The sequence below is a fragment of the Haliotis asinina genome, chromosome 6 (genome assembly GCF_037392515.1).
Source record: "Haliotis asinina isolate JCU_RB_2024 chromosome 6, JCU_Hal_asi_v2, whole genome shotgun sequence".
Lineage (NCBI taxonomy): Eukaryota > Metazoa > Mollusca > Gastropoda > Lepetellida > Haliotidae > Haliotis > Haliotis asinina.
The window spans coordinates 71,514,884-71,659,062 of record NC_090285.1 but is presented as its reverse complement, the minus strand read 5'-3'; the positions used below and the strand labels follow the sequence as shown (position 1 = coordinate 71,659,062).

The window sequence follows — 144,179 nt, the reverse complement described above, 5'->3', positions numbered from 1 at the left end:
GCAAACCCATGCATATTCATTAGGTAGCTTACACAGACAATGTCACCTTTAAGGATGTACTCTCAAAACATGTCTGAAAGTAAATGCACAGAGTTATATCAGTAATGATAATCTTACACCAATGATTTTGTATACATAAATACATCCCACAACAGGAGATAACAAATCATTGTTTGGATCCATATGGACAACATTAATTGGTCACCATCACAATTCAAACTTTGGGCAGTAATTCTAGTGTAGACCTTGACACAATAGTTGATAATGATTACACAGAAAAACTTGAAATAGTAGACAATGTGATGTGGTCCTTATCACTTACACCCATGGAATGTCCTGAAATAATTATATAGGTAAATTAATCTTTTTTTTCTGGACCTACCTACAGAAAGAAAAGAGTGCAGTACTGCAGAACCAATGTTTTAACCTTACCTTGCAAGGAAAAAATGGCTGAATGATAATACTAGTACATTATGAAGGAAAAAATACTTACATATATACATTCCGAAGATGTCAAGAGAAAAAATATTAAAAATACTACTGAAAGTCACAAGTTTTAGATATGTGGCCGGGATGATTTTATTACTTCTGTATAAATGTTTTAGAAACGTGTTTTAATCTATTTTGTTTCTCTTTCATCAAGTACATGTACAAGCTTGATAAGTAGCATAGTTAGAATACTTTGACAATAGGTTCAACCCAGCACTTACATAACTATTAAATCTTCAACAGCCAGCTTCAATCTAATGCCAAGCGCACTGCATTGTCTGCCTTTTTTCCTATCTCTCCATTATGTAAGTCATGTTGCCCACAGTTAAACTTTTTCTGATCAAGCAGTGGTAAGATAAGAGTGTTACAAGTCAGAGGTCCAATACTTTGCTCAGCAAATAGTTTGGCTTTTTGTGGACCGAGTGGCTGAGGACTTCACCTCTGCTTATATATATAAATGCCGGTGTATAGCTATATAAGAATTAAATGCATTAAGCTAATGCATTGATAGGATATATTTCTCTGCTGAACCAACAAATTAACTTGCAATTTATGGTGTGTTATTGAAATTCATATTTAGTGTGTAAGTATATTTATATGTGCAGATATTAGAACGGATTTTAAGGTCATATTTTCACTTCTAATCCATGAACTTATGTCCTATAGATGTATTGCCATATTTCCTCATGGTTCACAGTTGTGTAACATTTATAGGATATCCTGATTGGACATTGGCCACGTTATGAACTGCCTGCTCATTGCCACACAGTGGTAAGTTAGCTGTACATATTGTATATATTGGCTGTAGATCTTAAAGTTTGGTTGCAATGTGTCAGCCTTGTAGGCATACAGTTTATTCTGAAGAAAGTAATCTTTCGCAGTTTAAATATAGTGACTGTTCCCTTTCTATGTTATTCAGGCATAAATCAAAGATATTAAGTGATATGGCTGGTACAATCAATTTATCTCATGTATGGTAATAGTATATTTATATAATATTCACAGAGCTGGAAAACACTGATTGGACAATCTGGGCTTGCTTAATAAAGTGCATACTGTCAGCTCACCATCAAGTAGCTGTTCCGTGTTATTTATACAACTGGAACCTCGTCCGCTACTACAGATACATGCATTAAATGTTGTCTATAAACATAGACAATGTGAAAAGGTTAAGGGAAAGCAGCGTTTACCTTTGGGAAAAATTATTAGGTAGACAATTTCGGAGGTTAAAACTTCTTGATGCTGACAAGATGTACACAGTGTGTAAGTTTGAAATAATCATTCTAATCCAAGATATTTTAAGAAATGGTCTCATTTCATAAATACATTATTGGGTTTAAAGGGGGGAAATATCAACCTTCTATCTGCCTTTTTGTAAAGAAGAATATTTATAACCAAACTTTACTAAGATCAAAACTGAGTTCAAAAGATACTACAAATCGTGCAAATTCATTGCCTTTTCACACTCTGGCCAAGTAAATTTTGGTCATCTCTCAATGGTCTCCTTGAACAATAACAGTTATGAAATCACTGCTTGCTAGTTACATGGCGAGCTTACAACTTTGTTTGCTGACCCTGTGTGCCAATACATTTTCCAAGGGTATATATTTGACCATGTCATTGACTTGCTCACCGTAATTTACAAATGTGGTAGCTAGAGGATGTCTGTATAATTCGTGATCATTCAAACTGTAACTTCCACAGATAAACCTACCTATATATCTAACACTAAATGTGACTGGTGTAGAGAATGCTTTCAACCAAAGAATACTGTCGTTGTTTTCTGTGTTACTGATTCAGATGGCAGTGACACTAAAATAAATCAACAGTGACCACCAAGTTATGACTTTATTACATTTGCCTTTGCATATGTTTACGTTTATGTCACTCCAAGCAATTCATTAATAACTTAATTGTGACTCCACATTTCAATTTCCTATTTTTAATACAGGGATGGTTACATGTTTTACAGGGCCGGCAACATCTTTTAGTTATCTGCCCTCTGGGCTTCCTGGGTTTTCTAGGAGTTTTATGCACTGACAATAATATGCAATATGCAAGGATTACCTAGACCTATTTTTGGTCCCACCTTAAAGGTCAATGAACTATTATTAATCAGATCTCATCATTACTGAGAAAGTGATTACTGTGTATTTCCATGATAGCGCACAAAAATAGACAACCATTACAATGAAATAATACAAGGTACGATATCGTCACTGGCCATTGGTGTTCTTCTTTTCAGACCTCCACTCTGCTCATGTTGTCGTTTTTTGAAGGCCAACATCTGTAGATCCCATCTGTATGAATAGTTCCTCTCGACTTTCGCAGTCTTTGGTCTCCAGCGTGGGGTCCTCTTACTGTACACGCCAGTGTATCTACAATGTAATAATAATAGAAGTAGGGCAATATGTTAGTGATATTGGATAATGTCTAACACAACACATGGCAAAACCCTGGGGGCTCTCACTCACTCACTGAGGTGAAATGAAACTGCCCTGCCATATATGAATATTATAAAAACATGCTTGTCTGATATGTAGTCAATCTTGGGTAGCATGCTTACATTGTTTCCCCATCACTGGTTCTCTGATCAGGTCAATGGAGATGGTGGTTTTGATCAATTGCTGCCATTTGTTTCCTTGAACAATAGCCTGTAAACCTGAAAGATTAATATGATAAGAGCCTTTTGGACAGTGTCATCAAAAACTGAAATAATTGTTTACAATAAAACATGAAACAAAAGCTTATTCATTTCACGAAAACAAAATACACAGCTGATGTACTTAATGGTAAGAGTGACATTTTGGATAGAACATCAAAATGTGACTGTTGAAGGATTACAGTGCACCGGTATGTCTGAAACATGAGAACATTTAACTAACATTAGGCTACCTTGGAAAGTCAATACTTCTGAACAAGGCAATGATCTCTAAAATGACTGACGACAGGGATTACTCGGTGTCAATTTTAGGTGTACCTGAATTTGCAGAAGTAATGGAACTTGGCTAGAAACTTTGGATCTGTGACAACCTGTTGAAGGGTGTCCATTTCAGGACTCCTTTTGTCTAACCATAGTAGTCTGTATCTTCTGTCTGGTCGATAGGGGCATGTTAACACTTGCCTTCTGTGTCCTGCACACATGGGACAGGACTCTAATCCACATTTCCTGGGGACAAAATGCCACTTCATAGATTAATTTGTTATGTTATGATCCATGACACATGTATTTTAAGGACATTTACATATAGCATAAAGCACGACTCTGATGTTATTGTTGGGAAAGTAAGACCTGATACCCTTGTGTGGTTGTTTTACACGATAAAGTCTGTACATACCTTGTATCACCTGACGTTTGGGTCATGATCTTCACCAGCTTCATTTTCATCCACCAATTCTCTGTGTCCTTTGCTGAACCTGAAATTATTGATAAATGTGTAAATTATGTGTAAATCATAATTCTGTAATAACAGATCAGAAATGTATAATCTTTTATTCACATGAAATAAAGAGTGCTAGACAACAATTATTGAACTATACCTCCATTCATATTGTTTTACTGGCATGCATTTATAATAGAAAACAGCAGAAGTTGTTTCACCATTACTAGAGTTGTGAAATAGAATGAAGTATAGTTTCTGCAGTTGTTGTTGCTACTAGTTTTTTTAATCTTTTTTCTTCAAGTTCTGCAGTATGACAACTATTGACAGTTTAAACAGTAAATTATGGTACATACAGTCTCACCATTAAAAGTAGTAGTTGCATGAGGGAGTTAGTGGGGAGTATGAGAAGTATGGCAGTAGACAAATGCCTTCTCAAAAGGGCAAACTCATGTCACACATGTCACACATGGACAGAACTAAAGCAGTAACTACAATGTAACTATAACCACTCAACATGAGGTAAGAAAAGAGAACATGCAAATTAGTTAACAATGGCATTGTCTGTTTTTCTAAACAGTGCCCCCATTTCCTTTCAAGTTGGAACAATTCAGTTTGTGAATCGTGAAAATGCAGTTACTTCTGAAATAATTGTCAGTATTTAAAAAGAAACGCCTTTCACAGCTTTACTGATGATGCAACTAGAAACAAACAGCTACATTATCTTTATTACTTCACAATAAGGAAGCTTGGAGGGGTTTTTATAAACATGTCTGTTTTGTTATTGTAACTCTTGTGTAACCAAAATAATATGAAAACATCAAATAATGTCATGAGCCACTTACTATTCCATCACCATGAACAAGAAGTATTTTATAAATATACATTTAAAGGGGCACTGATGCGGAGCAATTTCCGTGGACTGGTGTAAACCTTTGTTATTGTTTTTCTCCAGTGAGTACCCGGATGATATCCCAGAATTCGTGACTGGTTCGTGACCTCTGTTGCGCAGTCTGTTTGTGCAACTGATAGTTTAATTATAGACAGATCAACTGAGGTGAAGTCATTTTTACTTCATTACAAATGTATTATGAAAACAAATGAAACACTTTGAAGATTAATCATCTGCCAGTGATAGAAATGGTAAAAAACTATTAGGACGGAAAAATACCGAAGCCAATATACGTCTCTATATTTTGTCTCATAACCCTAATTAGTTTATTGTCATATTTGTATGATTTTGAAAATTAATAAAAGAACACACGGTCTGCTTATACTCTTAGTAAATTTCTAACATAACAGCAACATTTATACATTGTATAGATTGCCAATGTGGATCCTATTTCACACACATACGCGATCTAGTGTGTGTTTTCTGTCATATCGATTCTGCTGAATGCTACAACAAATAAATTAAGACAAAATGCAAATAATGAATGTAAAACAGACTAATTTTATAGCAACAAAGTCAGGCTACTACCTTGTTCAGGAATGTATCGATATCCACGTGAAAACAATCGTATTCCATTCATCTGCAGCTGGTAAATAATCCTGCTCTGTGTCGCGTGTCTTACACAACTGTCTAAAGCAACACATCGTTTCATGTCTTTCGTTGGTGAAAACCTGATAAACCTCTCACTGGTCACCCAAGATAGCACACCTGGCACCTATTGTAAGTAATTTAGTTAACCAATAAAGAGCAATCAATCAACGCAAGGGTGGTTAATTCTTTGAAGGGAGGATGTTGTTTTTACAATCGCACTTTACGACAGGGTGTAGTCATCTACACACACTACCTTTTGACAAAAGTAATTAATCAATCAGTGTGTTATCGGTTAATCTTTTGATCGATGTTTGTTTTTGTAACTCAGCTGATAAACCCTCTTGCATCACTTACAAGCACATATTACATAACATACAATAAATTTGCCATTACAGACCTTAATTTATAATGTTGAGTATTTACTCCAGACAGGAGAAATGCCAATGGGAACCTTTGTTGAGTAACCTGAGTGGTGTTACTACTAATTATACCTGTTATGAATTCATTAATTGACCATCCAGAGAATGATGACAAATAACACGTGTAGGTTTACACCATCAAACGCGAGCTACAGCAAGGAAGATGTAATCTCTGTGTCGCATGCAGCCTGAAAACACTTATGGGCCGAAACTGTTTTGAGAATACCAACGGAATTTCGTTACATAAGTAATACATACAGGCATTTGCTGTGTACTTGGGTAAATAGGTGAAATAAGGCGGGTTTTTGACGTAAGAAAATTTTCAGATTTCTCTACCAAAGGCAAAGTGATCGTTTATTGTTTACGAATTCAAATAAATCAACTGTGTGTTTTTATTATCATAAATAATAAACCATTGTAGCTACCACAGCTACCAAAATTTACGTATGATATTTGCTATCACAGCTGAACCAACACTCAAAACTACCTAAATATGAAGCTTTGCAATCTTCCGGAGTGAAACAAATGGCTTGCTACGTGCCTGTAGACATCATGTTATCATGTAACATGATTGAATATCGAGGTTAAAAACAGAGAAACAGGATAAAATTGAGTAACTATACCATCCAAGCATAATATTTTCATCTAACATGATTAAATATCGAGGTTAAAAACACAGAAATAGGATCAAATTGAGTAACTATACCATCCAAGCGTCCGAAAAAAACGACACTGCTGGGATATTTTGTTACGATCAGACAAGGAATACCATGGATATTTTTAAATAATGGCATATGATGGGCGTCCGGCCTCCTGACTCTTTCGGGTGAAGAAATTCGGCTAATATGGACAGGAGCCCAGTTCCTTTGTCCGTCACGGTCGAAGGAGCGGGCGCTGACCAATTTGCAGTTTGGTTCCGTAATTAGACCGTTGGCGAGAAACATTATTCGCTCCGCATCAGTGCCCCTTTAATGAACTAGAACAAGCGTAATAAACAATCAATGAACTTATTTCAGTGTTGGAATATTACACCGTGGAAGGTGGAAATATTCTATGTAAATAGAGGGGGTACATGCGTTTTCTTTATCTACAAACCGATTATGTGTTTTTGTTTTTTTCTGATTTGTTTGTTAAGGATTTTCTTTCTTTTTTTAAAGGGCACAATAGAAACAAACACTGTAGCAGTGTTTACGTACCAAATTGATATGTTCCTGAAGTATCAGCGTGACCACAAACTGGAGTTCTGAAATCACGTCCAGGCGTGACAGGAATTGGTGGAGTTCTTGATGTTGAGATGGACCAAGTCGCTTCATGATCAACTGTATCCTCCTTTGGAACACTGAATAAAAAAATCAACAATGAGCATAATAAAACCTGGACAATAGTATTGATCAGTAATCTCCTTTGTTCACAACTTACTACACGATAAAATCAAAATCAAAACGTAATTTAGTTACTGGATATAGCATACAGCAAATCAATACATCATTTATTTCATTCACATGTGATTAATTGTAGAAAAACTTACTGCCTGCAATGGCAGAATTGGTTGTGAATATGGAGCAGATGTTTGATGACATTGCTCTTGCTTGATCCAGTGTTTTCCTGCAAGCTGTTGAATCGGTCAATGTGAACTCCTAAGCAGATTCGAGACTGGTTCCTCCTCTTTCCTTCTTCCTGTATTCTTCATTTTTTCGCTGATTCTGTAATACATGATCGACCCATAGCCTGAGTAAAAGTAAATCCATTTTGCCGAGTGACAGGCTTTGTTTATAAACCCGGGACTTACCAACCCTAGGTGAGGCTGCTCTATTGCATACAGTGGGAGTTACACGCGATAGATGGCGCTACACTGTTTGTCAACTAAAGTGCGTTCATGAGTGGCACAGCTGACGTCACGAATCAGTCAAGAATTCTGGGATACCCTCCGTCACTCGCGGGAAGAAAACAATGACCAACAAATCCAACAGAACACGGAAATACCTGCACATCAGTGCCCCTTTAACTGACGAGCTAAGATCAAGCACATCTCGCCATTCATGCCAAACCGGAAGTCCAGTTTTGTGAATGGTTTGACCTGGAATTTTCTTCATGAGATCAGATCTTTTTACGTCATTGAATACAGTGGCCAATACTGGAGTTCTCAATTTATTGCCCATAAACAAGTTCACATCAACAGCTGGGTGGACAAGTTAACTGCAAGATTTTAACACTCGGTCACAGATGGACTCAATCCTGACACCTCAACCTCGCTGGATCAACTTTGTGTGCAGACTCTTTCAGTGTTGTCACACACCCTAGTGTACAGTACACAACCCTGTGCACTTAGAAGAACTCACGAATACGTTAATATAGGACCAGATGGTCGCCACATGAATATGTGCAAACACTTAGTTGCGGGTACAGCAACGTGCAGTGAATTTAGACAAAGTACTGTGACTATATGTCCTAGTCCACCCAGCTGTTAATGGGAACTAGTTAGGATGAGAGAGCCTCAATAAACTCTGTGCGCCAAGTGGCAGCAAGAGTTGTATACTCCCCAGGGATTGAGATTGAAATATGATGTGCTGTTGAGGTTGACATCCAGTGATCGAGGGAAAAATACCAGCGTCTTGACCATGCACTAGTGCATGGATATGTGCCCTATATAATATCCTATATCCTATCCTATCCTTATTGAACAGTTGTTAATCAGGCTTCATTGATGTAAGTGTTACGTATGCATATTTCAATACTGTTCGTGTATTGAAATAAGAGTCATGAAAAGATGACATATCCCACTGGTTCAACATAAATCAATGGATATACGAGGGGATGTCAATAAGTTTTGAGCCTTGAGCATTTTTCATACCCAGGTGTCACAGCCTATGGTACGACATTGAACCTTGGGGTGTAGCTGATGTTATATATAAGTTTTGGTATCCTACTCTCAGAAGTTCTTGAACAGCTCACACTGACAGAAAGAGACCCCCCTTACGGCAGTGAAAATGAATAAAATTGAGTATAGAGCAGTAATTAAGTTTTTAGTTCTTAAAGGAAACTCGGCGAGGAACATTGAAGAAAGGCTTTCAGCAGTTTATGGGAAGTCTGCCCCTTCATCTGCTACCATCAAACGATGGGTCAATGAATTTAAGCATGGTAGAGAGAGTCTTGAAGATGACCCCCGTCCAGGTCGCAGGTTTTCTATAACCGGACCACTGGGCTGGTGTTTGATGCCTTCATTTAATGTCACTTGCCAAAACATGCGCCATAAACATATCTGTAATTAGTGAAATTACCCGACGTAATTGAGCTGTCTCTGCCAGCATGGTGTGTCCACCATTAGTGACATTTTATAAACTATTGCGACATTTACAAGAAATATAAAAACAATTGTAAAAATTCCTTATTACTAAACCATTATTAGATATAAGTAATTATGAATACTAATGGTTTCTAACCTATCATTAAATACAATTATTTAAATACACGCCAACAAGAAAATGTTTTACAATAAACAATTCAAACAAACTTGCATACCTGTAATTAGTGAAATTACCCGACGTAATTGAGCTGTCACTGCCAGCATGGTGTGTGCCAGGCACATGGCACATACAGCTTTTATAGCACCTCGGTGCACACACTGCAGGAGCAGCATGTGCCAGAGCCCTGGATGCACCCGCTGGCAGCCAGCGCAACTATACGGCAAGCTGTTAGGGACAAAATTATTAATTTGTGATGGGTGTTGTGCAACATAAAAAATGCAACCTGTGACACCTTCCCCTTCTCAGGAAAATGTCGTCCTCGACATTACAAAAAATATCTGAAATACAATAGAAACTTCAAACGTTACTACATCTTAAAACAATTAATGCAACAAATTTGGGAATTATACAAATATTTCCTCATGACCACTTTGCTGCATAAGATATGCACCACTTTTGAACCAATCTGGTGGCCTCCTCTCGCGACCTGAACGTCGAGGAATAAAAGGACTGGCACCTGGGTCAAGAATAGAATCTTGAGAACCGGTTGAATTCTCTTCAGAATACGGAATTCCTGGAATGTCATTTATAATAGCCTCTTCCGTGCTATTTGCAGTTTCCGAAGAATTAGATCGATCCAAAATATGAGAACCAGCAACATGATCCAACTCGTTAGATGATGAAGTGATAGAAACCTCTGAGTTTCCTTGGTGATCTCCAATATAGAGAAATGGAACTAAATCCTCACACTCAATTTCATGTTCATAAGAAATATCTTCAGAATTCATTTTCTTGAGTTGTGTTCTCGTATGCTGTGAAGGTAAAGCAACATCTGGACCAGGCAGAGACATAAAAGGCAGCAGCATATTTCTATGCAATGTCTTCATCTTACCCTTTCCATTCTCTTCTCTTACCACATATACTGGTATGTCCTTGTTTGGCTGACTGATGACTGCAAATGGATCACAGGACCAGAAATCTGCCAGCTTGTGCTTCCCTTTTAGACCAACATTCTTAACTAGTACTCTATCTCCTTCTGTGATAACTGCTTCCCTTACTCTCATGTCATATCTCTTTTTATGTCTGCACGCAGCTTTATTGGACGCAATGTTATATGCATACACTAACCTTTTCTTCAACCTGGCTATATACTCAATACCTGAATGCTCCTGCATGTCATCTGGATTAATGCCAAGGAAAGCGTCACTAGCCAAACGGGGATGTCACCCAAACATCAGATAGAATGGTGAATAACCAGTGCTATCATGTCTTGTAGCATTGTAAGCATGTACTAATGCTGGAACATACATTTTCCAATTTGCTTTTTTATCTCCCTCTAAGTTACCTAACATCTTGAGTAAAGTCTGGTTAAATCGTTCAACCATTCCATTTCCCATTGGGTGATATGGTGATGTACTAGTTTTGACAGTACCAGCTAGCCTACATAGGGCTTTAATAACCTTTGACTCAAAATTGCTACCCTGATCACTATATAACTGTGCTGGAAATCCATAGTGAAGAAAGAAATCAAACAATGCCTTAGCTGTTGTAGTAGCTGTTTGATTCTTAGTTGGAACTGCATGTGTAAGTCTCGTAAAATGATCGGTAATCACAAGAATGTTCCCACATCCACCTGCTTCCTCAAGCGAAAGGTAATCTAAACAAACTAATTCCATAGGTTGACTTGAAGAAACATTCACAAGGGGTGCTGCAACTTGATTAGGAGAACAATTTCTGCGAATACATCTACCACAAAGCCTGACCTTTGAGTCAACATCTGCGGACAACCCTGACCAATAAAATCTGGACTGAACTAAATCTATGGTTCGGTCTCGACCCTGATGTCCCATGTCATCATGTAACGCATGCAAGACTAATTTCCTCCATTGTTTTGGCAATACAAGTTGATATCTCAAATCACCTTGATGTAACTTCTTTCTGTATAAAACACCATTTCTAACCACAAGCTTCTTCCACTGTCCCAAAAACTTGCAAACTTCATCGGATTCCTTGCTAACTAGACGAGCAGTAGGTTTTCTTCCCTTTGAGACAAAATTCATCACTGTACTAACATTCAGATCTTTAGACTGTTCTAAGACCCAGTCTACATTCCTGAAAGGAACAGTACTGTCTTCCACGACATCTGATGAAGTTGCTAAACATTCAACCATATTCACTGATTGAGAAACACAAATAGCCTTAACAACATCGGATTGAATATCTGGAAAATTCGGGTGACGAGATAAGGCATCTGCATCCTTATTAACTTTTCCTGGACGATAGAGAATCTTAAAGTCATACGTGGACAATGCTGCAAGCCACCTGTGCCCTGTTGCATCTAACTTGGCTGTTGAAAGGACATATGTGAGGGGATTATTGTCAGTTCTAACCTCAAAGTGATTACCATATAGATACTCATGGAACTTATCACACACAGCCAATTTGAGAGCTAAAAACTCTAACTTTTGTGCGGGATAATTTTTCTCTGATTTCCTCAATGCACGACTAGCATAAGCAATCACTCTTTCTTTGCCATCTTGATGCTGATACAAAACTGCCCCCAAACCCTCTCTACTGGCATCTATATTGAGAATAAAGGGTTTAGAATAATCAGTGTAAGCCAGTACTGGTGGTGAAATTATACACTCTATCAGCTGATTAAAAGCTGTTTGATGTTCAGAAGTCCATTGTAAGTCTGACTTGGGTTTGGCTTTGCCTTTCTCCAATTTTCCATGAAGTAAATCAGTCAAAGGTTTGGCCACTCTGGCATAATCCTGAACAAACCGACGGTAATAACCAGTGAAACCTAGAAATTTCTGCAACTCTTTAACAGTTTTTGGAACAGGCCATGATTTCAAGGATTCAACCTTATCTGGATCAGTTTCTACTCCTTCTGATGATACAACATGTCCAAGATATTTGACCCTATTCCTGAAGATTTCACATTTAGATGGTTTTAACTTCAAACCATGCTCCCTCAACCTTCGAAATACAGATTCTACTCAGGTCAAATGTTGCTCAAAAGTTTGTGAGAATATGATTATATCATCAAGATAGATCAAACAATCCTTCAAGTGTAAATCACCCATACATTTCTCCATTAACCTCTGAAATGTAGCTGGGGCATTGGTCAAACTGAATGGCATCCGAGTGCATTCGAAAAATCCTAAAGGACCTGCAGAAAATGCTGTTTTCTCCTTATCTGATTCTCACAATTCTACTTGCCAGTAACCTGAGCTTAAATCAAGCTTTGAAAACCATTTTGACCCAACAAGACAATCTATAGTCTCATCAATCCTAGGCAAAGAATAAGAATCCCGAATGCTTTTAGAATTAATCTTTCTCATGTCAGTGCATACCTTTAGACTGCCATCAAACTTGCGAACCAAAACGATATTTGAAGAATAGGAGCTATGACTTTCAGGAATGGCTCCACACTCAAGCATATTTTTAAGATGTTGCCTAACTTCCTCAAACAGAGCTGGGGCTATTCTACGGTATGGTTCCTTGAAAGGCACATCATCCATAAGATTGATCTCATGTTTAACTGTTGTAGTATGGCCCAAGTCCAGAGAATGCTGGGACATAATATCTGTCCACCGACTAAGCATATTCTCCACTTGACCTCTTTGATCACAAGACAAAGGACTATCTGCTAAATTAATAGTAACAGGCTTCTCTTTGGTATCCCCGACTGAAGAAGAATCACTATCATGTTCGAAATCCAAAGGCAAACAATTCATAACCTGAACTTCTTGCAAACTCCATAGTTCTGCTTTGCAGTGAAGTATAATGGTTCTAGCAGATAAATTACAAACCTTGACATAGACAATAGCAGTCTTATGCTGACCATCAAGTTCTACAAGTCTAGGACAAACTCCTAAACCTTCAGGGCTAATCTGTAATTGTTCCATCACAGCACAGTGTTTACCTGGACTAGTATGCACTACACCCTTCAGAGTGGTAACCATCATAGGTTGCAGAGTAATAGGATGCTTACTGGTCGGCTTTACAGTACCTAAACTAGCCGAGCTTAAGTAGTCAAACACCATCTGCCAAGGTTCTGACACACTCTGTGGTGCCTTACAGTAGAACAATCTAATAGTGTTTGTACCAAGAATCATTGGAACCTGTGTGCTAAACTCTGTATCCTTGACTACCAACACTGGAATCATGTAAGTTGTGTTATTAAACGGAACACCCACAGAGAGCTCAATGTAGCCAATGACGGAAGTACATAACCAGTGGCACCACTAACCTCCAACTGAAACTCTTCTATGGGGCGTAACCTAAGGTCACTTAAATTCTTATTGTAAAAAGATTCCGAAAGAGTAGTAACTTGAGATCCAGTATCTAGCAACACATTACATACAATACCATTGACATACACAACAGTTTGCACACTAGGGCCAACCATTCTTGAGTATAAATCCTTGGAGCTATCACCTTCATCGACAACTGTTTGCTCCTTAACAGAAGTCTTTACTGGTTTAAATCCATGTGCCCAGGATTACCAATAATCCCTCTACCACGACCTCTGTATTTACCATGACCATGTCCATGAGGATCAGACTGGCCTACCTTACTTTCAATAGCAGCTAACCTCTGTACGATCAGACTGGCCTACCTTACTTTCAATAGCAGCTAACCTCTGTACGATCAGACTGGCCTACCTTACTTTCAATAGCAGCTAACCTCTGTACGATCAGACTGGCCTACCTTACTTTCAATAGCAGCTAACCTCTGTACGATCAGACTGGCCTACCTTACTTTCAATAGCAGCTAACCTCTGTACAATCAGACTGGCCTACCTTACTTTCAATAGCAGCTAACCTCTGTACGATCAGACTGGCCTACCTTACTTTCAATAGCAGCTAACCTCTGTACGATCAGACTGGCCTACCTTACTTTCAATAGCAGCTAACCTCTGTACGATCAGACTGACCTACCTTACTTTCAATAGCAGCTAACCTCTGTACGATCTCACTCATATCTTTTTCAAGCTTGGATGAAGTTGATTGGTTCAAGGCTTTTTGATTTTTCTCCAAGGTATCAATCTTCTTGAGAATATCCTTTAAGTGTTGAGAAACATCTGAATCAACAACCTGAGAAGTAGTATGGGCGTTCTTGTATCTACCGTCTTTGACCTTAGCAAATCCCGTCAGTTCCTGCTCTGTTTCCCTCACAACTCTGATTAAAGAATCGAAATCTGAACAACTGTCAAACTTATGTCTTGTTGCATCTTTCAGTCTATCATTCCTTATACCACTCCAAAACTTTGTTTTCAAGATACACTCTAGAGCATCCTCATGTATAAAGTCACCTTTAGATTTAACTTTTAACAGAGTATCTTGAAGTCTATAGGACCAAGTTGCCAAAGATTCACCTTCCTTCTGGCAATCAGTTAAAAAAGTTCTGGAGCAATGTATCAGCTGAACTGACCACACCATAAATACTATCAAGCTTACTCACGATATCATCCACTGATGCATGTTCACCAAGCAAAAGGACAGCTCTACCAGCTTCACCCTTTAATGACTTCCTGACGCTCTGTGCTAAGATAGAGGTGGGATAATCCCTACTGTTCAACAAACACTTGACCTCAAACATCCAATTTTCAAAGGAGCATTCGCCCTTAGCATCACTACATGAGAATATAGATATATGGGGCGGTTGAATTTATTGTGTGTTAGTTGGTAACAAGGAACTTGCCCGATGTCTGGAACTGGTAGGCTGAACTTGATATCCTGAAGTTTCTATATACTTGATCATCTTCAGAATATCCTCCTCACTAACTCCAGCTTTTTTACCTTTGGTTTCCCGATCCTCCTCAGTTCCGCCGTTGGCCATTGCTGTAAGGGTCAGCGATGATAGGGAAATGAATAAAAGTGCTGAAAATCTAATATACATTAATAAGTGAACATCAAAATTCCACCAATGAAGACAAGAATCATATCTGGTTTCCCCAAGCTGTCAGCTCTGTAAAGAAAAAGTCTCGTGCATTAACAACATGTACCAATTTGTGTTCATAATTCAAAATGTGCAATTCAGTTGTTAAGACAGTTAGCAACTTTCCAATGACAGTTAACACACTTGCCTCAAGCTTTCATTCTCAAAAGTTGAAACTAAGATGATGAATTAATACATCTCAACACCTATTGACTTTGCAAATAGTGTAGAAAGTATTCGTGTATTTGAAACATGAAACCAGTATTGTCACAATCCAAAACTACTTCCACACATACTAAACAAATGACATCAAACATTGAACACATGTGAAATTCAAATAAGCAGTCTATAGTGAACAGCTGAAAAGGAACAGAATAGTCAATACACTGATCCAACGTTGAAAATGAATTCATGTGACCAATATATCACAAAAATGTCATCCACACGCGAAACGCGAAGCAATCCATGGATAATAAATCATAAGTCTGACATAACACAAGTGAAAGTCATACCAAAATGTCAAAATAAATGTCTGTTCACCACAGAAGATATATACATCGCGAATGCGAAACTCGAGTGTGCACACCTACGGGTAGTACTGTTAATGGTACTACTGCCGGCAACGTATCATGATGTTACAATACCTGGTCACCACAACCCCACAAGGAAGACAATCCATCGATGAAGAAACGATTCCCATGGCGAGTGGTTAAAGTTGTCATGATACTGTGACAGTCAAGTGGTTACAGCGGCCATGTTGTACGGCGGTCATGTTGTTGAGAACACCAGCCCCACGGTGGGCGCCAAAATATCGCCAAATCGGTTTTCTATAACCGGACCACTGGGCTGGTGTTTGATGCCTTCATTTACCGTCACTTGCTAAAACATGCGCCATAAACATATCTGTAATTAGTGAAATTACCCGATGTAATTGAGCTGTCACTGCCAGCACGATGTGTCCACCATTAGTGACATTTTATAAACTATTGCGACATTTACACGAAATATAGAAACAATTGAAAAAATCACTTATTACTAAACCATTATTAGATATAAGTAATTATGAATACTAATGGTTTCTAACCTATCATTAAATACAATTATTTAAATACACGCCAACAAGAAACTGTTTTAAAATAAACAATTCAAACAAACTTGCACATGGCACATGCAGCTTTTATAGCACCTAGGTGCAGTCACACTGCAGGAGCAGTATGTGCCAGAGCCCTGGATGCACCCGCTGGCAGCCAGCGCAACTGTACGGCAAGCTGTTAGGGACAAAATTATTAATTTGTGATGAGTGTTATGCAATATAAAAAATGCAACCTGTGACACAAACACTAGTCAGGAAAACATTGACAGAGTGCATAGACTTGTTGCTGGAAAATCGTCGAATCACACTCCACGAGTTCGAGGAGACCACAGGCATTTCACAAGGATCCATTGAGACAATTCTTCATGAACACCTTGTCATATCTAAGGTGTGTGCAAGATGGGTGACAAGAATGCTTACAGATGAAATGAGTGAGTGAGTTTAGTTTTATGCCGCTTTTTACAATATTCCAGCAATATCATGGCGGGGGACATCAGAAAATGGGCTTCACACATTGTACCCATGTGGGGAATCTAACCCAGGTCTTCGGTGTGACCAGCGAACGCTTTAACCGCTAGGCCACCCCACCACCCCCTACAGATGAAATGAAGCAAACAAGGGTCACCATAAGCAACGCCATGCTAACCAGATACAACAAGAATCCAGAAGATTTTCACTTTAGGCTAGTAACCTGTGATGAAACCGGGATCCACCATATGATCCTGAGAGCAAACACGAATCCATGGAATGGAAACATGTCACTTCTCCCAGGACCAAAAAGTTCAAAGCCTCCAGATCAGTGCAGAAGGTAATTGCGACAGTCTTCTGGGATAGCAAAGGCGTCATCCACATAGATTACTTAGCAAAAGGAAGAACAATGAATGGGGAATATTATGCTAACTTGTTGAGGCAAGTGCGACAGTCAATCAAGGAGAAGCGCTGGGACAAGATCAGACAATGCTCCAGTACACACCTCTCGCGTTGCAGCTGCTGCTGTTCAGGAATGCGGGTACGAAATCTTGCCGCATCCCCCCTACTCTCCAGACCTGGCACCAAGTGATTACCATCTGTTCCTAAATCTCAAGAAATGCGTGGTCATATATTTCAGGATGATAATGAGCTTATTGCTGTTCCTGAGGCTTGGTTTGAGGACCAAAATGGCACCTTCTACAGAGATGGCATCAGCGACTGGCAGAAAAGATGGAACAAGTGTCTTGACTCACAAGGGGACTATGTTGAAAAATAAATGTGGTTCATACCAATATTTTGTGTTTTTCTATGCAAGGCTCAAAACTTATTGACATCCCCTCATATCTTTCATTGTAAAATATCAATTTCAAAATTCTGAAAATAGTGAAAGGCACCAGTTCAGTACATGGATGATGCATTTTCAAAGTTAGAGGAAAACAGTATAATGCTGGTTGGAAAAAAATGCACATAGCTTAAAAATTTCACTAGAATCAGAAGTCAAGCAATGGCCAGATTTGGACTGCTCATGATTCGAGCATGTACTCATCAGATAGCTATTTAGAAAGCAGAATTGAATTGTAATTATCAATTTCATACTGCCACCAAGACACACATGACACTACATTTATACACTAACTGTGCTTCTTTTGCATTCCGGGCTATTCTGGGCTCCTCTGGGTACACATGGATGTGGATAGCTGTTGGCACTCTCTGTCTGAAAAATATGTATAATTGTAAATTAAAGAATGTATGTTATAAAAATCTATATTTTTTCGCTTAATGTTATATGTTAACTTCTTCATATTGACTACTTATACAATGTAAGTGAGTAAGCATGGAGGGGTGTTAAAAGTGTAAAACATACCAAACTTTCACAAGCATGCAGGAGATTGAATACTTGGTCCCAAAGAAAAACTCTTTTGAAGTGAATTTTACTTTAGATCTGAATATTCTCAAAATACCCCCTGGGACAAACACCAGTGTCACTGTATTACATAACTAAATGTTTAGATATGTACACATAATTAAGTACCTCATGCACCTCACTGTCATATTACAACTGGTTTAAACATATGCTACATAAACTCAGAAGGCTGTAGCATTCCAGCATGGAGGTATTGAAGAATAACAAGTGTGGTGTCAAGTTAACAGATATGTGACTGCTAAACAATCTTCATTATTCATTTGAAGCTTTTGGGGGTTTTGTCATACATGGTAGGGGGTATTGTCCTAGGGGTGTATTGTCCTAGGAGTTTTTGTCCCAGGGGGATATTGTCCACAGGGTTTTTCTTCCGCACACCTTCAGAACAGATCAATTCAGTCTCACTTATGATTGTGACATAGGTCAGTGAAAGTCACCGGGTGTCATTTAAAGTGTAATATTTCTTTCTGGCACAGTATTGGTGCTTCACCATTTGTTATGGATGAACGCATTGTTTGTGAAACAGTTTTTAAAGTTTTTGTTGGTTTTACCTTTCTGGCTTACATCAGTGCCTTATATGTATACATTACACATTACACATATATATGATTACACAACAGTTGGTCAAAAAGTGGTGTTGCAAAGAAAACATGGTAGTTACATTTTTAGATGACGGCATCTTGTCAGCGCAGTGTATTACACATTCTTCTGGTGAGGTGGTGAAAGAAGACTTGATCAAATCTGGATGTGTTCCCAAGGGTGAAAAATCACTGTGGGTCCCCTCTCAGTTGGTAGAGTGGTTGAGTATCCACATAGACACAGGACAATTGTGTTTATTTGGAAGTTATCAAAAACATTAATGTTTTAATAAGTGAGTGCATATGATTGCATCAGTAATCAGACAGATTATAGCTATGATGGGAAATGTATTTCAGCTGATGATGAGGTATCAAAGAGCTGAGGTTTCGTCTGCTCCACGGAATTGCAATATTGAACAGAATGGGAAGAGTGTTCTTGAGGTATTGGATGGATAACATTGCTTGTTTATTGAGCACAGTGCTGATCACAACTTCTAATGTGAGTCGTGTTGTGTATGGTGATGCAAGTGACACTGGATATGGAGGCTGCTATTGACCCATGTTCCCAGTAGAAGAACAGTTCCAGTTTTGAAAAGCTTTATTCCTCAAATGCAGCCTCGAAGGATTCTTTTGGTGTACTGACTATCAGAATATCGTTATTACAGTTGACAAGGGAAGCATGAAAGCCAATGTATATATAACTGGGCGTGGTATGTTATGTGCAGCCACTGGGCTGTTAGTCTGAACAGAAGCAGTTCTTGATGAGTGATGAATTCATTTTATTGGAAGTTTGGGAGCAAGGCATTCTCTTCCCACAGAGGTTACTCCTGTCATATCTTCCTTCCTGGTCATTGAGAAATCCCCTTGCGGCAAACAATTGCAGCAGGAATCATCTCCCTTGTTACTATCCAATCAGAACATGTGTTAAATAGACCTAGCTCCAGTATGGCGGCCCCATGGAGTTGGTTCATCAACGTGCGAAGGAAAGATTCGGTATTTCATGTTTAACTGAAAATCAGAAACTGGTAATAGAAAGTGCAGGGATCAATCACCATGATGTGTTTGTAGAAACCAAAACTGGTAGTGGCAAGTTTTCCGGATGCATTCGGAAATTACTGAGATCTTGCGAATGATCACTCTTGAAACAACGCCTCTGATTGCACAACTAAATCTGAATGCCTCCAATGGCGAGTCTTGAACACTCGCACCATGAAAGGGCCGTATTAGGACAGAAGTTACGTAGGAAGATATGGAGTAACCTCTGTGGGAAGAGAATGGGAGGAAGACAGAAAAGAGAGAACCTCCATCCTGTAAGAGTTCATGCAGAATGCATGAGGATGGTAGCTGAGGAAGGAAGTTTAGGCCAGAGGACCAAAAGGCCAGTCAAAAGACAGGTAGCATCTGACAGTTGTGAAAGGAAGTCAGGTGCTATAAAGTTATATTAGGTGGTGGAAGTTTCTAAAAATAGAGAAGGGGAACTCAACAACCCAATATTTCAAGGCACCACTGACTATACTTTACATCACCCTTTCCCTGTCCCCAGAAAATATTGCTAAAAGGCTACTAGGAGCATGAAGTATTGGCATGGTGGAAGGCAGAGTTGCCCTAAGGTGACTAGGCTGGACAGCGGAACTGTACCCAGGGTGTGGCAAAGGCGTGGGTACATGTCTGTTAGGCCAAGCCTCATAGGGTGCCCCAGGGCGATGTGTTATCACACATGGCTGTTGTGTGTAAGGGGTATTGGAACCTATCGATGGGTTGTATCTAAATAGGTACCCGTAGGGCCTAGGCAGAGAATGAGGCAAGTCTAACCTAGGACTAGGGTCTTGTGGTGGAGTACCCAACTGGGAAGCCCCTGTAGATAACAAAGGGGGACCCGGTGGGGTGTGTGCTAACAGAGATGATGGCCCCTGTGGTTGACGAACAAACCTTGGGCTATCATCTGGGGGTGGAGGCACATGTGGCCGAGACAACAAATCCCCAGATACAACACAACCTGTAAAAGTGGTCTGCAGCTGATGTGGAATAACATCATCTGCTAGGCGGGAACAGTATGTTTGTGTGGACACTGGCAGAAAGTTGATGGATTAAATCCAAAACTTCATGTACCTGTGATTGAAAATCACTGTCCAAATGTGCCATAATGCACTGATTATATGAGAGGTGATATCGAAGTGCAATAGCTCATAACTATCAGGAAACAATATGCAGGCTCCTACAACAACTGGGGTACAAGATGGAGAAATTAATGTGAGTTGTAAACTGTCTACGGGGATTAACAACTAACCCCGAAGAGCAATGTCACAACAACAGAAGTACTGGTAACCAGACAACCATGGACAGTGTTTGGAAATCTGGAGAACAGTACAAGTGATATGGATGAAAACTACAATGGAAGATGATATGTGATGAAATGAGGAAACAAGACAAAATATTCATAGTAACTGTTAGTGGTTTGGTGCAAAGAGATACGTCCACACTGAAGGATAGACGTCAGGAACAGAAATGAAAAAGAAATACTGAAAATAGAGTTTGGTACTGATAAGGTATGTATAGAGGGTATCAACACAGCTATATAATTATCAGAATAAAAAAATACTTTGGATTTTGAAATTGAACTGTTTAAGTTAACTGTAGAATAGTTTGAAACAATATATTTAAACGCAAAGTCTAATTATTACCAGCTAAAATTTAAGGCAAACAATGGAGAAATTTTGAATTGAAATGAACTCTTACATTGTATTTGTACAACTTTGTTAGCAATGAGGTTTAGATGAGTAAAAATCAAATAGAAATATACATAGATATATATGATTTACATAAACACGGTAGACATAGAAATGTTGTAAAACAGATTTTGTACAAAATTCAGACGTTAGTATCTGTGATTATAGATTCCAGAATATTGTGAATATATATTCTATGTCACATGATAATGTTGCAATGATGCTATTGCAATCAGGAAAATATATGAATATAAGAAATCAGTATTATGTTGTGGGTATCACAAATGTCTGTGTTCATGCTCTGGCAGCACAGTCCTGATGTCCTGAATGTGATCCACACAGAATTATTGAAAATATCACAAGTTAATATCCTGGGAAGTACCTTGAAGAATACCTTGCAAGTCCCAAGCACATCACACAATCAGTCTGAATGAATAAGGTCCATCCAGGAAGGTTTGGGATTATTCTTGAGACTGCATTGAAGTTGAAATGAGATGAACAGTTAATGGGGCACTGATGTGGTTTCCGTGCACTGGTGTAAATTTTTGTTATTGTTTTTCTCCCGTGAATGACCCGAGAAGGTCCAGGGTAGAATAGGCCTTCAGCAACCCATGCTTGCCATAAAAGGCGACTATGCTTGACACAGACCGCTGCCATATAGCTGGAGTATTGCTGAGTGTGGCGTAAAACTAAACTCACTCACTCACACGCCTGTGAATACCCGGATGATATCCCATAATTCGTGACTGGTTCGTGACCTCTGCTGCGCAGTCTGTATGTGCAATGGAGAGTTTAATTATAGACAGATCAACTAAGGTGAAGTCATTTTTACTTCACTGCAAATGTATTATGAAAAGAAATCAAACACTTTGAAGGTTAATCATCTGCCAGTGGTAGAAATGGTAAAAAACTATTAGGACGGAAAAATAACGAAGCCAATGTACGTCTCTGTATTTTGTCTCATAACCCTAATCAGTTTATTGTCATATTTGTATGAAAATTAATAAAAGAACACAAGGTCTGCTTATACTTATAGTAAATTTCTAATATGACAGCAACATTTATACATTGTATAGATTGCCAATGTGGATCCTATTTCACACACATACGCGATCTAGTGTGTGTTTTCTGTCATATAGGTTCTGCTGAATACTACAACAAATAAAACAAAATGCAACTAATGAATTTAAGACAGACTAATGTTTTAGCAACAATGTCAGGCCACTACCTTGTTCAGGAATGTATCCATCAGTATCCACATAAAAGAACGATATTCCATTCATCTGCAGCTGGTAAATAATCCTGCTCTATGTCGTGTGTCTTACAACAGTCTAATTTGCGAAAAAGTGACACATCGTTTCAGGTCTTTCACATTGGTGAAAACCTTATTAACCTCTGATTGGTCACTCAAGATAGCACACCTGACAACTAATTGTATGACATCCGCCATTCTAAGTAATTTAGTTAACCATTAATGAGCAATCAATCAATCAACGCAATGGTGGTTAATTCTTTGAAAGGAGGATGTTTTTACACTCGCACTTTACGACAGGATGTACATCTACACGAACTGCCTTTTGACAAATCCGCTGTAGATGATAAAAGTAATTAATCAATCAGTTAATCCTTTGATTGATGTTTGTTTTTGTAACTCAGCTGATAAACCCTCTTGCATCACTTACATGCACATATTACATAACATACAATACATTTGCCAGACAGGAGAAATGCCAAATGGGAACCTTTTTTGAGTAACCCGAGTGGTGTTACTACTAATTATACCTGTTATAAATTCATTAACTGACCATCCAGAGAATGATGACAAATAACATGTGTAGGTTTACACCATCTAACGCGAGTTACAGCAAGGAAGATGTAATCTCTGTGTGGCATGTAACCTGAAAACACTTATGGGCCGAAACTGTTTTGAGGATACCAACGGAACTTCGTAGTAACATAAGAAATTCATACAGGCATTTACTGTGTACTTTGGTAAATAGGTGTAATAAGTTGTTTTTTTATGTAAGAAGATTTTCAGATTTCTCTACCAAAGGCAAAGTCATCGTTTTTAGTTCATGAATTCAAATAAATCAACTGTGTGTTTTTATTATCATAAATTATAAACCAGGGCAACTGTCATAGCTACCAAAATTTACGTATAATATTTGCTATCACAGCTGAACCAACACTCAAAACTATCTAAATATAACACTTTGCAATCTCTCGGACTGAAACAAATGGCTTGATACATGCCTGTAGACATCATATATTCACATAACATGATTAAATATCGAGGTTAGAAACACAGAAACAGGATCAAATTGGATCAGTCACTATATCCAAGCATCCGAAAAAACTACACTGCTGGGATATTTTGTTACGATCAAACAAGGAATACCATGGATATTTTTAAATAATGGCATATGATGGGCATCCGGCCTCCTGACTGTTTATGCTGAAGAAATTCTGTTAATATGGACAAGAGCCCAGTCCCTTTGTCCGTCACAGTTGAGGCAGCGGGCGCTCACCAATTTGCAGTTTGGTTTCGTAATTAGACCGTTTGTGAGAAACATTATTCGTTTTGCATCAGTGCCCCTATAAGTTGTTGATGTGACGTCACGTAACGTGACGTGACTGTTGGGGATTATGAGAGGATGGTATGTGGTGAGACTCATTCAAAGGTATATCTACCACCCTACATATTACAATCTGTGATGTGCTACAGTCGACTGTTTTTCAGTTAGTTGGGGTGATGTCATGAATTGGGTTGTCCTACCTGTTGGTATGACACTGAATATATTGAAAAATATGTGAGTTTCAGGCAAAAGGCACTTCTGTAGTACCTATAAGGCTTCATTAACTCTCTGCTCTTCCAGTGAGAAACTGTTAAAGATCCCAAAGTACAACTCTTCAAATACAGGGCGCCCTCATTTTGGAATGCTCTTCCAAATGAACTCTTCCCCTTCTCTAAGTTCATTCAAGACTGGTTTAAAAACATCTGTTTATGAATAAGCTTTCCCTTAATGTATACTTTTCCAGCCAATTTTGGTGAAACAAATGTGCAAAGAGTTCTTTCGGAGATCAGCACTGTATAAATGCTATCCATTCTTCTTATTACCTGAATGGTATTTGGCATGTTCCAGGCCATTTATCACATGTACCTCTTTGTTTCTCCCTAGTGGGCAGCATATATGTGTTCACCAAAAGACTAATCACAGTTATATACCTTCCAGGATACGAGGCAGTTTGTTCAGAGAACAAGATTTACAGTTTAACGTGTTAGCTTTGTGGGTTAATCTCAGTAGTTGGAATGGCCTGCATGTTTTGTTGGAGTATTGTTCAGGACTCTGTCTTTTCGGGGCAGAGCTTTGAAAGTTTTCCATGTTTCCTCATCAAACTTGGCACATAAACAAGTCTGGTGCATTTTGGTAGTTTTGCATGTTTGAATTTATTACGTTTGGTGTTTTCATGGGAACAAATTTGACTTTGAAATTGGTGGTAGTGCTCTTTTCCAGAGCAGAACTTTAAATCCATTCAATACCCTCCTTCTACTTTGTGGGTTTTCAAGAAATTATTCACATAAATCAACAGAACCACTCTATTTCCAGTTTCAACATGCCTGAGGTACGTTAAGCCACGGCAGCACTCGGGAAATCTGGCTTTGATAGAAGCATGCTAATGTATGAATAGTTTATCTGTGTATATTTTCGTGAGATCAGTGTGCAGGACAATGTAAAACATCTGACATTTTCATAACTAGCTGACATATTCAACTAGGTTATAGATAACTTTGTCTTCTTGTTGATAGTGTGTTTGTGTGTTCCAGGTGTGAGATCATGTGCTTATGGAGAGGAGATGACAGCGTTACACCTGTTGTGAGGGGACTGGTGGCAGGTTCACCACGGTTTTTGAGTGAGTGGAGAGATGAGTCCATATCCTTGGAAATACAGATATGGCTTGAGGTCAGGAAATGGTGGGCACAATCTTAGTTTCTTTCCATGAGGTTACCTATTTCACTTTCCCTCTGTGCAATGAAAAAAGTGATTTATTTGCAGTGTCATGTTACAGCATTTGTTATGTTCAAGTGATGGTGGGTTTGCAAAAAATGTATTGTTAGCAGTTACGAGGATATTAGCTAAATCAGTTACTAAAAAGGAACCAATAACGCTTGATTTTATTTGAAAAGTGGTATAATGTCCTGATATCTCATCCCACGCTTTATGATGTGAACTTGTGTGGAAATGTTTTCTAGCTTATTCAGGTTTTTTTTTAGATCATAAGAGTAATTACACATAAGACATACTGACATTGCGTTCTGTCTCATAAAATGTTGTTCATTCGGCAGTCCAAGACTGATGTACATAGAGATGGTTGATGGATAGTTAGTGGCAGAATTAATTCAAAGCTATGCCCAGATTCATGTTTGGAGATTTACCTTGCATACTCATGTATATTACCTTCATCTGATGAGTATATTTTTAGAGGATTTACCAAGAGTAAGAACGGTTAATAACTTTAGGAAGATGATTCCCCATTGTTATACACTCAAGTGAGAAAACATTTCATGGATGTGTTTGCTCCCTTTGTTAGTAATATCAAGAGTTATTGGGTGCATAGTTTAAGGAGTGGTGGAGCAACAACAGCAGACAATGGTGTGCATGATAGAGTGTTTAAGAGACACAGGTGCTGGAGAAGTGAGAACACCAAGGACGGCTGCATTAATGATAACTTACTGAGAATATGTTTAGTGCCTCTCTGACTGTAGACATTTGTTTTTAGTCCCTGGCCATGTCAACAATGGTGGCGTCTTGATGTTTGTTGTTGATGTGAGGGTATGTAATGTTCAGGAGAAATGATGTTTCTCTCAGTTGAATGTTTTGTGAATAGGAGGGAAACTACTGTTCACCAATGGTAAAGAGGGGTAATCACTCTGGATGAACTGGTGTGATATGTAGAGGGGAGTGACAGTAAGTCTCATCTCTGGCTAATCATTATGGCAGTATTACTATCTGTTCTGTTTCATGTGCGATACAGTGCCTTAGTTCTTGTGCAATTCATGGACTAAAATCAGTCAAGTGCTATATTTTTCACTCATTTTATGGAGAGGACCAGTTTAGCACTATTATCCTGTATGGACAAGATTTCAGGTTTTAGGTGGCATATTCGAACAACATTTTCTTAGGATACCTGTGTGATACAACAGGACTATACACTGCAATAAGCAAGTATGTATTCAGTTTATATTGTGTATTTTCATGTAAATCTAGGTGCTTAAGTATCAGTTTTGGCATGTGAAGCAGTTAAAGGTTTTCTTCTTTGAAACATAGATAAAGGAAAACCAAGTTCTATGGATAGTCGACTTCTTTGTTGCAGTGGAATCGACATTTCGGTGTAGGTACTAACACCGTTGTCAAACAAGTGATACGTAGAGTTGTAGCATGGAGAGTATATACATACCTGAAAGTGTGTATATACACTAGACAAGGTTGATGTACACTGGATTGCTGGTGAGTGAATTATTAGGACTGGATGGGCACCTTTATTCTTATAGATTGATCTGATGTAACCGATTGACCAAGATTCAGGTACAACTCCATAGTTAAACTCACAATTAAACAATCTAACATATATAGGCATGAGAACATCAAGCGTTGCTTTTATTTATTCATTGTACACACTGTCAATACCACAAACCATGATGCTGATCACTGCACAAACTATTTCGATTTCGGTAATTGGATTATCTAACATATCACATTCACTCAGTTCACTCATGTTGATATTTACCTCATCGCTTTCGTCAATGTCATTCATACTTTTATAACGGTTAAGAAGCTTCACTATCTCAATAGTGACATTTATGTCACGCTTTTTTTAGAAAGATTATAAAATATTTCAAAATGTTTTGGGATTTGATTTTTGTGTCGATCGTAATTTTTCTTCACATTGCCTTTTGTAGACTTGATGTGCCTGTTTTAGCGTTCTGTTATAGTATTTACAGGCAGTAATAAACATTTTGTGGTTTCTTTTGGATTTATTTTTGACAAAGATGCGCTTAGTTTTATGGTACCATTTTCTTGCTGCTATACAGTTTTGATTGAACCATGGTTTTGATTGTTTCCTGTTTGGGGGACATCTTTTTACATCCCAACGTTTCTTTTGCGGTAGTAGTTAATTTTTGGCATATTGAGTTGGTGACATGCGTAATGCATTCTTGTATGTTGTCGGCTTGTGCATTGTCATTGTCATAGTAATTCTATACATTTAGAATCAGTGTGATTGGAAAAATTGAAAATTCAGTGCCTTTGTCATTCTTCCATCTATTCATTCTAGTGAGAAAATGTACATATTTCATATCACTATAACTCACAGTTTTCTGTACAATCTTCTCATTGCTTTTAAGACAAAAAGTAAACTCCAAGGCACCATGAACATCAGAGAATGTTTGGTCACATTGAGCCATTGAGGACATATCTAATGTAAAAAGTTCTGATGTTGCTAAACAATAGTCAACCACTCTTGAATTTTTACAAGTGAATTTCCCCTTTTTTCGGTCAGATCCCATTCACCCATTGACTATGTGTAATCCAGTGTTCTTACATGCATCCAACAGCTTATATCCATGAGATTTGGCAATCGTATCCATGGAGGCTCTTTTCAACGGCACATCAAGGTCCTTTAAAGTTTGTAAGTTAAAATGAATTACTTGAGCTTCTTTTTCAGAAGAAGTCCTCCTTGGGGTACATGTATAGCATTAAAGTGTCCATTTTAAAATGCCTAGGACAGTTGTAACAATATTTCAGTAAATACTTTACAAAACAAAAAACTTGATTTTGTCTGGTGAGACCACCCCTACAGGGCTTACTGCACCCCCCACAGCCAAGAGCAGGTAGCTCTTGCCATCTACCTTGTGCCCCTCATTTCATAATGTCGTTGTTGAGTACACTGTCACCGTAGTCCATTCACAGCTCTCTTCACCAAGCTTACGATTTGAAGATAGAAAATGAGTGAGAAAACATCCAACTCTGTATGTATGGTTCCTTTTTAACGCACGACCGCTATCAGGAATCTATAAGTCACTGCTTTACATTGGTGAAATGTTGTAACTTTGTGTGGTGTCCGCTGCTTCCAGCCATGTGGCTGGTAAGATGGCGGTCAGCATGGTCCTCATGGATATTTTTTCCAGCCTTGTCAAAGACAATAGGCGTGGATAAAGAGTACTGTGGGATTATATTTCAATATTGGTACATGCTTACTTTTCATCTCATAATAATATAAAAAGTGAGGTGTATATTCACTGTTGTTGAGTAATGTGCTGGTTACTTTGTATCCTTTACAACTACTCTAATGCCTGCTATTCGTCCCTTGTAAGTATCATAGCCTGAATTATTTAACAGTATAAATACTGCCTGTGTGTACTATTGTTTCTGTTGAATATTCATGTGCACTAAATGGATGAATGGACCTTGCTACTAGTCATAGCTTGGCTCTGTATTTTCCAGTTCAAAGGATGCGCTACATGGAGTGACACGCTGTCTCCACAAGACAGGCATTTATTATGCCTGCGATGTCTGGCGGAAGAAGCGCATGATGAGCAGGGGTGTGACATTTGCCAAGCATTCTCTCCTCGTGTCTTGAAGACTAGACACACGGATCTCGTGTTTTATCAGTCTTTAATTCAGGCCGGGGGTGATATATGGGCGCAGGAGCCACCATCTAAAAAAGCTAAAAATAACTCCAAGAAAAAGGGTTTGTCTTCAGCTTAAAGTTTTTTTTTGGGGGGGGGGGGGGAGGGGGGAATCTCCTTCAAAACCTTCGCTCTTCCTTTTTGCTTCCTCTTTCCTTCAGCAGCAGATGACATACCCTTATTTCGGACGTGAAATTTTACAGCATGTATTGCTTTAGGGTATCACAGGATGCATATTTTAAGTCAGTTCAGTGATGATTTAGGTATTGTAGAAACACAGTTAGCACTCTTGTCAAATGTGTAAGTCATTTAGGTATAAATTTGCCAAACTTTCATGTTAAGTTGCTGAAGTGAAGCGCTCATAAAATAGTTCTACAGGTAATATGCAGTATAAGCCATGTAGAGTTGCTTCCCTTTAACTGTTAATCAGTGTGCTAAAAAGCTTGTGTAGCCAATTTTAGTGTGTATTTAGTGTTATTTTTTGGGAAATTGTGTGATTTTGGACATTGAATTAATCTTTAGACTTATGGCAGAATATTCAGGAAAATACTTGTTTTAAGTGTTGTGTAGTTTAGGTTATCATTGTGGCAGCTTTGGATATCATGTTTAGGCTTACCTAGACTGTATACCTTTGGTTCTACATTCATCTTCCAAATAAAAGGGTTTGATTGGTTCCACACTTGATGATGTAATGTTGAACTGATGTTTGTGTTTTAAGTGTTAATGGAATTTTGCATGTGTGTGTGTTTAACATCTTGTGAATAAACTGCCATGTTAACACTGTGACAGGGCCAGTATTCATTTTGATGTTTGTTGTTAGTGTATATTATTTTATCACTGCATGGTGTGGACATTTGGATTCTAGACATAAATCCCCCATGGCTAGAAAGTTACCTTTTGTACTCGACCTCTGCTCAAGTCTCAACCAACCGTTCACATATTCTGACAGTATCAGTGCGCTAAGAAGCTTGTGTAGTCAATTTTAGTGTGTATCTTATTATTATTATTATTGTGTTATTTTTGGACAATGTTTTACTTTTTAGACCTATGACAGAATATTTAGCAAAATACTCGTTTCAAGTATTGCGTAGACATTGAGGAATATTTCAGGGAGTTGTCAGTGTATTTTGTAGCTGCGTGTTTAGTTTGGGTTATTAATGTGACAACTTTGGATATCATATTTAGGCATACCTCGACTACGTGACTTAGTGTTATAGAATTTTGTACTTAACATATTCAGGTCTATATAGACAACATTTGGGCTTTTGTATTTTTCAGTTTCTTACCTTTGTTTGGTTTGACATTTTATCGTCTTCCCCCCCAAAATGGTTCTCTATCCACAATAACTAACTTGCGACTCATCAGGACAGCCACACTTGATGTAATTGTAATATGTTTTCTAACATATGAGAGACAAGACTGAATTTGGATTTGGTTTTTCAAATGACTTTCCTTTTTGTCTGTTAAAATGAATTGTTTATAGTATTTAAAGCATAGTAACATATGGTGGTTTGTATGTGAGGTAATACTGTGGACAGCTTGGACAGGAGCTGTTTATTTCAGTGTGTTGTATAGAGAAATGCTGGTGTTTATCTCAAGCCATTAATGGTGAAGTATGCCAGGACTGAAGCACACTACCTGCTGTACATCTACCACAAGATGAACAACTAACTGTTTGAGAAAGGCAATGAACAGAACAACTGCTACTATGTCCTGGCTACATAGCCAGTATCTGTGCCAAGGTTGGTCCAAGGTAGATTACAGATTCTGATAACTGACTTTGGTTCATTAACACATTAGTGTCAGCAGATGTATTCAGTGTTTCAATATATCTTTGTTGTTTGTCTCAGCCAGAGAAATCATTAAAGGTCACATGCAACGTAAAACACTACTTTGCAGATTCTGGTACCTTTCGGTATGCACTTACCGAAACAAATCATAAAAAATGCCAATTCAACCTATAAAGTTGAAAAAAAACGCGATGAAAAAAAAGCCCGCGAAATCAGAGTTCAAACGTTTCACTAAATTCCCCCCAGTGCTGGGGGGAAAACTGGTTTCAACAGCTGTGCTGCGCTGCACCCATAACGCATGCGCAGTGAATAGGTTCGCGGAGCTTGAAACAGTATGCATGCCTGAGGTCGTGAGCAGTAGTCTAATCTTGGTTGTGTACACAAACAAGTAAATAATCTACACATTACGTAAAACAACTTGTTGATTGTGGTAAGCAGCCTCTGCCACAGAGAAAGCTCAATGTCTGGTTTATTCACACCTATATGTCTGCCTGCCTGTCTGCTAAAGACAACATGCAATACACAGCTTCAATGATTGACCACACGCAATTTGAACTTAACACCTATCAGACTATACGGCATAAAGAAAATAAGTTGATTTATGACTCGTGCACCCGAGTCCCATGTCTGCTACATTATGTAATTAGGCATGTGTGATACACATGACATGTTTTTATGTCTGTGGGTTGCAAACAAACTACGTTCATTTTTTGGGGATGACTGGATCTGACGGAAACTGGTGCAAATGCTTGTCAGTTTCAAGTCCTGCTTTGTACTTGGACGAATGACAGATTCCAGCCGTGCAGTTGTTTACCATCTCTACTGACATGATTTTTGATTGGATCGATCGCAAATTCAGAGAACATGTATTTTCCAAACCCAACATCTCTATATACATTCTTCATGGATAACAACTTCTTTTAGTGTATATGATTTTGTTTGACAACAGTATATGAATCCATACTGAAACGACGCATCAAGTACACAAAAAGAAGTTGTTATCCAATCGGAAGCTGTCATTATACTTGAGTGCATATCCACCTGCTGTGACTGGTTTCGGTCTCCCGAGGACTTCTTTTGGGGGAAGTAAGCCCAAGTACAAAATATTGTACTTTTGAATCGAGATTGTACACTTATAATTTTGTTTATTTGTTTTTTTAAAAGCAGCAATGTATATTATGTGTCATGAATAAGTGATAAATGTGTTTTAATTATGTTTGAATTTTTGGTTGCATGTGACCTTTGAACAACAAGATAAATATAGCGTAGCAGGACATCAACTTTACTCGGTGGCCATGATGGTACATAAGAGCCCCAGATGAAGGGATCAGTAATGGATGTTAGAATAAGAGGGAGCAGTCGTTATGCAATATTGCAACACTCAGGTAGATTCTGATAGCTGATTGGTCAATTAACACAACAGCACTTTATTCTCAGCCGAGGAAGGCCCTGATAGCCGATTGTTTGACTGATGCAGCAGTGTACTGGAGTAGGTTTTGATAGCTGATTGGAATCATCAGAGGTCATCAAAGTGTACTCTTTTCTCAGATATGGTGTCCGGGCTCCAAGCGGGTAGAGATGGCACCAGTGCATCTGTTTGGGGAGGTCCCGATCCAAACTCTGACTCCAGTAATGGTCCAACCCTGGGGGCATGTTCAGACCTGAGCTTCTTCTTGGGGAATGCTCTGAACCTGGGTATTCAAAGAGACTTGTGCTTTGGCCTGGCACAATGCAGAACCCTGGCTCTGGTAGCTTGTGCCTTCCCCTGGTGTCTGTTGACACACTGGCCATGATATGTTGTGTGTGACAGAGCTACTGTTCACCTCTAAGCTCCAAGTTTTACCTGAGTATTAGAGAAACACTGAATTGTCAAGATATTCCCATTTATCATCCAAAACTGTGTTCCACAGGAGATATCGCCTGTGTGAGATCCGAGGACATATGGCTTTGACCGTAGATTTTGCACAATGCCCTGACTATGCTATGGCATCATGAACTTGATGATGTCACAATGCTATGACATTGTTGCACTGCAAATCTCATGCCAGTGCTGTGTTCAAAGATGTACATTTTTCAATGAAAACTAATGAAGAATGATTTTGGATGATAAACAGAATCTCTCCCTCGTGTCTACTGATATCAATTATATCAAGACTTGTTGATGAAGGCAAAAAGGCAAGCCTGGGATATTTGTTACTTCACCAACTCAGGTTGATATACTAGATGTCAGTAGACACTTCGGTGAGATTCTCTATGTATCTCGAGACCCCAGGGCATCAGACCCCTGAACCTGGGGACTTTGTCAAACAACATGTTCCCTGTCAGAGTGTGGTACACACCAGTCTTTGCCACCAGCATCTGCTAGATAAGGTAGCCATCAAGATTGAGTTCCCAAAAGTTGGAAAAATGTCTGGTTCGACACCACTTTTTCCCTCATTTCCATAAAGAACATGCTGAACAAGTTAATAGAGGTACTGTCCTTCAAGATGGAGACACTGCTCTCAGTGATTGCATTTGTTGAGGCAAGGAATTGGCGGATATCAGTCGACCTCAAGGTCACATATCTCCTTGTTCCAATGAACCCTGATTTTATGAACTGCCTTCATTTCACCTTCGACGAGCTGTGCTACCAGTTTCTTGTGAACCCCTTAGGCACCTATGGCTGTAAGGTGCCAAGGGTGTTCACCAAATTGACCTTCCAGCTCACAGTGCTGATTTTATCATCCATACATAGACAACTTGTCACTCGGGGCTCTAGAAGAACAGTTGAGTCTGGAAGCCTCATTATATGTGTTGGCATTCTTATGAAACCAGGCTGTATTGTCAGTCTCAAGATGTCAGGTGTTGTTTCAGTACAATGTATGGTCTTTCTTGCAGGTGAGATACAATACGGGGAAGACATTGCCTCTGTGCCTAAAGACCCTATCTTCAGTTCCTCGAGTCCCCTAGAGTTTCAGCATGGAGATGACTCCAGTTGTTCTGAAATAGAAATAGAGGTTGTGCTTCTCTTCAAGAGTCTCCATCTGATGACGCTGATGTCGACACTCTGTCCAAACAAATGTATCCCCACTGTGCTGGGATGGTGTTTTGGGCGACCTGCAGTCTGTGGATAACAAGGTTTAATCTGCACATATATTTGCTGGAACTGATCTTGCTTTCCGTGTGACAGCTCATATCGAACTTCCAGTGCTTACCCAACCTTCCGTATTGGGGAACGATCCCTTGAGTGCTCTCCCATTGATGACCGCAGGGACTGTTACAAACAAACAAACATATGGAGGAAAGGGATACGTAAGAGTACCCATCAGTCCTGCTGGTTTGATGGGGGAAGACTGGGGAATCAAGTAGCAAGCAGACTTTCAATAATTTGTTCAGATACAATGCTAAAGTATGCCCTCTGCCGAGGAGTTGAAGGCTCATTCGGTGAGGGGAACTGACGCTTCGAAGGCAATACACAGTGCCACTACTCAGTGAATTGATCAGTTGTGCTGCTCTTCTTTCGGCATTACAGACTTGAATCTAAGAATCATGCTTAGTCCAGTCTTTCCATTCTCTCCAGTTAATAGTATCCTGCTACCCAGACCAAGTGAGTAACTGGTCATTTGTATCCAGTCTGTGTTCTTTGAAGAGAGCTCTTCATGGGGTAGGGGCACCCACCTTCCAAAATTCTATTTGGCGCCATGGGAACAAGACAAAAGCAAGCTTTTTGTTTTGTAATTATTTACTCAAAGTATAGTTAGCGTCAAAGATATTTGTAATGGACATAAAAATGTATATGAGTACCCCATGGAGGGGTTGGTTGGCCATGTCACTTGATGTCCAAAACAGAACAGCATAGCATGTATTGCATGAACTAACCATGGTGATGACAGATGCTGGTGTATGTTGTAGGTACATGTTCTCAAACTGCATGCTACTGCAGACAACCCACATGCTGCCAAGGGAACATCAGGTTGCGGTGGCATACTGCCGACAAATCCCTCCCCTGTCCAGGAGAACCAGTCCGAGATTCACAGCAATCATCATGGAGGTGTCTCGCTTGTCAAGGTCCTTTTAGCTTTCTGATGTACATAGTAAGTAGAGAGATTTTGCAGATGGTAATAATATCAGGAAGGATAACAATATATGGATGAATAACTTCTTTATTGCTTTGAGAGGGAAGTTATATTGTAGGTTCTAACACACTTATCAAGCAAGTTATGAACAGCATAGAGGATAGAGTATAGAGCAGCAAGTACAAGGAGATGTTTGTATACTACAACAGGGATTAGGAAGCCAGACACCATAAGACCACATGGGCAAATAAAGCCTGGAGTATACACAAGGGGATAGTGAAACCTGTGGTATACATAAACGGGTGATTATCAGTGATGAGAATGTTTGATAAGTTGGTATTATGCTGGAGGTGTGTGATAGCCTTGATCACGGTTGTTTGATGGCTGGAGTCTTTTAGTGTAGATGATTTCTTGGAATTTCCAGAGTTTGAAGTCTTTGAGGTTGGTTCTTAGGCTTTGGGTTCTGTCAAACTGGTCAGGATCATCTTTGATGTGATCTGATAGGGCTGATTCCGAGTTCATTTGAGTTTGGAGGGGTATTGATGTTTCACTTATGTAGGTAAGTCCACAACCGCATGAGACTTGGTAAACTGTTCCCAGTGGTTCTTGTTTCAGACTGGTAGGTGGTTTGCCAGTAGCTTTGATGGTGTTAAGGATGCTGCTGTTGTTTCTCTTGAAAACCGCATCTACATTGTCCTGTTCCTTCAGGTGTCCCTTGACTTTGTGGCTGTCAATGCCGTAGTTTGGGAAAAAGTGTGCAGACTGTTGACGGGATGATTTCCGTGTTTTGCAGATGTTCTGTATGATTTCTTACAGCTGTTTGGGGTAGCTGTATTGTGTGAAGAATTGTTTCAGGTGCTTGAGTTCTGTGGTAATGTGTGGCCTGGTGGAGCAGATGTTGTGGGCTTGTTGTCATAGGGTGGAGATGATTCCTCTCTTGACCTGGGATGGATGGTTGGAAGTGTAGTGAAGATACTGGTCTGTGTGGGTTGGTTTATGGGAGTACTAAGGTTATTGCTTGTGTCCTTCAGAACCAGTACAAGGAAAGGCAATTGACTGTTGGACTCTTCTTCCATGACAAAATGGATACTTGGGTTTTGTGAGTTGACGTTGCCAAAGGTATCGTCCACTTTTCTGAACAAATGGATGTTATGGGGATGTTTCCAGGGCTTTTACTTCTCATTGGGTCATGAAGATCTCAGTGATTAAGGGCAGGGAGGTCATGGGTTTGCTGGTATATGTTATCCTGCTAGGTGAAGTTGATACAAGTGTGTATCAGTTAGATGATGCTGTCAGTTGTTAGGCAGGTTTCTAGGGATGGATGGAATCATATGTGGGATTTCTTATGATTTCAATGGCTTCATAACCTTCATCTTCTTGCAGAAAGCAGATGAATCTGGGATGAAGTAGTTCCAATTGGTGAGAAGAGAAGGCATAGGTATTTGGCTGTATTGTAATGGATGGTATGCCTGCTACAGACTAGCAAATGGGCTTTCACAGGGTCCTTATGGATTTTAACAGTGGCAGGGGCCTATGGTGGTTTAGGGTGAGGGGTGATGAGGATTTTATGGATGTTCAGGCCGATGTCATTGTTACTGAGGAGTTTCTTAAGTAATGCCTTGTGCATGAATGATTTGGTTGGTATACAATTGTAAAAGTGAATTACCAAAAGCTGACTTTTACTTTAGACTAAGCAGCCTAAAGCCCAGTACCGTCGGCTTCCTAGCATCCAAAGTATTACTCCGCCACAGTCTCCTTAACTGCCCTTATGACACATTACACAACAAGGCTGTTGCCATGGTTACAGATAATGAATATCACAAGGTAATTAACAGACAGATGTGGTTTTATTAAAAAAAAATTCCACATTCTTTATTTTCATTTCTTCTGGGGGTATATATTTCCAAGATGATAAGGCATGGGTAACAATAAATGCAGAGTTGTGTCCCTTGGTCAAACTGGGATCCCGGCAATCTTCAATTGGAAGTGTAATAGGCGTAGAAAGTATCCCTAAGCCAGTCTACATATTCTACTGGACAATCTCGAGCAACAGACAAAGGCGGATCACCGGCCATGAGTTCAATCGGTACACTAACTTCCCTTCCTAAGATCATTAGATTCAGGGAACAATGTGTACTCTTGTGTTCTGTAGTTCTGTATATCATGAGTATATAGGGAAGATGGTTGTCCCAGTATAAAGGTTCCTGATGAACATAGATAGACATTTGATGAAAAGTTTGATTGAATTGTTCGACAAGTCCCTCTGACTGGGGATGATAAGGTTTGGTTCTACTTTTATCAATGCCTAATAGATTACAGACTTCCTTGAACAGAATGGATTCAAATTCCCATCCCTGATCAGTGTGAAGCTGACTTGGGCAACCAAATCTGCAGATGAATTCTGTTACTATTTTGTCTGCAACTGTTTGAGCTGTATCATCAGGTGTTGGATAAGCCTCTTATCATTTTGTAAAGTATTCCCCTAACACCATTATGTATTCATTTCCATGTGGCCAGATGCTTTGCACATGCGCAGATGTCCTCAGCATTCGACTCCCGTTGTCAAGTGAAACATGTTATGCAATGGTTTAGTGTCAAGGGGTAATTTCCTTCACCACCGCGCAGACGCATATGTAGCCTATTTACACTTCCGGCTTTTCCGTAAACAATGTTTTCACTGTCGGATGTAAGTCCCTTTATAACTGAAAAATGGACATGTATGGATTTAGACTTACTACTCGGCAGCTTTACAGATTATGACACTGAACGAGTGAGTGATGAGGATTGCTTTGGCGATGATGACATGAACATTGAGAGATCTGAAGGTGACCAAGTTCCGTCGACCACCACTCCTAATCAGAGAATACGAAATCAATTTATTCCTGTCCACTTTGCAGCAAAACCTACCAGAGTATCAGGGGCTTTCGTGGTCACGTTACCAAGCAACACAACAGATCACATATCAAAGGTAAGCATTCAATTTATTCAGTGTATCAGGGTGAATGTATGTACCATACGAGAAACCGCAAACAATTTGATTTGATAAATTTAAATAATGATATGCTAATGTATTCATGTGTCTTGATTGTTTTCAAAATGTACTCAGTTGTAACACATTTCCTCAACAGCAACCATGATAAAAAATTGACATGCTAATGTTTTTTACATATCTCCAATATTTACAAAATGTACACAAGTCTCACATATTTGATCCAACTGTATCACTGATAGTAACTTGACATGCTAATGTATTGAGGTATCTTCAATATTTACAAAATTACACAATTCAAACACATTTCCTCTAACACTAGTAACAGTGACACTGATCTTAAACTGATAGAACTATACACATTCCTCACATAAGTACATGTAGCAAATGAATAATATGTGTGAACAATTTCTGTGGGCCACCATTTCTTAATTCCCCTATTTCCTTAACGTAAGCTGAAAAACCTCAGCAACTGCATAGTACTGACAAGCTCTGTTAATATTTATGCAAATTATGTATTATTGGTGGTGTGTTCTAGTCAAACTCTCACATTAATGTTATGTGATCAGTCAATATGCATCATTTTAGCGCACGAACATCGACAGGGCTCCACTGCAAAAAACAAAGACAATCCAACTTCAGCAGACCAGAAGGATACTCACAGTCAAAAGGAAAACAGCCCAGTGTTCTTGCCGACAGATGTGGACATGCAGGATATCCTTACTGAAGTCCTACTGAAGTCTTTTTCAACAATAATCCTCGACCCTATGAACGACGCTTCGTGTTCAATAAATGGACCTCATCGTGTTGCTGTGGCCAAAAAATGTAGAGACACAGCAACAGTCCACAGAAACCTTGTATCACTTTTGACCTCAGAATTCCAGTCAGTTTTTTGAGAAGTTTGGACAAGGATGTTCCCTTTCATCTGACAGAGAACAGTTATGGACGAAGTTTCATCAGATGCGACTGAATGAAGAATTACAGGCAGACATCCGTGACATTTTGGTCAAAGTGACATGTGAATCACACAGAATTATCCATATCTTTGTACAGTGTTTGTTGGACCGCATCATGAGAAACATTCTTCAGTACCTGTCAGAATCAGCAATCAGTGACAATGACCAAGCAGTGTTGTATTACGTGTCTGGATACATACTGCATGCTCTTTTGAAGAAAAAGTTTATCTTTGGGAAGGTTATAGAGCAACACCTTGGAGAACTCTTTTCCACGTCTGATGGGACATCCAAAGAAAACTACATTGCCAGATTTAGTAGGTGGGCACAGATAATGAATAGAGGGGGTGTAAAATTCCCCAGTGACAACTTTTTTCTGCGTTTTTTCATCGTTGACTTATTTCTCAGTATACTTGGAGGTGCTGTGGCAAGATATTCAAAACGTCAACTTCAGAAGGAAATGAGGGGGATGAAGAATCGCAAGGGAGTTAAAAGGAGCAGACCTCTCAAGGGAACACTGAAGGATCAGGGAAACACAAACTAGACTGTATTGTGAGAATTGCATATGTATAATATAATAACTGCTGTAAGATTATTGAAAAGCCTGATGTTGAGTCTCTGTACCTCAGTTTAAAACTTCCAATGTCGTGTTATGCATTGATGAATGAACAAGTGACCATTTTATTGCAAACGCTTTTGTTTCTTTCTTGGCATAGGGGTGTCATCAACAGTTATCCTCGCTACCACTGCACCTCTCCTCTGTGAGATATTGCCTCTGATAGGTTGCAGGGCTGCTGAACCTATAACTTTCATCTCAGTAATCATGTTTTTAATGTTGTACATGTAGTAGCGTTAGGACGCGGACAAAACCACAAAGCCACTGGGGTGTGAGGAGGTGGATATTTTATTACATCCATCCAACTGGGAGATGGAATCCTCTTCCACAGATTCAGCAGTGACAACTGTGAAAGCATCAGGCTCTGTAGGAAATTCTACTAGAAGGCTTGTGATTGACCTTACTTCATCTGCCTCTGACACATTAGTTTCTGTTGGCTCTGTCACAGTCCTGGCAGTCCTCTTTCTTGGCTTTGGTTTAGGTGGCTCAGGTCTGATCTCCTGAGGGTCGTCTGGCAAAGATCCGATGGGTAGGAGCAAATTCCGATGTAGGGTCCGAGACTTTCCTTCTCCTCGTTCCCTCTTCACAACAAACACTGGAATGTCCATGTTAGGCTGAGAAACAGCGGTGTACGGGTCCTCTTCCCATTTATCAGAAAGTTTGTGTTTGCCATCAAAAGCTAGGATCTTCACCAGAACACGTTCTCCAGGCCGTAGTGTAGCTCCCCTAACCTTTACATCATATCCCGCCTTCTGATTCTCCTGGGATTGCTTAGATGCTCTTGTTGCTATCTTGTAGGATTCTTCCAGTCTTGCCCTTAGAGCCTGGACGTAGGTGGTCAAACTAATATGCTCCCGATTTAGTTCTATTCCAAAGGCAAGATCAATTGGTAGTCTGGGTTCCCTTCCAAACATGAGATAAAAAGGGGAGTAGCCCGTTGACTCATGTCTTGTGGCATTATATGCATGGACGAGAGGCGCAACAAATGATTTCCAGTCTTGCTTCTGTTCTGGCTTAAGGGTTCCCAGCATACTGAGCAAAGTCCTGTTGAAGCGCTCAGTCATACCGTTTCCCATAGGATGGTAGGGAGTAGTCCTTGATTGGGAGATTCCAAGGGTAGAACAGAGCTCCTTCATCATCCTGCTCATGAAATTGGCTCCCTGGTCACTGTGGATCCTCAATGGCATACCATAGTGCATCACAAAGTGCTTATAAAATGATTCTGCTGTAGTCTTGGCAGTTGTATTCTTTGTAGGAACAGCCAAAGCATACCTTGTGAAGTGGTCTGTGATCACTAAGATGTGCTGGAATCCACCCTTTGATGTTTCCAGCGTAAGGAAGTCCATGCAGACTAGCTCTAAAGGCTGCGAGGTTGTGATGGAAACTAACGGAGCTCGGATGTTGGTTGGTGTCTTCCTCCTCAAGCATCTGTTGCAGGTTCGTATCCAGTCTTCAGTGTCAGTTTGCATTCCTGGCCAGTAGAAACGGTCCCTGAGTAATGAGAGTGTTCTATCACGTCCTGGGTGTCCAACGTCATTGTGATGGCCTTGCAATGCTCCCTGGATGAACCTTGATGGAAGTACAAGTTGCAATTTTGTCTCTCCATCCATATTGATTCGCCGATGTAGAATTCCTCTGTCAAGTACAAGTGATTTGAAGGACCTGAATATCGATGTGTTGACCCTCGTGCTTGGAACTTCCTGTCTGTGTGGTTTCCTCTTCATCCTAACAGCTTGGATCCATGGCTTAAGGGTAGAGTCTTCAGCTTGGGCCATGCGCCAGTCCCTATCAGACATTCCTTTCAGGTCGGTTGACTTGGAACATATCTCTTCATCGACCGGTGCTGCTGAGAGGCAGAGGGATTCCACGTAGGGTTGGGTATGAACGACTCCACAGATTGCCTTGACTGTGTCCATGGATAGCTGTTCTGAGGAAAGCTTCTGTGTTCTTCAACCCTGGTCTATAGAATATGTCAAAGTCGTAGGATCCAAGTGCTGCTAGCCATCGGTGGCCTGTCGCATCCAACTTGGCACTTGTGAGGACATAAGTCAGCGGGTTGTTGTCCGTTAGAACTGTAAATTTCGCTCCATACAGGTAGTCATGGAACTTCTCACATATGGCCCACTTGAGTGCAAGAAATTCCAGACGATGTACTGAGTAGTTTCTTTCAGATTTCCCTAGTCCTCGACTGGCATAACTTATTACCTTCTTGATGCCATCCTGCTCCTGATAGAGTACAGCGCCGATTCCCTTACTGCTGGCATCTGTATGAAGTTCAAACGGTGTCCCATAGTTAGGGTAACCTAGGACTGGTGGTGAGGTTAGCATTTCCTTCAGATGATTGAAAGCTTGTTCCTGTTCCTCCCCTCAATGCCATGGTTCCTCTGGTAGCTTCATCGACTTTTTTGACTTTCCATGGGGCATGAGGGCTGAAAGTGGCTATCTTGGCAAAGTCCTTGACATATTTTCGATAGTATCCAGCGAAACCAAGAAACTGTCGTACTGCTGTTGGACTTGATGGTCGTGGCCAATTCAGTATTCTCTCAACCTTTTCTGGATCTGCCATGATACCTTCCTCTGAAACGATGTGGCCAAGGAACTTGATTTTCTTCTTGAAGAACGAACACTTGTCTGGTGAGAGCTTGAGGCCAGTTTCTCTAATTCGCTGAAATACCTGCTTCAGTCTATCCATATGCTCTCCAAATGATGATGAAAAGATGATAATGTCGTCCAAGTAGATGAGGCAGATTTTCAGGTGAAGTCCCTCAAAACGCTCGTTCATGAGCCGTTGGTAGGTAGCTGGGCTGTTACAAAGTCTGAAGGGCATCCTATTGTACTCATAGAAACCTAGTGGTCCAACTGTAAAAGCAGTTCTCTCCTTGTGAGTTTCCTCAATTTCCACCCGGACTTCATATCCAACGTAGAGTAATACCGAGATCCTGCAAGCGCTTCAAACATCTCCTCAATCCTTGGAATGGCATAGTTGTCTTTAATGGTTTGTTGGTTCAACTGGCGAAAGTCCACACATAGACGTAATTTCCCTGTCTTCTTCCTAACCAGGACAACGTTGGACGACCATGGAGAACGTGAGCGCCTGATGACGCCACAGAGTAGAAGTTGGTTAAGGTGCTCCTTGACTTCTTCATACATGGCAGGTGGTATGCGCCGATAACGTTGCTTGAATGGTATGTCATCCTTGAGGTCAATCCTGTGTCTAACTGATTCTGTGTGTCCCAAGTCTGTGTCGCCAGTAGAGAAGACGTCCAAGTAGTCAGTGATGACTTGTCTTCCATGTGCTAGCTCCTCATTTGAGACGGCTGACTCTTTAAAGTCCAGTACACTAGAGTCCTGATTAGAAGTAGGGCGTGGTACATCCTCCAACTTGACGACTTGCAATTCACAGAGTGTAGCACGGCTAGGAATGCTGATGGCTCTTGTAGTGAGGTTAGATACATGTACATCCACATAGAGCTTTTGACCGCTTCCATCATAGGAAACAAGTGTGGGCGTGATGTCAAGGTCATCTGGTATCTGTGATCCAGTAGTAGGCTGAACTATGACATGAGTAGCGTGATACGGTAGGGGCTGGTCAATGTAACCTGAGATATGAATCTCCGAGTTGGCAGGTACTATCTTACTAGTTGGCTCGTGGCTCCTGACTTTACCGATGGAGAAGTTCCTCCTGGCTAGTTCCTTCTCCCTAATCACCATACTCCTGAAGGCTAAGTACCACGGTGAATGGAGATTGGCTTTCTGGAGAAACCTTGGTCCAAACTTGTCCTGGCACTGTTTGAGGTATATGGACAAGATGTTGGTTCCGAGTGTGATAGGTACTGTCTTGTTGTACTGGCTGTCTGGCACAACAAGCAGCATACTCTGTATCTTGGTAGATGCATTTCCAGAACCCTCTACATCGACAACAATGACACCACTGTACTGTAGAAGCTCTCCATCCGCGCACTCGACATGGAGAAGCTGCTTCAGTGGTTCCAGGGGAACATCAGGAAAGTTCTGTCGATAAAATGCCTCAGCTATAGATGAGATCGTAGCTCCAGTGTCAAGTATAGCCTTTGTCTTGATCCCGTTGACAAGTATGTTGGTTTCAGTTGGCTCGCCAACCAACTCGGACACTAACTGTTGATGGGAATTGACTTTGTATCCTAGGCCCATGGTCCGCCCCTCCCCATAGGCCTCTGCAAGTTTCCCTGGCCCGGAAGTGGTGCACGACATCCACGCTGAATGTGACCTGGCTGTCCACATCGGAAACATCTAGGTATGTCATCCATGGTCTGAGGTCCTTGAAACCATCCTGGATCTCCTCGTCCTGTAGGATTGCCTCGTCCATGACCTTGACAGAAAGGCTTGTTCCCTCTTGACCTTGGTTGGCGTGTCCAGTTTCTGGGTGGCAAGTATCCATCCTCCTGACCTTGATCATGATGATTCCATTGGTTACCTTGACGATGTTCCTTGACTTGAGGCCTCTCGTTGCTCTTGACTTGTTCCTTGAGTTTGTTAATCTCAGCTGTCATCGACTTGAGCATGCCCTTGATCTCTTGTAGTTCCGACTGCTCCTTGGTTACAGATGACTTGCTAGTTGCAGGTCTCCTCGCTGTTGGTTGCCTTTGTCGCAGATCCTGTTCCAGTTGTTGCAGGTACTTGAGAAAGGCTTCCAGTGTTCCTCCCTGGTCATATCTATGGCTTGACATGTCCTTCAGGTCTAAGCGAAGCCCTGTCCACAAAGTGTCACGAAGCAAGACATCCCTTTCTCCTGTCTTCACCTTTCCTAACATGATGGCTTGATCCAAGATGTCCTCAAATCTGCATGCCCAATCGGCAACTGATTCCTCTTCTCCTTGTCTAGCAGTATAGAACTCGGCCATGATGTTGTGTTCTGTGTGCACCATCCCGAAAACACTGTCCAGCTTGGTGATGAGGGAATTCTACGGGGCATCCTTATCAATGTGCATGGCGACCCTTGCTGCCTTCCCACAAAGTGATTTGTGTACGGTGTCCACGACATCTTGCTCCGAATATCTTGTGCAAAGACGTGTATTCATGCTTCCATTGGTCGAAGTTGACGTCCCCTTTCCTATCCCCTGAAAAATAAGGAAGCTGTGGCGTCTTAGCCAGCGTAACTGTAGGTGGAAACGATGGTTTAGCTTCCTCAGTCGACTTGCTAACCGATGACATCCAAGCTAAGAGATCCTGAGGTGTATCAGCTTTGGGTCTTAAATCCAACTTCTTCAGTGATGAAACAAGTTGTTTCACCTCCTCTTCTGACATTCCCGATTCAGCCATGTTGAGAAAATAAAGTACACAAATGACAAACAACTAAATAATATAAGACGCAGGAACTTGGTGAGAAAAATTCGCGGAAAATACAACATGCAACACGTGCTGCATGAAATATGCGCAGAGTTTGTATCACAGCTTACAAAGTAGAGCTTACGGTGAAGCCATCAGTGATACCCTAAATATATATAAGGCTTAGGGACTGTTCATATTTAATTACGTCAGTGGTATGAAATATTAACTTAAGGAGTATAAGTTACATGTTTACTTTGATTTGTGTTTAGATGATAAATTAAATCAGGTAAATATGTGCAGGGGTACACACGCAGGAGGTTTATATACCGGTATATGGTATACTACATGATGAATGATTCCAGGCAATACCAAATGAAGATATAAGAAGCAGACAATGAGATAACAACCCTTAGTTACCTGAATGAAATAACCAAAGGAATGAATGAACACAACACAAACCCTACAACTGTACCACAAAGGGAACCAGTATACTAAACTATGAACTAACTAATATAACCTAAACATACAGGTTTATTAGGATACACTACTAAAGTTAACTAAACTAAGTAGTGATTACGAACATAAATAATTATTTTACTAACTACTTAACACTACTAATACACATTCATACACACAGACACAACGTGGTTGTATAGCGCGGATGTGTAAGTAATACTAATAATTAAGTTATCCAGCTAAGTACATGAACTAATCTTAACTAATACTTAACTAAAGACAGCACCATAAATTCACATTAGAAAGTAAACACCTTAGTGATAAGATATACTAGCTCCGGAGCAATATACTAAAGGGTACCCAATGTTACTTCAGTTAGGATAACATCCTGAAAATAATATTCAATGTATGAAGTGCAGTTGGCCGAACTACACGAGGAGGTCAGGGTCATGCAAGTGTCCATTTGTTTGGTCACACAAGTGTCCATATGTGTGATCACGCAAGTGTCCATATATACACACAGACACACATGTCAACAGGCAAACAGTTTCCAACAGTGTGTATTCACTGAACGATGATCATGGGTCGTGGGTGGTGTCATCATTGCCCATGGTTATTGTGGTCATTACTTCATCATCTGTGGTAGACGTAGGTCCGTCGTCTATGGCAGTGTCCTGTCCAACTTCCTCACTGGGGGCTCCAAGATGTAGTAGCGTTAGGATGCGGACAAAACCACAAAGCCACTGGGGTGTGAGGAGGTGGATATTTTATTACATAATTGTAATAAAGACGATTTAGCCTGAAATATGGTAAAACAAATCTCATTACTACATATTTACTACATATTCACAAATACTAAATGCAAACACACACATGCGCATATATTGCTAAACATATATGCATTACCATGACAACTTCTGATATTCATATGATTAGCACCATTATAATACATTAATTACATTACACGAGTCTGATAATGTAAACATTATACTTATTGTAGACATTAGAATATATGAAAAAGAATGTACTTTAAACAATGAAAACATACCAGGTTGGTGACACCTGTGCTATTGCCAACTTGACACACCTACGTCATCCTGTCCACATTATCTTCATATATGAAACACAGTCCAGATCACCATGATCTCGATCCCAAAAAATCACAACCTGTCTGACGCTGACCACATAAGATACTGACCTAAAACTAGATCAACTTAAACTTTAAATACCATGATACCTTACATGCTTGGATGAACACAGAACAATAGAACTTACACACTAGCCTGAGCAAAGGACATGTTTTAAGAGGGATCGACAGGAGAAAAGCATGCAGTGCAAATGAGTATTACAGAAATAGATTACATTGAGACTAGATTGGTGTTTAGAGAGCTAGGGTTAGGATATAAAATGTTGAAGGTAAAATAACTGATAAATTTAGGTAGATTTAGGCTACTTAATGAGATAGTATATCTCATCCAAATAATACCATGACACGATACTTTAAAAGATTCACATGTTTATTATATTTACAGTAGTAACTATATACAAAGTTGACTCTGCCACATACACAGATGGATGGTCATTGGCACCTCCTTTTAGCTGATACTGGCTAAACTGTTAAATCTGTACGTCAAGATGTATTCAGCACCATTACGTAATAGTTCCCTTACACATTCTACAATTGACTTCACAGACATTTGCAGTCCTTTCAGTGTCTAATGACTCAGCATCATGCGTCTCCTTGCTGCTAATGTCATGTCACCTGGACGCCTCATGATGCTCTCCTCCCACGACTGGAAAAATCCCAGAAAATCATTAATTAAATAATCCAACCGAGGATCATTAACATCCATTTATTCCTTCTTGTTTGGATTTCTGGAAATAACTCCTTCTCTTAAACTTCTGGTATTTAAACAGTCAAAGAACTTGTCCGTGTGCCTTATGAAGTTAACAGTTTCTTTGACTTTGTCGCCATAGTGTTCCTCAAGAGCATTAGCTACAGTTGAGCTAAACACTTCTGCGGCTAAATTGACTTTCATTGTCGAAAATGACGTCAAGTCAATGTGGTCCCTTGTAAGTTTGTATGTTTTACAGAAAAGTGAGTTCTCCACTAATTGTTCATATAGTCTCACAATCTGCAGCCAGCTTATATCACAATTGTCTTTCCACAGCTGTCTGGACATTTTGTGAGAACCTGAATTGGCAAAACAATTCCTTGTGGTATTGAGCAGATGAGGCACATCCGATATGAAATATAATTTCCGTTTTGGAAATGAATTTGGATCCCATGTCCAGTAGGTATTCCCCTGTTGTGGCACATGATGAAATTAAAAACATTTCCTATTTGGGGTAGCACCATCACACGTGATGAAAAGAGGCAGCAGTCCAATGATCTCTTAGAGTTAAAACAGATTCCCACAATATGGGGTATAAAAATGATGATTCAATGCTTCTAGTGGCAAATGCTGCATACGGATACCATAAATCGACTACAATTCCTTGGAACATTATCACTAGCACAGTAGGGGCTAACTGGGGTTGTTTGTCTTTCAATGAATCTTCCAATCGTAGCAGTTCATTCCCAGTTTTATCCAGGTCCACATAGCCAACTAATTCCACAGATGATCTGTCATACACGAGTCCTTCTGATACTTTCACCTTGTCCTGCAAAATGCCAACATAGGACTTAACATCAGTCTTCGGCATGCCACAGGCATTTGCTTCATGGATCAGATGTTTAGCAAATTCTGGATGGAAGCCAAGAATGCTGGGCAAAGACTGGGAATAGTCGAATAGGGTTCTCTTGCTTGGCAATTTTATAAAACCTGTATGCCGTGCAGCATCATAAGCTTTTCTACTCTTGCACCGCAAGTAAAGGCACCATTTGATCACCATACTGTGCCATCTCATGGAATGTTTGTCAGATAGGTTTGAATACTTCACTTCTTGTTCCCGAAATAGTCTTTGCAGGGAGTTTTCATCAGGATGACTTCTTTGCACTTCAGAGCTATATTCTTTCAGCATGTGTCTCAAGTCCTCATCACGAGTAGTATTTAGTTTTAGTCCCTTACTTCCAATTGTAAGGAAAACCTTTTTTTTCAGTTGAGCTAATTCACTCTTAAGTGCCAGGTTCTGTGATTTAACAGTTTGAAATTTGTTCACAAGTTCAATTTTTGTCATGTGCTTATGTATCTTATGAGACAGTTTGTCAGGGTGTGGCTGACATGATTTAGGAGATAAGCTGTTGCGAGACAGTGCTTTCCTGAGAGTAGAACGATACCTAGAACAATGTTCACATCTTGTTTTCCCAAAAGCTAACAGCGTGTTGACCGGATTGTTGAACTAAATTCAATGCCGTTGATGTTTATGCCAAAGTCTCATTCTCTATATGCTGATATGTCGGAAGCAGCAGACTGACTCCACCAAACACCTATTGGAACAAGATGGCTTACTGGAACAAGATGGCTTATTGGAACAAGATGGCTGTATTTGTCTTCATAATTTCCAAGGAAGACATGGTAAGAAGACAACCTTGACAGAAGTTTCCTGACATCTGAGAGACTCGAAAAGAACTTGGGCAAACCAGTCCAAACATCATGATCATGTCCAATTTCCTGTCTGTGAACAGAGATAGATGCCATCAGCGTTGGTGTGATTGCCACTGCCAATTTCACAGCTAAAACGGAACCCTCGTAAAACTGTGTTAATTTTATCACATCCTCTTTTGTCCGAATGATTGTGAAGTCTCCAAGTTGGTCATACTCTTCAAATAAAGTAGTTTTCAAACATGAGTACTGTTGATATCTTTTGTGATTAAGTATGCCAGTGACAGCGTGGTCCAGATTGTCATCAGGGTTGTACTGGTACAGCTTGCCCACAAGTACATAAAACACATCAGCTGAGCAGTTGTCAGAATCTGTTGATTCACCATGACTATCACTTGCAACTGCTTCTTGGTGGTGTTCAGCGGGACCGATGTAGAAAGCTGCCCAAGCACCAGCCCACTGTAGTTGTCTAATGCTGAAACAAAAATTAAGATATTAAAATATAATGATACAGCTCTATTTATAAAGATTTCCTTATAAAAAATGAGAGTGCTCCAAACATCTTTGCCTATTCATGGAGTTACACAAAAGTTACCCGTGAAGGTTCCAGTTTGAATATTGCTGAGTGTGGCATAAAACTAAACTCACTCACAAAACAAGATTTAACCACATCTTCGTTAGGATGCTAATATTTGGTTGAAGTGCAGTCACTGGGCATTATGAAATTTATATTGTTTGTCATGCACACAGTACTTACATATTGTCGTCAAATATTACTGGTTGACATGTTGTGTTGTCATAAAATGTGGTTGGTGAAGCTGCATCCCTTATAGTTGATTTTTTATCCATACTTTTAGACTTGCCAGAACGCTTAGGTTGCCTTCCAATGCATCCTTTTTTGTATCGTGGCATCTAAAACAACAAATCAAATGTATTCTAAACAAAGACTTCTACTTTACACGACCACACCAAGTTTACACTTTGTGTCAGGACAGTGGAATACTTAGTACAGAACGTGCATTTACAGTACAGTGACTCAAACTGTGAACAAGGGGAAATAATATGGAATTATATGACATTTTTATAAATTTGATGCCCGAAAAATCAATGACATTGAAAATTGCTGATTTTAAGTAAAGGACATTTGCTAAGCGTTATCCTGAAAGTTTCTAGACTGTGGTATAGATTTTCACATCATCGTTAAAAAAACATCATAAGATAAAATCATATATTTTTCATATCAATTCATACAGGAATGAATGATGAATCCAAAACTATAAGTGACATTCTCGTGGAGCAATTTATTCCACAACAACTAGCATAAGCACGTTTTCAGTATGACGAAATAACAGGCTTGTAATTTCACATGCGCTTTGATTGCCGATTTTAACGGAACAGAAAAACAAACTACGAAATAATGTACACTGAGTGAAAATACAATAACCTATCGTCAATTACAATGCAGTAACTAAGGACTTTGCTAACGTGTCACTTGACAAAATGTACCGGAAAAATGCCTGTTTTCCACGATTTCGCCGAATATTCATTTAAAAGATACTATGTGCCCCATACATTAACCAGACACTTGCAATAAATAGTTGTAGTCCCTTACAATATCAAATGAAAGTAGTTCAGCTTACCTTGGATGAGTTAGGTGTAGGTAAAAAAACACAGAAGTGAGCCTTGAATTTCACAGATCTCATAAAGCCTCGCGGTAATGATCGGGTTGTCTCACACGTCAGTGTTCAGCCTCTAATTAGCGCTGAGGCCGGTCCCTCAGTATATGGTCTCTGCCTGAACAAAAGGCCATTCCTAAGCACTAAGGAATTCCACTGCCCTAGTAAGGTCTTAGACTCCAAACACAAAGTCTGAACTTCTGACCTACGCGAATGGTCATTATTATTCCTGGAAACTCAAGAATTGCTTGTATCCCTGGAACAGCTTCCTGACCCTGTAAGAGCTCATCTCTAGTCCACACTGGTAGCCAGTTACCTGGAAAATTATCAGAAGTATGAGAACTACTTGCCTCAACCACTACATTTTGATTTTGATGATTCTAAATCTATTGTTGGATTTTGTTGGATTTCTTGAGCACTAATTTCCAGCCGAACCCAAACCCAAACCTTGTGATGAATGCGGTCTTGGATTCAAACCCGGACTAGCTGCTGGAATATTCAACATTTCCTGACTAATGTTTCATGTATGCCGACCTGATACAGTGAAACGAACATACCTATTATTTATCCTTCCACTATCAAACGCTGCACTATCCCCCAGTCTACCAAAATTCAACCCTTTCAATGGCGATTGAACTGAACCAGTTGCTGTTACACTCTGTGACCCAGCTACTCCATCAATATCTACTCCAACCTGCCAACCATCATCCTCTCTATTCACTTGATGAACATTTGGTGTGGATGTAACAAATTGCATTGGCCTTTTAGCTACTGACACAGGAGGAATAACATGCGTCTGATTCACATAATGAGTATATCCAGGCTCCTCATAGGATAGCAGACCAGCGTTGGACAGTGAAAACAAATCAAACGGGTCCATGTTGAAAATAACCACAACTTTTAAAAAAAAACTTCACTACTTCTAATAACCTACATTGTCAAGAAGTATTCTGCTGATTAATTTTCCAACTGTAATTCTTTCCCTAATTTCACTGAATCCCGATCCTGATCACGGCACCAAATCTGTAATAGGCGTGGTTTTGATGTTCGTTACCTTCGCTCAGTGACAGCTGAGTTTGAGAAATAGTTAGGTAGGAACAAGGTGTTAATCAACCTTCGTTTGACTTTGCGTTGTGTATTTTTTAAAAATGTAGTGTTTCAGGCTGATGTGTTCTCTACTTTCAAAATCGGGCAAGTAGGGAAAATAACAAAAACAAGCTAACAACTGACAATAATTTATTACAAATCAGAATACATAAAAAATACAAACAAAAACTTAACCACTGATAAATGACACACTATCACATCAACTGGTTCATTCTAGATCAGTTAAACTTGTACTTTTAAGCCATCCCTAAACCAACCCTGTTCTTATACAAACGTTACCCAAAAGCTATAAATCCTAGTTCGTTTCCTACTCCTAATTTTCCCCCCAACCCAACCTAACTAATAGAAGAAACCTAACAGTATATGGCCTAGGCTACAGTTTAATAATCCACTCTTTAAATGGGGAGGGAATGACCCTGAAACAGGATCTGAGAGGCGATTTTACCTGATGTTACTTGGTTGACCGAAGCTAGACAACTGAATACATTCATTCATTTAGGTGCTTTTGAGGTCGCCTTCACCAGTTGGCATGTTGGCAGACCTAACCCTCCTTAGGAAGCATGGTGGTAGGCGTGGCTGTGGCTGTGGCTGTGGCTGTGGCTGTGGCTGCTGAGGTCCGGGGGTGTCCTTGGGACTCATGGGCTGTTGGTGACATGTCCCTCCTTGGGACTCTTGCGAGGGGGAGGGGAGGGGAGGGGGACATGGCCGATCTCCTGCTCTTTATGGGGGAGTGGACATGGCCACTCCCCAAACTGCACCCTGGGAGTGGACACGGCCTCTCCTTTCACTCTCTATAGGACAGTAGACACGGCCACTCCCCTAGCTTCACCCTGGGAGTGGACACGGCCACTCCCCCTGCTATGTAAAGGGGAGTAGGCATGGCCGCTCCCCAGACTTCACCCTGGGAGTTGACACAGCCACTCTCTTCTTCCTCCATGGGGAGTAGACATGGCCACTCTCCCATACTTGCTGCTAGAGTGGACACGGCCTCTCCATTTGTTGTTACTTATGCTTACCTTCTGTGATTGTTGTCCCTCCTTGGGACTCCTGGGGGTGGTTTACTGCCGCCGGTTATGTTGCACATGTGCAATGGTCCCAGAATGTGAGCATGGGAGTTTACCAACCTTAGTGTGGCTGGGCTTGAGACCTTTGGGTGGGGGAGCTTGGGTGTCATATTCTCCCTGTGTGTGTAACAAACCGGAGGACTGGCTGATTGATATAATTTCTTTATATATGCTGACATAGTTCACTGTCCAGAGGAAAGTTTGCTAGTGGCTTATACATTGAATGGTGCTCCGTGTGAGCCAGCAACTGCTTTGCTGTCAATGTATCTAGCTTGGTTTCTTCTTTAAGTGTCTGATTGTGTCAAATCGTTGGCAGTCCAGCATGATATGAGAGACGGTGGCCTTGGTGTGGCATGTTTGACAGTTTTTGTATGAGGTTTCAGTGGTACCTAGCCTCAGGCAGGTGATCATGATATCAACTCGCCTATTTTGTGAGGGGCCTCGTGGCTTCCCTTTCACACTGGGGCGTAGCTGATGTAACCATCTGCCTTTGTCTGAGGTGTCCCATTGCTTCTGCTACTTGCTAGTGATTGAATTCTGGATCATGCTGGATTTTGCTCCTTGAATAGGGATGTTCCAGTGACACATTCAATTCTAATGCCAGTCTGGCTAGTTTGTCTGCTCTCTCATTGCCAGGTATACCAACGTGAGATGGTATCCAGCACAGCGTGACCTCCTTTTCATTTTCCTGCCTTAATTTCTGAATGAGAACCAGGATCTCATGGATGGTGTCAGGTCTACTGCTGGAGTGCTTGTTGCCAGTGACTGGACAGCACTGAAAGAATCTGAGGGGATAACCACTCTTTTCTCGTGTAGGTTGCGACAGTACCTAAGTGCATGGTGTACGGCTTCTAGCTCCGCTGTGTAGACCGATTGACCATCCGGCAGGCGTGCCGAAATTGTGTGCTTGGAGGTAGTTGTGTGTATGAGGATACCGTAGGCGGTTCTATTTCTCACAGGATTTTTTGATCCATCAGTATATATGTGCGCCGAGTCCTCGTAAACCGAGTCAATCCTACTGAGCACTTTGACTCGTAGTAGCATTGGGTTCTCACTTTCAGGCGTTTCATTTGTGAGAGTGGTATCGACATTTGTAGACCGGAGTCTCCATGGGAGACATTGCACTGTCATTGGTTGGGTTGGATGTTCTACCTGGTCGCATCCATGTTCTCGCCTTAGCTGGATGACCCTGAGCCCATCTGGCGTTGTGTGGGGTCTTTTTATAAGCCAAGCTTTGGTTTTACCAGAGTAGAGTTCCTTGTCCCACAACCAAGTGACGAGTGAATTGGAGCAGCGACTCCAGTAGTTCAATGTCAGTTTCTCTTGCCTGAGTTGGAGTGGCAGCTCCCCAGTTTCCACTAATAGGGCTTGGTGGGTGGTACAGGTCTTTGCACCTGTGATCAGTTTAAGAGCTTGGTATTGTATGCTATCAAGCTGGCCGAGGGCTGATTGGGAAGAGCTGTGGTAGGCTTCGCACCCATAGTCTATTTTACTCCTGATTAGGGTCTTATAGAGGGTCAAGAGAGTTTCGCTATTATCTCCCCATGAGCTGCCGGTTACAGCTCTCATTGTGTTGAGGTCCTTCTTACATCTCTGGGTTATATTGTCTATGTGTTTGTCCCATGTGAGATGTTGATTGAAGGTGACCCCAAGAAACTTGGCTGATTTCTCAAATTTGACAGGGTGTGTGGCTTACACGGCAACCCTTACACTTGAAAACCACTCCGACTGTTTTCTCAGGTGAGATATTGAAACCCCATTTGTCGCACCATTTTTCCACCCCATCGAGAGCTTCCCGGAGTTGAGTCTGGATCTTGGATAGCTCTCGATGTCTGACCCATACAGCCCAGTCATCGGTTAACTTAGAGGTGTTGGTGTAGCTGTCCCGTGGGACGTGTTCAAATAGGTTGGCAATCATGATATTGAATAGCGTGGGACTGATAATGCTTCCTTGCGGCGTGCCATTATATAACCTGTGTCACTCAGACAGGTGGTCCCCGAGGAGGACTGATATCAACCTTTCTTGCAGAAAACTTTGAACATAATTTGCCATTTTCCCTGGTACACCAACTTTCTCTAGTTTAAGGAGGAGTCCATTGTGCCATACCATGTCAAACGCTTTGCTGGGGTCTAGGAAGATGGCAGCTAGGTACTCTTTCTTGACCTGGGCTAATCTGATATAATTTTCCAGTCGGAAAATGTGATCAAGACATGAGCGGTTTGATCTATACCCGCTTTGGTCATGAGTCCGTTTGTTTCAAGGTGATGCTTTAAGCGTTTGTTCACCATTGCCTCCATACTCTTGCACAGGTTTGATGTTAGGGATAGTGGGTGATATGAGTTGGCGGATGCCTTCTCCTTTCCTGGTTTGCGCAGAGGTATGACTGCTGCGTGTTTCCATGCTGCAGGTACCTCCCTTTTATCCCATATCAAATTGTACAATTGTAAGACAACTTTGGCTACGCTGTCCGTTTGCCTCTTGGCCGTCTCCGCTTGGGTTTGGTTTTACCCTCACCCTTGACACTGGTTGCCGCAGTGTCTTTATGATTTTATCCATTTTTCCCGCTTTATCGCTTCCTGTGACAGATTGTGTGCACTTCTGTTTTTCTAAAGTCCCCGTGTTTAGATTTTTCTTTTTTGTCTGCCTGCTCCTGCAGAAGTTTGAGAGGGCTGAGTGCCCTTGAACTTTGCAGTTCCTACAGTAGGGTGAGCAGTCACCCTTGTAGACACTCTCCGGTTTGGAGCATGTCCTGCATTTTGCCTCATTGAGGCAATTTGCTTTGACATGGCCATAGCAGAGGCACTTGACACACTGCTTGGGTCGCTTGAGGTAGGGTAGTGTTGCCACTACCTTACCCGCCACTTTAATCGTCTCTGGCACCTGTGTGCCTACTATGGCGCATCTAGTATGTGAGACCCATCCAGACACTTTCCATACCACAGCTTCGCCAAGGATTTTGGTGGGGAGGCTTAAGGTCGCTAACAACGTATCCCCTGTTTGCTTTATTTATTTTTCTGACCGGGACGGATTTGCTCAGCTCCTCTGCAACAGTTAGTCTTTAGGATTATGGCAGAATATTCAGGAAAATACTTGTTTTTGGTATTGTGTGAACTTTAATGAATATTTTGAGTACATGATTAAGGATGAATGGAAAGAACAAACAAGTTATGGACATCAAGATGGAACCGATGGATGAAATGGCAGATTGTATGGCTTAGTCTCAGTGTATTCCTCGTTACACTCCACTGAGTCTAACAAAACCTCGTAGAAGGTCGCGTCAGGTAACCTTTGAGCAACCAATGAACAACCAATCAAACGCGAGACAGTTAAATAGATTTAACCAATCAGACAACGGCTACTATTTAGGGATCGGAGGGACTTTCAAAATATTCAGGTCACTGACACCGATCTCTCCACAAACAAATCCGCATATAACACAATTATTTGACCTGCAATATATATGCTTTGGGGCTTATGTTGACATGGTTACCATTAGCTAATATTTCCGCAAGATGACATCCATGAACATTGCCAAAAACAACATTTTCAGTGACTGTTTACTCACTGTTGTCATGGTTGTATGTAAGCCGTGTGCATCACCCTGAAGTGAGTGTAAGCTAAATAGCATTCGGAATCGTTTGGGTATGCACCTTTTCGAGATAAAAAGTTCAAAAGGTATGTGCAAATGTGCACTTTCACGATTTAGTATGCTGTGTTCTGATTGGTCAATCTCAAAGGTTACCTGACGCGACCTCCCATAAGGTTTTGTTAGACGCAGTGGTGGAGTGTAACGAAAAGTACTGAGACTAAGTTTACTTACACTGAGCTGATAGCTGTCTTTGATTCATCAGCAGAATCTGATGGCATGTTCATGTTTCAGATACCGAGTCTCAATAACAGTTTGAGGCGACTATGCTTGTTGTAAGAGGTGACTAACGGGATCGGGTGGTCAGGCTTGTTGACTTGGATGATATATGTCATTGGTTCCCAATTGTGCAGACTGATGCTGGTGTATTGCCTCACTCATTCACTCACTCAATAACAGTTTGTTTGACATTCATCTGTTTCAGGAAAGAAGCACTAGCAGCGATGATGGACATGTTTCATGAGGTGAGGGTCATACGTAATATTCCTTAGATGGTACAAAGACAATGATGCTTTTTTAAAGAATGTCACTGAATACTTGGTGAGAGTGTGGCAATAAGCCTTCACATGCCGTTGCAACATAGGAGTTGAATTGAGCAACACAAATATGACCACATAATGGCTGAGCAACTCATCATGAGCACAATTCAAAATGAACACTTTGTTAAAGAAATAAGATTTCTTATTTAGACTGGGACTGTCTGTCAGTACAGTCATTGATAAAAATGGAATGTTACATGTGGGAGGTAGAAGGCACCAGTGAACACTAATCAGAGGACTCCCCTTATAACCACAAAGCACCACATCACAGGAAATGTAGAACATAGAAAATGGCAGACCTTCCCATTGATCTCCATCACCTCCATTTACCTGTGTCAGAGTTGCTGCGCTTGGATTATGGACTTTGACTTCAAGGGAAGAGCCATTTTTATTGAAGTGGTTGAAGAGATGAGCTTTTCATCATTCATAAATGTCTTGCATTGTTTTATTTCCATTCAAGGAAATGTGCAGGACTTCTGTTCAGACCGCAGAGGAAACATTGTCAGATGTTTAGACAGTCTGGGATTTCATGCCATAAATGTGGAGGATGTGAAAATTGAAGCATTCTTGTTGAACAGTCAAATCAAATGGATCTTTAACCCTCCTCATGCATCGTACATGGGTGGAAGTTAGGGGATAATGATAGGGATTGTGTGGATGATTCTGGACAGTATGCTGTCTGATGTGTCAGCCAGGAAGTTCACACATGAAGTTCTGACCTCTCTTCTAGCAGAGGTTTGTACGATTGTGAATGGCAGGCCAGTTGTACTTGTGTCAGTGGATCCAGATGGACCACTCATTCTCTCTCGCTCTACATTGTTGACACAGAAATGCAACCATGTGGGTGGAGTGGGACAGAGTAGACACTAATATTACACACCTACCTGACAAGTCAGGATGGAAACAAGTACAAGCCTTGGCTGTCCGGACAAAATGGCGGTGGATCAACTGAACATTGGTACTAGTGAGTTTGTGATGATGAAGGGCATGCATACTGTTTCAAGCTCCGCAAACCTATTCACTGTGCATGTGTTATGAGCACAGCACAGCATAGCGGTTGAAACCACTTTTCCCCCTGGGGGTAAGTTAGTGAATACTTTAGCAGATCTCCTTTATCACGTTTTTTTTTATCACTTTATAGGCTGAATTGGCATTTTTCATGATTTGCTTATGAAAGGTATCAGAATCTGCAAAGTTGTGTTTTACGTTGCATGTGACCTTTAATATTTGTGCTTTGACATAATTGATGTTTGTTAGATTTAATCTTAGAATTAGGTTTTCATTAAGTCTCTAGTTTGTAAAATCTTTGTAAGGTATTCGGCTGGACTTTTCTGCTTCATGTCTGAGTATTTGCTTTATTTCTTGTGCAATATGCAGCCAAAAACCAACAAACCATGTACAAAATTTTACAGCATGTATTGCTTTAGGCTATCACAGGATGCGCATTTTAAGTCAGTGATGATTTAGGTATTGTAGAAACACAGTTAGCACTCTTGTTAAATGTGTAAGTCATTTAGGTATAAATTTGCCAAACTTTCATGTTAAGTTACTGAAGTGAAGCGCTCATAAAATAGTTCTACAGTTAATATGCAGTATAAGCCATGCAGAGTTGCTTCCCTTTAACTGTTAATCAGTGTGCTAAAAAGCTTGTGTAGCCAATTTTAGTGTGTATTTTATTAGTTAATTTTTGGGAAATTGTGTAATTTTGGACATTGAATTAATCTTTAGACTTATGGCAGAATATTCAGGAAAATACTTGTTTTAAGTATTGTGTAGCTGAGTTTAGGTTATCATTGTGGCAGCTTTGGATATCATGTTTAGGCTTACCTAGACTGTATACCTTTGGTTCTACATTCATCTTCCAAATAAAAGGGTTTGATTGGTTCCACACTTGATGATGTAATGTTGAACTGATGTTTGTGTTTTATGTGTTAATGGAATTTTTCAAGTGTGTGTTTAGTGTGTTTAACATCTTGTGAATAAACTGCCATGTTAACACTGTGACAGGGCCAGTATTCATTTTAATGTTTGTTGGTGGTGTATACTATTTTATCACTGCATGGTGTGGACAGTTGGATTCTAGACATAAATCCCCCATGGCTAGAAAGTTACCTTCTGTACTCGACCTCTGCTCAAGTCACAACCAACCGTTCACATATTCTGACAGTATTTCATACTAAGCATGGCAGTACTCAACATTCCATAGTGGATTTGGTTGCAATGCTAGCCTTTCTGTCACCCAGACCAAGGAAGAAAAAAGTCATGAGTGTCGGGTCAGTGTTCAACAGCTTTTTGCTATTCGGGGGATTTTTGTACGCTAACAGCATTTCCCTCTTTCTGCAACTTTGACATTTGGGAGTCTGTATTATTCAACACTTTGGGTGATGAGGATAAACTAATCTTCCTTGGGGTAGACCCAACCACCTCCCAACATTCTGTCTGATCACAGCCAGCATGGAAAGTGAGTTACAAGACTGACAAAAATGAGTTATTGTTTAATAAGTATTTTATTCAAAATATAGTCACAACTGTTAAGGTATTTTCATGGGACAAAGGAGGACTGTCTTCGAGGAATCAGCAACCTCTGCAGTTTCTTCAAGTTTCTGGCATGATACTGCTGGAATATTGCTAAAAGCAGCATAAAACCATACTCACTCACTCATTTGTCACATGATCTCCAAACTGGACAGAATATCTGGTATTGCCTGAACTAGCCTTGGTGATGATAGATGCTGGTGTATGTTGTTGATACATGTTCACAAACCAGAGGCTGCTATAGACAACCCTGGTGATGCCAAGGTGACAGCAGGGTGTGTTGGCAATCCCTCCCTCATTTGTCATTTGTTTTTGACATATTTGATCAAAATACAGTTGTTGTTGCAGGTATTTGTAAGTGCCATAAAAATGCTTGCAAGTACCCAAAGAGGGGTTGGTTGGCATGTCACTTGATGTCCAAACAGGACAGTACAGCATGTATCACGGTGTCAGTCTGTGTTGTTGGTACATGTTCCCATGTTGGTACATGTCCCCATGTTGGCAGATGTTCCCAGACCACATGCTGCTGGGAACAATGGCATGTTGGCATACTGCTGGCAAATCCCTCCCCTGTCTGGCAGAACCTGCCCGAGATTTGCATCAGCATCATGGAGGTGAGCGCTCATGTCAAGGTCAGTGGTGTCAAGTGTCTGATAGGGGCATATGTGCCACAGCAGAACTCCCTTTGAATTGAGCAAACTGATGGGTTTGAATCTTGCATCATGTGGTTTATTGTTTCTTCCACGTTGGCAGCTCTATATTTATGATAATGGGCACAACCAAAGTGTCCCAGGGTAGAATAGGCCTTCAGCAACCCATGCTGGCCATAAAAGGCGACTATGCTTGTTGTAAGAGGCGCCTAAAAGGATCGCGTAGTCAGACTCGCTGACATGGTTGACACGTCATCGATTCCCATTTGCGCAGATTGATGCTCATGTTGGTCACTGGATTGTCTGGTCCAGACTCAATTATTTACAGACCGCCGCTATATATCTGGAATAATGCTGAGTGTGGCGTAAAACTAAACTCACGCACTCGCTTTCAACCCTGTGCACTTAAAGAAACCACTCGTACGATGGTGGCTGGAACACACATGTGCAGACACCTTGTTGCTGGTACAGTATCATGCTGTATCACTGGATAAAATAGTGTGACTAAGTGTCCCAGTTCATCAAGCTGTGAATGGGTACCATGTATGGATGAGGCGGTGTGATTTTACGCTGCACTCAGCAATATTACAGCAACATGGCGGGCAGAAGAAAAGAAAGACACCCATTCATCAAGGGAACACTCTAGCACCTTGAGCATGCACTAGCGGCATGGGTATGTGCAGTATACAAATATCCTATAATGATATATATTAGGGGTAGCAGTAAGCAATCTAGACTATCAGTTGTTTGACTCCCATTTTTGTGTAAGTCACGGTGGCTAAGCGGGTTAAGCGGGTGACTTTGTGTGCTGGGGACTCGGTGCCTGACTCTGAGGGTGCAGGTTCGAATTCTGGGTAGGACTCAACCAAAAAAGTATTAGAATTTGTACTTTACTGAGAAAGTGTTATCCCAAATATGACGTATGTTACAATTGACCACTTTCTAAACGGCATTGTCAATACTGATAACAGTTGAATTTGGAGGAGTGAGTGAGTTTATATTTATGCTGCACTCGGCAGTATTCTAGCTATATGGTGGCTGGATTTGGAGGAGTGAGTGAGGTTTTTTTTACGTTGCACTTGGCAGTATTCTAGCTATATGGCGGCTGGAGGTATTGCTAAGGAAGAATACCACGACTCAATAACCTATCTGATAATCTTTGCTAAATAAGCTTACAAACATTTTGTAAATCACCACCATCTTGGCTCAACCAAACAGAATACTTTTAACATTTGATGCCCATGTTCTCCTACCACTAGTATCTATAACATCTTTAAGCATTGTTACCGTTAATAATTGCCATGACTAAAGGTATAAGAAATCCCCTCAGGACCAGCAAAATATAACACTGACTAGTCTAAAATATTCAGTAGTATGTATTGACCAAAGAGCAAGATACAAAGATTGACAATAGAGGTTTCTAGTTCAAAGCAGATGAGTCAAACCAAGAGTAGTGGGTCACAAACATAATATCCGTGTGTGTGCGTGCGTGCGTGCGTGCGACCAATAATAACTATCAATCAAAACTCTAAACATTGTGACCCAATAATAACTATCACTTAAAGACAACACAAGTTACAGAAACTACACTCTTGTAACAGCATAAGGTAACTTTGAAAGGATGTTCTGTCATGAGGAAGTAACCTCTTCTTTCATGTGCAGGAACACATTTTCATTTTTTTCCTCAGAAATATAGCTTGGGAAGTTCAGCACGTGTTACTGGGTTGCAGATTCGGTCACACACGTTCTTGCAGACACTCACACTTGCAGACACTCATACTTTTATTAGACAAATGGATCATCAGGACGCAGCCAAATCAAAATTATCTTTTGTAATGCCAATGAAAAAATATTACGCGCACAAATAAATGTGACATGCTGATGATTGAGAAACATTTCACTTTTTTTAGCCTTAAACAGATCGATGCTCATGCTGTTACTTGCTGAATCATCTGGTCCAGACTTGATTATTTACATACTGCTGCTATATAGCTGGAATATTGCCAAGTGTTGTGTAAAACTAAACACTCACTCTTGCCCAGAACATAACTTTGAAACCATTCAATATTTCATCACCAAACTTGACATATAGACAGGTTTGGTAGCTTAGTGGTGCCTTTTGGCAGTTTGGGGTTTCTGAATAAAACATTTCTTTGCGTTTCCATGGCAACAAGTATCCCATTTATGCAGTCATACCTGGTCCAGTCATATCTGGTCCAGATTCTTCCATTATTTACAGATGGCTGGAATATTGCTGAGTGTGGCATAAAACTAAACTCACTCTCACTGCTGTATAGCACACCGAAACATCTGACACAGCCAAACTGACAAGTTCATGAAGAGGAATTGAAGGAGATATTGATGTATTCGTCTTCTTAGGTTTTACTCTAATTAACTGCTTCTTGCAAGAAACTGTTAATGTATCTTCAGTGGTATACAACATTTTGTTGTGTTCATTGCCCATGGAATGTAGGTATATTTTTGTCTGAACTGAAGGAAAATAAGAATTCTCTTAAACGAAAAGTGTTGATATAGACATATGGTAAACCACTTGGTACTACATTTGCACCTTTTTCAACAAAAGTGGTAAAAACGTGACCCCAGATTGCGGCTGGCTGAATGTTAGAACCAGCTTGTAACTGAGACAATGAACAACTGGTCGCGACGTTGTCATCACACCAGGTCATTGAATCTCATACCAATAATTTTGGCAACCACTGGGAACATGTGACCTAAGTTGCCACAGACGTTTGATGCAACGGCATATCACCCCCAACTTATGCCTTTATCAAAGCAGATTGTCAGTATACATGTGGTGAATAGGCCTGTCATTGCTACTGTTAGGGTAGCCACAGGTTTCACCAGGAAAGACGATACAAATACACTGACAGGTAAACGCGCATTATACAGTCTGTGTACACAGTGACACTTAGGTCGTGGCACAATAAGCACTGACTGTCACGACCTGAAAACTCCCGACTTGGTCAAACTGTTCCTCACACTACATTTACATTTATTTACCGTTGTACTCCGCTGTGAAGAGTTGGGAATAAGACTTCTTCATACGCATGCGCGTTTTATGTAAAAACAGACTTCGACATTCGTAACAACGTATCTTATATGAGAGTTCATTCTATTATTAACGAGTAATAGGAAAGTATTATATCATTGATTTTGGACGAGTGCATTGTCTTCAAATAATAAACACGATAAACTAATATATATATATATGAGAACGAAGGAATAGTTACACCCTTTGTGGCGTTTGCAAGTTCTTAGAAGGGAAGAGAGAAGGGGTCATAGCACGTAAGCTACTGACAAGACGTCGACTGAAGACTTGTGAAACGTGGTTAGGTGAAGGCGTTCAGTTGTTTTATTGGTTGACAAACAGAAAAGTGATCGAAAATCGAAAACCAACACAATTTTAGGAACTCGTTTCTGGTTGCAAATAAGTCCAAGCGTATATCCATTATATGCTGACTGAATCGTTCACTGGAACTATTTGGTTATTCAACTTGGGTTGAGATTCTTGAGAGGCATGTCGAGATTGATGAATATAGAAGACGAGTATATGGAAGACAATTTCTTCTTTATTGAATATCACAACGTTTCAAGGTTACGTCTTGTCACTTCTTCGGGTGATTACGGACAGGAGTACAAAATATGCTACACATAACAGCCTGACGCCCAACTATTGAAAGTGGTAGGGAAGCAATTTGTGGTCACTGTCATGGCGGATAAGGTGTTTATTATGTCAGCTGTTACATCGCTGGGAAGGAAAATTTGAATACACAAGGAATATGACGGTTAGATTTCGAACTAAGTTATTTATATACGAAAATACATGGATATTTTCATTATCGTGGAGTACACTTTCCATATCTTCCAATTAAATGTTAGCCGGGTATAGTTTTGGACTTTGAATTATCTGATTCTGTGTGAAAGGATTCAGATGAATGTTTCTCTGGGTTTTGGAGTATTTACAACTGTTATTTTGTTATTAGGAACGTTTTGTGAAGCGACTTCTCAGCAACATTAATATCAAGCGCCCAAAATGTTGTCCTACCAAAATTACTTTCAAGGGATTGATTAGAAATCTTTTCTCTCACGGTAGGAAGTGTTAGGAAACTGAGCTCAAAACATTTCACGTGCAGCAGTTGTCACAAGTGGCCATAGTTTGGAGCAGTGAAAATCCATATGTAAAACAGTGTATGGAGGAGTACAAGGGCCTGTTGTAGATGCATCTTACTAGTAATAAGAACCCCACTGATGAACCTTGATTCCTGGATGTGAGGGACGTGATTTGAAAACATATTTTAAGTGCCTGACTTCACTTTTTACAATTACTGATTATTTTATTCATTGATTTAGCAAATTGAAAACGTTTGTTTACCCAAACCATTTGTGATCATCACCCATTTGTATTCACGTCAGATTTAGTGTATTTATGTGTGATGCAGAGATTCAGAGCAATGTTGTTAGTGAGGTGTGGCACTCTATGTAGGATAGGATGTTTATGTAGCTATTGCTTGCTCAAGGCATTGGTATTGGTCTTTCCCATGATCATTGGAACCGATGTCAATCTCAGCGTCACATTGTATTTTCAATATCGTCTTCTTGGGGAGTATACAATTGTTGCTGCCACTAGGTGCACCAAGTTTATTGTACCGCAGTCACCCTAACCAGGTACCCAGTTCACAGCTGGGAGGACTGAGACACATACAGTACTCAGTCCAATCTGTTTGCATGAATTCACGTGGCCATCATTTGATCATATACCAATGAATTCATGGATTCTTTTAAGTCCACAGGGTTGTGTACTGTACACTAGGGGTTGTGACAACGTGGAAAAGTCTGCACACAAAGTTGACTCTAAGGGTTTTACACCAGGTCATAGGTGGGCATCTCGGCACCTCAACCTGGCTGGATCACTAGCCTGGCTTTAGCCAGCTCACCCACTGCACTTCATTATGTACATCAAAAGTACTGCTTCATGACATGACACAAGACTTAATTTACAAGATAGGATGATGATTGCTGTGATCCACGAATGAAGGTTATACATATATTTAGGTAACAGTTGTGTACTGATTTGGAACTGTTATACTATTGTATGAGATGCCTTTGATTATGTTACACATGAATCGAGAAAACACTGAAATGAATAATTCACAATGCACCACAACAATCCTAATCAGTTGAATGGGAATAACTAGTAAGGTTTCCATTTTGTGGAATTTAGTCTTGTCCGACATTTAGGGTCCAGGTATGTTTCTGTATTTAGAACCCGTGAAGGTCCCGGGGTAGAACAGACCTTCAGCAACCCATGCTTGCCATGAAAGGCGACTATGCTTGTTGTAAGAGGCGACTAACGGGGTCGGGTGGTCAGGCTCGCTGACATGGTTGACACATGTCATCGGTTCCCAATTGCGCAGATCGATGCTCATGTTGTTGGTCACTGGATTGTCTGGTCCAGACTCGATTATTTACAGACCGCCACCATATAGCTGTAATATTGCTGAGTGCGGCGTAAAACTAAACTCACTCACTCACTCACTCACTCTGTATTTAGATTTTGTCTAGGGTTCATGAAAGTACGCGTATCAGCTACCATCCATCATGTCCATTCAGCCTTATTTACTAGCTCTTTAACACACAATTGTTTGCTTTGGCCATTTGTCTGATAAAAACTCAAAAACATGATTGGAAAAATAGTCTCTAACTTGATGACTGTTTTATGTAGCTATGAATGTATTGACACTGCTTAACTGTTGTGAGTATTTGTGAATGTACAAGAATATTTCACTGTTCTATGTGGCTATGAATGTATCGACACTGTCAAACTGTTGTGAGTTGTTGTGAATGTACAAGAATGTTTCACTGCTTTATGTGGCTGTAAATGTATTGAGAATGTGTGACTGCTTTATCTGACTGTGAATGTATGAGAATGTTTGACTGCTTTATAATGTTTATCTGGCTGTGAATGTACTAAAATTAATGAGAATGGTATGTTTTCAGATTGTGGTTGATCGAAAGGTACAAACTGATGTGACTGTACATAAGCTGTACAGGATCTTCTCAAGATACAAGACCCGTGAAGGTCCCGGGGTAGAATAGGCCTTCAGCAACCCATGCTTGCCATAAAAGGCGACTCAGCTTGTCGTAAGAGGCGACTAACGGGATCGGGTGGTCAGGCTCGCTGACTTGGTTGACGCGTGTCATCGGTTCCCAATTGCGCAGATCGATGCTCATGTTGTTGATCACTGGATTGTCTGGTCCAGACTCGATTATTTACAGACCGCCACCATATAGCTGTAATATTGCTGAGTGCGGTGTAAAACTAAACTCACTCACTCACTCACTCTCAAGATACAAAATACATTTCATTTTGGAAGTGTAAGAACATTTTGAAAGAATTTATAAAATTGTTGTTACCAAATGGAATGTTAAATTAAAAATTATCAATGACAACATACACAAAAATTATATGGTGGTATGTATTTTTGAAAGAAAGACCCCCATCATTTCTACATACTTGCATGGCTGGTGATACAATGCACCAATATTATTTCTTATGTTCTTTCCATTATAGATTTAAAGAGGCTCGGCAGTGGCAATGTCAGGAGATGCTCAGATTCTAGTCTCAGACAGACCTGTGTCACCACAGACAACTGTCACTACTTCCAAGCTTCCAGGAGCTGAAACACAGACACAGCAAGAAGCATGGGTTGGCCAGGAAGCTAACTACAGACAGTCACCTTCTGTGTCAAACAGACAAGCTGCTAATACAACAGCTACAAAAGACATGGAGTGGGGTAGCCGACCATCACCACAAGGTGCTCCTACTCAGCTTGTGGATGAGACTAGTGCTGTGGCAGCTGTTGTAGTTGGCAGTATGGCAGCAGCAGTTGTAGGACTTGAGTCGGGGGCGAAACCAGGAGATTCCCTGATAGTGGGAACTGGCAGCTCAGGACAAGCCTTGACACAACAGAGGTCACAGGTGTCAAACAGTGACAGTGTAACTCGCTCAGTTTCATTCACAGGCGCTATGAATGGACTTGATGGAACAGTGCCTAATGAACAGTATGTTGCATGTCTAAAAATACTTGCTCAGTATTTGCCTTCTGACATTTTGTGTACTAAAGGTCAGGGTTCAAACCTATGTACAAATAGGGTGTGGTCATGTTGCTTTGTCAAAGCTGTCTTTCCATGCAAAGCGTCATTCAAGTAAATTCCATGAAATATCACCAAACTGACTGGCTGGTTCATGATGTCATAAGGCCACAGTATAAAGAAGTATGTTATGAACACTCATTGTGAAAAATAGAGAGTCTTACTGAACATACATTTTAAAAACATGATTTGAATTTCCCACTGTATTAGTCAGGTTGCCAGAGGAATTCCATTTCCAAAGCAACAAGTCTGTTAGTGGAAGAACTGTTATAAGTGAATGACTGCAAACTAAAGCATTGTTTAGTTTTCAATACTCCCAAAGTTATGCATACTCAGTGTTAAGCTATGATATGAACATGCCCCTCACTTTAATTTTACCAACAAACCTAGGCGCACACTTCAGGGTATAATGTGGGAATGCATATGTTTCAGGAAAGAGGTCGTAGAAAAACCTGAGTGTCCTGTTGTTGAAATGCGTCGACATCCTGCTCGTGCCCATCTGCGCCATGCTCATTCTGAGGCAGAGACCTCTGACATGCAGATAGCTCGCCGCCGCAGTCAGACAATGGCAGAAATGAAGGAGCATGCCTATCACAGACTACAGGAAGAACTCCAGAAGGCTCAAACGGTAAGTAATAGTTGAACACGTGAGTAAAAGACCACTTATGTTGTGCAAGATATCGGTCTTCATGCAACAATGTGCTCACAACCCCAATCCTTGAGACAACTTTAGGTCTAGTGCACCCTCAATGGAGAGATATTTGCTTAGATGGCCTCAGGCCTGCATACAGCTTTAGATCATATAGCTGCATGCAGGTTACAGTCCCAGGTTGTGAGTTATGGGAGGATTGCACCCCAGTTGGTCAAATAGTCTTGATCTGTAAGTTAACACGGACAGTGTGTTGGAATATGAGAGCATCCTGGCTGAACAACAATTTTGTGAGTATGTTTTGCTTGGGAATACTCTATCCATGTGAAGACTCCACACAGTTGTTGTCGAAAATGTTGTAGAAATATACAAATTCGACCAAAAGACTCTGTTTGGAGTCATCTGAAGTGGTGGCAGAACATTGTGGAATTGACATAAAATCATGTGCGCATTTACTCTATCATTTGTTGCACCAAATATCATCATATTTAGATGGAGCCCCGCTGACATGACATACCTTCAGGGGTTTTGACTGGAGGTACACCATTAGTTCTTCAGAACTTGAAGATGACCATGCTGGCTTCTAAAGTTTCACTACAGTATCACAAGGGAAAACATTTGTGTGTGTAGTTTGAACTACATACTGGACAGAATGCAATGATAATCTAAGGATTCATCATCATATGAACCTCAGTATGTGTTTTTGTTCACATCAGTGCATGAAGTATAGAAACACTAGAACACATTAACACTAGAAATGACATCCAATGTATGCTACTCTTTGCCTCGTCACCGAATTTAAATATGAACATGGTACAACTGCACTCATTGAAATAACAAAGAGAGTAGGGAGGCATGAGTCTGGAGGAATTACAGTGATCCTGCATTAGCACAACATTACTCTGCAGTGAGCAGACTTTGCCTGATAAACTGTGTTCCAAAACCAAACTATAATTCTGTAGCAGTCAATCAGCATTTTTGAACAAATCTAAGCTACCTGACTGACAGTGATAAACATCTAAGCTACCTGATTTGACAGTCATACAGTGGAAACTGTCTTACTCAGACCCTAAGTAACTTGGTTTTCTATATAATTCGGACCGAATTGTTGGTTCCGGCAGAAGTTAACTAAGTTATCATTACATATAGGCTAACTCATTCGGACTTCATGTAAGTCGGATTTTGGACTGAAATCTCCGCCCTTCAGGGTAATTTACTACGAAAACATCACTAATATACTCGAACTAGTGGGACTGCCTGAGGTGGAAGTGCTTTGTAGTTAGCCAGTTACCGACTTCAAACGGATTATCAGGTGTGTTGATAACCAGTTAACAAATGGAATTAACAAAGCAGTTCATCAAGCTGACACGACTCACTCAGTGTCATTTTGATGGTATGCGATTTTTGTTACAAAAAGACAATACTCTAGTAATTTCTCATTAGTGACAAAATGGCTGAACCACCACCAAAGCGGAGACGTCCAAATGCAGTCCTTACCTTGACTGACAAAATCAAGTTGATTGATGATGCTGAGAGGCTACCGGCAGTGAAGCAGAAGGACCTTGAAGAAAAGTATAAAATAAGCAAATAGACAGTCTCAGACATTCTAAGAAGATGGGAGTATTTTACAGCGAGCAGTTTGAGACGAATGTCAACAGCGACTCAAAAAGACGACGCAAGGGCAAGATCAGTGTAATGTTACATGACTGGTTTTCCCGTGTGCGAAGCAAGAATATGCCACTTTCCGGGCCATTTCTGAAAGAGATGGTGCTTCAGTTTTCTGTGGAACCTGGTGTTAGCAACTTCAAGGCTTCAGACTGATGGTTTTCTAGCTGGAAACAAAGATGCAACTTAAAACAGTTTACTGTGCATGCGGATCTCCTGGTCAAGGGAGCTTACTCTTCACTCTCACCAGTCCAATTTGGACTCCTCGTAATTCGGACACAAAAGTCGTTCTCAGTCGAGTCCGAATTAGACAGCTTCCACTGTAAACATCCACTATCGTATTGGATGATGGTATTGGTATGGACCATTGATACGCCTAAAAATATCCTGGTATGGTCTTCACACATATACATTCCCTCCAATGTCATAGAAAAGACTGTGCAAACAAGGAACCTGAGACTGATTTTGTAAGAGCTTTACTGGCCATTGAGAACATGGTTTGCAGACTGATGAAGGTAACCAGGAAACCGAGTCTAAAGCTTGCAAACAGGCTAGACCTCTTTCTACACCAGCACTAGGCAACCACATGTGAACTGAGAGTTTCATGTGTGGTACATATTACAAACTGTCCTGCTAGAGCAGCCTCTTTAGCCTTGAATATCCACTAGAAGTCTTTATGTTGATAAATGGAAAATTTGTGACTAATTTGCATCATGGAATGAATTTTCAGCAGTCAAGGCCACAGATCCTCAATTGGCAGAACATTTATGGGCAGAACATTTATATATGTCATCTGAGGAATTCCAGACATCACTAAGATTTATCTTTAGACACTTATTCAGCGGCTATAAGTGTGGTCTCTACAAAGAACACAGGAAAAAACTCTCCAAGGTTCCTGAACTCATTGCACTTTTGAGATCTTTTAGACTGGAAGATTAGCAGAAGATAAATCCCCAAGCACAAGATGGGACCTACAGCTTGTTCTGCTTGCTGTGAGCTACTTCACATATGCATGACCCAGGAGGACCAGTGGTACAAAGAGCAGGTCGCGGTAACTTCATGAAACAGGGGAGCAGAGAATGTTATTAATCTTATGTTCATTCGAAGCATGCACATCTGTAGCTTGCTTCGTTTTTAAATAAGTTAGGACATTGCTGGTGATTTTTCGAGACTTAGATGTGAAACGACAACCTTGTTTAGGGTGTTCGGACATGTTGACAATCAGCTGACCAAGGTGCACCCCTTCACAACAATGGACCTAACTAGTTGTAACATTTTCCCGCAATGCATGAGTATTCATTGATCAGGTCAAGCTGAACAAACTGTAGATATAGTCCTTCAACATCTAACTAGCCATGGATATAAACCATTTCAACAAGCAGAATTCGACTTACTCGGAAAACATTATTTCTACTGGTGTTAGCTATAGCAGCTAGAATGTTGGAAATTCATACTGTCGACCTTGATTGAACGAGCTTTCATGTGGCCGAGCATGCCTTTGTTCATCTTGATTTCAGATGGGATTTCATAGCCAAGAGTCCACCTCCTGGACAGCCAGATAGACATTATCACCTCCCAACTAATTCATTGATACATGGGACTGGGGATGCTCAAGATTTATCCTTATGTCCACTTAAAACTCTGGGAATATATTTGAAGAGAGCTTCTCAAAGAAGAAGAAAGTTAAATGACTTTTCATCCCTCTATTGCAAAATACTTCAGCAGATGTACTGGGAATGACAATCTTGTCCTGAAATGATTTCGAGAGCCTACAGGGCTGTGAGTTTGGACCTCCATTGGCATACAACACACATAAAGTCAGAGCAATAGCTTCCACCCTAGTACTACCTCTCAATTACATCAATAATGGAGGGATGTTTATGGAAGTCTGGCACCATTTTTGCTAACCACTGTCTCAGTGACTTTGCCACAGAAGTTGTCACTGGAATACATCACTTGACAATTTTGGTGAGAAGATAAGCTTATACTCATTATCATGATGGTTTTGTTGGAGTCTGGTTCCTAGCATTAACAACTGACTGGGAGGAGGTGAGTTTTGGGGAGATGTTTTACTGCTCTTGGGAGCATGACCACATTTCAGGCAATAGGAGAGAGAATCAAATAAATATCAGTCAGTTTTATGAAAAAAACCCCTATAATTAATGCATACAAACTGTAATGTTTGTAGTAAGGTTGAGACCTTTTCACCATCCGTCTTTGTTTTTTAGGACCTGCGTCTTAGAGATGAAGAATGTGAGAAACTGTCCAAGGTTCGGGACCAGATGGAAGAAGAGCTGGATGATCTGACAGCATCTTTGTTTGAGGTGGGTACTTGTTGAGATCTTGCTGGAGATGTGATATATCACAAATATCACAAATATATCACATCACAAATGTAATAGTTGGAAGTGTGATATATCAGTACACATCACACATGTAATAGCTGGAGATGTGATATATCTGTACACATCACACATGTAATAGCTGGAGATGTGATATTTCAGTACATATCACATTTGTAATTGCTGTAGGTATAACATATCGGTGTACATCACACATGTAATAATTGGAGATGTGATAGATCAGTACACATCACACATATTTATATAATGGTTGGAGATGTGATATATCAGTGTCTATCATGCATGTAACAGCTGGCGATGTGATATATCAGTGTCTATCATGCATGTAATAGCTGTAGATGTGATATATCAGTGTAAGGGGAAAAGGGAAAAGTTTTTCGGGCATTGGTGCAATTTTTTATTGCCTATTGAAAAAATCGTTTTGACTTTGCCACATCTCAGTCATCCATTTGTCCACTAAAAGAATGAGTATCTCTAAGAATGAGTGTGACTGAATCTACTACTCATTAACACGTGCTAAACTTTCCAAACTGTATTTCTGAGGGAATAAGAAAATGAATATGTTATCCTCCCTCCTCACATTTTATTTCTATCAAAAATTTTAAAAAAAGTCCTACGGTCCTGATCAGTTTTGAACAAAGTGTGCCAGAGATACATTTAGTTTTTTTCTATGCATCCTCAAAGCTGCAGATGTGATATATCAGTACACATCACGCATGTAATAGTGGAGGTGTCAGTACACATCACAGATGTAAAAGCAAAAGATATATGCTATCGGCAAAAAAATAAGGGAACCAAGAAACTGAATTCGTGCGTCATTGTAGCATTGCACCCGAACACAACATCCAATGACAATGTCATTCCACATGATGCATAACCAACACGTGATGCACGTGCACACAGAAGTTAATTTGGAAACATATTGGAGAACTCACAATCACTAAAAGTGACTAACACAGTAGCGTTGAACACATGCTGAAAAATGCCTCCGAAGCATTATCTCAATGAACAAACAAAATGGAAAATTGTGGGGATGATAGAGAGGGGTGACATCATTGTGTCAATTTGCCTGAATGTTGGGTAAATCAAAAAGTGTTATTTCATGCCTGTGGGACCAGTACCGACAAACAGGTGGGGTGGCAATGTGACCTGGGTGTGGTAGACCAAAATCAGTGACAGCATGACAGGATCATCTTATTACATTAATCAGGGTTACCTGCCATCATAGGGAATTCTGTACACTCACTGGGTGACGAATTTCACATTCAACCAAAAACCAACTCTATTAAACCTGCCTGAAAGCAAGGCAGCCTTTCGGGAGTTACTTTCACAGCTCACCATAGGTGCCAAAGATTCACATGGGCTAGGCAGCATCAGGGATGGGCTTTGCACCATTGGCATTACACCATGTTACCATAGGAATCAAGGTTTTGCCTCAGATTCACAGATGGTAGAAAATGTTGGTGCTGTAGCTGTGGGTGGTATTCCAGAGTGGCAGTTATTGACCATGATTGATATGGGGGTGGTAATGTCATGGTGTGGTCTTGGTTACACGTGACAGGCGATCAGATCTAGTCATCGTTAATTGATCCTTGACTGGTCAGCAATATGTTGACGAAATTGTGTGTCCTGTGGTGGCTCCACTGGCTAGAACCTTCGGACATTCGTGGACATTTAGAGCAATTTCACATTCACTGTCATTTCATCAGTTTCCTTACTTTTTGTTGGTAGTGTACCTTTTTTTTTTGCCAGGAAGCCAACAAAATGGTTCAAGAGGCCAATGTGAAGAGGATGCACACAGAGAAGCTGTTAGCTGAGGCAAATCAAAAGGTAAGTTTACATTCATTAGGAAAAGTCACTTTTGTGTTGTTCAAACCACACTCAACAAAATTGAGTATAGGGTTCTGTATACATAATGAAATCTAGACTAGACAATCCAGTTATTAACATCATGAGCACAGATCTTCGTAATTGGGATACATTGAAATGTCAGTCAAGTCAGGGAGCCTGACCAGCCAATCTGATTAGTCATCTCTTACGATAAGCATGGGTTGCTGAAGACCAGCTCTGACCCAGGTGTGTGTTGTAAAATCTGAGATCTGAGTGTTGTGTTTCAGATTGAAGTGTTGTAGGCTGAAGTTGTCCCATATGTTGCAGTGTTGTGTTTAAGACAAAATACCGGAGTTGAAGTTGTTCCAAATGTAGCAAGTTGGGAATGTTGTGTTTAAGATTGAAGTACTCCAGGCTGAAGTTGTGGCTTTGAAGCAGTTGGTACTCACATCAACACCAAGCTCCCCAAACAAGCACCTGCACCCACAGATTGCAGATGCCAAGGAGAAGAAGGTCAGCAAGCCATTCTGGAAGACACATCGACGGTCCACCAGTCATCACGAGTTTACAAAGGAGTCGCGACAAGCAGCAGAGGCACAGCAGAGCCACAACACCATACACTGCAAGGATGTGAGTCAAAAGGGAGTTATACTTCAAACAATAATTATCTTACACATATTTCAGATGTATAAATAAGAGTTTCTTCTCTACACTGAGAATACATCAAATTTCAAAATGCAGCAGGTTTATCTCCATTCCACCATGATAGCAAGCGTGCCCTTAAAAAAAATGCTCTCTTCAACTGCATAGTTACACATGTGTACTGAGGTCAGCTGTCTTACAACATTCTGCAAAGGTGACCATGCATAAATGTAACAAATATCAGTCATAAATTTTACTTAATTGTGTGTGTTCTGGAATGTTTTTCTCCATGTTCAGTTAGCCGTTACGTTACTAGGACCACTGGGAACACTTAGTGTCCTCGTTATACTGAAATACTGTTATGTTACTAGGACCACTGGGAACATTTAGTGTCCTTGTTACACCGAAATACTGTTATGTTTCTAGGACCACTGGGAACACTTACAGTCCTTGTTAGACCGAAATACTTTTATGTTACTAGGACCACTGGAAACACTTACAGTCCTTGTTACACCGAAATACTGTTATGTTACTAGGACCACTGGGAACACTTAGAGTTCTCGTTACACCGAAATACTGTTATGTTACTAGGACCACTGGGAACACTTAGAGTCCTCGTTATACCGAAATACTGTTATGTTACTAGGACCACTGGGAACACTTATTGTCCTCGTTATTCCGAAATACTGTTATGTTACTAGGACCACTGGGAACACTTACAGTCCTTGTTACACCGAAATACTGTTATGTTTCTAGGACCACTGGGAACACTTAATGTCCTTGTTACACCGAAATACTGTTATGTTACTAGGACCACTGGAAACACTTACAGTCCTTGTTACACCGAAATACTGTTATGTTACTAGGACCACTGGGAACACTTAGAGTCCTCGTTATACCGAAATACTTTTATGTTACTAGGACCACTGGAAACACTTACAGTCCTCGTTACACCGAAATACTGTTATGTTACTAGGACCACTGGGAACACTTAGAGTCCTCGTTATACCGAAATACTGTTATGTTACTAGGACCACTGGGAACACTTACAGTCCTTGTTATACCGAAATACTTTTATGTTACTAGGACCACTGGAAACACTTACAGTCCTTGTTACACCGAAATACTGTTATGTTACTAGGACCACTGGGAACACATAGAGTCCTCGTTATACCGAAATACTGTTATGTTACTAGGACCACTGGGAACACTTAATGTCCTTGTTACACCGAAATACTGTTATGTTTCTAGGACCACTGGGAACACTTACAGTCCTTGTTACACCGAAATACTGTTATGTTTCTAGAACAACTGGGAACACTTATTGTCCTCGTTATTCCGAAATACTGTTATGTTACTAGGACCACTGGGAACACTTAGAGTCCTTGTTATACCAAAATACTGTTATGTTACTAGGACCACTGGGAACACTTAGAGTCCTCGTTACACCGAAATACTGTTATGTTACTAGGACCACTGGGAACACTTACAGTCCTTGTTAGACCGAAATACTTTTATGTTACTAGGACCACTGGGAACACTTAGAGTCCTTGTTATACCAAAATACTGTTATGTTTCTAGGACCACTGGGAACACTTAGAGTCCTCGTTATACCAAAATACTGTTATGTTTCTAGGACCACTGGGAACACTTAGAGTCCTTGTTATACCAAAATACTGTTATGTTACTAGGACCACTGGGAACACTTAGAGTCCTCGTTATACCAAAATACTGTTATGTTTCTAGGACCACTGGGAACACTTCGTGTCCTCGTTACACTGAAATACTGTTATGTTACTAGGACCACTGGGAACACTTAGAGTCCTCGTTATACTGAAATACTGTTATGTTTCTAGGACCACTGGGAACACTTAGAGTCCTCGTTATACTGAAATACTGTTATGTTTCTAGGACCACGGGGAACACTTAGTGTCCTTGTTATACCGAAATACTGTTATGTTACTAGGACCACTGGGAACACTTAGAGTCCTCGTTATACCAAAATGCTGTTATGTTTCTAGGACCACTGGGAACACTTAGAGTCCTCGTTATACCAAAATACTGTTATGTTTCTAGGACCACGGGGAACACTTAGTGTCCTTGTTATACCGAAATACTGTTATGTTACTAGGACCACTGGGAACACTTAGAGTCCTCGTTATACCAAAATACTGTTATGTTTCTAGGACCACTGGGAACACTTATTGTCCTCGTTATACTGAAATACTGTTGTGTTTCTAGGACCACTGGGAACACTTAGAGTCCTCGTTATACTGAAATACTGTTATGTTTCTAGGACCACTGGGAATGCTTTGTGTCCTTGTTACACCAAAATACTGTTATGTTACTAGGACCACTGGGAACACTTACAGTCCTTGTTACACCGAAATGCTTGACAAGATCAGAACAGATCATATGGGCCTTCCATCAGCTTAATATAGCCACATTTTTCCTTATCCTGACTCTTGCTTATTGTGCTTCCCCTTCCTCTGTGTGAATGATAGTGGATCACTTGACTCCCATGTAGTTCTTGTAAGGTGGACATACAAGTTCTCTCGCCTACGCGTCGCCTACGCTCCCTTTTCCCGAGACATCATCATGTCAGTTCCAGCCTACAATGCAGATCTTTGACCCAGGCAACTTCAGTTTACTATGCAGATGATGGCTATGATTCAGCAACGGTTTGCTGAGGAGAGTGCTCATCAGACTCTCTGAGGACAAAGGTGTTCGGGGAATTCCACGTCAGCCTTCCATAGCTCCCACAGACACAGATCAACGCATGAGGGATCTTCTCGGGATGGAAATGACAGACGTTTGCAGAGGGAGGAATGTTCACGAAAGGAAGGTTTGTGAAGACAGCATTTGTCAGACCTGGAGTTCAGATCTTGTAATGAAGACATCATGCCTCCCGGCAGGGCAAACATTCATCTATATTCATCCATTTTGCTGCATGAGGTACCTTTAAGATCAATGATTACTTTGACATAGACTATCTACCCCTGCAGTTACAACAGCTACCTTGCTGTTTGATGATCAAACAACGGCAACACAGACATCTCTCATGAGGGACAACACTAGCATAGTCTCATCGCTTCAAGAAAATGAAAATAGCACTTCAGTGTTCACTAACGCTTACACTGCATCCTATCAAGTTTAGTCCACATTCAGACCTTCATCATGTACGTGAAGCAGATGATGGCTATGTTGGATCAATGTTTGGCTGAAGACAGAGGTGCACCAGAACCCAAAGATGTCAGACAGTCTTGGAGAAATACCAAAGATGAATCTCCATCATGTATGCTTGCAATGTGCTTAGATGACTGACTGGTTAAACAAAGTTAACTTGCTTGAAGAAGATGATGTCAATTATGCACAGATGCAACTACATTCAGATTATGTATTGTTCCTGTGTACTTTACAAGAGATCAAATAGTCGACATACTAGCAGTCGACACCAGCCCAAGATCAGCGTCATCAGAGTTCCAAATGATTCGATTCAGCAAATCTATGCTTCAGTGAAGTTATCAAATATACAGTAACCTATTTGTGTATTACAACACAATTTGGTTATTCAAGAATATTTTATGATGCTTCATTGAGACCGGTTACTACTGACAACAGCAACAATGTTAAGGAAGCGTGGAAACCTTATCAGAACATCTATATAACACAAAGACTGTTTTGTCTTCAGTGAAGACTAAGATGTTGTAGAATATAGATGCAACAACCAGAGGGATAGTCTACTTATATCAGCTCATATAGTCTAAGTCTACTTACATTAGACACATTTTTGCTAATCCAGCTACACCTGTGTTCACTCATGCTGTTCCGGTACAAGCTGAATAGTGAGGTTGTGATCAAGGCCAAGTGTTGATGGAGGAACCAACGACAAGATTCCACGAGATAAATTTTCTGCAACACTGATTACATCTCATATCCAATCAAATTGGTCCTTGACAGAAGAAGCCCTAATGTGCATAGAAGTCATTTACAAATGTAAACAAACCTTAAATGTTATGGGGCTTGCAGCAACAAAAGACGAAGAATGATGCATCATCACTGCATATCATCGATAGCATCTTCATTACTGCTGAAGCTTGTACCTGGTTGGAATTGCCTCAGCGATATGACTGTTTACATGGGTAATCAACAGATTGGAGCACTTTGGTAACAAGTGTTGTGCTGTGCTGGATACTTGGTTGAAGCGCTGCAGGTAACAAGAATTGTCATCAAACAGAACTGCATCATATTTCAGGAAGATTGATGAGACAAGATTCAAGCCATGATTCCAGAAAGAGTTATCTCTCTGTTACCTCTGTTGACATGGCAGCGCCTCCTTGGTCTGCTCTCCTCTACTCAAGACTTGACTTGCGGAGGGAGACTACAACTTCCTCCACTACATCGATTCCTAGCAGAATACCTGGACAGAAGGGACCAGATTGCTCTACCAGTCAATTTCAAGATACAGTAAAATACTTTTATAACGAACTACAAAGGACCTCTGAAATTAGTTTGTTATATCCGTAGTTCGCTATTTGCGAAAATCCATTGGAAGAAGTGTAAAACACACTATACAGCACAACACATTCCTACTCAGTTTATTCGTACATTCATTCATTCATATTACGTTCTTTTCACTACAAAGTCAGTAATCTTACACAGGTCATTGAATATATCATATTTTATAAGTCTCACGAGTATCAAAAGCTTCTGTCCACATTTCTGATGTGTGTGGGAGGCATATACACAGGCCTTTTGAGGGGATGCACTTGTCATTTTGTTTTAAATCACCAAAGAGTTGCTGTGCCGGAAGTATACAAAACTAGGTTGTCAGCGACGGGCTTTATGGCCTCCAGCAATCTGATTGGTTAATAATGCAAACTACAACTTCACATGGGTGTAAAAAGTGGAGTGTGTTTTGACATCTAACTTATTGGTCAGATCACCAAGCCTACTACGGCACACCCTCCATCTATTCAACATCACATTGAGTTAAACATCTGGTTGAAGGTGTGTCATATCACAGGTGTGAAGAACATGTTAATAGGATCTCCCGTCATAGACCCATTTGCCACAGGATTCAAGGAGTAACTACAGACGTTGTCTCATCAGTGCCAGACCCTCGAGTCTGAGCAACGAATGCCCTGAGCATATAATGGGAAGGACTAAATGCATACACATTCCAGTCTCCGGTTCTACTACCTCAAAAGTTGTCAAAGATCAAACAGACCCATGTGCCTAGTCATCCTCCTGTCGGCAGAGATGACCATAGAAGTCTCAAGTACGACGATATCATGCTGGATGAGAACCATAATGCAGCCTGTCGGCAGAGATGACCATAGAAGTCTCAAGTACGACGATATCATGCTGGATGAGAACCATAATGCAGCCTGTCGGCAGAGATGACCATAGAAGTCTCAAGTACGACGATATCATGCTGGATGAGAACCATAATGCAGCCTGTCGGCAGAGATGACCATAGAAGTCTCAAGTACGACGATATCATGCTGGATGAGAACCATAATGCAGCCTGTCGGCAGAGATGACCATAGAAGTCTCAAGTACGACGATATCATGCTGGATGAGAACCATAATGCAGCCTGTCGGCAGAGATGACCATAGAAGTCTCAAGTACGACGATATCATGCTGGATGAGAACCATAATGCAGCCTGTCGGCAGAGATGACCATAGAAGTCTCAAGTACGACGATATCATGCTGGATGAGAACCATAATGCAGCCTGTCGGCAGAGATGACCATAGAAGTCTCAAGTACGACGATATCATGCTGGATGAGAACCATAATGCAGCCTGTCGGCAGAGATGACCATAGAAGTCTCAAGTACGACGATATCATGCTGGATGAGAACCATAATGCAGCCTGTCGGCAGAGATGACCATAGAAGTCTCAAGTACGACGATATCATGCTGGATGAGAACCATAATGCAGCCTGTCGGCAGAGATGACCATAGAAGTCTCAAGTACGACGATATCATGCTGGATGAGAACCATAATGAAATCCCACAAAGCAGCGGTACTAGAACCTCCAAGAGTTTCTATCCCACTCAAAGTCAGACCACTGGTTTCCACACTTACTTTGCACAGAAACTACCTGATATGTTCTATAATGGAGGGCTGCTGTTGGAAGTCGGACATGCTGTTTGCTATCCTCTACCTACGAGACATCATGACGGAAGATGTTTCCGACATTCACCAGTTTAGGCCATTTGTTGTAACCAAGAACTAATGGTTCCACAAAGGTGTTGATTTGGAAATCTAACCCTTTATCATGCTGACTTATTGATAACCTACGCTCTGGAGAGTTATGGTTGAGAGTCCATGTGCACTGTCTAGACTACTCTAGCATGAGTGATTTAGACTCTGTTCGGGTAATGATCTTGCCTGTACATGATAAGGATGCAACTGTTTTATGGTGACAATCTTACCATAATCTATGGGTTGTTTATAGAAAACTAGTAAGAAGAAGATGTTAGTATATCTAAAATCCACATAAATCTATGAGATTCACTTGTCTTACAGAAGTATGACAAGATGTGGTCCCCCTGAGCAGACAGTGGAAGTATGAAGAACGGGATCCATAAAGTACTGTGTAGCAGATCCCCTGGTGGAGGAGATACAGGACATATCTATGGACAGCTGAGGAGGCCATGAAGTGGCTTGACCCACCTCCGATTCCGTCAGTTTCTAGAAGCATAATAAGCACGAGTCAGGATAGGGAAAGATATGTAATTACATATAATTGATATGTAATGCTCATCCTGACTCATGGTGTCATGCCCTCCCAAACTCTCCACATCAGACACTTTGAGAGTGAAAAGCATGGCAAGTGAAAATGAGGCAAATCGTGGGTGAGTGAACTTAAATGGGAAGTACAAGGGACTCAAGTGTTCCAGCATCATTTGCACCGAAGAAGGAGACAAGCATAATGAGCATGAGTCAGAATAAGTAAAAATATCAAACTTTTAACTTACCTTATCATAGGTCTTATGCATATTACCTCAAACTTCAGACAGTTGTTGATTCGCCATTCATTTGAATGGCTACCCCATGTCTCGATGGATGTATAGGCACGGATGTGACGTGACCTCCGTACCTGGGCAGGCGCGGGCCATCCAAAATTCACTTTTACTTCTAGCATTCTCGAGTGAGGACGTGTCGTTTTTTGTTGTCAGACCACTTTTGTGTAGGTTTTTTTTGTTAACATAATGTTTTCACATTTTCCCCTTTTTGCATGTTACAGTGTTTGTGCATGACTCGCCAGTTTTGCACCATTTGTAAAGTCTTGAAATCAGCCAAGGACACACACCCCTGGTGTCCCGATTGTGCGTCGCTGGCCTGCACCTTGGACGCCCAGGTACAACATGCCTTGCTAGCAGAGAACATTCAATTACTGTTAACCAAACAGGCAATATAGATAGTGCAAGATGCCCATCAGTCCCTAGGGTTCTACTCACCCATCTTTCTAGAACCCAAGAATGACTTGGACAAGATGCGCATGATCCACAACATGGCAGCATTCAATAGACTTTATCTTCAGGAACCACCTCATTTCCAAATGATATCATTAGAACAGATCCGGGCTAAACTAGTACCAGGAGCGTGGCTAGCCAGTCAGGACCTCCAGCATGCTTACCTTCATGTGCCAATTTTCTTTCGGCATAGGAAGTTCCTGAGATTTGTTTTTGGCAGTTCTCATTATCAATGGAAAGGTCCTCCCGTTTGGAATTTCCATGGCCCCGTGGCATTTTACTCGGATTACGTCCCTGATTTCCCGGTTTCTACATCTGAGGGGTACAGACTTCGACCCATACATAGATGATTCCCACATGAACAACCTTGACCGCAGTTGCTATGCAGACAACTGGACTTTGCCACTTGTCTTCTACAGCAACTGGTGTGGTCGATCAATTTCAAGAAGTCGCATCTAATACCATCGCAGGAGTTGACGTTTATAGGGGTATGGTTTCTGACACACTCCAATCTTGTCAGAATCCCTCAGGATTGGTGGTCCAAGATTCTCAAGTTTGCAAGTCGAGACCTTGCTCATCCCTTGACTCTTCAGGAGTGGCAGTCCCTTCTAGGTCTTCTTCCATCACCCCAAGGCTTAACATGCAGGGAATGTTTGATGCTACAGCCGCTGCAACGGTTTCTGCTGCCTCACATTCAAGCACTTGCAGGTCTCTACATCTCCATCCTTATCTTCATTGGTGGACAGTCGAGTCGAATGTTTGCATCATTGTGTCTTTGACACATCTCTTTTTCGTCGACGCATCTCTTCAGGGCTGGGGTGCCCTCATCTTGACGGGCGGACCACCTCGGGCTGCGGGCATTCATCGAACAAGACTGGCATATAAACAACCTGGAATTCCAAGCAGTGATCCTAGCTATTCAACAATGGACTTCCCATCTGAGGAATTCCACTCTGTTGATTTCATCCGACAGCTCCACAGTGGTATAGATGATTTGGAATCAGGGCACAACCAGGTTGCAGCAGTTATTGAACCAGATGTTCCAGTTAGCCAGTCATCTGGACAACATCAACATAATAGTAAGGGCTTGGCATATGCCAGGGTGCAGGAATATCCTTGCAGACGCTCTGTCAAGACCAGGCAAGCCATCTCCGACAGAATGGATGCTCCATCAGGAAGCCTTTCAGTTGTTATGCTGCAGCCACAGTCGTCCCCTCATAGACCTGTTTGCGACCAGTCTCAAATGGCAGTTGCCTCTTTTCGTGTCTCCCATTCCAGAACCGGAAATTGGACAGTTGATGCAATGTCCCTGTCATGGGTAGGGCTAGACACCTATGCCTTCCCACCTCCAATTCTTCTTCCAGCTGTTGTTGCCAAACTCAAACGAATGAGGAGGACACATCTGCTTTTGGTCGTGCCCTTGTGGCCAACCAGGATGTGGTTCCCAGATCTGCGAAGTCTCACCAACGGAATCCTGATACCCCTACCGGATTGTCCGCATCTTCTACGCCATCCTCACAGTCATCAGTTGCACCCCAACCCTCGTCGGTTTCATCTTCAAGTCTGGTTCATCTTCAGACAGATTTAAAGGTTGAATTTAACCGTTGGTCTTGTGGATAACTTTCACCTTTTAGGTGTCTTCGTTGTCCTTGGGATTCCTGGAGTTACATGCTGTCTCATGTTTCAGGATGATCTTGAGACTGCTTGTGGCTTCTTATGGTTCATGTATGGCATGTGTATGAAGTTTTTCTGAGGATGGTCCTTTTCTGGAGCCCGACACCACCATCCATCTGTCGAATCCATATGCATAAGACCTGTGGTAAGGTCAGTTAAAAATTTACTAAAATCTAAATATTTTAGATATTTAAATACATACCATAGGGTGGTAACTCCCTCCCAGTGCTGGACGCTCCTCCTCACTCTGGGCTCCAAGGAACAAGTTTTCAGTAAAAGTGAATTTTGGATGGCCCGTGCTTGCGGAGATCACTTCTTCCGTATCTATACATTCGTCGATGCATGGGGTAGCCATTCAAGGTACTGTTTGATCTTGTTTAGCGAAGCTTGAGGTAATATGCTTAAGACCTATGGTAAGGTTAGTATTTAAATATCTAAAATATTTAGATTTTAATAATTTTACTTACATTTTGCACATGCAGATGGAAAGGATCCCACTAATACAGGTATCATGTGTATGATATTTATCCAGACGATGTCCGAGACTCCTGACTCATCTATTATCATTACTGGCTATTAACTCAATGACAATTTCCGGGAACAAAAGAGAAAAACGACAGAGTCTATGACCTAAATTAACAATCCTCATTCCCTGTGTTAAGATGCTTGTTACTAGGAATACATATGATAAACTGTTTGATAAGTTCTCCCGTTTCCAGTTAAATATCTTCTGTAAAGTACTTTAATTACATCTGTGATAAACATCAACCATATGTGGCAATGTATGTTGAGAACTGTAAATCCAGATGATGTTGACTAGTCACTCAACATTCCATGGATATGTTGTGGGCCTGTTCACAGAGGCTTAGTCAGTGAAAATGTCTGCGTTACTGTTTGCTTGTGAGCAGAGATGATTGTTAAGTGGAAAAAAGATAAACATATTGTTCCCACCAGTGATGCTAGCTGACTGAAGCAACCGCAAACCAAGGACCAACTGACATGTATTGTGACGTCATTTACCAAGGGTACGTTGGATTATGGGCAGGCAGACAAGAATGGCATATTGACGTTAATACAGTGTCATGTCATGCAAAAAGTGTATCTTGTTACCTGATAAAGTGCTTTGATCTTTCAGCGAAGCATCGTAGAATGCATGATATTGACTGATAGATGCAGACTATTCACAGTATTGGTGTGAGTCTTATGATGCCATAACATAGAGACTGTCCTTTTGTATGATGCTAAAGTGCACTGGTGGTACACAATACAATTTTTTAAACACAAGTCAGAAACAATACATAAAGATATAGCAAATTAGTCATTCTTCTGTTGAATAATTTCTGTTGTGTATTTCAGTTTGACACTGCCTGTTATGACCAGTTCCTGGCCTGGAGACAAGACCCTGTGATGGATCGCTCTAGGCCCTTTCTTGCCAGGATGATGATGGAGGACATCATTCCTTGCCTCAACTTCTCCAACAAGAAGGTAGGTGGAACTGTGGAGGTAAAAGGTCTTCAAGAAAACTGGATCAGATTCTTGTCCTTCCATGAGGGATACAGGTTTCCAGAGACATCTTGCTACACTCTTGTCCTTAAAAAAGGGACTAAGGTTTCCAGAGACATCTTGCTATATTCTTGTCCTTCCACAAGGGCTGAAGGTCTCCAGTAACATCTTGTTACATTCTTGTCCTTCCATGAGGGATAAAGGTCTCCAGAGACATCTTGTTACAGTCTTGTTCTTCCATTAGGAGCTGTCTCTCATTGTTGAATCCTTGCCCGTCCTGCAGGAGTCTTGTATGGTTGAGAGATCCTTGACCTTCCATCAGGAGCCTTGTTTTGTCATGAGACCCTTGCCCTTCCTTAAGGAACTTTCTTTTGTTATGAGATCCTTGCCCTTCTGTCAGTAGCCTTGTTTTGTCGTGAGATCCTTGTCCTTCCATTGGGAGCTGTCTTGCACCATTAAATGCTTGTCACCACCTGGCATTATTGTGCTGCAGAGTACTGGAACAGTTTTTACACTCTTTTACAAGGATCTTAAGCTTATTGGCAAACATAGAGAGTAAGAACAGTGTCATCAATTTCATCAGCATTAAATACACTTATACAAGTAATATATTGATATCTATGATGTGTTTCAGTTGGCAGAGAGAGTACAACATTGTGTAGAACACAACACCCTGACAATAGAACCCATTCCAGGTGACAACTCTTACCCCAGGTACAGTATCACTGCTTCATGTCATGACACCATGACAATAGAACAAACACCTCTAACACCAGGCACAGTACCACTGCTTCATGTCACAGGACACCCTGACAATAGAATAAACACATCTAGCACAAGGTACAATACCACTGCTTCTTGTCACATGACACCCTGACAATAGAACAAACACCTCTAACACCAGGTACAGTACCACTGCTTCATGTCACAGGACACCCTGATAATAGAATAAACACCTCTAGCACAAGGTACAATACCACTGCTTCTTGTCACATGACACCCTGACAATAGAACAAACACCTTTAACACCAGGTACGGTACCACTTCTTCATGTCACAGGACACCCTGACAATAGAATAAACACCTCTAGCACAAGGTACAATACCACTGCTTCATGTCACATGACACCCAGACAATAGAACAAACACCTCTAACACCAGGTACAGTATCACTGCATCATGTCACATGACACCCTGACAATAGAACAAACACCTCTAACACCAGGTACAGTACCACTGCAATGTGATGCCCATTTTCTGGTGTCCCCCACCGTGATATTGCTGGAATAATGCTAAAAAGCGGCGTACAACTAAACTCACTCACTCACTCAGTACCACTGCTTCATGTCACATGACACCCTGACAATAGAACAAACACCTCAAGCACCAGTTACACTACCACAGACTAACTCACTGATCAAATCTCTGTGTGTAGGCCAAGAGCCTTAACATTATATACAGGCTCTGTCATCATCTGATACATTTGTAATCACTGTCATTTAGTTTGTAGAAATGCCCCAATGCTCACAGTTCCTCCTGTGGTCTGTTCCAGGAAGTGTTCCCTGACTGAGACAAACAAATTGTGCAACTATAAGATTAAACTGGAGGAGGACCAGGAGTGGTACTCAATATCACAAATGTGTCGCAACAGGGTAGGTACCTTAATCTCAGGAATGCCTCACAACAAGAAAGGTAGATCAATCTAAGAAATATGTCACAAACAGGTAGGTAGATCAGTATCAGAAATGTGTCGCAACAGGGTAGGTATCTCAATCTCAGCAATGCATCACAACAAGAAAGGTAGATCAATCTAAGAAATGTGTCACAAATAACAAATGTGTTGCAACAGGATAGGTACCTCAATCTCAAGGATGACATAACAAGGAAGGTAGATCAACATGACAAATATGTTTCAACAAGATTGGTAGGTCAACATCACAAATGTGTTGCGACAAGATTGATACATCAACATCACAATGTGTTACAAGAAGATTGGTAGATCAACATCACAAATGTGTTATGACAGGATTGGTAGATCAACATCACAAATGTGTTTGCGGCAAGATTGGTAGATCAACATCATAAATTTGTGCTTTTACTTGCAGATCGCCTCAGTATGTGATTTCTATACCTACATCAGGTACATTCACCAAGGGCTGGTCCGACAAGAAGGTAGGGGATGCTTCAGTTTTTCATTCTTATCAGAACTTCTTTATTTATAAGTTACCATATATGGACGTTTACTACAGAAGACTACACTTACTGGCCTTGTTTAGACCCCATTCATGACAGGTTGACTCACTCCAGCTTTATAGGGAAACTTTTAGCACAGAATTTTGCATATTTTTCCTCAACCTGACTCATGCTTACTGGCTTGTTTCCCCTTCGTTCGAAGTTTTGTGGAACACTTGAAATCCCATGAAGTTCCCTTCTTCAAAAAGAGGATGTAAAATCATGCTCACCCATGTGTCCCTTTCCTTTCATCTGTGTTTTGGGACCATTATTGGCCACATGACCAGCCATAATTGTTTCTCTCTCCTTCGCCCAACAGGAAGGGTGTGTGGGTGACTTGAGGTCCCTAAATGGCACTTTTCTCTTGTTTCCTTTCAGACTTTTATCAAAATTTGCTGTAAATGGTTTTTGGTCTATATTTTTATTTTTATGATGTAAAACTTTTGTGTATGATTTTTGTATTTTATACATGTTTTCAACTTGTAATTATGATTCATATTTTATTTACATTTTGATGAAAACTTGTTTAAGTTGTAGATACCTGATCCATACTGATTATGTATTATCTTGCACTACGGCCTGTGCTTCTAATGTATTCGACTTTTGTCGACATTTATCATCTGAAGGATTCAACTGATATTTGTTTGCCATTCTTATACATGCAAGGGACAAGGTAAGACAGTATCCATCCAGCCTAGTGGGATGTCTCAAAGGCATGACCGTGATTTGGTGACGGACGCTGCACCAGCTGGGAGGAGATCAACATTGAGGGAATCATCTGTATCACACAGAAAGTGATCTAAATCCCTCTGGGTGACGCGGAAAGTTTTGACGAAATACTTTTGCCAGAAGTACCTCTCACCAACTGATCGCAACCTACCACCAAGGCAAGGACTGTAGCTGCCACTGTTATGCAGTATAGATCATTGGATGATTTACCTTTGGCGCAGACCCCTTCGATGAAGGATGGCAGCTCTGCCAATACTGCGCACGTACATCATAGGTCAGAAGAGGCATCAGTATTGTCAGAATACTCACCTTCAGGAAGGTCTACATGTTCAGCGCAGGATTTTGATCACGGACTAATCTTGGAACAGTCCATGCAATGCATGATGTCTTTCATGGAGCGACAGTTTGCTGCCACGAAGCTACTTGCGTCGACTGCCATGGCTCATGAAGGCACGACTTATTTTTAAACCCATCTGAATGTTGAAGAGGACGCGAACATGAAGAGGAATGTCTGTTCGTACAACCTTACCAACTGTCTTCATGAATATTGATTGAAACAGATTGAAATGTTCCTGCTGGAACTAGCATGTTGCACAAATAACGGCATCGTATTATTGGAATTATCTATCGACAAAGTCAGATTTGTATCTGATGTAAGTTCTACATTCCGAGGAAGAAGACTGAAGTGTTGAGACAAGATTGAGTTCATGATACCACTAGTTCAACACTGTCTGTTACCATAACAACATTGGCAGTATCTTCTGGATCTATTCAGCTCATGGCAACATTTGACCTGAAGGGGAAAACTACGACTGCTCAACTCAGCTCAGGACATGACACGCAGAGAGAGGTGGCAATTAAAACCACTTCAAAGGTTTGTGAATCTACATCTGACCAGCACAAACCTGATGCAGTTTTCAGAGAATCTGAAACCATATCTGTAATGGTGGACTTAAGAATTGAATGTCTGCACTGAAACTTATTTATCAGAGCCGGACTGCAACACTCATCTCTGAGTGGATGGGGTTCTCATTTCAACAATACAACATTGTTCAGAAGTGTTAAGGAATGCAATACTCATGGTCCACATGGAGAGGTCCACAGTGGCATATTACATAAACAAGCAAGGATCAATGCAATCGTTAAACCTGCTTTAAACTGACTTTCAACTATTCAGCATAATTGAGCATTTACATAAAAGCATGTCACATTTCAAGAGCAAGGAACATTCTTGCAGATGCTCTCTTTTGTCCATAAAAAGCAACTGTGCTTGTCATAAGATGCAACTAACGGGATCGGGTGGTCAGGCTTGCTGACTTGGTTGACACGTCATTGGTTCTCAATTGCGCAGATCGATGCTCATGATGTGGATTGTGTGGTCCAGACTTGATTATATACAGACCGCCGCCATATAGCTGGATTATTGCTGAGTGCAGTGTAAAACTAAACTCACTCACTCCCTAGCGTAAAACTAAACTCACTCACTCACTCTCTTTCGTCCGATTCAACCATTTCCAACAGAATGGATGCTGCAACGAGAAGTGTTTCAGGTCATCACTCGCATGACAGAATCTCCACTCATCGATCTTTTTGCAACATGGTTCAACAGTCAGATAAAGTGTTTGCTTCTCTAGTCCAAGCAGGGGCAACAGTTGCCCTCAGCATCTCTTGGGAGAACCTGAAGACATATGTGTCCCCAACTCTGGTATAAATAATTGATGTATAGGCAAAACTCAGTGGGTGGTGCCTACTGGTCAGCAAGAATGGGGTTGCTCATTCACCAACTTGGAAATCTAACAATGAAACTACCAGACTGGTTGAAGCTGCTAGTACATCTGCACACCAAACAAGTGCTCAAGAATCCAGGAATATTCCAGTTACATGTATGGATTGTATCAAAACATATTTGAACAAACATGGATATTCTGCAAGGATGGCAGAGGCAGTTACTTTTGCGCTACACAGATGTACATGCAATTTATATGGCAACAAATGGAAAAGGTTTGAAGCTTAAGCAAAGCACAGAGGATTTAAGGCAGTGTCTAAGGCATCTTATCCTAATATGGTGCATTACTTATGTCATCTTTGTCAAACATGGTAATTAAAAAGATCGACCCTTTCAACTTATCTAGCTGTGCTCATTACAGTTTTAAATATGAAATCAGGTGTCAAATTAATGAAAATATCAGAGTTACCTGTGTACCTCATTCATATTAGATGATCCACCACAGGAATTCAAAGGCCCAGCCTGGGATCCTAATGTTGTTTTACAACACCTCACTAGTGAGGAATACGAACCATTGGATCGAATATCCTTTTAATAGTTGACACAGCATTACCTACAGTACTCGGACCACACGATATGCAGGTCCTATCTTTGTATCCAGGTAGAGCTCTCAAGATTTATTTAGAATGGACACAAACAAGGAGGCGGAAATTTAAGTGTCTGTTTATATTTCTACAGAGGCATCTACAAAAATCTCATGAACAATGGTGTCAGTCTGGATGAGAACTGATATTTTACGATAATATAAAGCAGCAGGACTCCACTTGAAGTGAGAGCTCTGGCATCTACCTTCACATTACATGGAAATTGCTCAGAAACACTGACATTCACCAATTCGACCCTCTTGTTGTAGCACAGGAGAGAGAGAGAGAGTAATCTTCTGAATAAAATTGATATTTTATTCTTATCCTGACTCATGAGGTCAACCCTCTCTACCTCCCTTTCATGTCACTTGGATGTCCCTGCAAATCCTTCTGTTTGGGCTGCGATTTCTCGGAGAGAGTAACAATTATGGCCAGTCATGTGGCTGATAATGGCACCAAAACATAGAAGAAAAGGAGGGTACGTGTGGGTGAACGTTATGTTACATCCTCTTTTGAAAAAGGGAACTTCAAGGGGTTTCAAGTGTTCCACGAAACTTAGAGTAAACAATAAGTTATTCTTATTCTGACTCATTTGCTAAACTATCCATCCAGCTGGTCCCACTCTACCCTAAATTACGATCATTGAGACGGCCAAACATGAAAATATCGCATGGTGTTTGCTCACATGGGTGTCTTCTGTTGATTTTCTGTTCTTGGGAAACACAACGCAAGGGGTTTCGACTACATTTTAGGAGAATGAAGAGATGATCAGTTTCTGGGAGTCAGGATGAATATTAGATGTTACCTATACCCAAAGAAATAGATTAGAAAGAGGTTCTGGGAATGGCCATCTGAGGTGTCAAGACTATATAGTTCATGACAGTGTGAAAATCAAGATTGGGTCATGGTTTAAATGGCCTCACGGTTTTAACTGCTCATTGTGAGAGAAGAAAGGTGCTGAAAATAACTTTGAAAATTGCACACCAAATTGTATATTTATGAGTACTTATCCAATCTCAAACAATAAACTCCCACCTGTCAATCTTCACTGCACAAGCCTGTGTGAGCTTTGCAAGAAATTGTTTGCCAAAGCATAATAGGGAAGGGTGCTCTTGACCGAAGTTCTTGCAGTGATACCAGTGGAACAATTGTTACCATAGCAACATGCTTTAGTAAAATGTGTTTATGTGAAAAGGCGGAAACACAGGAAGTATTTCCACACAGAACTGAAAGAAGTACATGGTATGACATGAGATGATTATTCATTAGCATGCAGTTTCTTGTACAAAATATTTAGTTATCACATAAGCATGATTCAAAATAGCTAGCCATTAAACTTTTATCTTCCACTGATGATTGTATATTCCCAGCACAATCACCCAAAGCCATGCAAACAAATATGATTAATGTAAACACAGAGTTGTAACATAAGTCCTCAATTTTGCTGTGTTTCAGATAAAGATACATTCTTGGAAATTACAAGATTACGACGACAGATGGCATTATCTCGGCTCGGTTTACTCTGAGACTGGGACATAACTCCTAACCAAACTGTCTTTCCAAAACCAGCCGTCTCAAACATATACTAGTATCTCACAAGCCACAACCAGTCCCAGTTGTCTGAGAAATGGGGATTCCAGATCATACACAACCTGTCCAGTTGTCTGAGAAATGGGGATTCCAGATTATACACAACCTGTCCAGTTGTATGATAAATGGGGATTCCAGATTATAAACAAATGAGAGTTGTCATCGCAGTTGTTACATGAAATGTGCCCTTGCCTTGTACAGAAGCTGAACAATTTAACGCCCTGATTGGAGCTTGTCCCATCATCCTGGATCCCCCACTTGTTGACCTTCGTTGGATAGATTGTAACTTTTTGTGGCTTTTATTCAATGAAGAAAAACAGTCCAGTACTATCTGGTCATTTGTAAATACTGCTCATTTTAATGACCCGTGTATATGTTGTGCAGAACAACCATTCCTATTCAGTAGCTTTTATTTAGTTTTTTAGTGCACTATTATACATGTGATCCCACTTGTCAGTATGTGTGAATGTCCCTTGGTATGGTTCCTCTCTTGTTGACCATTGTGTGTGCTAATCCAGACTGATTACATCCAGAGGTGTATTTCACCTGATCTTCAACACTGACATTTAGTCCAGATCCCCCTCATGGTGGTCCAGACTGGTGTCTCATTTTCCTGACCAGTGTTGGTTACACTGGGGTACATGATCTGATTTCTGGTATGGCAGGATATGATTTATCGTGGTAAATCCTGAAATAAATATGGTTCATCGTTCAAAATCATAGCTTGTAATATTGTCTGTCTTTCTGCTTGACCAGGATTATTCAGATGAAAGAATGACAGATACACATGTATCTGTGTATGAAATAAACCCCCAACCCAGCTTGACATCAGAGCTGGTAGCTTCAAAATGTTACCACTCCAAATAGGATTTAACCAGACCAGACAATTCCAAGAAAATAACACAATGTTTAGTTAAAATGAATAATGTAATGAACCTGAAACATGTATTTACTAACAGTTATTTTCAGAGAATAGATTTTAAGGTATGGTATATTTATATGTGTGGACCATGGTATCTAAACCATTGGACAGGCTAGCTGTAAATATAGACCATCGGTCAGAAATGTAGCCTGTCATGGACAGTTGGACAGGCTTGATTTCATGCACTGTACATAAATGATGGCTGACTTGAATGATGCATGCATTCAAAGATGAGTTGTTTTAGTAGTTATTTTGTTGAATACTTTTTTTGTACGAACAAATACATGGCTTTGTCAATCGAATCAAAATACGATCAGATACTCCTGGGGCAATGGCGTATGATTTCAATTTTGTGAATTTTCACAGCATGTGTGCAGTCACCAGTGGGGGAAAACTAAAATCCTTGATAGCATAAGATAACCTCTGAAGTGGAATGCATAAAAAAATAAATATTTATGTCAACTTGTTTATTGTGATTAACATGTTTCGGAGTGTATGCTTGCTCCTTCATCATCTAAAATCCTTGATGTTAGGAGCATGGATATAGGCTGAATGAGTGAGGGACTTCAATATCAGTGATAGACTGGTGCTCAGTCTTAACTAGGATGAAGACACTGGATTCTCATATTGCATAAAGGAAAGAATTGTACATGAGAACATTTGATTTCCATTTAACTTAAATGTTGAACTGGGACATGAGAACTTAGATTGCCATGGTAAATGAAGGATGGACAAGAACATGAGATCATTTTATTCCATTATATATAAAGGAAAGGGTTGAACAAGCAACATTTGATTTCCGTTGTTATTTTTTAAAAGAAAAGTAATTTGTGTATCTTGTCATTGTAATGGAAATTTTTGATTCATGTGGATGAGGCAAGAAGGGAGAGTAATGCCCCCTTGGTGTCTGGGAGCATCTCATTCTAATGACCTTGATATATGTTTGGACTGTTTGGAGCAAGATGCAATTGCGATAACAACAATATCACATACAAAATAACACTGAAGTTTGTGAACAGTACCAAACACACTTTGCATAGGCTCTATACTTAATTCAAGGTAAAAGATACAAACTATCAGTAAAAAGTGGGTTTAGTTATGCCTGCAGTCTGTTTCTTGCTCAGTGTTCAAGAATGTACTTAGATAGCGCTTCATCATCATATGCCCATGTGTGTATATATACTGCTTGAAGGGATGATGATGATGATGATGATGATGATGATGATGATGATGATGCCATTCCTCTGCAGGCAACAGACAAAAGTTCAATACTTGTTTATAGCATCAACGAAATATTTCAAAGTTTCCATGTATGGATGGTTGGTGCTGAAGGTTGTGATTTGTTGTAGTAGGAACCCAAATATCTGTGTCCATTTCAGGACACACATCCCTAGGAAATGTTCATTGGTATATGTGTAAATGTTGATGAGGAACTGATAGCATCAAGGGAAGGGACTGTTCAGTCCTGTATCAGGGATTTAGAAGAGCCAGTTATGTAGCTGGGTTAGTAAGAATGTTTCACTGTAAGATATGGAAAACAGTTCCTTGTTCCGCTTGGTGGTGACTGATGATGAGACTGTGTGATGCCTTGTCCATGTGTAGAGAACTTCTATTTTTGTATACCTGTCAAGGTCAACATTTCATCAGGGTAAGTTGTGCTCAACATGGTGTTAGAGACGGGATAGGTTTCGACATGTTTCTATATGTTGTATCAATATAGTGATGTTTGTTGTGCTGGGACATGGTCAGATAGAAATATGCAACTGTCATCCCGTGCTACCAGTGATCTATGGAGACAAGTGTTACACTGCAGGATGGTACTAATAAATGTGGTGTACGTTGTTGTGCCAGACTGAGTGCGTGAGGAGCTGTGACAGATGCTGCTGGATGTCTGTGTATGTCAGCGTGTGTCAAGTTATGGCACCTGAGGAATGTGTTCGTGCAATGTTCGTGGAAAGTGAAATAGAAACGATACCTTGTAAAACTTATGATTTACCTGGTTAAACACAACTCCATCTTCCTTTTTGTGTGTTCTGAAATATTTGTGTAACCCATTTGTTCATCTATTGGGTAACCTCCAATGGCAGTCTTTCCATTAAAGCTTTTTTATGAGATGACAAATTGTGGTTTCGTATTTCCAAGTGAGTCCAATTTTTAACCTTCTCTTATCTCACTTCTTGTACTCTTCTCTTATGATCAAATATTGAGTGAAGACAAACTGTGAACAAAGTTTCTGGCCTCTCCTTTACCAATCACCCTAACACACCGTTACTGCTCACCTTAGCGGACAACCTGGTAGTCTCCTGAGAGGCATGTACTATGGTGTTCAGTTGATCATGTGACATAAGCAGATGAGCAAACAACAGGGGAAATAGGATAAGTATTATAAATATACAATTGTAGGTAAAATGTTCAAATTGTCAATGTCTGTATGCCATGAGAGTTGCTGCACCCTTCAGTAGGTATATATATGTGTATTCACAAAAGTTGTTGCACCCATCTCTGTTTTACCTTGGTCAGTATTGCCCATGTTAAGACTTGTTAAATGATTTATTGAATCAAAGTCTGTATACACTAGCATTAATAAGATAACATCCAATGTGGAATTCAAATAAACCCTGTTAGGGGTCATGTGATCATTGAGAATACTCATGTAAAGTGTGTAACAATATTTTTATCTCACCACACACATGTATGTCATTTTCTGACTGGCTGATCCCACATCTGTTATTTTCAGTGTACCCCACTTACAGGCGAGGTACTATAAGTTGTTCACTTGTCACAAGGGGGCATGGGTTGATGTACCCTGGATGTTTGTGTATGTTCTCTGAACCCGAAGGTTTAAGTGGGGTACATTAAAAATAACGGAAGAGGGCTCAGCCAATCAGAGAATGGCATTTATGTGTGAGGTAAGATAATATAAGTTGTTCACTGGTCACGAGGGGGACATGGGTTGATGTACCCATGATGCTGGTTTGTTGCCTGAGCCCCAAGGGCTCATAAACAAACATCAAGGGTACATCATCCCAAGGGCCCTGAGGCACCGGTGAACAATGTATCTATTGTACGGAACACTTCAATGTTAATTGTCAACTGTTTGAAGCTTTGGTATCAGATCGTACACTTCAGCCAACCCTTGTGAATGAAATGATTTGAATCTTCCATCTTGCTGTTTTTCCAGCATGTATTGTATTGTGTAATTCCCATGGACAATGCTCCTTCTTAAAATTTACATAGACTACATTTTAATGTCTTGTGTGATTCAATGTTATCTGAGATAAAGTGTCCATTGGAAGCAGGGTACATTGCAATGTACGCTGCTTGTAAGAGCTGCTGTACCCTGCTGCCAATGGCAACTTATTCTGTTCTCAGTGGTAGTACTTCTTTGTTTCAATTAATTTTAAAGCATGCATGATGCACAGAGATTACTAATGTTTTGCAAAGGAAACTCAATAGAAGGGAAATAACTCTAAATTTGTTTTCTTTTGTCATCTGCAAAATCTAGCAATTTGCCTCGCATGCCGATAAATAAATAGTCCCTGTGAATGTTATGAAGGGGAATTACAGCACGGCGACTTTCCTGCAGGAAAAGCAGCAAGATGCAAGATTCGTATCGCTTGATTCACACAGATTGGCTGATGCATACGATCCAATACCCATGCTTCAAACAATTCAGAATAAACGTGGAGGTGTTCTGTAAGATAAATACGTTGTTCACTGGTCCTTCGGGGCCCATTGGTTGATGTACCCTCGATGTTTATGTGTGTGTGTAGATGTATGTTGTTTGTTATGAGTATCTTGTACAGGCTACAACATGTACAGTACCTGTGTAGATGAATGTAGTCTGTTTTATCATACAAACTGTACCATATATATGTTAGGGTGTATGTAATTTGTTACGAGTATATGATATAAGGACAACATATATACATGTAGATTTATGTAGTTTGTTTTATGAGGGAATATATATATGTGTATTATAACTGTCTTTTTATTCAGATGGTATTTGAATGTGCCAGTGAGAAATGAAGATGTCTTGCTAATGTAAGAGTTACTTACTGTGTTTTAAAAGTTCTGCCATGTTGTGATCTTCATGATGAAAACTTAGTTCTCTGGTTGTTGAACTGCCATTGCCAGATGGTGTATCTGAGAGTTGGTAGCAAGTGTACAGTTTGCTATTTTTATAGAGTATTCATGTTTCATGCACTATTGACAGTGGTTCATATGGTGAGTGAGGAAACTCTCAGTACACAGAGGGCCCCTTCTCTGTTGTTTTTTGTGAATGAAAGAAAATGGTGTTTTTAGTTTCAGTCACAATGTTGAGATCTGCTATTAGTGAATTGCAGCGTCAACTGCAGTATCCATTTGGAGGCTGCAGGTAATTATCTTCAGCTGCAGGACCTGATCATGATCTTTAGCTGCAGAACCTGCTGGCCATGATCTTCAGCTGCAGGACCTGCTGGCAGTGATCTTCAGCTGCAGGACCTCCTGGCCATGATCTTCAGCTGCAGGACTTGCTAGTAGTGATCTGCAATCTAAATTTGCACAGTTTTGACCTTTTCCTTTTTGGATTTATTTTAGTGGTAGCATAACTTTTGAATATTGTATGTGCCAGCACAAAAAAATATAACAAAATCAACAAATATCATTGAAGATATCCTAGACACTGATATAAACCTTGAAATCTCACTTTTCAAATACATTTATTGTGCTTAATTTGGATAGGTTATGTTAACGAATACAATTTTCCCCAAAATTTGGCAAAGGAACAATATGTTGACATCTTAAATGCTTACCTCCTTCCAGTGGCCCAAACACTGTATGAAGATAACGGTAACTGTATTTTCCATCATGGTAACGACCCAAAACACAATGTTGGATAACAGTGTTCAAGTTTTAGAATGCCAGGCCAGTCAAGATCTTAACCCTGGTGAGAATGAGTGGGGATTGATGAAGGATAGAATAGACCAAAAATCTCTTAGAAATATTGAGAGTATGAAGAAAGGAGTGGTTAGATTCAGGATATGCTGTTACATGATGTTCTACAAACTTTAATGTGCAGTGAACCAAGGCGCATTCCCTTGTATATTGCAGGGCAAGGAGGTCTCACAGAGTACTGAGAAGACACTTAGACTGTAAGAGAATCACATCTCAGCATATTCATTTAAGTAAAACTGCTATAGCCTATATACGTGTATTAGATATTTCCCAAAACAACTTCCACAATTTCTGGGAATACTACCACATTTCATCCTAAGTAATGGTAGAGACCTTGTATATGACATCAGGCACTGTCTTTTGTCGGTTTCTAAAAGGGTTTTATCAGCATGTTTTGATGCTATTTATTTGGGGTGTTAGCAGTATTGGTTGTTTGTGTTGAATTTGGATATGTACTTGATTTTAATAATTGCAGAGACCTTCCTATGAAAGCATGATAGCACTTTTTGTGAAATGTTTGCCATATACTACAAACAGATGGAAAGGAAGTAGTGCCTGACATACAGTATTGGTATGGTAAATGTAGGGATTAGTTGGTGTTGGGTTGACATGCAGGAACAGTGATAAGAGGGATGTCTTAATTCATGTGGGAAAACAATTTAGGATGCAGCTTGGTATGTAGTTTGGCAATGGAGGCATCAAATCTTGCTTTTATCTTCATCATAGAGTACATTTTGTCTTAAAAAAGCAGAATACTGACACAAATGAAGTTTGGAATCAAGAATGGCAAGAGAAATGAACTACGGAGGTTGTGAGATTTTCAGCAGGACATTTTTACCAAAATCAATTAACTTGTACTGGCTGTATGAATATGGCAGGCCATAAACATTTTGTCCACATAACCCAGAGGGAACATTGTGTACACATAACCAGGGAGGAACATTGTGTACAAATAACCCGGGAGGAACATTGTGTACATATAATCCAGGGGTACAAGCTACTTGAAACCATGGCGTACATGTAACTCTGTGTGTACAGGTAACCCACTGTAAACATAGTGTACATATAACCCAGGAGGTACTAGCTATTTAGAATGGTGTCTGTAGCACTATGTGTGCTACTTGAAATGGTTGTGTAGATGTACCACTGTGCATGTTACTTAACACTGACAGTCAGTGTTACAATCTGTTATTCCACTGAGGGAATGGAGTGACATTTAGTCAATATATGCATGAATAGAAACTGAATATTTGACTTTTTAAATCTAATTTATTTGAATAAATAACAGTGTCAAATTATGTGTACTGTATTTTGTTTTCTGAAACATTTACATTTTATTACATGATTTACAACAAGAGTTACCATAGCAGAAAATGTTCACCCTTCCCCTCTTGATCCTGATTACAACAAAGGATTGTTCCCTGCCCAAGATGAGTTTAAAAGGATATGTGAGAGGATGTTCTGTGGAACCAATAGACAACAAAGAAATGTTAAACAATTAACAAATGTATTATTAAATTAAGTTATCAAATCCCACATGGTTGCTTTTTGGCGTTTCCCCTCTATTAACGTTTTGTGGTTGTATGTGTCTCTGCAGAATTTTGTATGAATATCCACAGTACTACATCAGCCATGTCCAATTTGGTTCTTATCTTTTGGAGAACATGGAGACAACATAACTAGGGAAACATGGCATCAACATAACTGTTGGAAACAAGGAGGCAATGTAACTAGGGGAACATGGAGACAATAAAACTAAGGCAGACATGGAAACAGTGTAACTAGTGGAACATGGGGACAACATAACTAGAGGAATATGGAGACAATGTAGCAAGGGGAACATGAAATCGAAGAAACTAGGCGAATATGGGAACAACATAAATGAGGCAAACAATTAGACAACATAACTATGGGAAACATGGATACAGTGTTACTTGTGGAATATGAAGACGACATAACTAGTGGAACATGGGGACATCATAGCTGATGCAAACAAGGAGACACCATATCTAGGGAAACATGGGGACAATGTAACTAGGTGAACATGGGGACATCATAGCTGATGCAAACAAGGAGACACCATATCTAGGGAAACATGGGGACAATGTAACTAGGTGAACATGGGGACATCATAGCTGATGCAAACAAGGAGACACCATATCTAGGGAAACATGGGGACAATGTAACTAGGTGAACATGGGGACATCATAGCTGATGCAAACAAGGAGACACCATATCTAGGGAAACATGGGGACAATGTAACTAGTGGAACATGGGGACATCATAGCTGATGCAAACAAGGAGACACCATATCTAGGGAAACATGGGGACAATGTAACTAGTGGAACATGGGGACATCATAGCTGATGCAAACAAGGAGACACCATATCTAGGGAAACATGGAGACAATGTAACTAGTGGAACATGGGGACATCATAGCTGATGCAAACAAGGAGACACCATATCTAGGGAAACATGGGGACAATGTAACTAGGTGAACATGGGGACATCATAGCTGATGCAAACAAGGAGACACCATATCTAGGGAAACATGGAGACAATGTAACTAGTGGAACATGGGGACATCATAGCTGATGCAAACAAGGAGACACCATATCTAGGGAAACATGGAGACAATGTAACTAGTGGAACATGGGGACATCATAGCTGATGCAAACAAGGAGACACCATATCTAGGGAAACATGGAGACAATGTAACTAGGTGAACATGGGGACATCATAGCTGATGCAAACAAGGAGACACCATATCTAGGGAAACATGGAGACAATGTAACTAGTGGAACATGGGGACATCATAGCTGATGCAAACAAGGAGACACCATATCTAGGGAAACATGGGGACAATGTAACTAGGTGAACATGGGGACATCATAGCTGATGCAAACAAGGAGACACCATATCTAGGGAAACATGGAGACAATGTAACTAGTGGAACATGGGGACATCATAGCTGATGCAAACAAGGAGACACCATATCTAGGGAAACATGGAGACAATGTAACTAGTGGAACATGGGGACATCATAGCTGATGCAAACAAGGAGACACCATATCTAGGGAAACATGGAGACAATGTAACTAGTGGAACATGGGGACATCATAGCTGATGCAAACAAGGAGACACCATATCTAGGGAAACATGGGGACAATGTAACTAGGTGAACATGGGGACATCATAGCTGATGCAAACAAGGAGACACCATATCTAGGGAAACATGGAGACAATGTAACTAGTGGAACATGGGGACATCATAGCTGATGCAAACAAGGAGACACCATATCTAGGGAAACATGGAGACAATGTAACTAGTGGAACATGGGGACATCATAGCTGATGCAAACAAGGAGACACCATATCTAGGGAAACATGGAGACAATGTAACTAGTGGAACATGGGGACATCATAGCTGATGCAAACAAGGAGACACCATATCTAGGGAAACATGGAGACAATGTAACTAGTGGAACATGGGGACATCATAGCTGATGCAAACAAGGAGACACCATATCTAGGGAAACATGGAGACAATGTAACTAGTGGAACATGGGGACATCATAGCTGATGCAAACAAGGAGACACCATATCTAGGGAAACATGGAGACAATGTAACTAGTGGAACATGGGGACATCATAGCTGATGCAAACAAGGAGACACCATATCTAGGGAAACATGGAGACAATGTAACTAGTGGAACATGGGGACATCATAGCTGATGCAAACAAGGAGACACCATATCTAGGGAAACATGGAGACAATGTAACTAGTGGAACATGGGGACATCATAGCTGATGCAAACAAGGAGACACCATATCTAGGGAAACATGGAGACAATGTAACTAGTGGAACATGGGGACATCATAGCTGATGCAAACAAGGAGACACCATATCTAGGGAAACATGGAGACAATGTAACTAGTGGAACATGGGGACATCATAGCTGATGCAAACAAGGAGACACCATATCTAGGGAAACATGGAGACAATGTAACTAGTGGAACATGGGGACATCATAGCTGATGCAAACAAGGAGACACCATATCTAGGGAAACATGGAGACAATGTAACTAGTGGAACATGGGGACATCATAGCTGATGCAAACAAGGAGACACCATATCTAGGGAAACATGGAGACAATGTAACTAGTGGAACATGGGGACATCATAGCTGATGCAAACAAGGAGACACCATATCTAGGGAAACATGGAGACAATGTAACTAGTGGAACATGGGGACATCATAGCTGATGCAAACAAGGAGACACCATATCTAGGGAAACATGGAGACAATGTAACTAGTGGAACATGGGGACATCATAGCTGATGCAAACAAGGAGACACCATATCTAGGGAAACATGGAGACAATGTAACTAGTGGAACATGGGGACATCATAGCTGATGCAAACAAGGAGACACCATATCTAGGGAAACATGGAGACAATGTAACTAGTGGAACATGGGGACATCATAGCTGATGCAAACAAGGAGACACCATATCTAGGGAAACATGGAGACAATGTAACTAGTGGAACATGGGGACATCATAGCTGATGCAAACAAGGAGACACCATATCTAGGGAAACATGGAGACAATGTAACTAGTGGAACATGGGGACATCATAGCTGATGCAAACAAGGAGACACCATATCTAGGGAAACATGGAGACAATGTAACTAGTGGAACATGGGGACATCATAGCTGATGCAAACAAGGAGACACCATATCTAGGGAAACATGGAGACAATGTAACTAGGTGAACATGGGGACATCATAGCTGATGCAAACAAGGAGACACCATATCTAGGGAAACATGGAGACAATGTAACTAGTGGAACATGGAGATGGCGTAACTAGTGGAACGTAGAGAAAGCGTAGCTAGGGGAAGAAACAAAACCAGAAAAAGGTTCACATAACTAGGGGGAAACATAGAGGTAACATAACCAACATAAACTGAGATCACAAAAGTAGGGTAAATACAGATATGATGTAACTAGGGTATGCACACAGATGTTAACATAAGTAGTGTTAAACATGGAGATAACGGAAAGAAACAAGGAGAGAACTTACCAAGGGGGAACACAGGGATCACAGACCTAGAGAACAGGTAGAGGAAGATGGAGATCACACAACCAATGGAACACTGACATGAAACAAGTAGAGGAACATGGTGACCACACAGGGATAAGATAGAGACCACACAACCAGGGGAACACTGACATGAAACAAGTAGAGGAACATGGTGACCACACAGACAGGGATAACTTGGTGACCACAAAGACAGGGATAACATGGAGACAACACAATCAGGGGGAACATGGAGACCACACAGACAGGGATAACATGGTGATCACACAATCGGGGGAACAGACAGGACATGGATACCACACAACCAGGGGAAACAGGGGAATCCCTTAACTGAAGGAACATGAGGTCCACACAGTGTGAACATTGGCCCCCACAACTAGGTGGGCATATAACATGGGACGACAATATATGTCTCTTCCAGAAAACACAGACCCTTGTTTGGTTCAGTGTGATGTGTCCCCACCAGAAGAGATAGAGCCTGGGTTAGTTCAATGTAATATGTTACCTCCAGGAGAGGCAGGTCGTAGTTTAGTTCAGTGATATGTGTCCCTACTGCTTTGAAGAGATAGCATCTATCTCAGAATAACGGTAACACGTATAAGGAAACATCACGTGTGCAGGCCTGCGCGGAGAATGGCAGAATATATTCAGCAATGGCTGAACAAAGTAATCTGCTTTCATCTTGTCAGTTTTAGTCCAGTGACATGGATCCGAGCAGCCGCACACCTGATGATCACAAAACAAGCAGTATCGCATGACCGCTCTCCACGGCTCTCCTTGGCTGGTGTGTTCGCTCTCCTTGTGATAGGTTTGTATGCAGCACTTCCTGATCGCGAGTCTTCGAATGGGTAGGAGAGGACACACCCTGAAAGAGAGGATATCCGGACCTCAGGCGAGTGTTTAAGTAAGAATCCATACCTACACAATGGCGGCCAGAGGTGTGTTGTGGTTGACGTTGTTTACCTGCGGAATAATGGTCCACACAGGTAAGCTGGTCAGGTGTACATACCGTCCCCTCAGACCCCAACATCACCAAGTATGCTAATTTGTACGTATGGGTGATGGTTTGACACGTACAGATGTGGTTTCAATGGAAATCCGAGCTAGCAGGAGGAAACCTCTTGATAACACATCCGTTGGGTCTCATGTTCTCGTTCACATTTGGTAGCATAGAGAAACCCTTTCATAATACAGCTGTTCGCGATCTGACGTATGTTAACAGACAGAAACCCCTTGATAAATCAACTGCTGTGGGCTCATGACCCCTCTCTTACATTTGTTAGTAAAATGAAATCCCTTTAGACCACAGCTGCTGTGGGCTCGTGGCCCCTTTCTTACATTTGTTAGTAAAATGAAATCCGTTTAGACAACAGCTGCTGTGGGCTCGTGGCCCCTCTCTTACATATGTTAGTAAAATGAAATCCCTTTAGACCACAGCTGCTGTGGGCTCGTGGCCCCTCTCTTACATTTGTTAGTAAAATGAAATCCCTTTATACCACAGCTGCTGTGGGCTCATGGCCCCTCTCTCATACTGATAACACAATTGTCGAGACTTATGTCCTATTCTTACACATGTTAGAGGAAGGAAACCCCTTCATAACACAGCTGCTGGGACTGTATAAGTCAGCGGCAGGACAGGCGGATTTATTGGTTATGGCATATCATTAAACGTATTGAGTTTCCTATTGCACTAACTATATACCGTATGTATAGAGGACACATCATATCCTGTTGCCTTGTACTGTGAGGCTACATGGTATAAGTCGGTTAGGTAGTCGTTCACAACAATGGCGAGACGTAACACAGAGATGACCGTGCTCATCCGAGGTTTTAATATATTTGCGATGACGTCGGAGTGTAACGCGCATGTTCACATGATCTGCCTACACGGTCTGCCACACGAGCAAAAACACCAGTAGTGGCAGGGGAACAGTGTCACCTGCGTGTGATCGAATGTCACATTCCTCCCACTAACTTGTCTGGGCTTGTCTTCCACATGACTGATGAGCTCCGTCTTCAACGTCAGTTACTGTTACAACTCCTGCATTTCACGCCATACTGAGGCGTGGTTACACGCACCACTTCTAGCAGGCTCACACAATTGTTTGTCCCACGCTATAGCTGCGTACAGGTACGCGTTCTTTAAAAAAGTTCTCGGTAAAAACGTACCTGTTAAAAAGTCCTAAATCTGCCTAGGTAAAAAGGTCCTACGGAACAAAACTCCTATTTTCATTTTCTACAAGAATTGTACAGACAAACAATGCTTTTTAATTTGTAGTTTTTCTTTATCGCACATACAACAAATGTAAAGGTCTTATGACATAAACCCGTATTGAAATGGGTTTTTAAAAACACCTTTTTAAAATATTAATAAATTTATTCTGTTAATTGAATACAGTCATATCAAACAAAGCAGTAAGGGTACAAATGCGTGATCGAACGTCTTGGGGTTCAATAAAAATGTTATATGAACAGGTAGCATAAAGAAATTATAATCCAATATTTTTCTTCAACTTCATTTAAAGACTTCGTCAGAAATCATAAATTGAGGATAAAAGAATCCATTTGTCTGAATTTTTTTCCCCAAATTATTGCTCTTTCTGGATTCTTTCAGTAGTGTAAATAAAATAATTCAAAAAGATAATAATTTCTTAACTTTTTGCAAACAAGAGTATATGATTTGGCCGTGGCTTATTATCCAAAAGCCAAACAAATGTCTGTTTTATTTGTTTTATTGTTCAGTTCTAAAGTTCTTTCCAGAGGATTTGTGTTACACTGCATTCCCAATATGCATGTACATGATATAAAGTTTCACTATCAACATTACGAAAGCTACATACTGCATTGCTTACAAGTTTCACTTTCAAAAGCGCGGTTTTTTATAAATATTTCTCTGCAAAAATTTCATTTGAAAATATAATTTTTTACATCTTTTAAATTCTTGCTGCAAATGTACTAATCAAAATCATTATCATGAAATAATTTTTCAGATGGTACGAGAGTGTGTTTTCTGTAATGTATATTGTTATTGATTAAGTTAATTTATTACAGGGTCACATTGTTTAGAGTTTTGAGCGATGGTTATTATGGGTCACATTTCGTATTACGGTAATAGTGTTTTAGCGGTACGCCTTTAAGGTAGAGCTTTAGAGTTGCCTCCCTTTTGTGCGTGTTTTTACTTTATGGTAAACACGAGGCCGGTCGCGAAGGTTTCATACTTCTCTGGAACGCTCAAGAATATGTGACTGTGTATATAAAGGCTTGTTGTTGTGTTGGCGGGGCACGGACACACGGACTCACCACTGGAGTTATACTGGAGTTGTGACATTATTCGTACCTATCTACATCTATGTGCCTCTTCTTCTGATAATCAACATCGGCCTACATCCAAGACTGACCGCTCGCCGCGTAACATTCAGTATAACCGTTTCTCTCTCAAACCAAGACTTTGATCAGTTGATATCATATTTGTGACCCCTTACTTCAGATCTGATCCTGCTGCATTGAAACCTCTATTGTGAATCATTGTATCTTGCTTTTGTCTGCTCAATACATAATATTGGATATTTTAGACTTGTCAGTTTCATATTTTGCTGGTTCTGAAGGGATTTCTTATACCCTTTGTCGCGGCAAATTAGTAACCGTCACACTATTTTATGTAAATATGAAGCTTAATATTGTCACATAAGAGTTTATCACAAAATAATTTTGAAGCATTTTTCACATCCATAAACTTTTATGAGAAAAGTTATTATCCAGATGATTGTTATGTATATTTCTGTATTGTTTTATAGTCCTTTTCCATGACTCAGGCATGATATACAAAACATATCCAATATCCATATATATACCTCTAATAACAAATTTGAACTTCAGATCTTCAAAAGATATGAAACCATCTTCATTGCAGAGGTCCTTAAATGTTAAAATTCCATTTTTAGCCCAATGCCTAACAAAGTGATTTGGGTTTTGTAATTATGATCCAACCATAAGGGGTGTTTGCTTCCATGGTGTCTTTATTACAGTATACTTTCTATGCCAACAAAACATCTTTCCAAAAAGCATATTATACATATGGAAATTAATTAAGCAACACCAAATTCAAAGACACATAAAAACTTAACAAAGTTTAACGAAGTAATTTTGATGATTGATTATTCAATTTTGATGTATTGACATACAGCATGAGCTTTTCATGGGTTGATATGACGCGCGTGAAGCTTGCACAGCGCACGTGCATTGCTTTAACCTCAACTTTCGAAAAATGCACTTTTTCCCTGGGGTGTTTACAAGCGCAGGTTGTCGATTGCATTCGGTTTTTCATTCATTTCAATGTCATGGCACGTAGGAAATTATCAGAGGCCACTCGTTGGCAAATAATCGGCATGAGGAATGCTGGTATGTCTCTAAGACAAATCGGGACTCAAATCGGACGACATCATTCCATAATTTCAAAACTTTTGAAAAAATACCGGGCCACTAATGAAGTTAAAGACCTGCCTAGACCAGGAAGACCCAGGAAGACCACAGTCCGGGAGGACAGAGCTTTACTGAGACTTGTACGGCGCAGGTCCTTCGACTCGAGCTCTCGGTTGAGACAGGAGTGGCTTCCAGGGAGACCCATCCCGAACAGGACTGTTCGGAATCGTCTGAAAGCTGCAGGATACCGGGCAAGGAGGCCAATCAAGCGACCCAGACTGTCTCCAGCCCATAAGGCAGCCCGACTGGCCTGGTGTAATGACCGTTTGCACTGGAACATTGCCTCTTGGAGGAAGGTCCATTTCTCAGATGAGAGCCGGTTCTTGCTGCACATGGTGGACGGTCGTACTCGGGTCTGGAGGCAGAGGAACACAGCAATGGCTCCACGGAACATCCAGGAGACTGTGGCCTTTGGGGGAGGTTCCGTTATGGTATGGGGGTGCATTTCCATGAACTGCAAGTTGGATATCATTACCATCCGTGGCAACCTTAACGGTGTTCGTTACCAACAGGAGGTTCTTGACAGGGCTGTGGTACCTCATTTTGAGAACCATCCTCTGGCAACGAGACCCATATTTATGGACGACAATGCTAGACCTCACAGGGCGCATGCTGTAAATGATTTTTTGCGGCAAAATGCAATTGACAGAATTCCATGGCCTGCCATGAGCCCTGACCTCAACCCCATTGAACATTTGTGGGACTTTATTGGCCGTCGTGTGAGGCAGAGAGACCCACCAGTCCATAATCTCAACGAATTGACGGCTGCCCTGCATGAGGAGTGGAACAGGATCCCCCAGAATCAGATCCGGAGACTCATCCAAGGAATGAGGAGGCGTCTGGAATCGGTGGTGCGTGCGCAGGGAGGACACACTAGATATTGATGAAAGTCGGTGTGCAGACTCTCAGATGACTGTTCTTTCTTTCCATGTGACATTTGTGTTAATACACCTGACAACAACGTCTGTGGATGAATAGTAAATTGTGTCCATTTTTTCATGAATTTAAGACAGTTTTAAGAATTTGGATTTCGTTGCAATAAAGCAAAGTCTTGATACTTTTTCCCTTTAAGTTGTTTGTCAGAGATCGTCTGTTGAATAAAAAAGTGTCAAACTATATCAACCCGGCATATTTTGATTGTCAGAACACTTCAAAGTTGCTCCAATAGAAAAAATTGGGGTGTTGCTTGATTAATTTCCAGGTGTATAGTTTCAATAATATTCTGAAAATTTGCTCCAAATTGTATTATATCATTTAATGGAAAATTGCATGGATTACTCATATTTGTTTTTCTCACATAGAGTCTGAATGTAGATAACATAATGGCATTAGCAAAGATTTTAATACTTGCCATATGAGTAAACCACCTTCTGTTTAATCTTTTTTCAAAATCCTCCGTTTGTCGCTTTTGTCATTCCAAATAAATCTGAGTAGTAGTCTCTCAAGGGAAGTGATAAATTCATTTGGTGGCGCAGGTAAATAATTGAAAAAGTGAACCAATTCTGAAAGATCCAATCTTTTATTTACACTGATTTTGCCAGTCGGTGTCAGATGTCTTCTTTCTAATAATTTCTTTAAATCTTTTTCTTGTGTTGATTGGCCATAAATCATTCATATCAGGTGTGAATCTAATAACCAGAACTTCATATTCCTTTCTTTGCCATTTTGTATTTATATCTTGACAAATAATATCTATAATATCTCTGCTACTGCTGTCAGCGTATTGAAATGTTGATTTGAAATACCCACACGAAATGACTACAATTAATACTGTAAGTTATAGGTTATATAATGAGTCACATGTGGACGTGAGACAATCTAGGCCTGCTGATGTTTATGAAGTTGGGTGCCAACTGCCACACCGTGTAAAAACTCGGGATGTTCCTTCTTCCGGCAATGTACCTACTGCTTGACACGCATTAGATGAGCCTGCGCAGTAAACGCGTTTGTGACAAGTAGGCTGGGCAAGGAATGTAGACGAATACACTCGGCTGCTACAGGTACAAATGTACATGAGGTAGCTCGGGGACTAAGCACGTGCAATACACCCTGACGGTGGCGTGAAATCAATACTGCTACTGTTTATCACGTCTCGTAGAGAGATTTCGTTAAGCAAGACACGATTTGCACGAGAAAATTGAACATTTTAATATTTAGACGACAACCTGTTTCCCTCTTGTTTCAAAAGGAATGTTTTGGAGGGCGTTCCCATATATGCAAATTGGGGTCATTTGTCAGGTCGTGGCTCATCTAATACTTGTCAAGCAGTACAGACTTTGTCCACCTCATACCTTTTAAGGTGTTTAAAAGATCAAATATCAATCGGAAAAAGTAATCTGTCATGTGTAATTTTTTCATGTTTCTAAAAGCATTTTTGATGTCATAGTATATTCTGCCATTATATAAGATATCAATGTCTGATGTCAAATTCGTCAAATAAATAATTAACTGGGACTTTTACCAAGAACTTTTTTACAGGTGCATTTTTTTTAACCAAGGACGTTTATCCTATAATCTACAAGTATGACGTGTGGTGTGAGGTCACAGAATGGCTTCATAACCATTGCGTTCGCTGTTTGGACCAATATCAAACACGACTATCTGGTATTCTCTTGCATGGTGTCTTCAAACTGTAAAGATATGAGCTGAATACTTCAACTGCTAAAAAGGCCAATACTAACATGGTATTTTATTTCCATCTCACGTCCGAACACAACCGTCTTGATGTTTCTAGAGAGGTGCTGCTCTCCAAGGACGTTGCACATCTCGGGTGTCAGGCTGCCCTAGAATGTGGATTAGGGTAACACATAAGCGCGCCCGCCCGCACTCCCGCACGTCCGCACGTCCGCACGCGCTCACCCGCACGCGCTCACATATATACACGTCTGGGATACAGGCACATACAGTAATCACGAACACATGTCGCATTAACTAAAACTGTCTGATTATATCTTATCGTGCCACACAGATGTGATCGAGGGCGGCCACATAAAGTTCTGTATCACGAACACCCATACCAGTTGCAGTCAGTATCAGTGCGTTAATTATTAACTTCCACTGTAGCTTTTTAGTCAGAAACCAATCTGTATTTTAATATTACCTTCCACCATAGTTTGGGTTTTAACCAGTAACCTATCAGTATTTTAATATTACCTTCCACCATAGTTTGGGTTTTAACCAGTAACCTCTCCGTATTTTAATATTACCTTCCACCATAGTTTGGGTTTTAACCAGTAACCTATCCGTATTTTAATATTACCTTCCACCATAGTTTGGGTTTTAACCAGTAACCTATCCGTATTTTAATATTACCTTCCACCATAGTTTGGGTTTTAACCAGTAACCTATCAGTATTTTAATATTACCATCCACCATAGTTTGGGTTTTAACCAGTAACCTATCAGTATTTTAATATTACCTTCCACCATAGTTTGGGTTTTAAACAGTAACCTATCAGTATTTTAATATTACCATCCACCATAGTTTGGGTTTTAACCAGTAACCTATCAGTATTTTAATATTACCTTCCACCATAGTTTGGGTTTTAACCAGTAACCTATCAGTATTTTAATATTACCATCCACCATAGTTTGGGTTTTAAACAGTAACCTATCAGTATTTTAATATTACCTTCCACCATAGTTTGGGTTTTAACCAGTAACCTATCAGTATTTTAATATTACCATCCACCATAGTTTGGGTTTTAACCAGTAACCTATCAGTATTTTAATATTACCTTCCACCATAGTTTGGGTTTTAACCAGTAACCTATCAGTATTTTAATATTACCATCCACCATAGTTTGGGTTTTAACCAGTAACCTATCAGTATTTTAATATTACCATCCACCATAGTTTGGGTTTTAAACAGTAACCTGTCCGTATTTTAATATTACCTTCCACCATAGTTTGGGTTTTAACCAGTAACCTCTCCGTATTTTAATATTACCTTCCACCATAGTTTGGGTTTTAACCAGTAACCTCTCCGTATTTTAATATTACCTTCCACCATAGTTTGGGTTTTAACCAGACACCAGTCGGTACGTATTACTGCCTTCCTTAGGATATTGCTGAAGACAGCAATCAGTCAGTACTTCGTCAGAAGGTGACTAATGCATTGTGCAGTCTTGACTTTAGGTTTTGGTTTAGGCAGAGATCAGTGATGCTGTAATGCTGACTTCTATTTTAGTTTTGTTCAATATCTGCTGCAATATTGACAACATAGATCGGTAGGGAGTCAGTTTAGTTCTTGTTTCAGTACGTAATGTAATTTTGGCTTCCACTCATTTACTGTCAACACTCATGTTCCCTTACAGTTTTTGCAGTGGACAACGTATCTCTTGGTTGCTTTGGGTCTGCGGGCTCTTGTCTGAACCATAACTTGACTTGCTCCGACACGGCCCGGGTAGCGATAAAGGAGGCCCTCTACGGCCACAAGACATGGGTCAACTGCACCACCGGGGTCATCAGCTGCAACGACACCTGCTGCTCCTACCTCCGCAACAGCGACTGCTTCCACACCTTCATCGCAAACGACATCAGCGATATCTATCGCAACTGCTCTTCCCACTTCTGTGACTTTCGGACACCGCGCCTGGTTGAATCGTGCCAGGGATTTCAGGCTGTCTCCAGTTATTCCGTAGTAGAGTATGAATGCGTGGACGGTATGTTTGACAACAAAATTGAGTTATTAATTATTATTTTTTCATCACTTTATTTCTTTTTGATCTGGGTACAGCATTAGATGAGGACAAAGCTTTATGGATGAGCAACTTCTTTAATCAGGTGGATCGACGTTTGGATACAGCTTCCGGTACAGTTGTCAAGGAAGTAAGAGGGTATAGCATTTCAGCATTTCATGCACGTTTAACAAATCAGCATATTTGTGGTATTATGGTGCAAGTCAAATTCATTTTCTATGTAACTAGCTTGTGGCGAAATGACCAAAATGTAACAGAGGTGTCGTATTTGCAACTGGAGTATGCATTAAACTTATGTAATTGGCAACTGTAATTCAGTTTGGGTTTCAGACCAGAAGAGTCTTTGAATGTCATTTAGAATGAAAATACATAAGAATGAAGATTTTTATGGATATCAACTTCTTTATGAGAGAACACAACATTTCGGAGTTAATGCTTACTCCTTCATCAGGTGATTGAGAAAGGGATACAGAGGTGTATTTATATGTACAGGTAAAACAATAACAAAGTAACAAGTGGAATGAGTTAACGACAGCTAGTATAAACAAGCACTGATAGGAAGCCGATAGTTAAGATAACAATGATGGAAGCCAATGGTGATGCATTACAGTTGATTGGATATGTTTACATAACACAGATACGGGGTAAGGACGATGTACATGATTGGGGATGAGGATGGAGGCCAATGGTGATACATTACGCATGATAGGATGATGTACATAACACTCGATAGGGGGTGAGCATGTTTACATGAGGGTTGATGATGTACAAACACAAGTAGGTAAGGGTGTACTCGGGTAGATTGGCTATACATGAATTACATAGATAGAATGTACACAGGTAGATGAGATTAATTTATCAATAAGTCCCAGGCACTTGGTAGGTACACTCCTTGGTCGCGGTTGATGGCTGGTTTCTGTCTCCGGATCTCGATGGCCTCTTGCAGTTTCCTTTGGCGCCAGTTGTTGTTGTTGGTAGATAGTATCCTAGTGTCCTCCCATCGAATTGAGTGTTCAGGGTTCTTGAGAATGTGTTCAGAGATGGCCGATTTCTGGTCGAGTTTCCTGACTGAGGTCTCATGTTCCTTCATTCTGGTGTTGATTGGTCTCAGCGTTTCTCCAATGTATAGGTCGCCACAGTTGCAAGGGATCTGGTAGATGCATCCTCTCGGGTTAGGGTGTTCACAGCTGGGTCCTTTACCGTTGGCTTTTAGGTAGGTCTTGATGGTCTTGCCACTGGAGAAGGTGACATCGATGCTGGCTTTGGTCTTGATGAGGCGTGATATTTGATGACTGATGGGGCCAAGGTAGGGTATGGTTACTCTGATGGGTGATGGAGAAGGTTTGGGGCGGGGTTCTCGGTCCTTAAGGGTCTTGTTGATGGTGGCTGTGACGAGCTGGGGAGGGTAACCGTTGAGTGTGGTGAATGTCTTTCTGAGGTGGTCCAGTTCATTGTTTAGGGCATCGGGGTGGCAGAGGGCTTTGGCACGTCTGGTAAGGGTGGCGATGATAGCTTGCTTGATCTGAGGATGGTGGCAGGAGTTGTAGTGGATGTACTGGTCGGTGTGCGTCGGCTTGCGGTAAACTGAGGTTCTAAGTCCATCGTCTGTGGTGTGGAGGGATACATCGAGGAAGGGCAGGTGTTGGTTGGTCTCAGTCTCCATGGTGAACTTGATTCTTGGATGCTGGTCGTTGAGGTGGTTGAGGAGCTCATTGGGGTCGTTGTCATAGGCGATGGTGGTGAAGGTGTCGTCGACTTTGCGGTACCAACAGAGGGGCTGGAACGGAGCTGTGGAGAGGGCTGCTTCCTCGAAGGAAGTCATGAAGATTTCTGTAATGAGAGGAGAAAGAGGTGAGCCCATGGGGAGACCGTGGATCTGCTTGTATATCTTACCATTGAATGTGAAGTAGGAGGTGTCAAAGCAGCTGCGGGCGAGGTTGGTGATGCTGTCTATGGTGAGCTGGGTGTCCAAGTCTTCTATCCGGTTGGCTAACTTGCTGCGAAGGATGTCCAGGGCTTCTTCTAGTGGGATGTTGGTGAAGAGGTCCACGACGTCGTAGCTGACCATGGTGCCTGTGGGGTTGGATTCTTTCAGCTGGTTGACAAAGGATGAAGAGTCGCTGATGTAGGACTTGCTATCTTTGCCAAGTGGAGCGAGGAGACGTGTGAGGAACTGGGCGGTGTTGTAGAAAACTGAACCTCTTGAGCAGACTAGGATCCGGGCTTTGGGCGGGTTCTTGTGGATCTTGATGGTGGCTCTTCCGTATGGGGCTTGGGAGTTGATAGGGTTCAGCTGGTTGAAGATGATGTCGTTGATTTCTCTCTTCTCATGGAGGTCCTTCAGGGTTTTCTTGTGTTGTGTTTCCAGTCTGGCCGTCGGATCTTTCTTGATGTTGAGGTAGGTGGTGGTGTCTGAGAGGCTGTTGTCGACGAGCTGGAGGAATTCCGGGGTGTCCATGATGACTGCTGCTTTGCCCTTGTCAGCTTCGGTGATGGTGATGCTGTCATGCTTCTTGAGTTCCTCACACGTCTCCTCGCTCCACTTGGCAAAGATGGCAAGTCCTACATCAGCGACTCTTCATCCTTTGTCAACCAGCTGAAAGAATCCAACCCCACTGGCACCATGGTCAGCTACGACGTCGTGGACCTCTTCACCAACATCCCACTAGAAGAAGCCCTGGACATCCTTCGCAGCAAGTTAGCCAACCGGATAGAAGACTTGGACACCCAGCTCACCATAGACAGCATCATCAACCTCGCCCGCAGCTGCTTTGACACCTCCTACTTCACATTCAGTGGTAAGATATACAAGCAGATCCACGGTCTCCCCATGGGCTCACCTCTTTCTCCTCTCATTACAGAAATCTTCATGACTTCCTTCGAGGAAGCAGCCCTCTCCACAGCTCCGTTCCAGCCCCTCTGTTGGTACCGCAAAGTCGACGACACCTTCACCACCATCGCCTATGACAACGACCCCAATGAGCTCCTCAACCACCTCAACGACCAGCATCCAAGAATCAAGTTCACCATGGAGACTGAGACCAACCAACACCTGCCCTTCCTCGATGTATCCCTCCACACCACAGACGATGGACTTAGAACCTCAGTTTACCGCAAGCCGACGCACACCGACCAGTACATCCACTACAACTCCTGCCACCATCCTCAGATCAAGCAAGCTATCATCGCCACCCTTACCAGACGTGCCAAAGCCCTCTGCCACCCCGATGCCCTAAACAATGAACTGGACCACCTCAGAAAGACATTCACCACACTCAACGGTTACCCTCCCCAGCTCGTCACAGCTACCACCAACAAGACCCTTAAGGACCGAGAACCCCGCCCCAAACCTTCTCCATCACCCATCAGAGTAACCATACCCTACCTTGGCCCCATCAGTCATCAAATATCACGCCTCATCAAGATCAAAGCCAGCATCGATGTCACCTTCTCCAGTGGCAAGACCATCAAGACCTACCTAAAAGCCAACGGTAAAGGACCCAGCTGTGAACACCCTAACCCGAGAGGATGCATCTACCAGATCCCTTGCAACTGTGGCGACCTATACATTGGAGAAACGCTGAGACCAATCAACACCAGAATGAAGGAACATGAGACCTCAGTCAGGAAACTCGACCAGAAATCGGCCATCTCTGAACACATTCTCAAGAACCCTGAACACTCAATTCGATGGGAGGACACTAGGATACTATCTACCAACAACAACAACTGGCGCCAAAGGAAACTGCAAGAGGCCATCGAGATCCGGAGACAGAAACCAGCCATCAACCGCGACCAAGGAGTGTACCTACCAAGTGCCTGGGACTTATTGATAAATTAATCTCATCTACCTGTGTACATTCTATCTATGTAATTCATGTATAGCCAATCTACCCGAGTACACCCTTACCTACTTGTGTTTGTACATCATCAACCCTCATGTAAACATGCTCACCCCCTATCGAGTGTTATGTACATCATCCTATCATGCGTAATGTATCACCATTGGCCTCCATCCTCATCCCCAATCATGTACATCGTCCTTACCCCGTATCTGTGTTATGTAAACATATCCAATCAACTGTAATGCATCACCATTGGCTTCCATCATTGTTATCTTAACTATCGGCTTCCTATCAGTGCTTGTTTATACTAGCTGTCGTTAACTCATTCCACTTGTTACTTTGTTATTGTTTTACCTGTACATATAAATACACCTCTGTATCCCTTTCTCAATCACCTGATGAAGGAGTAAGCATTAACTCCGAAACGTTGTGTTCTCTCATAAAGAAGTTGATATCCATAAAAATCTTCAGACCAGAAGAGGTTCAATGTTTGCTACCTTAGCAGAATATATATAGTTTTTAGGTAATGTGAAAATGATACTCAGCACATGATTGTTCCTCTGTTTGAATCCTTGATTAATGGTTTCTATGTTAATTTTCAAAAGGGTGTCTGTTTAGTAGATCTTGCCAAAGTGTTTTGACATGTTTGCATTCATACAATAAATGAATGATCGATTCTTTTTCAACATCATAAAATTACAAGGTGGTGATTCTATTAGCTTGTATCTATATAAATCTTTAGTGGTTGTGAGGATCCTGTGGAGAATGCGGTATTAAAGCCATCAGTGCCTAGCACTAGAAGATGCTCGAAATGGTGTAAAAGTATGTGTTTTCCACTGATTGTGTTTGATATCTATCGGCATTCGGTATTCTACTTTGATAATGCAGTTTTTTTACTTATAGCTTCCTTGTGAAGATACCTGTATGCTACATCCTTTCTTGGTTTTGAGTTGTATTTCCAAATTCGGAGGAATAGAAGAAAATCTTTCTGAATATTAAATTTGAGCGAACACTATTTTGAATATGTTTTCAATGAAGATAAGAATCTTGTATATTCAAAGAAATTTATTTTAATCCCATAAGTTCTACGAATTCTTTATAAGAAAGAAATGTATCGTCATCTTTTACGTAAAATTTTACATTTGATTACATGTGATGTCCACATACTCCTAGTTTTCTCCCTATTGTTAGCTTATCATTTGCCTGTTTGTACTGCCTGCTGAGATGATCATATTTTCATGTTTTCAAATTATGATTATGATAATTGTCTTTAAGATGAATGTAAGCCCATTAGTTGCGTCCCCACCCTGAATACCATCTTTTGTAATTTCAGCTTTTGTATCGCTGGGTATAAACTAAATGATGCTGGGAAGATTACTCTGTTTTTCAGCAGTTGTTTTTCAGAGTTAGCATGTCCTTCTAATTGTCTTTGGGTATTTGTTTTTCCACTCACTTGTCTCATGGCCGTGGTATATATTGTATCTGTTACTGACAGAGTCTTCCATCGTCCCCATGTGTGGCGCTGCTCAATACACCGTCGGTACGTCGGTCTCCGTCCTGTACGACCCGACTCAGCAGTACATGCTGGCTACTGATGTGTGTTACTGTACCGTGTCCAGGCCCAGCAGGGGCGAAGTCATAATTGAAGGCATCGACGTCCGCATGTCTGGACCAAACGGCCAGTGCGGAGTTCTGGGTATCTATAACATCAGCTCCACCTTGGCACAGCAGACCTGTCGCTCTCCGCCAACATGGCCGTCACTGACACTCGCGCGAACGTCAGACCAATACTTCTTCTTGACGCTCACTAATCTGGCAGAATTTGTCTGGATAAGATTCAAAGGTAACCTGAAACTGTATGCCAACTGAGTGAATATAGTTAAAAATACCACATTATAGATCACGAGATCAATTGCAGTTGATGCGACGTTTCGGTGTAGATCTTAACACTGTTTTCAAGGAAATGATACACGACATATGCACAAGGACAAATATGTACATGGCGGGTATTTGAGTTCATACAGACAGTAGGAGCTGACATGTGATAAGATATGATTAGAGCCAGTAGACAAAGGATGGGATATTCTTGATTAGGATTGATTAGTTGATCGTAACGCGTAATATAATAAGGATGTAAAAACATTGACCTTTGTTGATTGTCGGGTTGAGTCTTTTGACCTTGAATATAAAATATAAATCTATGCTTCACTGCGGGGGTCTAATTCTGTAATTACCATATGTTAAATCTGACCACTTTTCGATTGTGAATACAGCAGTGTTTGTTTCCATGTTCCGATGTAAGTTGCAATGCCCTTGTACGTTTAGAGTTTACTTATTATGGCCTCATGCCGAAAAGGATGGTGGCGTACTGGAATTGTTTTAATTCATTATCATTTATTATTATCATTATTATTCCAGCGCTTTTCTCTCCAAACATAACTCGAAAACCAGTTGTCAAATTCGTTTAAAAAATCATCAAAGTCCTGACGTCGGTACCGCAAAAAACCTCAAGTCTGTAGACTGAAGGACAAACTGCAGATAAATCAAAATTGATTTAAAAAATTCAGTTTCTAGACTAATAATCTCCTACACCACTGGTCCAAATGTCTGGTATAGATCCGGGATCAGGACACCTGCACATATCACCTGTAGGACACATGTAGCTACAGAGAACCTTTTGGAGGCCATACTGGATTGAATTGTTTGTCCTTGGTTGCCACCATTTTTCTGACTACGTCTCTCTCAAAACGTCGATGCTGGAACTTATAAGCTCCAGAGCGTCCAGACATTCAATACTTTGTGTCCAGGAAACAGAACGGAAATATGGAAAACTCTTTCCAAGTTTGACAGCTGAAGTCCCGGAGATTCCTAACACAAACTGTTATAGACATTTCAACAACGGAGCATTTTATAGAGGGAAGTGTTCCTTCTCCCGAGTACTTGAAAACTACACCACCTCGGCTGTTTTCAAGAGATCAGCTCTTCTGTCAGAAACGAGTACTGGAGGTGTTTTTGAGATCTGTTCAAGATTTAAGGCCCATAAATACACCTCAATCAGTTGTACCTCACACGTCTAGTACTTTTCGACCAAATTGTGAATGTTCATACAGAATATGATTGGGAATGTTTAGTAACTGTTTATCTTTGACAGCACATGTTACTTACACTTGTTTGCAAGCACAAAAAGTCATGATAGGTATCTTCAAACAACTAAATGTACATGGAGACATAAAGTTCAGTTCTTATTTTAAAATATTTGATACTAAAATTAAGCCGATTTTATTGTATGGAGCTGAAATATGGGGTTTGAATTATTACAATGATTTAGAAAGAGTCCAATTGAAAGCATGTAAAAGATTTCTTGGTGTTAAGTCCAATATAATGAATGAATACAGTAGTGTATGGAGAATGAGGTAAATACCCGATGTACTTGTATACGAATATAAGAGTTTGAAAATACTGGTTAAAACTACTGAAGATACCTTCTTATAGGTTACCAAAGAAATGTTACAATATGTTGATACTATTCGATAAAAATAGACATACAAATTGGGTTTCTTCTGTCAGACATTTTGTATTCTCCAAAGGGTTTGGGTGCGTATGGAGCAATCAGTATGTTGATTCTGAGGGTAAGTATATGTTAGAACTAACACAAAGATTAAAAGATATATATTTGCAAGAATGGTTTGCAAAAATATCCCTTTCCGGTAAATGTACTTTTGATGCCGAAACATATCTTTCATGTCTCAATATAAAAAGAATATAGGATATCGTTAAGGCGATTGAGATGTTCCTCACGTGATTTATGTATCGAAAGTGGAAGATTTAAAAATGTCAAAAGAGAAAACAGAACTTGCAAACTATGTGATCTTAACCAAATAGAAGATGGGTATCATTTCCTTATAATTTGCCCTGCTTATAATTCCATTAGGAAGTTGTATATTAAGAAATATTATTCTGTCCATCCAAACCTAGATAAATTCGCAGCTTGTTAAATAGCACAAACCGTACTATGCTTCAAAACTTGTCCATGTTTGTTTACTATACCATGTTGTTTAGAACAGAATATATCTTTGAACACAATGTAACCTACAGTTGATTACTGTCTCTTTTTCAAGTATATTTTATGTGCGTGTAACTATCGATGTAATAATGTTTTTTTGTACTACAGGCCTGTGGACTTTCATTACCGGAAATAAAATAGAATAATAGTCGTATAATCCAACTGTATCCCCATCGCTAGTAAGACTAACAACTGCAAAGGAAGACATGTGTTTTGAAAACTTCGTATTATATTGCTTACTAAAGTTCCTATGTGTATAAACATGGCTCCGTTCAGCTAAGGCTACCAAAGTTAGTGTTCCTGTTCTTATCTTGTTCATATTTTTCCGTGGTGTGAAATCATATTCTTAGACCCATTATTATGAACTTTGAAGTAAATTGAATCCAGATCATATTACATACCTTCTATTCATAAATCTGGAATGGTCTCCTGTTGCATCTCATGTTAACTTTAATATAATCCGAGGAAGTTAGTTCTCATGGGGTTACCTGGTACTAGATGATTTATTCACAAAAAGATCATGGTCCCACGTCTCTGTTAGCAGCTGAAAAGGCAGCAAAGCATCATTTGGCTTAACCCGTGTGTCTATTTCATTCACTTTCAGGAACGAATGCGTTGACTGTTGCCTGTAGCCTGAATGCCGTCCACACCACAACACGTAAGTACTAAAACTTACAACACGTAAGTACTGAAACATACAACATGTAAGCACTGAAACATACAACACACAATTACAGAAACATACAACACGTAAGTACTGAAACATTCAACACGTAAGCGCTGAAACATACAACACGTAAATACTGAAACATTCAACATGTAAGTACTGAAACATACAACACGTAAGTACTGAAACATTCAACATGTAAGTACTGGAACACTCAACAAATAAGTACTGAAACATTCAACAAATAAGTACTGAAACATTCAACATGTTAGTACTGGAACACTCAACAAATAAGTACTGAAACATTCAACAAATAAGTTCTGAAACATTCAACATGTAAGTACTGGAACACTGAACACGTAAGTACTGATACACTCAATATGTAAGTACTGAAACATACAACATGTAAGTACTAAAACACTCTACACGTAAGCACTGAAACTGCCAACACGTTAAGTACTAAAACACTCAACACGTAAGCACCTGCTGCAACTTTTGACTTGGGAAGGTGCACCGACAGTAGCTTTTGACTGGGGAAGGTGCACCAACAGCAGCTGTTGACTGGGGAAGATGCAAGAACTGCAGCTGTTGACTGGGGAAGGTGCACCAACGGCAGCTGTTGACTGGGGAAGGTGCACCAATGGCATCTGTCGATTGGGGACGGTGCACCAACAGTAGTTGTTGACTGGGGAAGGTGCACCAACTGCAACTGTTGACTGGGGACTATGCACCAACTGCAGTTGTTGACTGGGGAAGGTCCAACAACAGCAGCTGTTGAGTGGGGAAGGTGCACCAACTTCAAGGGAATGTCAAATCCATTTTGATGTACACTCATTCCATAAACTAGATTTATCCATTAGGAACAGTTTGATCTAAATGGGTATGTTTGACACATGAAGTGGCATGTACAAAGGCTCTGTGTTTGTTTAGTAAGAAACACGTAAGTACTTCAAATGCAAGTTTTGAAGCATACACGATATATCTGTACATGGTGAAAGATCCATTTATTAAAAAGGACATTTTAAAAAGCCTAATATGATTGAAACGCCTTTACATCTGTCCTTTAGTATACACGTGTCATACTTATGTCATTCAAGCTGCACCTACAACGACGACAACTCCTACTACGACTACTACTACGGTTACGTACCCAACGGCCCCACCACCGACCACTATTCAACCACTGACTCAATCTTCTTCTTCCTCACCTGCGACTACTACAACATCCGCTACCACAGATGAGCCTGCTACACCGCCCAAGTCAACAATTATTAGAACGTCTGCGACTACAACACAGTCAGCTTCAAGGACTACCAGCAGCAGCGTGACGACGGAGACGCGGACAACGCCAAAAGGTAAGTGGTGTCCTGCTGTGTGGTATCCACTTGACCAAACTAACTTTACTAAACTGTACTATACATACTCTACTTGCTGTGCTATTCCTGTTTCAGAGGCAATCGGACCTGGAACCACAGCTTTGGACCAAGGAGATTCAGGTGAGACGTGTGATTGCCGACTTTCTTTTCTAGTATTATATTTCAGAAAGTTTGATGATGATCATATAGAAATCATCCAAAGTATAATTTATTAAAGATACACACACAGTGACTGGACATGCAGCGACTGGCATGGTGTTGGCTGAGTGCAGAGAACTGGGACTGGGACAGAAACCATGCACAGCAACATTTGTTTCTGAGAAGGCAGGTAGACCCACCTTCATCAGCGCCGTGATATTGCTGAAATATTGCTGAAAGCGGCGCCGTACCATACTCACTATTTGAAAGAATTCGAGCCATATTTGTATATATACAAATCCGTACGTTATGATTTGTTATCCCTAGTTGTGTGTAACAAGCAATGGTAGTTACCTTTTTCACTCATGTGTCATAACGAGCATGCACGGAATGGTTTTGTATTTTGTCCACTACTTTGCGAGGACCAGTTTTGCATTGTCTATTAGTGTGCAAGGAGCAGTCATGCATTGTCAGCTGTAATCTTAAGGAGACTGCAAGGAACAGGTTTGTATTGTCAACGTGTGTGCGAGGTTACGTTTGATATTGTCATTGACACCGTCAAGAAATGTGGATGTATTACAGGATCAAACGTTGGCGCAGCCGTCGGTGCCGTAGTCGGTGGAATATTCATCCTAGTCGTTATTGTCGCCATCGGATTGTGCAGGAGGTAAGTAACTGGTTTGAAATAAACGTCTTCCTTGTTTCACTGTGCAGGAGGTAAGTAACATGTGTGAAACGACCTGTATCACTGAGCAGGAGGTAAGTAACATGTGTGAAACGACCTGTATCACTATGCAGGATGTAAGTAACTAGTGTGAAACGACTGGTTTCGCTTTGCAGGAGGTAAGTAACTAGTGTGAAACGACCTGTCTCGTTGTGCAGGAGGTAAGTAACTAGTGTGAAACGACCTGTCTCACTGTGCAGGTGGTAAGTAACTAGTGTGACACGACCTGTCTCACTGAGCGGGAGGTAAGTAACTAGTGTGAAACGACCTGTCTCGCTGTGCAGGAGGTAACTAGTGTGAAACGACCTGTCTCATTGTGCAGGAGGTAAGTAACTAGTGTGAAACGACCTGTCTCATTGTGCAAGAGGTAAGTAACATGTGTGAAACGACCTGTCTCACTGAGCAGGAGGTAAGTAACTAGTGTGAAATGACCTGTATCACTGAGCAGGAGGTAACTAGTGTGAAACGACCTGTCTCATTGTGCAAGAGGTAAGTAACTAGTGTGAAACGACCTGTCTCACTGAGCAGGAGGTAAGTAACAAGTGTGAAACGATCTGTCTCGCTGAGCAGGAGGTAAGTAACTAGTGTGAAATGACCTGTCTCACTGAGCAGGAGGTAACTAGTGTGAAACGACCTGTCTCATTGTGCAAGAGGTAAGTAACTGGTGTGAAACGACCTGTCTCACTGAGCAGGAGGTAAGTAACAAGTGTGAAACGATCTGTCTCGCTGTGCAGGAGGTAAGTAACTAGTGTGAAATGACCTGTCTCACTGAGCAGGAGGTAACTAGTGTGAAACGACCTGTCTCATTGTCGGTGGAATATTCATCCTAGTCGTTATTGTCGCCATCGGATTGTGCAGGAGGTAAGTAACTGGTTTGAAATAAACGTCTTCCTTGTTTCACTGTGCAGGAGGTAAGTAACATGTGTGAAACGATCTGTATCACTGAGCAGGAGGTAAGTAACATGTGTGAAACGACCTGTATCACTATGCAGGATGTAAGTAACTAGTGTGAAACGACTTGTTTCGCTTGCAGGAGGTAAGTAACTAGTGTGAAACGACCTGTCTCGTTGTGCAGGAGGTAAGTAACTAGTGTGAAACGACCTGTCTCACTGCGCAGGTGGTAAGTAACTAGTGTGACACGACCTGTCTCACTGAGCGGGAGGTAAGTAACTAGTGTGAAACGACCTGTCTCGCTGTGCAGGAGGTAACTAGTGTGAAACGACCTGTCTCATTGTGCAGGAGGTAAGTAACTAGTGTGAAACGACCTGTCTCATTGTGCAAGAGGTAAGTAACATGTGTGAAACGACCTGTCTCACTGAGCAGGAGGTAAGTAACTAGTGTGAAACGACCTGTATCACTGAGCAGGAGGTAACTAGTGTGAAACGACCTGTCTCATTGTGCAAGAGGTAAGTAACTAGTGTGAAACGACCTGTCTCACTGAGCAGGAGGTAAGTAACTAGTGTGAAACGACCTGTCTCACTGCGCAGGTGGTAAGTAACTAGTGTGACACGACCTGTCTCACTGAGCGGGAGGTAAGTAACTAGTGTGAAACGACCTGTCTCGCTGTGCAGGAGGTAACTAGTGTGAAACGACCTGTCTCATTGTGCAGGAGGTAAGTAACTAGTGTGAAACGACCTGTCTCATTGTGCAAGAGGTAAGTAACATGTGTGAAACGACCTGTCTCACTGAGCAGGAGGTAAGTAACTAGTGTGAAATGACCTGTCTCACTGAGCAGGAGGTAACTAGTGTGAAATGACCTGTCTCACTGAGCAGGAGGTAACTAGTGTGAAACGACCTGTCTCATTGTGCAAGAGGTAAGTAACTGGTGTGAAACGACCTGTCTCACTGAGCAGGAGGTAAGTAACAAGTGTGAAACGATCTGTCTCGCTGTGCAGGAGGTAAGTAACTAGTGTGAAATGACCTGTCTCACTGAGCAGGAGGTAACTAGTGTGAAACGACCTGTCTCATTGTGCAAGAGGTAAATAACTGGTGTGAAACGACCTGTCTCACTGAGCAGGAGGTAAGTAACAAGTGTGAAACGATCTGTCTCGCTGTGCAGGAGGTAAGTAACTAGTGTGAAATGACCTGTCTCACTGAGCAGGAGGTAACTAGTGTGAAACGACCTGTCTCATTGTGCAAGAGGTAAGTAACTAGTGTGAAACGACTTGTCTCACTGTGCAGGAGTTAAGTAACTAGTGTGAAACGACCTGTCTCACTGAGCAGGAGGTAAGTAACTAGTGTGAAATGATCTGTATCACGGTGCATCAAGGTAGACAAAACACATTTGACATAACGGAAGAAACAGGAATACTTTGCTATGACAGACAAGACATAAGGCCTATCTAGACCAGGACTTATTACAAAATACTAGAAAATGATCTTTAACGGTAACAGAAATTATAGTTATCCTGTGCTGTGACAACCAAACAGTACTTTCATCCGTCATGCAAAGGTTCAAGAATGTATACTCTTTGTTTAAATAATGTCTGATCATATTGACAGGGTATTATCTCGTCTACAGAAAACACAAGATAGCCAAGCAATCCATGAATCTCGGCCAACTGGGACAACCCGTATCACCTGATGCGGAGAACGGACGACAACCTGTTGTATATGACAACGTTGTCACGTCCTGTGTCACACAATCACCGCTCGATCCTACCATCTCCAGTCCTGTATCAAAGACACTGAACACGTCAGACAGGAAATCTAGTGGCCCACGTGAGGCTGTTGAAGCATCACAGAAGCAGAATGCCGCTGACATGTATAGCAAATTGAACAACAACACGATCAGCACTGAGCATGAATATACCACTGTTGTTCCAGCAGAGGAAGTGAAGGACAACAACATAGTCTCCATACGGTTATGAAGTCCAGTACTAACATTAGTTAACACCGGGTTAACATCACCATTGTTTAGTGGCAATGTAAGAACGACAATTATCTGGACATACAGATCATGTTGACGATGCTGTGATCACGGCTCTTCCCTATGCCGCACATACAAGAAGTGCACACACGTAGCGTCAGTGAATCACATAGTATACCTGACGTGCAACTGTAATGGCGGTGTCTTTGAGGTATCAGCATTACAGGTACCACGTTACTGTGCAGGGCTGCCTCCATCTTGCTGTTCCACTGAACCTTCGGGTGCACTTGTACGGAGATGGCCAGGAGAAGTGGTCATCTGTGCGTTTGACTTTCTTGATATCCTTTGAAAACGGACAATTCCTCACACAGAATATTCCCCGCGGGACTATTCCACGCACAGACAATAAACTTTCAACCCGCCACGGTTGTTTTGAAATCTATAATGTCACATTATAACTGTTTAGTAAACATTCCGAGGGATACGTTATCCCTCTCATCTCAGTTAAATTCAGTAGTGTACTAAAATGTGAGATCAACGTTTGAGATATCATCAACGAAATGAAAGATTTATTACAAACACAACGTAACGCCCTCCTTTGCTCCAGACAGTTAATACTCTTAGACATAATATAGACATAAGGGTACAGCTCAACTCAGTTTAAAGTAATTAGGAAAAAAAACCAACAGCAATTCTCTCGTAACTACTCTCCCAGAACTCAACAATACAAATCATAAAAATACCTAACGTGTAGGGAATTAGCACTCAGGTGATTGGGAATTGTCTGGAGGGGAATTGAGATGTGGGATAATATCTGTGTGGGGAGTTGGCCGACACACCAAAGCGTCAGTCTATGAGAGGCCGACCACTTAATTGTATATTCGGGGTTGTGCGTCAGGGTAGGGATTGGACCCTGTATCTCTACTTTTATAAAATGTCCAAAGTTGATGGAAAATGATAGCTTAAACGAGATTTAACCAGAACAAGTTGATAGGTGTCTCTACAGGTTTTCAAAATATACTCATTAAAGGTTTCAAGAGGCACTGACTGTTTAATCTTTTGTCTCTGTCGAACTCTCACTAGCCCCGACGCCTTCACAACAAAAAAAAAACAAACAGCCACAGCCACAACCACAATCACAATCACAGCCATATCCACAGCCACAACCACAACCACAGCCACAAACACATCCACATCCACACCCACACCCACATCCACACCCACAGCCACAACCACAAGCACAGCCATATCCACAACCACAACTACAACCACAGCCACAACCACATTCACAGCCACAGCCACAACCACAACCACAATTGCAGCCATATCCACACCCACACCCACATCCATAGCCACAGTCATAACCACAACCACAGCCACAACCACAAATACACCCACAACCACAATTACAGGCATATCCACAACCACAACCACACCCACAGCCACATCCATAGCCATAGCCACAGCCACAGCCACAACCACAACCACAACCACAACCACAACCACAACCACAGCCACAATCACAACCACAACCACAACCACAACCACAATCACAACCACAGCCACAGCTCTAATCACAGCCACAGGCACAACCACAACCACAGCCACAATCACATCCACAGCCACAATCACATCCATAGCCACAATCACATCCACAGCCACAGCCACAGCTCTAATCACAGCCACAGGCACAACCACAACCACAGCACAACCACAACCACAGCACAACCACAACCACAACCACAACCACAACCACAACCACAGTCACAGCCACAGTCACAACGACAGCCACAGCCACAGCCAAAGTCACAGCCACAAGCACAACCACAACCACAGCCACAATCACATCCATAGCCACAATCACATCACCAGCCACAGCCACAGCTCTAATCACAGCCACAGGCACAACCACAACCACAGCACAACCCCAACCACAGCCACAATCACAATCACAATCGCAGCCACAAGGACAAGCACAAGCACTGTCACAGCCACAGACACAACCACAACCACAACCACAACCACAACCACAACCACTGTCACAGCCACAGCCACAACCACAACTACAACCACAGCCACAGTCACAGCCATAGCTATAAACCACAACCCCAACCACAACCACAGTCACAGCTACAGCCACAACAATAGGCATACTGGGTAGAGGACAAAATCGTTGAAGTTTTCTACCTTCTTCTATCATTAATACATGTATGTGATTTGAACACCTAAATTCATCAAGGGCTGTTCGATATGAAGTTACGTTCCCAGCTGACAAACAATACTATATGTCTTCACAATATTATTCCTTCATTACTGATTGATATACATTAAATTTTGGAAAATGACATATTTATTCAAACCGACAGGCACCAAGGTCTATATATCTATCTTCATCAACATTGAGAAATTTAGTAATATCAATAACGAACAATTAAAATAGCAGTGGTGATAGTTGGCAAGCCCCTTTCACTCCGCTCACACAGTCAAACAGAGAAGCCGTCGTTGCAGTGATGTTATATTTGTGTATATATTTCTAATTAATCTGCAAAATTTACCGTTCACATTGTCAGTCCAAAGTTCATACATCAAACCTGTTCTACTGATGGAATCAAATGCGGCTTCAAGATCAAGTAAACAGCAGTATAGTCTTCCCCTGTGACAAATATTAGTGATGAGTGTATCTAACACAAATATGTTGTGCTTGAATGAGTTTCTGGATTGTATAAATTGTAAAAACCTATCGAATTAAGATGACACTACTCTCATTTTAAAAGGTGTGTGTGCGTGTGTGCGTGTGTGCGTGCGTGTGTGCGTGCGTGCGTGCGTGTATGAAGATGATACTTCAAAACAGACCACATGTTTATTTTCGTTTTCCTCTGCTATGTGATCAGTGCCCGGTCTGTTGTCAAGGGATATAACTCTGAATCGTTTTGTGAGTTCGACGGTGTTGGGATGTTGGTGTTTCTCTTTTTGCTCGGTAATAAAATCACCGTGTCGCGAAGCTATACAGATATACATGTTGCCCTCTACCATGTCACGTGGTTACACATGTCAACATGTTGCCCTTTACCGTGTCATGTGGCTGTATTTTACTCATTCAAAGTACCCATGGATTCACTTAACAAGTGAACGGACGTAATGCCTGGTTTTGCGGTTTCCAATGGGTTTAAAAAAGAACGATATATCTTGATGACGATTGTGATTTTCCTCTACGCTCTGATAAAGTTGTTGACATTGCGGAAGGTAATAAACTATAAACATCATGCAGACCTTTGAGAAATATCAATATCCTTGTTGGGGTTTGGTATGAAAGTGAATGAAGCTTTCCTTTCTACTTAAGCGGCTACTGCTGACATGTCAGGGCTCCTGCTCCTTTGGGGACTCCCCCTCCTGGCTCCAGGTACAGTTATCTATATGTCCTGAATGTGGTGTCCTCCTGGCACCAGATACAGTCATCTATATGTCCTGAATGTGGTCTCCTCCTGGCTCCAGGTACAGTTATCTATATGTCATGAGTGTGGTGTCCTCCTGGCACCAGGTACAGTTATCTATATGTCCTAAATGTGGTCTCCTCCTGGCACCAGGTACAGTTATCTATATGTCATGAGTGTGGTCTCCTCCTGGCTCCAGGTACAGTTATCTATATGTCCTGAATGTGGTCTCCTCCTGGCACCAGGTACAATTATCTATATGTCATGAATGTGGTGTCCTCCTCCTGGCTCCAGGTACAGTTATCTATATGTCCTGAATGTGGTGTCCTCCTCCTGGCACCAGGTACAATTATCTATATGTCCTAAATGTGGTCTCCTCCTGGCTCCAGGTACAGTTATCTATATGTCATGAGTGTGGTCTCCTCCTGGCTCCAGGTACAGTTATCTATATGTCCTGAATGTGGTCTCCTCCTGGCACCAGGTACAATTATCTATATGTCATGAATGTGGTGTCCTCCTCCTGGCTCCAGGTACAGTTATCTATATGTCCTGAATGTGGTGTCCTCCTCCTGGCAACAGGTACAGTTATCTATATGTCCTGAATGTGGTCTCCTCCTCCTGGCACCAGGTACAGTTATCTATATGTCCTGAATGTGGTCTTCTCCTGGCTCCAGGTACAGTTATCTATATGTCCTGAATGTGGTGTCCTCCTCCTGGCACCAGGTACAGTTATCTATATGTCCTAAATGTGGTCTCCTCCTGGCACCAGGTACAGTTATCTATATGTCATGAGTGTGGTCTCCTCCTGGCTCCAGGTACAGTTATCTATATGTCCTGAATGTGGTCTCCTCCTGGCACCAGGTACAATTATCTATATGTCATGAATGTGGTGTCCTCCTCCTGGCTCCAGGTACAGTTATCTATATGTCCTGAATGTGGTGTCCTCCTCCTGGCAACAGGTACAGTTATCTATATGTCCTGAATGTGGTCTCCTCCTCCTGGCACCAGGAAACAGTTATCTATATGTCCTGAATGTGGTCTTCTCCTGGCTCCAGGTACAGTTATCTATATGTTCTGAATGTGGTGTCCTCCTCCTGGCACCAGGTACAGTTATCTATATGTCCTGAGTGTGGTGTACTCCTGGCTCCAGGTACAGTTATCTATATGTCCTGAATGTGGTGTCCTCCTGGCACCAGGTACAGTTATCTATATGTCCTGAATGTGGTCTCCTCCTGGCTCCAGGTACAGTTATCTATATGTCCTGAATGTGGTGTCCTCCTCCTGGCACCAGGTACAGTTATCTATATGTCCTGAATGTGGTCTCCTCCTGGCTCCAGGTACAGTTATCTATATGTCCTGAATGTGGTGTCCTCCTCATGACCCAGTTATCTATATGTCCTGAATGTGGTCTCCTCCTGGCTCCAGGTAACAGTTATCTATATGTCCTGAATGTGGCGTCCTCCTCCTGGCTCCAGGTACAGTTATCTATATGTCCTGAATGTGGTCTCCTCCTGGCTCCAGGTACAGTTATCTATATGTCCTGAATGTGGTGTCCTCCTCCTGGCAACAGGTACAGTTATCTATATGTCCTGAATGTGGTGTCCTCCTGGCACCAGATACAGTCATCTATATGTCCTGAATGTGGTCTCCTCCTGGCTCCAGGTACAGTTATCTATATGTCATGAGTGTGGTGTCCTCCTGGCACCAGGTAACAGTTATCTATATGTCCTGGATGTGGTCTCCTCCTGGCTCCAGGTACAGTTATCTATATGTCCTGAATGTGGTCTCCTCCTGGCTCCAGGTACAATTATCTATACGTCATGAATGTGGTCTCCTCCTCCTGGCTCCAGGTACAGTTATCTATATGTCCTGAATGTGGTGTCCTCCTCCTGGCAACAGGTACAATTATCTATATGTCATGAGTGTGGTCTCCTCCTGGCTCCAGGTACAGTTATCTATATGTCATGAGTGTGGTCTCCTCCTGGCTCCAGGTACAGTTATCTATATGTCCTGAATGTGGTCTTCTCCTGGCTCCAGGTACAGTTATCTATATGTCCTGAATGTGGTGTCCTCCTCCTGACCCAGTTATCTATATGTCCTGAATGTGGTCTCCTCCTCCTGGCTCCAGGTACAGTTATCTATATGTCCTGAATGTGGTCTTCTCCTGGCTCCAGGTACAGTTATCTATATGTCCTGAATGTGGTGTCCTCCTCCTGGCTCCAGGTACAGTTATCTATATGTCCTGAATGTGGTGTCCTCCTCCTGGCACCGGGTACAGTTATCTATATGTCCTGAATGTGGTCTCCTCCTGGCTCCAGCTACAATTATCTATATGTCATGAATGTGGTCTCCTCCTCCTGGCTCCAGGTACAGTTATCTATATGTCCTGAATGTGGTGTCCTCCTCCTGGCACCGGGTACAGTTATCTATATGTCCTGAATGTGGTCTTCTCCTGGCTCCAGGTACAGTTATCTATATGTCCTGAATGTGGTGTCCTCCTCCTGACCCAGTTATCTATATGTCCTGAATGTGGTCTCCTCCTCCTGGCTCCAGGTACAGTTATCTATATGTCCTGAATGTGGTCTCCTCCTGGCTCCAGGTAACAGTTATCTATATGTCCTGAGTGTGGTGTCCTCCTGGTACAGTTATGTATATGTCATGAGTGTGGTCTCCTCCTGGCTCCAGGTACAGTTATCTATATGTCCTGGATGTGGTCTCCTCCTGGCTCCAGGTAACAGTTATCTATATGTCCTGAATGTGGTCTCCTCCTGGCTCCAGGTAACAGTTATCTATATGTCCTGAATGTGGTCTCCTCCTGGTACAGTTATCTATATGTCATGAGTGTGGTGTCCTCCTGGCACCAGGTAACAGTTATCTATATGTCCTGGATGTGGTCTTCTCCTGGCTCCAGGTACAGTTATCTATATGTCCTGAATGTGGTCTCCTCCTGGCTCCAGGTACAATTATCTATATGTCATGAATGTGGTGTCCTCCTCCTGGCAACAGGTACAGTTATCTATATGTCCTGAATGTGGTGTCCTCCTCCTGGCACCAGGTACAGTTATCTATATGTCCTGAATGTGGTGTCCTCCTCCTGGCACCAGGTACAGTTATCTATATGTCCTGAATGTGGTCTTCTCCTGGCTCCAGGTACAGTTATCTATATGTCCTGAATGTGGTGTCCTCCTGGCACCAGATACAGTCATCTATATGTCCTGAATGTGGTCTCCTCCTGGCTCCAGGTACAGTTATCTATATGTCCTGGATGTGGTCTTCTCCTGGCCCCAGGTACAGTTATCTATATGTCATGAGTGTGGTGTCCTCCTGGCACCAGGTAACAGTTATCTATATGTCCTGGATGTGGTCTCCTCCTGGCTCCAGGTACAGTTATCTATATGTCCTGAATGTGGTCTCCTCCTGGCTCCAGGTACAATTATCTATATGTCATGAATGTGGTCTCCTCCTCCTGGCTCCAGGTACAGTTATCTATATGTCCTGAATGTGGTGTCCTCCTCCTGGCACCAGGTACAATTATCTATATGTCATGAGTGTGGTCTCCTCCTGGCTCCAGGTACAGTTATCTATATATCATGAGTGTGGTCTCCTCCTGGCTCCAGGTACAGTTATCTATATGTCCTGAATGTGGTCTTCTCCTGGCTCCAGGTACAGTTATCTATATGTCCTGAATGTGGTGTCCTCCTCCTGACCCAGTTATCTATATGTCCTGAATGTGGTCTCCTCCTCCTGGCTCCAGGTACAGTTATCTATATGTCCTGAATGTGGTCTTCTCCTGGCTCCAGGTACAGTTATCTATATGTCCTGAATGTGGTGTCCTCCTCCTGGCTCCAGGTACAGTTATCTATATGTCCTGAATGTGGTGTCCTCCTCCTGGCACCGGGTACAGTTATCTATATGTCCTGAATGTGGTCTCCTCCTGGCTCCAGGTACAATTATCTATATGTCCTGAATGTGGTGTCCTCCTCCTGGCTCCAGGTACAGTTATCTATATGTCCTGAATGTGGTCTCCTCCTCCTGGCACCGGGTAGAGTTATCTATATGTCCTGAACGTGGTCTTCTCCTGGCTCCAGGTACAGTTATCTATATGTCCTGAATGTGGTGTCCTCCTCCTGACCCAGTTATCTATATTTCCTGAATGTGGTCTCCTCCTCCTGGCTCCAGGTACAGTTATCTATATGTCCTGAATGTGGTCTCCTCCTGGTTCCAGGTACAGTTATCTATATGTCCTGAATGTGGTCTCCTCCTGGTACAGTTATCTATATGTCATGAGTGTGGTCTCCTCCTGGCTCCAGGTACAGTCATCTATATGTCCTGGATGTGGTCTCCTCCTGGCTCCAGGTAACAGTTATCTATATGTCCTGAATGTGGTCTCCTCCTGGCTCCAGGTAGCAGTTATCTATATGTCCTGAATGTGGTCTCCTCCTGGTACAGTTATCTATATGTCATGAGTGTGGTGTCCTCCTGGCACCAGGTAACAGTTATCTATATGTCCTGGATGTGGTCTCCTCCTGGCTCCAGGTACAGTTATCTATATGTCCTGAATGTGGTCTCCTCCTGGCTCCAGGTACAATTATCTATATGTCATGAATGTGGTGTCCTCCTCCTGGCTCCAGGTACAGTTATCTATATGTCCTGAATGTGGTGTCCTCCTCCTGGCACCGGGTACAGTTATCTATATGTCCTGAATGTGGTCTTCTCCTGGCTCCAGGTACAGTTATCTATATGTCCTGAATGTGGTGTCCTCCTCCTGACCCAGTTATCTATATGTCCTGAATGTGGTCTCCTCCTCCTGGCTCCAGGTACAGTTATCTATATGTCCTGAATGTGGTCTCCTCCTGGCTCCAGGTAACAGTTATCTATATGTCCTGAATGTGGTCTCCTCCTGGTACAGTTATCTATATGTCATGAGTGTGGTCTCCTCCTGGCTCCAGGTACAGTTATCTATATGTCATGAGTGTGGTGTCCTCCTGGCACCAGGTACAGTTATCTATATGTCCTGAATGTGGTCTCCTCCTGGCACCAGGTAACAGTTATCTATATGTCCTAAATGTGGTCTCCTCCTGGCTCCAGGTACAGTTTTCTATATCTCCTGAATGTGGTCTCCTCCTCCTGGCACCAGGTACAATTATCTATATGTCATGAATGTAGTGTCCTCCTCCTGGCTCCAGGTACAGTTATCTATATGTCCCGAATGTGGTGTCCTCCTGGCACCAGGTACAGTTATCTATATGTCCTGAATGTGGTCTCCTCCTGGCTCCAGGTAACAGTTATCTATATGTCCTGAATGTGGTCTCCTCCTGGCTCCAGGTACAGTTATCTATATGTCCTGAATGTGGTCTTCTCCTGGCTCCAGGTACAGTTATCTATATCTCCTGAATGTGGTGTCCTCCTGGCACCAGGTACAGTTATCTATATGTCCTGAATGTGGTCTCCTCCTCCTGGCTCCAGGTACAGTTATCTATATGTCCTGAATGTGGTCTTCTCCTGGCTCCAGGTACAGTTATCTATATCTCCTGAATGTGGTGTCCTCCTGGCTCCAGGTACAGTTATCTATATGTCCTGAATGTGGTCTTCTCCTGGCTCCAGGTACAGTTATCTATATCTCCTGAATGTGGTGTCCTCCTGGCACCGGGTACAGTTATCTATATGTCCTGAATGTGGTCTCCTCCTGGCTCCAGGTACAATTATCTATATGTCATGAATGTGGTGTCCTCCTCCTGGCTCCAGGTACAGTTATCTATATGTCCTGAATGTGGTCTCCTCCTCCTGGCACCGGGTACAGTTATCTATATGTCCTGAACGTGGTCTTCTCCTGGCTCCAGGTACAGTTATCTATATGTCCTGAATGTGGTGTCCTCCTCCTGACCCAGTTATCTATATGTCCTGAATGTGGTCTCCTCCTCCTGGCTCCAGGTACAGTTATCTATATGTCCTGAATGTGGTCTCCTCCTGGCTCCAGGTAACAGTTATCTATATGTCCTGAATGTGGTCTCCTCCTGGTACAGTTATCTATATGTCATGAGTGTGGTCTCCTCCTGGCTCCAGGTACAGTTATCTATATGTCCTGGATGTGGTCTCCTCCTGGCTCCAGGTAACAGTTATCTATATGTCCTGAATGTGGTCTCCTCCTGGCTCCAGGTAGCAGTTATCTATATGTCCTGAATGTGGTCTCCTCCTGGTACAGTTATCTATATGTCATGAGTGTGGTGTCCTCCTGGCACCAGGTAACAGTTATCTATATGTCCTGGATGTGGTCTCCTCCTGGCTCCAGGTACAGTTATCTATATGTCCTGAATGTGGTCTCCTCCTGGCTCCAGGTACAATTATCTATATGTCCTGAATGTGGTGTCCTCCTCCTGGCTCCAGGTACAGTTATCTATATGTCCTGAATGTGGTGTCCTCCTCCTGGCACCGGGTACAGTTATCTATATGTCCTGAATGTGGTCTTCTCCTGGCTCCAGGTACAGTTATCTATATGTCCTGAATGTGGTGTCCTCCTCCTGACCCAGTTATCTATATGTCCTGAATGTGGTCTCCTCCTCCTGGCTCCAGGTACAGTTATCTATATGTCCTGAATGTGGTCTCCTCCTGGCTCCAGGTAACAGTTATCTATATGTCCTGAATGTGGTCTCCTCCTGGTACAGTTATCTATATGTCATGAGTGTGGTCTCCTCCTGGCTCCAGGTACAGTTATCTATATGTCATGAGTGTGGTGTCCTCCTGGCACCAGGTACAGTTATCTATATGTCCTGAATGTGGTCTCCTCCTGGCACCAGGTAACAGTTATCTATATGTCCTAAATGTGGTCTCCTCCTGGCTCCAGGTACAGTTTTCTATATCTCCTGAATGTGGTCTCCTCCTCCTGGCACCAGGTACAATTATCTATATGTCATGAATGTAGTGTCCTCCTCCTGGCTCCAGGTACAGTTATCTATATGTCCTGAATGTGGTGTCCTCCTGGCACCAGGTACAGTTATCTATATGTCCTGAATGTGGTCTCCTCCTGGCTCCAGGTAACAGTTATCTATATGTCCTGAATGTGGTCTCCTCCTGGCTCCAGGTACAGTTATCTATATGTCCTGAATGTGGTCTTCTCCTGGCTCCAGGTACAGTTATCTATATCTCCTGAATGTGGTGTCCTCCTGGCACCAGGTACAGTTATCTATATGTCCTGAATGTGGTCTCCTCCTCCTGGCTCCAGGTACAGTTATCTATATGTCCTGAATGTGGTCTCCTCCTGGCTCCAGGTACAGTTATCTATATGTCCTGAATGTGGTGTCCTCCTCCTGGCACCAGGTACAGTTATCTATATGTCCTGAATGTGGTCTTCTCCTGGCACCAGGTAACAGTTATCTATATGTCCTGAATGTGGTCTCCTCCTGGTACAGTTATCTATATGTCATGAGTGTGGTCTCCTCCTGGCTCCAGGTACAGTTATCTATATGTCCTGAATGTGGTGTCCTCCTGGCACCAGGTACCAGTTATCTATATGTCCTGAATGTGGTGTCCTCCTCCTGGCTCCAGGTACAGTTATCTATATGTCCTGAATGTGGTGTCCTCCTCCTGACCCAGTTATCTATATGTCCTGAATGTGGTGTCCTCCTGGCACCAGGTACAGTTATCTATATGTCCTGAATGTGGTGTCCTCCTCCTGACCCAGTTATCTATATGTCCTGAATGTGGTCTCCTCCTGGCTCCAGGTACAGTTATCTATATGTCCTGAATGTGGTCTCCTCAGGGCTCAACACACACATCAACGAACGTTCGAGCAAGTAGTGAGTGAGTGAGTGAGGGAGTTTCGTTTTACGCCGCTTTTAGCAATATTCCAGCGATATCACGGCGGGGCACACCAAAAAATGGGACTCACACATTGTACCCATGTGGGGAATCGAACCCGGGTCGTCGGCGTGACGAGCGAACGCTTTAACCACTAGGCTACCCCATCGCCCCTCGAGCAAGTAGTTGAGTCTTTTATTATAAGTCATCGAGGACGTTTCGAAAGGTGCATTTGTCGCAGTCTACCGAAATATTACCGCTGTGCGTGATAACACATGACGTGCAGCTTCAGGTGGTTACATCTGACTGTAAAGGTTAAAAATCATTATTTTTCAATTTTGTGCAAAAATGCTCATTAAGTTCTTTTATTGACAAATTTATGTTTTCATTTATTACCACAAAATAGGTTAAATTCAAAATATTTAATTTCTAAATTCATATTTCCAAATAATAACAGTGATCAAGCCATTGCCTGCATAATCATAACAAAAGCACATGGAATGTTTATAAACAGTAGGTAGGGTGACCTAATTTGCATGTCAATCTGCCCCTGGTGGCTACCTGGGTGCATGTCACCTTACAGTTAACAAGGTCACACCATTTTGAAAAGGTTACCAAGTCCATGTGGCTACACAAGATGTGAGTAAAATTTTGTCATATGTCCTATTTAATTGCTTTCGAGAATGTTTAATGTAATGAATACTTGCCATAATTGTCTTAGAAATGTTTCTGGTGTGAAATACGTAATTTGAAGGAAAATTTACGGCAAATTTGTATGTTTTTGTTATTTTTATTATTTTCACGACTAAGCCTAAATAAAATGTGTAAAATGGTTTTGAAATGTTGTTTAAAGCCTTAAATAAGTAAAATTATGTTAAATAAGGTTTGTTAAGATTTGCATATGGATTTTGATATTTTTGATATGATCTGTAGTACAGAGGTTCTTTGTTTGTTTTTATTGTAGTTTTTTTAACCTCGCCACACCTCGGCATGATTGTTCAACACCATACTGTTATTGTATAACGACTATGGATAACGATGAAACGAACATTATTAAAACCTGTGGCGCGAGTTTCAAGTCTTGTATTCTTGCTGCTACACTGACAGTGTGTGTGAGGCCAACTGCTTGTCGTGACAAATCTGAAAGTGTGTGGGTGGCAATGTTTGCTGTGACAAATCTGACTCTGTGTGTGGCGAAGTGTCTGTCGTGACAAATCCGACCATGTGTGGAGGTGGCCAAGTGGCAACAGCGGTCCGTCTGTATTCATAGACCTTTCAGAAACTGAAAATTTGAATTATTGACAATTTCAGTGTTATCCAAAGCTAGCAAAGCTGGCTCATTGTCTCATTGCAGCGTCATCTACATCGGCCACTACGCAGACTACCACGGCAGATATCACGCCGACAACCTCTTCTGCTCCCGGAACGCCATCACAGGGTTAGACGCCATGTTTATTCATCAACACACTTCTACAACACATAGTCAGCAGGTTATATTCCGTCACTGAAAGAACATGTCACTGGTCTGCCCTCACAAAAGTCGGTATTTTCAACGCACATCAATCCAATTCCACAGCACAGATCTGGCAATAGAACCTACCCGTAGGGGGTGCTAACTGTAGCCCATGTCCTTGTGTATCTACCTACGGATTCAAACTTGGGAAAGAAATGAGATGAAATAACCTGTTATAATATATTCCACAAACATTATGGATGACAACTGTTTTTATTTCGTGAGTGTGACATTTCGAAACAGATTTTTGTACCAATGTCAAGCAGGATTGGATCCTTGAAGGGAAGGGGATGTTTAAATGCTGAATGCAACAAAGAAAACAACATAATAAACATAACTGGTTTGAAAGTTGCTGATGAAGCTGTTTGTCATCCATGAAGTTTATCCAATATGCTGAACGTCTCAACTTCAAATATGGCACTTAAAGAAAACATGTTTATCGACAGGGTCGCCCACGTCAAGCAGCAATGGAATCAGCGCAACGTCATCTTCGACATCCGAAATCACTCCCGTCACAATAACGTCATATACAACATCTGACACCAGAGCTATCACCACTCCGTCGTCTACGACATTCGACATTAGTGCAGTTACTACACTGTCATCTACGACGCTCATCACCCAGACATCCAACGCGCCCGGTGACCACAGCACGATTGTGTGCACAGTTGAATCATCTGCTGGTATGACAATCTTTACTTTGTTGTGCAACTTCTGAGAGTAAAAATGATATATTTCTGCATATAATGAGAAGTACAACATAGAGTATGACAGCATCTATCATACTGTCACTTTTATGGGGCTTCGTGTCATATCTTCAATCACTGAATCTGAAAAATTAACTGCATATAAAATCAGCACGAATACATCCAGTAAAGAAACAAATGACATATTTATTAATCTATACAGTAAAATACTACAAGGGACCACTGAAATTAGTTCGTTATATTCGTAGTTGGCTATTCACGAAAATCCATTGAAAGAACAGTAAAACACACTATACAGTACAGCACATTCCTACTCAGTTTATTCATGCATTCATTCATTCATATTACGTTCTTTTCAATACAAAGTCAGTAATCTTACAAAGGTCACTCGTCACTACGCACTCGTCATTGAATAGATCGTATTTGAAAAGTCTCACGAGTATCAAAAACTTCTGTCCACATTTCCGATGTGTGTGGGAGGCATATACACATGCCTTTCGATGAACTTGTTGTTTTTCATTAACTCGCCAAAGACCGAGTTGCTGTGCCTGAAGTATACAAAACTAGGTCGTCAGCGACGGGTCAACACAAGATTCAAGTATTGTATCTCACAATTGACGTCTAACTTACTGGTCAGATTTCAAAGTGAGCGCCGCTAACTGACACTGATTGAGTTTGCTCAATTGACTATTAACACCATTAATTAGTGTTAACTGCGAGTGCCGAGGATTTCAAAGTGAGCATCGCTAACTGGCATTATCTAGCCTCATGTAAGAATGTCGAGTTTTGATTGGTCCACGTGACCCTGATAAAATACCATGTACATCCATCACGATCCGCCAGTGGGAGTATAAACGTCGTGTACTCCCGCTACGAAAGTTATATCACCCCGCTCGGTTACGACGCGAAGTGAGAAAAGCGTGCATCGACAAGCCTTTGGTAACGTGCGGTGCATTGAGGTCAAACGATCAGCTGGTGTCACCATGGCAGCAATGAAACGTTTTGCCACATCAGAAGAAGAAACTGAAGCAGAACGTTCTAACTTTGTTCCAAGGAACACCAAAAAGGCCAATGAAACCGCGGCGAAATTATTACGAAATTATTCTAAAAAACTGAACACTCCCTTCGAGTGAACTTTGACTCGTGACCGTGACCCGTAATCCGTGTGAACAGTGGCATGTCACGTATATAAACACAAGTCGATTCGATGCGTGTTGTTTTCTTTTGATTTAGTGAAAACATTCAGCTAGATAAATGCGTTTTCACATCGTGTCGAGGGAAATACGGGGTTTTATTAGTCCCTCGTAAGGTTGTATTCCCCTCGGATCCGGCTCGGGGAATACAACCTCACTCGGGACGCAAGTCCGTATTTCCCTCGACACTGATTGAGTTCGCTCAGTTCGTTATTCACACCGTTAGTTACAAAATGTATCCACGGATGATGTCGCTGTTGCTTATGACACTATCATTAGATTCACAATTCACTTTTTCCACATTTTCAGCCAAATAAGGCCCCTTATCTCATCTTCATGTGACGTACTTTAATTCCTTTGGTTAATGACGTTTTATCTTTGGATTGTGACAACTGGAAAACATTACCAGCTATCACCCTCTGCTATATAGCTAGTTGTTGTCCTGTCCTACAATGACAATGTGTCTCTACAGTGTTAATATACAAAAATACTGGTGAATTATTCTCGGTTTTAACGACATCGCTTAAATAAGCCGGTGTAACGTTCTCTAAAACTACAATAAATATAGAAACTCAGTAACATGAAATATTGTTTGAGATACAACTTCCTGTAATGTGGTGAAATGGTACTTATTGTTCTTTATGTTTCAGGTGATGGGGGGTGGATATCAGTAGCTGGAGTCGTCGGCAGTGTAGTCGTGGCAGTTGTTCTTACTGCCTTGGTCTCGTCCGCTGTCACCTATTACATCATCAGGTCTCACATTATTTGCGTGTCTGTGCGCGTGCGCGTGCGCGTGCGCGTGCGTGTGTGTGTGTGTGTGCATTGTATGAGAATAATCCATCTGTATGAGTATAATCCATTTGTACACACTCCTATGCCATTTTCACTTTGATGCAGCAGTAGGCAACTTTCACTCATTAACGATACATACAATAAATAGTACACCATTTAACAGTAGTAACTTCCTAACAGATAAGCCTCCGAGACTCAACATGTATGTGACCGCAGCTAGTGACTGGTGTGTGTGTGTATACAACAGTCCGAAACGTCGCATCAACTGCATGAAAGATGATGTCTATCCATAGTCTTCATCCTCGTCCTAATGTAGAGTCTGACAGTCTTAAGAAAGGACGATTGATTGTTACTGACCACCTGTGTGATTGCTGTGTATGGCTGTGATTACTGAGGTGAGGCGACCCAAGACCATCTGAATGTTACTGTGATTATATTCCAGAAGGAAATATCCAGGGAAGTCGAGTGACGAACGGACGTCAGCAACTACCGTGGGAAATACCAGCAACAGTCTGCCGGAAGAAAGACACGATGACGTCACTGCCAAGCCGCATGGTCCGGATATAGACACTGTGTACACGGGTACAGATATTACTGTAGAGAGAGATCGAGTCAACGATCCTGAAACCAGGAAGACAGAGCTAGATGATATCTCAGTCATAGACCTGGATCATTCGGAAAGGCTAGTGTTTGCATACAACCCCCTAACCATGGTAGAAGAAAATGTGGATGATTCTTCACACTCCGAGCTCTGATCATTTTCTTCCCACTGAGGTTACTCAAGTCATATCTTCCCACGTACCCTCTGTTCTAATACGACCATATTTCCCAGTTCTTTTAAAATCCTCTGGCGGCAAAAAACCGCAACACAAATTATCTCCCTTCGTTCTGTTCAATCAGAACACGTGTTATATCGACTTAGATCCGAAGGACAGATTCGGTGTTTCATGTTTTACTGAAAATCAGAAACTAGCAACAGAAAGTGTGTCCACAAATATCCCTCCTCTGTCGATGACTGATGTTGATGTGACACACAAGATATTTAATATGGCTAGTTTGTCGACCCTTGTCAACAAGGGCAATGGAGACACCATTGATTTACCATTACATGACTGAGTTCTGTCTAGACGAGACGCTTGCGCATCGCGCAAGGGAATAGGGGTTTAGGGGTGGGAAAATATGACTTGAGTAAACACTGTGGGGAGAGAATGACCTGTGACACACAGTCCTCAACGCACCCATCGCCACCTCAAACTACGATATGACTTGTGCATTGGAACTGTGCGTTGTACTGATACCACACGGGAAACTTCACAGTTTATTGCTGAAGGTTATCGTTTCCTTTATCGTTTCCAGCAAGTGTACGAATTTTCATTTGATATGTAAAATATTATTTTCATGTTATTTCTCGCTTGTAATCATGTATATCTCTGTTAGAAGTTAGACTTCGCTATACCATGTTCTCCGGGAGCTTGCGGATTGAATTTTTCCGCAATTGTTGTGAGAGCCTTTCCTGGTGGCCGATTTGGCTAGGTTTTTCTATGATTCATTGATAAACATTATAACGGCTCAACCAACTGATGTAATGACCACAAATATGATATTTACATTTTTTGGTAATGTTTCATACGTTGTTATCAGTTACTCCTAATTCGTTTTCCTTTTATCAACTTAATGTTCATCAACATGAACGATGTTGTTATGCATACACAACTACTTTATTGCCTTGGGTACGGCGTTTCGGTGCAGACTGCTTGATAAAGGTGTTATAATCTAAACCAAAACGTCGCATTCATTGCTATAAAGGATTTGTCTATACATACAAATATCGTCCCTTTTTTTCACACCAGCTTTTTAAATGCCACTCAATGAAGATACTTTGTAATGCTGTGTGAGATTTAAAGACAGTACATAGGCGAGCTTATCATGTGATAATAGCCTGAAATAAGGTGAGTCTCCTTTGGCATAACGACCAATGCACTTGCTTGAGTTATTATTGGTGTTTTATAAATTTATGAGACACTTGGTGATAACTTCCTCTTGCTGTTGCGGGTGTTAGTCCAACTTTGCAAACATGGGCTTTGTCGTTTACTGGTTTAGTGTTCACCCTTTTTCTCCTTACTTTCGGAGTTGTCATGACTACATTGATATGGTTCATGTTGCTTAATAATTAGTGATTTAAGGTAAGGATGTAGATTTTTATGGATATCAACTTCTTTATATGAGAACACAACGTTTCGGAGTTAATGCTTACACCTTCATCAGGTAAGTATTAACTCCGAAACGTTGTGCTCTCATATAAAGAAGTTGATATCCATAAAAATCTACATCCTTGTGTATTTCACTTGATTTAAGGTATTAATATAAGGAATTTCACGACATCATTACATGTGATTTGATCATTTTAACTGCAGTAACGGTTTATGAAGGTTCGTATATTTTTAAGGCAGTCCATTACTACGACGCCTTGAATAAGAATAAAATTAATATTGCCTTTTTATTCAAGGCTTGCTTGCTTTGTGTGTTGTAGAGCGTTAACAATAAGAAATGTGCCTTAACTTGTCATTGGCTTTTGAATAAAGACGATCAGTGGTATCGGGTTGTTTTGTCAATGCTTGAAAGTTCTACCTTTGTAGAATTCTCGAGTAGTCCATGAGGACACTCCTTGAAAATCGGTACCATTTGAGGTGACCAAGGTTTGTTGTATTTTAATGGGAGCTCAATGCATCTTGTTTAATAAAAAAATATGATAGCAAGCAGGGTGAAACAGCTTAACCTTTCCCTGGCTACCTGGACATAGGTATCCCCCCCCCCCACCCCCCCGCAAACGGAAAACCTCATCCGCAGCACGATTTTCACACCTCTA

The 144,179-nt window shown here is 41.2% G+C and overlaps 5 protein-coding genes across 5 annotated transcripts; 3 read left to right on the top strand and 2 right to left on the bottom strand.

The window, feature by feature from the left end:
• Positions 1-7,468: 7,468 nt before the first annotated feature.
• LOC137288041 (zinc finger CCHC domain-containing protein 12-like) lies at positions 7,469-15,145 on the bottom strand. Its single transcript, XM_067820401.1, is given in 3 exon segments — positions 7,469-7,534; positions 14,245-14,700; positions 14,702-15,145. Coding segments are annotated over 3 exon segments (966 nt in total).
• A 48,721-nt stretch (positions 15,146-63,866) lies between these two features.
• LOC137287352 (guanine nucleotide exchange factor for Rab-3A-like) lies at positions 63,867-92,774 on the top strand. The gene is made up of 11 exons (XM_067819605.1): positions 63,867-63,954; positions 66,741-67,231; positions 67,754-67,949; positions 71,864-71,959; positions 73,751-73,828; positions 74,228-74,458; positions 84,991-85,119; positions 85,772-85,851; positions 86,689-86,788; positions 87,242-87,308; positions 91,923-92,774. The coding sequence occupies exons 2-11, from the start codon at positions 66,765-66,767 to the stop codon at positions 91,991-91,993; spliced, it is 1,515 nt and encodes a 504-aa protein (XP_067675706.1). The 5' UTR covers positions 63,867-63,954; positions 66,741-66,764; the 3' UTR covers positions 91,994-92,774.
• A 10,965-nt stretch (positions 92,775-103,739) lies between these two features.
• On the top strand, positions 103,740-126,926 carry LOC137287004 (uncharacterized). The gene is made up of 8 exons (XM_067819081.1): positions 103,740-104,009; positions 111,818-112,165; positions 117,542-117,889; positions 120,714-120,767; positions 121,874-122,131; positions 122,228-122,272; positions 122,873-122,957; positions 125,536-126,926. The coding sequence occupies exons 1-8, from the start codon at positions 103,949-103,951 to the stop codon at positions 125,882-125,884; spliced, it is 1,548 nt and encodes a 515-aa protein (XP_067675182.1). The 5' UTR covers positions 103,740-103,948; the 3' UTR covers positions 125,885-126,926.
• Positions 126,104-127,974, bottom strand: LOC137288040 (uncharacterized). Its single transcript, XM_067820400.1, has 3 exons — positions 127,778-127,974; positions 127,000-127,555; positions 126,104-126,226 (listed from the first exon to the last, which is right to left on the bottom strand). The coding sequence occupies exons 1-3, from the start codon at positions 127,972-127,974 to the stop codon at positions 126,104-126,106; spliced, it is 876 nt and encodes a 291-aa protein (XP_067676501.1).
• Positions 127,975-129,176: 1,202 nt separating this feature from the next.
• On the top strand, positions 129,177-143,908 carry LOC137287513 (uncharacterized). Its single transcript, XM_067819851.1, has 5 exons — positions 129,177-129,283; positions 138,463-138,546; positions 139,068-139,304; positions 141,172-141,274; positions 141,756-143,908. The coding sequence occupies exons 1-5, from the start codon at positions 129,238-129,240 to the stop codon at positions 142,066-142,068; spliced, it is 783 nt and encodes a 260-aa protein (XP_067675952.1). The 5' UTR covers positions 129,177-129,237; the 3' UTR covers positions 142,069-143,908.
• Positions 143,909-144,179: the final 271 nt, after the last annotated feature.

Coding starts and splice junctions, on each gene's coding strand:
- LOC137287352 (XM_067819605.1), top strand. CDS start 66,765: ATGTCAGGAGATGCTCAGATTCTAGTCTCAGACAGACCTGTGTCACCA. Junction 67,950..71,863: donor AACTCCAGAAGGCTCAAACG/GTAAGTAATAGT, acceptor TTTGTTTTTTAG/GACCTGCGTCTTAGAGATGA. Junction 87,309..91,922: donor AGGGCTGGTCCGACAAGAAG/GTAGGGGATGCT, acceptor GCTGTGTTTCAG/ATAAAGATACATTCTTGGAA.
- LOC137287004 (XM_067819081.1), top strand. CDS start 103,949: ATGGCGGCCAGAGGTGTGTTGTGGTTGACGTTGTTTACCTGCGGAATA. Junction 122,132..122,227: donor GACGCGGACAACGCCAAAAG/GTAAGTGGTGTC, acceptor TTCCTGTTTCAG/AGGCAATCGGACCTGGAACC. Junction 122,958..125,535: donor GCCATCGGATTGTGCAGGAG/GTAAGTAACTGG, acceptor TCTCGTCTACAG/AAAACACAAGATAGCCAAGC.
- LOC137288040 (XM_067820400.1), bottom strand. CDS start 127,974: ATGGCTGTGACTGTGGCTGTGGTTGTAGTTGTGGTTGTGGCTGTGGCT. Junction 127,556..127,777: donor TTGTGGTTGTGCCTGTGGCT/GTGATTAGAGCT, acceptor GGCTGTGATTAG/AGCTGTGGCTGTGGCTGTGG. Junction 126,227..126,999: donor TTGTGGTTGTGGCTGTGGCT/GTTTGTTTTTTT, acceptor CCGTTTTCAAAG/GATATCAAGAAAGTCAAACG.
- LOC137287513 (XM_067819851.1), top strand. CDS start 129,238: ATGTCAGGGCTCCTGCTCCTTTGGGGACTCCCCCTCCTGGCTCCAG. Junction 129,284..138,462: donor ACTCCCCCTCCTGGCTCCAG/GTACAGTTATCT, acceptor GTCTCATTGCAG/CGTCATCTACATCGGCCACT. Junction 141,275..141,755: donor GTCACCTATTACATCATCAG/GTCTCACATTAT, acceptor ATTATATTCCAG/AAGGAAATATCCAGGGAAGT.